The sequence below is a fragment of the Pan troglodytes genome, chromosome 18 (assembly GCF_028858775.2).
Source record: "Pan troglodytes isolate AG18354 chromosome 18, NHGRI_mPanTro3-v2.0_pri, whole genome shotgun sequence".
Classification (NCBI taxonomy): domain Eukaryota; kingdom Metazoa; phylum Chordata; class Mammalia; order Primates; family Hominidae; genus Pan; species Pan troglodytes.
In genome coordinates, this window is record NC_072416.2 from 25,415,144 (window position 1) to 25,559,322 (window position 144,179).

Below are 144,179 nucleotides of genomic sequence, written 5' to 3' on the forward strand. Positions count from 1 at the left end.
GAAAAAAATGCTTAACATCACTAATCATCAGGGGAATGCAAATCAAAACCACAATGAGATACCATCTCACACCTGTTAGAATGACTATCATCAAAAAGACAATAAAAATGCTAGTATGGATGTGGAGAAAGAGGAGCACTTATATACTCTGGATGAGAGTGTAAATTGGTAATGCCATTATAGAAAACATATAGAAAAGTATATAGAACATTATAGAAAACATATAGAAAAGTATAGAGGTTTCTCACAAAATTACAAAATAGCTGGATGTGATGGCTCATGCCTGTAATCCCAGCACTTTGGGAGGCTGAGGTGAGCAGATCACAGAAAGCCAGAAGTTTGAGACCAGCCTGGCCAACATGGTGAAATCCCATTTCTACTAAAAATACAAAAATTAGCCAGGCGTGGTGGCTTATGTCTGTAATCCCAACTACTTGGGTGGCTGAGGCACAAGAATTGCTTGAACCAGGGAGGTGAAGGTTGCAGTGAGCTGAGGTTGCACCACTGCACTCCAGCCTGGTGGCAGAGTGAGACCTTGTCTCAAAAAATAAAAAATAAAAAACAAAAAATAGAACTACCATATGATCTAGCAATCCCACTATAGAACATATAGTCAAAGGAAATATATCTAATATGTTTTAAAGGTTACCTTCAATTTTGGGAAATGAGACTGCTGTTTTATTTTGAGTAATGATAAGGTTCACTTTTGAAAAATCATGCACATATGTATTTTAGAGTCAGATAACATTAAAAAGTTACATAAATAATAATATATTTGTACATTGGTGGGGGAGAAATCATGAAGGTGCAATGTGAATGACTGAAGTTTGGGAAACATTGGAATATTCCCAAGTCCCCGTTTTCTCTCTCTTGGTAATCAGACTGCAGTGGAAAGAGTACAGAAAATTAGACTCCCAATAAACAGTAGCCACGTATTTTCTTCTTCTTTTTTAAGTCTTTCATCTCATACTCAGAAAGAGGGACTCCAGACATTAACACATCACTTCCTTTAATATGTTAATACATTATCTGAAATGAACTATAGTCCTTGCAGCTCACAATGTCATTAGATAGGTTGAGGAGGTTGGGAGTCAGAGACAGAGCCGTGGGGGGGGATTAGGGAAGAGGCAGTTGCTGATGAAAATAAAAAAGCCTTTTCATGGTCTGCAGCTAAGCCTCAAGCCATCACTGTGTGAGCAAGGAAGTACTAGAAAGTTGTTTGTGTGAAATGGAGTGTAAACTGCAAACGTGTTATTGAGGTGGAGGAGAGGGGAACAGAGACTGAAGGAGTAGAAATGGAAAGCATGGACAGAAGGAGGGACCCACTTAGGAAGCATTAGCACCCCCTGCAAGTGGGAGACATTGTAGGAGTTTGGCTGTCCTTATTTATACAATACCAGATAAGGCTGCAGTTCACACTCTGTGTGTTTGCTGCCGCATCTCCATCAACAGATGGAGGTAATAAAGAGGCTAAAAATGGAAACGTGAACTGGTGTGTAGCTTTGTTGTGGCAGTTTGTCACAGAACAGTCAAGAATCCCTTGCTGGTAAGTGTGGTTGTCAAGGTCACCCATGACCTCTTTGGTATTAAATCTAATAGACACTTGGCTGGCTGGGCTGTAGCATGGCCAGGGAGGCCAGTCTCTTGGGGCATGAGGTTGGCCGCTGCCCATTTGTGATCAGTTGGACTCAAGCAATGGCATGGCTTCCCTGGGGTTTCTTGAGGGCTGTTAGTTCCAGCTTTGGTCAATAGTCTATATAATTAATCAACTTAAAGGGAGTGCTGGTTAGCAATGGTTCTTGACCCTGGCTGCACATTAGAATCACCCAGGGAGCTTTAAAAATAATACCAATTCCTAGGCCTCACCCAGGACCAATTGAATCAGAATCTTGGGAGGAGGAGGAAGCCTCAGATATCAGCAGTGTTTTAAAGCTCCCCAGGTGATTCTAATGTGCAGCCAGGGTTGAGAATCACTAGGTTAGATCATTAAGGGGCCAAGTTCAGACACACATGCCTAATACCAGTCATGTATTGGTTCTCTTCCCAGTCAACTCTGAATTGGGATAGGGGGTTGACTTTGAGAGAACAAGAGACCGTAATTTATTTAAGCAATAACCAGTTAATGCAGCATTAAGATTGCTTCCAATTTTATTTATATAATGTGACAAACACTAATCTTATGCATAAACCTTACTTTGGGAGGCCAAGGCGGGTGGATCACGAGGTCAAGAGATTGAGACCATCATGGCCAATATGGTGAAACCCTGTCTCTACTAAAAATACAAAAATTAACTAGGCATGGTGGTATGTGCCTATAGCCCCACCTACTTAGGAGGCTGAGGCAGGAGAATCACTTGAACCCGGGAGGTGGAGATTGCAGTGAACTGAGATCGCACCACTGCACTCCAGCCTGGCGACAGAGCAAGACTCCGTCTCAAACAACAACAGCAACCACAACAACAACAAAACCTTTGTACATATCTATAATCTATTTTTTGGGGGTACACTTCTACCCTGAGTGAAAAGGTTTGAATACTTTCTAATGTGTGTTATACACACTGCTGAATTGTCTTCCAGAACTACTGCTCCAATGTAAACACTCAAGTATGTATGAGTGTGCCCTTTTTATATAGGTTTGATAGCCTGGAGCTTATCATTTAAAAAATATTGGCCAATTTGATAGGTAAACTCTATTGAACATTAGTTTATCTTGTACTTCTTTAATGTCCAAGTTTCTCATTTGTATATTAGTCATTTCTTCTTTTCTGAAATGGCTACTTATATGCTTTGACCATTTTCCCATTGTGGTGTTCATTTTTTCTTACTGATTTTTTAAAGACTTTACATATTAAGGCTATTAAACTTTGTCATATGTTGCTGATATTTTTCTTGGTGTCATGAGTTTTTAATTTAATTTTATTATTTTTTTTTTAATATACAGATGTAAAGTGTTTACGTAGTCAAAATTTACCATCTTACCTTTATGGTATCTTCCACTGCTTTTATGTTTAAAAAGTTCTTTATCTCAGAACGTTCTTATAATATTTTATGGGTTAATTTCTTTTTTTATTATTATACTTGAAGTTCTAGGGTACATGTGCACAACCTGCAGGTTTGTTACATATGTATACACGTGCCATGTTGGTGTGCTGCACCCATTGAGTCGTCATTTACAATAAGATTAAATGTTTCAATTCATTTGGAATTTGTTTTGTTTTGGCAAACAAATTGCCTCAACTCCAACAACCAAAAGCCTACCCCATCACATATTTAACAAATATTGAAGTCTTATTACTTGACTTTCTTTTTCGTCCTTTTGATCAATTTGTGTATTCTGTCTTAGGCTAATACCACACTGTTTAATTATCATGACTTTATAACTTATTTTAAGATCTGGGAAAGTACAACATTCTTCTTTTTATTTTCAAAAGCATTTTGTCTATACTTTAGATTCTTTTTACATAAATATCATTCCTAAAAAATCTTACAAAAACATTATAAAATTAAAACATGTTAAGACCATATTGTTTGTAAATATTGACAAATGGATCTATGGAATCAAAGAGAGAGTCCAGAGATTAGAAACATAGCATTTTATATCAGCAAGAAAAGAGAATATCATTCAGTAATTGATTTTGGACAATTACTTATACAATTGGAAAAAAATTAATGCACTACTTCAGATTACAAACACAAGTAAACTCCAGGAAAATTGGTAAAGTCTGTGAAGAGTCAATTGACAAACCAGAAATCAAGTATGGTCATGAAACATATAAAAAGATTCTCACCCTTGGTGATAGGGAAATGCAAATAAAAGCAACAATTTGATATCATTTTTTCTTCCATACGATTGGCAAAATTATTTTTAAGATATGATTTCTTAATATGTAGAATTGTTGAGGTTGGGGTGATATTGCTGGGGTGGTGTGGATTAGCATAGCTATCTTGGAAGAAAATTTGGGAGAATCTATTAAAATTAAAAATATGTATACCCTGTGACCCAGTGAATCTTCTTCAGAGACACACTGCCACGTGTACACTGTAAGGAAAATATAAGCAGGCCTCTACCAGTTTCTAAAATATTGAAATGCTTCTCCTTTGGTTGGTAGATAGCCCCAACCTCAGGTCGTTTAAGTGCCCTTGACCCTCACTCCCTGGACCGCTTCAATCCCTTACCCTTAGCCCTGCACTTTTCTGTGATCCAGCAACTAGAGGTAATGACTGGCACAGAGGGACCCTCCTCTGGCCATAGGGTCAGGGTCTGTTCTAATTGGCTGGGGATATTTTGACTCATCCTTGTTGTTAAAAGATGCTTATTGAAGCATTGTTGTTAGAATAACAGAGTATAAACAACCTGAAGCAGAAACTGCTAGCTGTCTACTTCCTATCCACTTCTTTTTCGAAACAACAGGACCAATGAACACTACTGCCCATCAAAAGAGTACACACCCTAGCTTTCCTTGTAGCCAGATGTGGCCATGTGGTTAAATTCTAGCCAATGAAAGGTGATCAGACATTTGTGTAGACTTCTGGGAAATCCTCTTAAGGGGGAGGAAGAGTACCCTTCTCTGCTTCCTCCATGCAGTCAACAGGATTGGGGATGTGATTGTGAGCATGTCAGGTGCCCATCTTCAACCATAAGGAGGTGGGATACATCCAAGGTTGCAGAGAGATGGAAGAAGCATGGGTGCCTGATAACTTCATAGAGCTGCCATACAGACCCAGATTGCTTCCTTTTGTACTTCCGTTAAATGACATAGAAACATTTACATCCTAGTCAAACTGCTATTGTTTTGGGATTTTCCATTATATGCAACCAAATCTAATCCTAAAGGAAAAGGATAGAAAGTTAAATGCCCATGAACACTGAAATGGATATATAAATGACAACACATAAATAAATATAAACTGGAAATAACTTGAGGTATCATATATGCGATGAAAATACCCTGAAGAGCCTAAGTTAAATCTATAGGCATTAACATGTTCAGTGAAAAAAGCAAGTTGCAGAATACCCTCATCATGTGTGTACACTCCTAGCAAAACCCCAACAAAATATGCTGAGTTTAAAATTTTTCTATTTTTTTCCATACATGAAGGCATAGGAAAGAGATTAAAAGTATACTACCTAAACTGTAACAGTGTTAATAACTTTTGGGGAGAAGAAGAGAGCACAAAAATTGCTGGGGATTGTTGGTCAAAGGGCACCTTATCTTTGGCTGCACTATTCTACATTTTTACAAAAGGACTGAGTCATGTACTACTTGTATAGTACAAATTAATTAGATTTCCCTGCTACCCACTGGCTGACCTTCTTAAACTGTTTACTTGCTCATTGCTTGCCACCTGCAGGGTCCACATTTGAAAACCGCCAGAGTTGAAGACTCAAAACTGGAGGAGTTGCCTCTTTGGTACAGAGAGATTAACTCAAGGGCCACCACCTGAGTGCTTTTTGTCGGTGAAGTTCAAGGTTCTTTCAGAACACTTCTGTCACATAAATTGTATTTCTCACCATACCACCATGTCTAAAGGAATGAAATAAAGGTATTCATTTACAAGGACAAAGAAAGTGAGAGGATGCAATGGAAAATGTAAGATTACCATAAAATGTTGGAAGCATTACCCAGCATAGCAGACAAGTAGGTTGCAGCTGACTGCCTACAGTAGGAAATATTGCCTCAGAAACCCTCAAAAGTCTCAGCACTTGGAGGCATCAGGTACTGTGGGAAGCAGGAAAGAGGCACAAAGTTGAGCAGTTGGACCCCGCATGTATCCCTTGCCATGCACGCAACCAGAAAACAGTGCCACTCACTCTGTAGTCACTTATTCTACAGGAAAATTGATTAAAAGGAGCTTCAGACTGGGAGACTTCAAACATGGTGGTGGGAAAAGTCACAGTGTTAGCATGAACCAAGAAGAATTAGGTTAAAATCATCCTCTTATGTAGTATTTATTCATGGATCCCATGCCGGATTCTTCTGATTATTTTTCATTTTCAAATGGGGTCAGTTCTTAGTCTGCTTGTTGCTTAAGAATAGTGTAGGGTCAGGGTGGAGATGAGTGATCTGGGCAGTTGGCAGTATTATTTTGGCTTATTGTCCTAAAAATCTTCTTACCAGGTTGACAAGTCTTTAGCTCCAGGAATAGATCTTCTATTAGAGTGATATTAGAAGTCATAGAGGGCTTTAAATAGAAGGATTCCTCTTTTTGGGACTAGACTTTAGGAAGATCTGTTAGAAGACTATATCAGTCAGCATCTGCTCAGGAAAACAGAACAGCTCTAGGTATTTCAAACGGAAAGGATGTAATAGAGGGAATTGGTCCCAAAAGTGATGGAAGGGTTGGAGGAGCCAAAAGGGGAGAACGAAGTTACTTAAAAATTAACAACTGCAAAAACCACGCCTAGACTGAAGGATCAAAGGGAAAGTGGTGTTAACAGAGCCCATGGCTGCTACGTCACTGTGATAGCTGGAGCATCTGCTACTGTTACAGCTGCCTTAGGAACCATGGCCACATCCGCCTTGCAGGAAGCCAAAAGGTCACACTTCCGCTAACATTGCAGGATCCCGGGGCACCCAAAATTGACTGAGAGGTAGAGGGTCCATTACACCTGTGGGAGCCAGGACCTATGAATTCTGTGCTGCTGAAGCTATAGGAATGCCCACTTCAACCACCATGCCACATGAGAAGGAAATGCTAAGTCTGCACATAGCCACCCCTGCTGTTGCTGCTAATGCTATATGAGATATCTCTAGAAGTAAAACATGATTTCTTCCTTCATCTATTTTTCAGTCTTCTGCCAGGACCTCCTGTGGGTGAATCTAACTGGAAAACCAGCTGGCCAAAGATTCTGGGAAATGTAGTTTTCAGACTGCCAGCATCTTGCAATTCAAAGGAAAATATGAAAGAGTGGGAATAGAACCCAGAGGAAAGAAATGACTGACAGTAGCTATTGCAGGAATTTAGATGAGAAAGGATAGTAACTTGGACCAGGCTGTCGGCAATGGAGACTGTGAGTCAGTCAAATTCAGAAAAATAGTCCCACTTTATCCAAGAGAGATATGTTCCAAGACCCCCAGTGGATGTCTGAAACCGTGGATAGTACTGAACTCTCTATATACACTATGTTTTTTCCTATATATACATACCTATGATAAACTTTATAAATTAGACACTGTAAGAGATTAACTTATCTAAAAACACAAACAATAACTAATAATAAAATAGAATGGTTATAACAATATGTCAACGTCACTACTCTTGTGCTTTGGGGTCATTATTCGGTAAAATAAAGGTTACTTGAACACAAGCACTGTGATGCTGCAACAGTTGGTCTGTTAACCAAGAAGCCTATTAATGATGAATGGGTGGGGTAGAATCTACAGTGTGGCTATGCTGAACAAAGGCATGAATCACGTCCCAGGCAGGACAGAGCTGGATAGGGAGAGATTTCATTATGCTACTCAAAATGCTGTGCAATTTAAAACTTACAAATTGTTTATTTCTGGAATTGTTCGCTTAATATTTTCGAACCATGGTTGACTGTGGGTAACTGAAAATGCAGATAGCAAAATTGCAGTTGGGGAGGGACAACTGTATAGACTTTGAGGGGAGAATCAACAGGATTTGCTCACAGATCAGGTGTGGAGTATGAGAAAGAAAGGAATCAGGACTAACTCTAGACTTTTCTTGGCCTGAGCAAATGAAGATTAGGATTATCATTTATTTACATGACTGAGATTATGAACAAAGCAGGCTTTAGGTAACTTGTAAGAGTTCAGTTTGGGACATGTTTATCTGAGATGTCTATTAGGCATCCAAGTAGAGATGCTGAATAGACAGTTTAGGGAAAAGAAGATATGAATTTGAGACTCAGTAGCATGTAAATGGTGTATCAAGCCATGAGACTTGTAATATCACTATGAGAATGAATGTAAGTAGCAAAGAGATGATGTCTCAAGACTAATCCCTAGGATACTACAAGTTAGGGGTCAGGGAGGCAAAAAGAAATCATCAAAGGAGACTTAGAAGGAGAAGTAGAGAAGAGATAGAAACACTGGAAGAATTAGGCATCTTGAAATCCTGGTGAACAAAGCATTTCAAGAAGAAAAAAGTGTCACCTGTGTCAAATGCTGCTTTTAGGTAGGACCAATGAGGATTAAAAATTGACTTGAGTTCAACAACATGGAGTTCATTGGCGACCTTGAGAAGAACAATTGTAGAGGAGAGGGTAGAGGTGGGAGCAAAAGTTGATTGGAATGGGTTCAGGGCAATCGGGAGCACTAAAGATCATTCTTTTGAGGAGTTGAGCTGTAAAGGGAAGCATATTAATAGAGCACTAGAAAGGCAGAGGTGAGGTCAAGATAAGGTAGTTTCTTTTCTTTTTAAGATGTCACAAATAACAACATGTATGCTGATGAGAAGGACCCAGTGGAGAGGGAAAATTGATGATAAAGGAGGGAAAGTGAAGGATTTCTGGGGTCATGTCCTAGAGAAGACAAGAGTGGATTGGATGTGTATACAAGTGGAAAGTTTGGCTTTATCTAAAAACACAGATAATAAAATCATATTAATAGGCACTTGCAACAACATGGGTGGAATTGGGGATGACTATGTTAAGTGATCTTCAGCCACAGAAAGACAAACATCTCATGTTCTCACTGATTTGTGGGATATAAAAATCAAAACAATTGAACTCATGCACACAGAGAGTAGAAGGATGGTTACCAGAGGCTGGGAAGTGTAGTGGGGTGTGTGTGGAGCGGGGAAGGTGGGGATGGTTAATGGGTACGAAAAAGTAGCTGGAAAGAATAAATAAGACCTACTATTTGATAGCCCAACAGGGTGACTATACTCAATAATAACTTAATTGTACATTTAAACATAAGTAAAAGAGTGTAACTGGATTGTTTGTAATACGGAGGATAAGTGCTTGAGGGGATGAATACCTCATTCTCCATAATGTGATTATTACATATTGCATACCTGTATCAAAACATCTCATGCGCCCCATACATATATACACCTACTGTGTACTCATAAAATTAAAAAATAAAAAAACAAACGGACCATAACAAAATCATACTAACAAGAGAGAAAATAAAGTATATGAACACAGATGCAGGTAGGTGAGTAGAGGTGGTCGTAAAAATTCTCTTCTGATTTCTTCTATTTTACCACTAAAGTAAAGGCAAGGCCATTGGCTGATGGGGATAGTGGAGAAAGCATTAGAGGTTTGCAAAGAGGAGGGAGGGTGCTAAGTAGCTATATAGAGCCTGAGAATGAAACATAGTATGATTGCTAGGAAGTGTTAAGGGCCCTCTTGAGAACAGAAATGATGAATTTTAAGTGAGACTAGTCGTCATGCTTGTACATTCGCTGTGTTCGGTTGTGCGGGTGCAGACATTGAGTGGGAAGAAAGTTGATCTTAACCCAAGAAATACAGCACAGTGAGAGAGGGTCAAGGAGTTGATGGTTATAAGCAAAAAGTTGATTATCGTGTTTATCCATGGAATCTTGACTGAATAAAGAGGGAAGAGAGGACATGAAGGAGGTGATCAATAAACAGAGAATTTGGTCCTTTAAGATAAGTTGTACCATGTCCTCATGGCTAAAATTGTTGTCCTTCAGGCAAAGGGGTGTTTGAAGGTATTATCTGTCTATTTATCCAATAAGCACTTATTGAACACCTGCCATGAGCTATGTCCAGAGAGGATATTTGGTTTCTTCCCTAGAAACATTTAAAATACCAAGGAGATACATTGGATTCAAAGCAAGAGGGGTCTTAAGTGATTACTGAGAACAGAAAATGATTTTATTTTGTTTTTAATAAAATTTTCAAGTTGGTCAAAAGATGTATGTCTAGTTGAAAAGTACATATCTATATCAGTCGAAATGGCTTAAGCCAAAAAAATTTATTGATGGATGTAATTGAAAAGTGTTCAGCATGATAATGGCTAATGTTTATTGAGGGCCTATTGTTAGCCAGACTGCGTTCTAAGTGAATGACATTTATTACCCTGTTAAATCCTAGCAGCAGAGCCAAGATTTGAACCCAGGCAGTCTGCTTCCAGAGACTGCACTCCTAACCACTATGCTTTACTGACTCTTAAAGAGAGAGCTTTAGGCAAAACTGGATCCAGGGATTCAAGCATTATTTTAAGACAGCCTTTCACTGTCACTCTGCTTACTTCTGTACTGAGTTAATGCACATGCAGGTTAGATTTTCTCCATTCGTGGTAGCTGCAGACTCACATCATCCTTACATCTAGCATTTTCAGTATAAAGTTATTTTCTCTTTCTAAAAGTACTAGGCTCATTATTACATAAGTCTGTGTTTAATGGCATAGAATAGAGTCACACTATTACAAAGCTGAAAAAAATCAAAACTTTACAAAACAGTAGGTATGTGCTGAGCCATAAGCAAACAAACATACAAATACATTTATAATTGGAAGGATGTAAATAAAATATTAGCAATAGTTATTTCTGGGTGTTATGATTTAGAGGACCTTTTTTCTTTTTTCTTCTCAGTATTTTCATTGTTTCTACACTGAAGATATATTACCTATATAACAAAAATGTTAAAGGGAAACAAAAAAATCAGTACAAAACAATAAAGATATCTCCCTATGTTGTTCTCTATAGCTAGATATTCTTCCATTCATTCCATCCTATACCATTAAAGTCTGTATTTTAGAAAATTGATGACAATTGTGCTCACCTCTGGTTCAGTAGTGTCATTTTTATCTGCTTCCAGATAAAAGGAAAATTAGGGGAGAGGGTGCATTACTAGGTCAGCCCTACTGTATTATTGTGCAAGTGAACAGGCTTAGTACCATCTTTGCCATTACAAATAATCCATGCTGGATATATTTGGAAATGAAATGTTAGTTCTTCCTTGGAAGCCCCAACGTGGGTAATAGTTAGTGGTCCATCGAAGAAGGAGAAGGGGATAAAGAAACCAAGGGAGGAGTCCCAACATGAATATGAAGCCCAAATTCCAAGAGCTAGACTGAGTTGGAACTTGTCATTTTGTCCCTCTCCCCAAGGAGTTCACAGTTGCATGAAGAAGACAAGATGGTAAGGTTGGGTGAGATAAGATAGTGTGGTTTAAATAATGCAGGATAGGAGGTGGAGGTGCTAAACAGTACTGACCCACGAGAAGATTATAAGATGAGTAAACCTGATCCTGGATCTCCCCATTAATGCTTTTTTTGAACTAATTTCCCCCTCCCTCAGCCTGTAACATCTGTAGAACATGGAAAATTCAACCTACTTGAGACTTTCCTTATTTATAAAATAGGGATAATAATAATAATGCCTACTTTATTGGTTTATTGAGAGTATTAAATTAGGTAATGCATCTAAATGCACCAGTCCATGGTGCAGAGTAAATGCTCAATAAATGGTACCTATTATTTCTGGCAAAAACAGAAGTCACCTACATGGAGAATAACAAAGCGTTTGGAATCTTATAGAGTTCTTAAAAATCAACCAGGTCTCCGGTCTTCTAGATTTGGATCATTTCTACAGGCAGTATCTGGAAGCCCCTTGAGCTTTTACCCTCTGATTTTATCCAAAGAATGAAGCACAACTGAAATCTTCTCTCATTCTCGCTCTCAACCTCTTTCCTAAATGTAGCAGATATATGCACATCCTCTGATTCAGATGCAAACTTTGTACCTCACAGACCCTGCAGACCATGTGGCTCCACTTCACTGTCCTTTGCCTCATAGGAGTCACCCTCTTTGGGACATTTTCTCACATTTTTGCAAAACTCTGCTTTAGGGAACAGATTTGAAGCTTACACACTGAAATAAAACTGAATAACAAGGCTTGATTAGGCCCAAAGACTGAAGGGGAAGAAAATTTCCTGTTTTATGATTTTAAATTCAAAGTCTTGAATGCAGGGCATTAGAGTGGGAAGGAAGATTCAAGAGAATGCTAATGTGAAAGAGAAATGGACTCAGAAAAAGAAAAGAAAGAGAGTGTAATGTGCTCTGTGGTTGCTATTCTATTTGAGCCCAGTTCTCCAGCCTTCTTCTTAATTCTGTGAGCTACCCCAAAGTTCCTTTCCTGTGTAAGATATCCCAAATCTCTTTTTTTCACTTCTAGTAACCCTTACTGTTTCATAAATAAAGAGCAATGGCAGTTAAGAATGAGAAGCAAAATAAATAAGATACAAGAAAAGTAGAGAAGTTGAAGAAAGTAACTGGCCTATGTCTCAAATTTGGAAGGGTTGCAGTCCTGATACATGCATATCCTTCAAAATAAGCCCCCCCCCACCTCCAACACTTTTTATTAAAATGGTATCTATTCCTTGCAACGGAGGGAGCAACTCTTTTTGTTTGTTTGTTGTATTGGTCAGCACTCTTTCACTTGCAAGTGCTAACAGAAAGATAGCTAATCACTGCAGCAATAAAGTCCAGGGTCCATGCATTCCGCATGGCTAGATTCAGAGGTTCAAAGGATATTATCAGGAATCTAATTCTCCCTCCATCAGTTCTGCTCTCCTCTTTGTTGGCTTTATTGTTGGTTTCTCCTCTTGATAGCAGAGATGACCATTGGAAGCTTCAGGCTTATTTTAGATTAATTCATCATCTCAGAAAAAGAAGTTTCTCTTTTCCAATAGTTTTCACAAATGTTGTGTGGTTTATTCTCACTAGAAAGATTTGAGTTACTTTCAGTTCTTGAAATATAATTAGAAAGTGATGATGTCAGGCTTGGTCATATGCCTGTCTTTGAACTATGTTCAACCCATACAAACCACATGGGAATAAAAGAGGGAAAACTGTTTGTCCAAGGATGGCAAGGATTACTAGTAGTCCTCCATAACCATTCTTTAGTTCTTTCTTGATACCAAAATCTCAGAGTGTTAGCCAGGCATACAGCCATCCAGAATCAAGACTGCATTTTGAAGCATCTCTTGAAGCTAGAAAGTCAAATGATAAAATGCTGTCAAATTGAATACGAGTTGAAATAATACAGGCAACTTCCAAGAAATGTCCTTAAACAGATATGGCATGTCTTTACATATTTACTAATGACCAGAATGTGAACATTCTGGCTGCAGATGAATAAGTCATTGTAGACTATGTGGTGACTTTAGAATGGAGGAAATGCATGGTAGAGTAACAAGATAGAGGGAGCCTGGGTCCCAAACACTTTGGAGCTTCCATACAAGCCCTAAAGTACCTTCATCTGGACTTTCATGTGATTACAAAAATAAACATATACCTTGCTTAAGTGGGTGTTAATTGACAAACTACACAACCCAGCATAATCCTACCTGATACCCCCAAAGCAGAATCACATTTGCTACTGTAAACAGATAAAGGTTTAGGAGATGGGCAGATATGTCCAATGTCTCACTTCCTAAAAAATTCTATCCAAGTCAGTCATTACTCTGATTGGAAATTTGAAGAGGAAAATCTTCCTGGTTTTGATATATGTGAGTACCCAGGGATATCACAGTTTATGAATTCAAAGGTTAAAAATTATTTAAAAATTAAGCCAAGCACAGAATTATGAGAAATCATTATATTCATGTTTTATTTTCTAAGGGAAATAGTACTGATCACAGCAGATGACTCCACATTTAACCTTGTAATTTTAACAATGGAATACAAAAATAGCAGGTTCATGATGTGAATAATTGTTCAAAGTATATATAAGAGCTCCTTCCAGGCCAGGCATTGTGGCTCATGTCTGTAATTCTAGCACTTTGGGAAGCTGAGGCAGGAGGATCACTTGAGCTCAGGAGTTCAAGACCAGCTTGGGCAACACAGTAAGACTTCATCTCTACAAAAAATTAAAAAACTAGCTAGGTGTGGTGGCACATGCCTGTAGTCCTAGCTACTCAGGAGGCTGAGGCAGGAGGATCCCTTGAGCCCAGGAAGTGGAGGCTGCAGCATGAGCTATGATTGCACTACTGCATGCCAGCATGGTCAACAGAGTGAGACACTTCCCCTCACCCAAAAGAAGAAGAAGAACTCCTTTAAGTATATTTGTTTTGACATTTTTATTAACAATTAGAATGAGGAATTAATTAAATTGTGATCAACTGTGGAAATTACATGATGCCAAGTGAGTGGTTCATGCTTTGGGTAATGGAATCATAGAATCATGCAACATCTAAACTTTGAGAGACTTTTAAGGTGAATCATAGCGTCCCATTTTACAGCTGAGGAACCTGAGGCTTAAAGGGGGTCCACTTGCCCAAAGTACACCTGGAATAAAGGGTAAAGCTGGGATACAATCTTTCTACTTTTTCTTTTTGAATAAATGAAAGCTACCTCGTGGTTTGACTTCAAATAGACATTTAAAAAAAACTAGGGCAGCGAACTGATGAGACAAGATGAAATGCAATCAAGTCAAATCTATAAGGACCTACACATTGGGTCCAAAAAGGCCCACTGTACAAGCACAGTATGGGGTAGCTGTGCCTTAATCAGCAGCACTTGTAAGAAACATTTAGAGATGTTACTTGGCTGCAAGTTTGAGATGTCAGCAGTGTGATATAGCCACAAGAAAAAGATAATGGAGTCTTAGGTGGCATTACTAGAAATAGAACTTACAAAAGAGAGATGAGAGTCCTGTTGAACTTTTCAATCCATATCTGAAATTCCTCGCGCAGTCCCAGGTGTGAGATTTTAGAAGAGACATAGACAAATTAGCTTACATCCAGGAGAGGAGCCTAGGATGGAATTATATGAATAATGGTCAAAGGAAGTTAGGAAGCTGCAAAGTGCTGTAACTAAGAGCTTGAATCTTGGAGTCAAGACTGCCCGGGTTTAATCCCAGCTCTGCCAGTTACTGTGTATATGTTTGTTAAATCTTCTTATCACTGCCTGTAGATTAGAAATTACAATAATACCTATCTCCAAAGATAAATGAGGTAGTGCATGTCAAGTGATTAGCGCATAACTCGCATAAAACAAGCACTCAATAAATGCTAGCTACTATTAGAATTAAGACAGCAAAGTGATGCCAGGGTAATGGTAACAACTTCATAGGTTGTGAATATTTAATCAGTTAACCCATGCCAGGTGCTTGATACAAAGTTGGCAGCTATTATTATTATCTGCCATAGAATTGGTTTAAGGTTTCTAGGGATGGGACTAGTTTGGGGACAAAATATTTTCTGGTTTGGGCTAAGATCCACAGAACCTAATGATCAGTTTACAGCCTGAGGAAGGAAGTCAGTTATACCCTGATTAGGGTGGGGGTCATGGTGGTCATCTAGACATTCTATGGCTGGGTGGTGGTGGAGGGCACTCACCTTGTGAACACCCGGACATGGTGAATTGGCATTGGCATTGCTGTTGAAGGACAACTCAGCCGTGTTCTTAGCCATGGCCATTTAGGCCTGTTCTGATGCAGGGTTCTGATCCAAGGTACCAGTGTGGTCCCTCAGGGAAGTACTGGAGATCGTCACTTATGCCTGTTCTGGACATGGTCACCGAGAACTGTCCTGTAGGCATTCACTTAGGAATCATTCGAAGTGGAATTGCTCCTGGATACGTTCTCCTTGTACTCTGTTTCCTCCTCCTAGTGTCTCTGTGTGAAGAAGCCCTCCGCACTCAGCCCTCGGCGACCCTCTAGTACCCTGGACAGCTCCCCGGGGAGCAGTCTACCGCTAGGCGGCGGCTGCTAAGAGAGGAACCCTCCTGACGCGGAGTCTGCCGCTCCGGGGCTCGCTCTCCGGCAGGCCCGGGGAGAGGTGGGGTGACAATGGGTTGGGGTGCGCGCGTGCCTCATAGGTGCGAGACAGAGCGAGCCGCCGGGGTGTGAGTCAGCGCGCGGGGGGCTAAGAAGCTGGGTGAATAGTCACGGAATCTCACTCACGCTCGGCTCCTCCACCCATCCCGTCTACAGCGCGTGTCCCAGTCCTGGGCGTGCGTGCGCTCGGTGTCCGATTCCGGGCTGTGTGTGTCCATTTGGCGAGATGTCGAGAGCGGGGGGAGTGTCCCTGTCGGTGTATCTGGGCCCAGGTTAGGGGACTTCTCCTCCCCACCCCCGCGTGGGTGTGGGGGTGTGTCCGGGCTAGGGCGCGTGTGCTTCTGTGCCTGTGCGTGCGTGTGCGGGTCAGGGTGGTGGGACCGCGCATCAGGGCAGGGTGCCTGCGTCTGCGTCTGGGTCTGTCTGGTCTGCATGTCGGCGCGATCTCGACCTGGGTTCGTGTCCCTGGATGTCGAGAGGCCAGCGTGGTGGGGGTGTCCAGCCTCCCGGAGGAGTACTATGCCTCGACACCTTGGTTTCACCGCCCCAAAGCTGGCCTGGGGCTCCGTAGGGAGTGGCCTGCATGGGGAGGGCCCGCGTGCTGTGTTTCTGGGAGGGGTAAGAGAGTGGGGGCGCAGGGGGCGGGCCAGGTCCCTGGGCGCGGCGCGGGCTCGGGGGACCCGCGCGGCTGACGTCAGGCCACTCCTTAAATAGAGCCGGCAGCGCGCTCCGCTCGGCATTTCCCGAAGAGCCAGATCGCGGCCGGCGCCAGCGCCACCGTCCGGTCCACCCGCCAGCCCGCACAGCCGCGCCGCCGCCGAGCGTTTCGTGAGCGGCGCTCCGAGGATCAGGAATGGGGCTTCGGGCGCTGGGCGCGCTCCGAACCCGGCGCACGTAAGAGCCTGGGAGCGCCCGAGCCGCCCGGCTGCCCGGAGCCCCATCGCCTAGGACCGGGAGATGCTGGAAATGCAACCGCCTGTTCCCCGAGGAGCCGCTGCCCCCAGGACCCCGGGGCACCGTGCGCACCCTGGTCAGCAGCCCCCGGAGAAGACGGCGCCCCCAACGCCCGACCCGCGTGGCCGTGGCAGCGCCACGCGAGCCCTCTAGGCGACCGCAGGGCCACAGCAGCTCAGCCGCCGGTGCCCCCTCGGAAACCATGACCCCCGGCGCGGGCCCATGGAGCCATGGCCTATAGGGTCCTGGGCCGCGCGGGGCCACCTCAGCCGCGGAGGGCGCGCAGGCTACTCTTCGCCTTCACGCTCTCGCTCTCCTGCACTTACCTGTGTTACAGCTTCCTGTGCTGCTGCGACGACCTGGGTCGGAGCCGCCTCCTCGGCGCGCCTCGCTGCCTCCGCGGCCCCAGCGCGGGCGGCCAGAAACTTCTCCAGAAGTCCCGCCCCTGTGATCCCTCCGGGCCGACGCCCAGCGAGCCCAGCGCTCCCAGCGCGCCTGCCGCCGCCGTGCCCGCCCCTCGCCTCTCCGGTTCCAACCACTCCGGCTCACCCAAGCTGGGTACCAAGCGGTTGCCCCAAGCCCTCATTGTGGGCGTGAAGAAGGGGGGCACCCGGGCCGTGCTGGAGTTTATCCGAGTGCACCCGGACGTGAGGGCCTTGGGCACGGAACCCCACTTCTTTGACAGGAACTACGGCCGCGGGCTGGATTGGTACAGGTAAGGACCAGGAGCTCCGCTCCGTGCGCCGGGTCTCTGATCGCTTCCATTGGGAGAGCCATCCGTCTCTTGTATTTTCTCTTTCTTTTAACCCAACTCATTGTATGGGTTCAGGCTGACACATAGGGCCATGGGGGGCTATAGCAGAATTTACCCAGAACTTCCCAGTGATAATCTAGACGGGCAGTTTCTGGAACTGCAAAGGGCGTTCCCTCGTCACTGGAGTCGTTGGAAAAGGATTATCTCCAGTCAAACCTAAGTGCCAGCTAAAGGGCTAACTCCCTCTGTGACCAGCCCTTAGGGTGCCCAGGGAAGGGACAGGCGAGGACCTGTGCTGCCTGAACACGGCACCATCCTAACCCTCTGTAGGTCTTTGCTGGTACCCAGCCCCTGAAGGACCCTGAGAAAGATAAGGCAGTTCAGAGACCCCTTGCAGCAAGGCTCTGTTTGGGAAAGGTCCCCAGAGTTCAGGCCAAATGACAGTGCATCGCCAGAGGTCTCCAGTAAGAAAGATGCCTTAGGGAGTCTCAATCTCAAACCCAGGTATTTGCTGCTGTACTGGGGCTGAGACCCCCAGTAGCTCTGGCCCTGGTAGGTGGTCTTTGAGTAGTGGAAAGAGCCCTGGATTCGAGTCTTGGGTCTGTCACTTAAGCTTGAGCAAGTTTCTTAAACTCTATCAGCCTCTATTTTCTCATCCATCCCAATGGGCAGGAAAACAGCCCTTGCCCTGTATACCTTCCAAGGCTTTTCTAAAGTGCCTTAAAGGTGTAAAAAAGGCACTTCACTTTAAGTGATGCTTCTAAACCAGCAGCCAAAATGTGGAATTTGAAGGTGGGCCCTGCGGGTGAAGGCTAGCAAGGGTGCTAGGGGCAGCCAGTCATGCATAGACTGTCTATGCTTCCCATGCATGCCAGGGAGGAGAATTATCCCCACTGGGGGTGTCAAGGCACAGACCAAAGCTTCTGTGAGGTGGCAGCGTCCACTCCTCAATGCCTTTCTGCCTCCCTAGCCCTGTATGGTGCTGAAGTGTAGGACTGGCCCACATGTGGCTGGTGTAATGTCCCGGCTCCCTGTTAACACATAGGTCACAGAATTCTCACCATTCACCTGACCCTTTGAAGACTTTCTAGAAACATCTGCATAGTAATGACGTTGGGGAGGGGTAACATGGTAGCTGACACAGTAGCTGAGGCTAAATCTGCTGTTTTTATCTACAGCTTTAGGCAGTAGAGGTCATATGCATATTGGACAAGGGACAACTTCATTAGAAAGAGGACCCCACTGGGCTTATAATAGAGGGCCCTGGATTTACCAAAAGTAGGGGGACCGCAGGCCTGATTTAGCACCTTTGCAGGTTACTCCTGGCTCGCAATGGTTGTAGTTGTGGGGACGAGTGGGTCATGCATCATCCTTAGCAGGCAGACACATAGTCTGTCCCCATTGCAGCCAACCAGGGGCTAGCTAGCCTGTGGGTGGCCCCAGCACCATTATGTCTGGTTAATAGGGTAGGGTGGCACAGAGAGGCAGATCTGGCTTCATGCCAATGCCAATAGCCCACTGTGCTTTCCAAGCTGTGACTCATGGGCATCCCGTCTAGGTGCATGTGGACACTGTCTGAGTCAGATCCCGGGATGGAGGAGGCAAACACATTGAACAGCAGAGCCCAGAGTGGGTCAGCCATGACCACATTCGAATGCAGGCCAGCATTTCCTCGATGGAAAATCTGAAGATCATTATGACACCTTTTGCCAATGCGAAGTGCCTTTTAAGTGCAAAACAGCAAAATTCTGAGCATCTGGCTTTCAGATAGTGTGCCCTCCAATAAATACCTATGCCCTGAACCCAGACTCTCCTCCCTCCCCTCTCTTCCTTCCACCACTGAACATCCTGGAGCCCATGTCATTCAGGGATGGCTGCTTTTTATTTTTAACCTTGGCATGTGTGATTCTAAGCAAGCTTAGCTGTGAACCTTAGAGAGGGAAGCCATGTCTTATTTTTTATTTTTATTTTTTTTTAGCACATTTGGATTCTGCTAAAATTCTCAGCTGAGTCTTGGTAGGTTTTATTTAACATCAAGCATGCTGACAGCTCTGCTTCTCTCTTCTCTCCCCCTCTACCACCTTTCCCCACTTTATATTTCTAAAAGACTATCCTAGAGGTCTGGTCGTAATTGCCCTCTCCCCATTGCTTGACCAGGAAGGCTGGGAGGCTCCAGTGTCAGGAAAAGGCTGTGTGGTTTGTGCTTCTTTCAGTTACAAATCCACACCCCTAGAGTCAAGTGTTTAGCTTGTGGATTGCCATTTCTGTGCAGGGTAATACTACCCCACTTAGAAGCTGTTTCCATAACCTCCAGAACATCTTTCTGTATGTAAAGAACATTTTTGTACGTTTCTTTTTATTATGACCAAGTCATACACATTAACTGCAGAAATCATGGGGATTTCTGGAATCTTTTAAAACCCATGTTCTTACTTTCTTCCTGAATCCCATGAGCTAGGTACGGTGGGTGACAGGATGTTCCGCTCTCTGTCCACTGCCTTGTCAGTTCACAGCTTGCCATCATAAAGCCAGGGTCCACTGGGCAGACATGGCCAAAGAACCCTTGCACCCATTGGAGTGGACTGTGCTTTCCAAAGGGGGAGGTGCAGAGTTGCAGGCAGTGTGGATCTTAGTATGATCTGCCCACATCAAAGCCCCTGGTGATAACTTCCTGATCAGGAGGCTGAAATCCAGATAGTGGAAAAATCAAAAGCTTTACCCTTAACCCAAAGGAGGGGCTTCTTTCTGTGGGTAAATGGAGATAAAGCTGAAGGCCGAGTGATATAGCCAGAAAGACACCATCATTTGGAGAGACCAGGAGACAGAGTCTGCACCTTCTTGTCCTTAGCCTGATCCTTCTTGGGAACCACTCCCGTTCAGGCCACTACCAGAGAGCCCAGCCTTCTGCAGTGGGTTCTCTCCAATTTGCTGTCTTTCTGCCATGCCATCTCTGATGCTTACCTCAACTATGTGTCTGGCCTGGGTTCTCCCCCACCCACATTTCCTCCCCGAGGTAAGAGCTGCGGGGTGGTATCTCCTAGCTGCTTGGACAGGTGGGCAAAGCAACACCAGGCTGATGAGGGAACCCGGACAGGGAACCACAGTCAGAAGACCAGAGGTGGTCACCTAGGTGCTGTATGATTTGAAGAAAGGTGATTCTCCCAAGTCTCAGCTTCTTCATCATGGAATGGGACCTGTAGTAACTATCCTAGAAACTTGTTGTGAAGAATAAATGCAGAACTGTACATGAAATTGCCCTGGAAAATTCTATGATATATAAAGACAAGGCAGTAATGTTACTACTGTTATTGCTACTAATTACTACAACACTCCTGTTATCACTATTAGTTCTGTTAGTATTAAAAATATTAGTTTCTGATGCTGCTGCTGTTACTAAATTGGGCTGAGGAATTAATCAATTGCTATAAAGATAGTTCCATACTTTCCTCTTTATTCCTTCCCTTCCTCCTTCCCTCCCTCCCTTTTCCCTTCTCCTTTTCCTTCCTTCCTTCCTTCCTCCCTCCCTCCTTGCCTGCCTTCCTTCCTTCCCTCCTTCCTTCCTCCCTCCCTCCCTTCCTTCCTTCCTTCCTTCCTTCATTCCTTCCTTCCTTCCCTCCTTCCTTCCTTCCCTCCTTCCTTCCTCCCTTCCTTCCTCCCTTCCTCCCTTCCTTTTCTCTTTCCCTCCCTCCTTCCATGTTAACAGAAAGTCAGTTCACATATCTGGGTGTCAGTCTGCTCACCTGTGAAATGGCAATGATGCCTGAACTGCTTTGCAACCTTATAAAAATCAAGTAAGACTATCTACATGAAAATGTTTTTCCAAATCTAAGGTTATCTTTAGGATGCTCTCCATTCTAAGGAAGTTTGGATGTGAAATAGACTCTTCAGGGTCATCTTTTATAAACAGATATAAGCTTTGCTGTGTGTAGTAGTTTTTAGAGTCACAGGGAAAGCTGAGATATGTCTGAAGTGTTCTCAATTTTGCTGGTGTTTCGGTATGGCAGGGGAATGTGTGTGTGGAGGAAGTGTATCTTTTCTAAAGGCATTGAAATGCCAACAAGAGCAAGTTAATATGTGATAATTGACTCTGTGTTCTGGTGTCCAAATTTTGATAGATGAGCCTGTTCTATAAATTTCAGACTTCACTTCACAACTCTGGTTATTTATTTGTTCAGCATCGATGATGTTCTTGGGATGGTGCAAAGCAAAGAAGACAGAATATTTGCCCCAGAGGCAACAGTCTAAGTACGAAAGAGAATAAAAAGCCCAGAATAAGATCTATCACATTCTCCAGTTCATTTTCATCAAGAAATCATATTCTAATTGCAAAGCCCAATTCTGGAAATGCAAACCTTAGAAAAAAATAAAATCAAAGGCAGAAGGTAAGGGGCCTCCTGCCATGACGTAGTTAATGCAGACAGTTTTATCATCTTTCAACAAATAGATCAACACACAAAACAGACTGATCTGTGCTCATTGGGTGTGCACATAGATGAATGTGTGTGCACACCCACACATGTGCACCTGCATGCACAATTGCAGCATCTATGCAGACTTAGGCCTTTATACAGAAATTCCCTGTCTTGGTCCAGGCGAACGTCACACAGTATGATTAAATGAAACCATTGAGTCCATAAACCCCCCCATTTGTCTTGCAGCACTCTGTCAGCCTTGCAGCATGCTATAGATATAATACTTAGTGCCAGCAAATGTACAGTTCTTGTCAGGCATGGAGGAACATTCAGAATGGGCAACAAGAATTTTCATTGCTCAAGGAAGTTTTCTGAAGAGCTGGTTTCCCTTCCCCCTTGGAGCTGAGAAGGGGAATGAAGAACAGGCTTTCCCCAAAGCCTTAGTCTATTAATCCATTTTCACACTGCTGATAAAGACATACCCAACACTGGGTAATTTAAAAAGAAAAAGAGGTTTAATGGACTCACAGTTCCATGTGGCTGAGGAGGCCTCACAATCATGACAGAAGGAGAAAGGCATGTTTTACATGGCAGCAGGCAAGAGAGAAATGAGAGCCAAGCAAAAGGGGAAACTCCGTAAAAAACCATCAGATTTCATGAGACTTATTCACCATCACGAGAACAGTATGCAGGAAACCGCCATGATTCAATTATCTCCCACCTGGTCCCTCTGACAACATGTGGGAATTATGGGAGCTACAATTCAAGATGAGATTTGGGTGGGGACACAGCCAAACCCTATCACTTGTTACAGGAGCATTTTAGGTGGAGAAGATGCTGACAGCCCCAGTACTTTCCAGCTACACACATTGTTAAGCCTGTTTTGGATGTTAACATGTGAAAATACCACTGAAAGGTTCTAAGAAGCGTCTTTAACATCTCTGAAATTAGCATGTATCTTATGATTGATGGTGTCTTAGATTGAAGATATAGGATGTTTCCATACTGATTCCCGAAATGCCCTCTGCCTGGGAGACCTGGCTTCCCCAGCCTAACCTGGACTCTCTGGACCTTCCAAAGAGCCAGTGACTAGACCCTGCTTCATCTCTGTAGCCAGCAGGGCTCTCTTCTGATTGGTCTGGAAGCTGGATTCATTTTATATTTTTGAATGTTACCCATGCCATCTCCCTGAAAGCAACTATCCTGAAATTAGGGAAGGTGTGGGGCTGGTACTCACAGGAGATAAGATGCGATGGTGGGCATGTCCTTCATGGCCTGCTGTACAGAGGCACTTGCTGTACCTTGCACATATCTGGAGACACATCCAAAGGGCCCTAGCGGATTTGAAGCAGAGTCAATGCCCAACAGGTGCTATTACCTGCATGCTTTGGTAATGCTTTGGTAACATTCTGTGTATCTGGTGTGCAGGGCTGTAGAATAACTTTGGTTAGACCTCTATGAATCATTCCTGTATGATTGAGTGACAGGGTGGGTGGGGACGGGGTGGGGGAGCACACAGCTCCCTATTGATCAGATCCCCTGGAGGACTTGAGGAGAGGTCATCTCCACCTGTGAGGGCTCAGGGCAGGTGATAGGGAAGTGGGGCTTTGGGGGGTAGTGACTCAGAACTGATAAGTCACACAGATAACCTAAACCTGTGGGACTCACTGTCTCTGCTGGAGCTAACTCCGGTGCAGGTTAATCCATTCATTTGTCAAATGCTTTCCATTGGCCAGGCTTGGTGCCAGGCTGCTATAGGCCAGTTCAGCTGCCACTTTGTTCTCCTAATGGGCTGCATGGCTGGGCTGAAGCACTGTGAGGTTCACAAGCAGCTTGACGAGGTGGGTAAAAGCCACCCAGGAGGGGAAATGACCTTGCGCTTCTGAGGAAGTTATTATTAAGTATGTTTTTCCAGGGCATATGAGACAGAGGTTTGGGCTTGGGTGATCTGGAGCCGGAGCATCACATGGATTTCCTGGGCATGGGTCCATTGGGTGTCTTCCTAAGCTTTTCAAATCAGAGGAGCTGACAATGGCTCCACCTCAGTGTCCATGGCCACCAGCCACCATGAACACTCCCCAAGTGAGAAAGCCAGAAGTGTCTGCTCTAGGTGGAGGCTAAAGGACCTCTCACACTGCCTTCCAAATGGTGGCATAGTTATTTGGGAGGGAGAATTTTTTCAGATTTCAGACATTTTTGTGCCACCTTCATGACATTTGCCAAAGCCCAGCATGACCTCTACTATTATTTTCTTAATTTTTTTTTGAGACTCATGCAGTGGCACAGTCAAGGCTCACTGCAGTCTCAACCTCCCAGGCTCAAGTGATCCTCCCACCTCAGCCTCCCAAGTAGCTAGGACTATAGGTGTGCACCAACACACCTGGTTAATTTTTAAAATCCTTTGTTAGAGCCAGGGTCTTGTTTTGTTGCCCAGGGTGGTCTCAAACTCCTGGGCTCAAGCAATCCTTCTGCCTCCACCTCCTAGAGTGCTGGGATTACAGGTGTGAGCCATCTCATCCAACCTTCTTAATTTTTTTGCTAAAGTTAGCCCATTTAAAAATTATAATTTATCACAAAGAATAAGTTTTCCCCTTCAGTTTATATATTTTAGAATAGACAAGATATTCACCTGGGTGCAGTGGCTGACGCCTGTAATCCCAGCACTTTGGGAGGCCGAGGCGGGTGGATCACCTGAGGTCAGGAGTTTGAGACCAGCCTGGCCAACATGGTGAAACCCCATCGCTACTAAAAATACAAAAATTAGCTGGGCGTGGTGGCATGTGCCTGTAGTCCCAGCTACTTGGGAGGCTGAGGAAGGAGAATTGCTTGAACCTGGGAGGCAGGGGTTGCAGTGAGTCAAGATAGCACCACTGCATTCCAGCCTGGGCAACAGAGCAAGACTCCGTCTCAGAAAAAAAAAAAAAAAAGAAAGAAAGAAAAAAAAGATATTTGTATTGTGAAATTCAAAAGTGACAAAGTGTATTCAGAGAAAATTAATCCCTTCCTTTCTACCTCGTCTTTCAGCCAAGAAGTTCCTTTTCCCAGAAGCAACCATAGGTACCTGTTTTTGTGTATCTTTCTAAAGATATACTATGGATTTGCAAATCTAACACATACTGTGCAAGTATAGTTAAAATAAATATTGTTTAAAAGCAACTTTATTTTGAAGCCACCCTAAATGGAAAACCGGCAACACTTGCCATAATTAGAAAGTGATCATAAAAATAAGTTAGATTGAAAACAAAACAGTGTGATTGAATTTTTGCTCTCTAGTGTGGCTGGAATGGTCTAAGCCTGCAGTGTTTTCCATCTTTGCTTAAAAGAGGATACTAGGGGACACTACTAAGAGCAGTTAAAGAAATATCAATATCAATGTGAGATGTTTCTCCTTGATGTAATCAGAAGGAATGAAGGTAAAGAAGGAGAGATAACACATCTCACTGTGTGATTTGGTGGTATTTAGTAAGTCTGTGTAGTACCTAAAATTACCAAGATGAGGCACACAACTGACGTTATGGGAAATATTGTTGGAGTTTGCCAAAAACTCAGTTTAAGTAAATCCAATGATGGGCTGGGTGCGGTGGTAATGCCAGCAGTTTTGGAGGCCGACGCTGGGTAATCGCTTCAGCCCAGGAGTTGGAGACCAGCCTGGGCAACATAGGGAGACCTCTTCTCTAAAAAAAAAAAAAAAATTAGCCAGGCATGGTGGCAGGCACCTGTAGTCCCAACTACTTGGGAGGCTGACATGGGAGGTTCACTTGAGCCCAGGAGTTCGAGGCTGCAATGAGCTATAATTGCACCACTGAACTCCAGCCTGGGTGACAGAGTGAGACTGTTTCTAGCTTTTCAGGTTTCTTTAATGTGTTAGCAATTGGGAGAGATGAGCCAAAAGAAAACTCAGAACAAATATGAGCACTAAGAGGAGAGTTTGACCTGCAATATTTACAAGGGAGTGTAGCCTTCCCAAGAACCAGGTTCCCTGAATAAAGGGTGTGGTGGGCATTTAAAAGACAATGTCAACTCACAGGGTTACAGTGGATTTCTTCATTATTCTTACTGGTGGAAAGTCAGCAGTATGCGCCACAATTACCACATCTACATAGATTGTCACCTATCTGCAGGCGTCAGTGTCACAAAAGTCAGAGATAAAGTTGTTTTCACTAGGGAATCAGCAATTTATGAGACAGTGGCACAAGGCTTTTCTTTATTTTAATTTTGAGGCTCATGTGACATAGGACGTCCCTTTTGTAAAATCTCAGGATGCAAAATACCTTTTCTTCCATTCTGGAAAACATGACGTGAGGCTTAAAAACATGACATGGGCCGGGCGCGGTGGCTCACGCCTGTAATCCCAGCACTTTGGGAGGCCGAGGCAGGTGGATCATGAGGTCAGGAGATCAAGACCATCTGGTTAACATAGTGAAACCCTGTCTCTACTAAGAATACAAAAAATTAGCCGGGCGTGGTGGCAGGCACCTGTAGTCCCAGCTACTCAGGAGGCTGAGGCAAGAGAATGGCATGAACCCTGAAGGCAGAGCTTGCAGTGAGCCGAGATAGAGCCACTGCACTCCAGCCTGGGTGACAGGGCGAGACTCCGCCAGAAAGCAAACAAACAAACAAACAAACCATGAAGCTTATACACAGGGCCGGGTAGGATGTCAATTTGCTTTCTCAGGCAGTTTAATTTCACTGGATCAAGAGCGGAAGACAATGCAACTTCTTTGTGTGCTTTTAACTGTGTAAAAGAAGACCCACTGCAGAAAATGGTCCCTGGAATTTCCCTTTGTTAACAGAGGCAATGCAGAGGGTGTCTATGATGACAGGGCTTCCCAAGCTTGCCTTTAATAGGGCTGATGGTCAATTAAAGGGAGATGGCTTTCTTCCAGCTCAGGGTGCTCCCTAGCCTCAGTGCTTGCTGCTGGGTGAAGGAACCCCAGATCAACCCTGAGGCTGATGGAGAGATAAGTGGGCATTGAAGCAAGGCCTCACGGTGGCACAAGGGCTTTTTAGGAAGCAATACAAAGACAGATCTTATTGGAGAGAGAGAGAGAGAAGCCCGGATTCCAAGCATGAACTCAAAATGGAGATAAAGTTGCAGAAACTACTACGGAAGGCAGTTTCAGCATAGCTATGAAAAATTCGAACTCTGAGATCGGAAGGAATACGTTGGAATCTCAGCTCCACCACATGCAAGGTGTGTGTGTGCCAACCAGTGGCTTCTCTGTCTCAGTTCCTCCATCTGCACACTGGGACTAATCATATTGACTGCCACATAGGGTTGCTGTGAGGATTCAATGAACAATTACACATAAAAGTGCTCGAAACATCTGTGGCACACGAGAGGTATTAAAAGCCTGTTAGTTGTCATTATTGGCCATTGATTTCTTCATCATACCTTTATTCAGCAGCATGCTAAGGACACAGAGATGAGTATAACACAGAGCCTCTGGGCTCTTCACTGTTTGGTGAGGCTATTAGATGTTCGTGGAAAGTTTGCACACAAGTCAGATGAGAATAGGTACCATATTAGAGATACAAGGAGAGCTATAGTAAGTAGCATGGAAAGGAGAGAAAATTCATTTAGGGGAATTTGGGAAAGCTTCCTGGAGGAGGTGGTATGTTATTTGGACCTCAATGGCCAGAGAGGATTTCCTTGGATAGAGATGTTTTTGGTTGGGGGCTAATAAGGAGGGGGACCCTATAGGGATGCTGTTTCTAAATACATTCACTTCATGATTTTACCTCTGTTTACAGTCGAATCACAAAATAAAGTGGTTGCCGGGAGCGGGGGCTCACACCTGTAATCCCAGCACTTTGGGAGGCCAAGGTGGCGGATAACCTGAGGTCAGGAGTTCGAGACCAGCCTGGCCAACATGGTGAAACCCCATCTCTACTAAAAATACAAAAATTAGCTGGGCGTGGTGGCGTGCGCCTGTAGTCCCAGCTACTTGGGAGGCTGAGGAAGGAGAATCACTTGAACCTTGGAGGCAGAGGTTGCAGTGAGCCGAAATCATGCTGCTGCACTCCAGCCTAGACAAAAAGAGCAAAACTCCATCTCAGGAAAAAAAAAAAAAACGTTGTTTCAGATCACTTTAGTTCCACATGAATTTATTGGCCACCTGCTATGTGCCAGGCAATGTGCTAAGCCCTGGAGAAATGAAGATGAGAAAGAGAATTAATCTCTCTTTTAAAGAGAAGAAGGTACAGAGAAATTCAACAGTAAGACTTACTGAGAGAGAGAGAAAGCTCCCAGCATTTGTGGGGTCGTAGAGGAGGGGCCCCCACCCAGGGTGGGCCAAAGAGGCTTTCAAGAGAGCTGGTGCCTATGTTTTGGGGTGTTTGCATCTGCTGTTCCTCTACAGGGATCATTCTTCCCCCAGAGCATCTCAGGTCTGGCTACTTCTCATCATGCAGGTCCCAGCTCCAATGTCACCTCCTCAAAGAGACCATTCTCAGCCACCTAGTCTAGGCTGGCTCACCTCCTCACCACTCTCTATCTTTCCTCACCACCTTGCTTTATTTACTTCTTACTTCTCACTGACATCTGAAATTATTGTGTTCATTTTCTCTTTTATTTACTCTTTCCCCACTAGCCTGAAAACTCCCCTAGAGACCAGGAACCTTGTCTATCATATTCATGACCGTATCCCCGAAGCTCAGAAAGGTGTCTGGCACACGATGGGTGCTCAATAAATATGCGTTGAGTGAATACTCTTAGCGAAGAGCGATGATTAGGAATTGATGAGTCTGTTCGGGGCTACAAACTTGTCCACCCCTTTACTAAGCTTGCCACACCTGGTTCTGAAAGAATATGGAATGTAAATGCAGGTGACTCAGTCATCAATAGGTATTTATCGAGCACCTACTGTGTGTCAGCCACATAGTCACTGGGGAGAGAGGAATGAAAAAAACAGACAACAATTTCTGCCTTCATGCTGCTTACTTTTCTACGGGGTAGGAAGGAGATAGTCAATAAATAAGTAAGTCAAACATATCTATGTCAGATGGTGGTAAGTGCCATGGAGAAAATACAGGGAGGAGGAGAAAGAATACTTGGTCTGCGGAGGGTGTTGCAGTTTTAAGCAGGGTGGTTAGGGAGGGCCTAGCAGAGAAGGCAATATTTGAGTGATGATCTGAAGGAGGTGAGGAGGCAAAACATGCTGTGATCTGGGAGAAGAATGTTCTAGCAGAAGCAGCACACGTGCAAAGGCCCTAAGGACAGAGGGTGGCTGGCATGTTTGAGGAAAACCCAGGGGCCAGTATGTCCAGGGTGGAGTGCCCAAGAAGTGCACAAGGGATGGGAAATAAACCTGGAGAGGTAACAGGGGCCACATGGTGCAGGACCCTGTAGGCCTTTGCAAGAATTTTGCCTTCTACTCTGAGCAAATGCAGGACTATTGGCTAGTGTTGAGTTAAGGCATTATATGATCTGACTTACACTCTACAAGGATTTCTTGGGCTGTTATGTAAGGCAGTAAGGATGGAAGGAGGAAAACTGGTTAGGGGGCTGTTGCAAAAGTGGTTGCAGCAGTGGTGGTGGAGAGAGACAGGAGAGGGGACAGATGCTGGATACACTTTGAAGGGACAGTGGCAGGATTTGCTGATGATTGCATGGGGCAAGGTGTGAGAGAGAGGACTCAAGAAAGACAGCATTGGTGATGATGATGGTAGCAGTGTTGCTGCTGAGGTTGATGATGGTAGCAGTGTTGCTGCTGAGGTTGATGATGTGATAGTATTTCTTTCTTTCTTTCTTTCTTTCTTTCTTTCTTTCCTTCTTTCTTTCTTTCTTTCCTTCTTTCTTTCTTCTTTCTTTCTTTCTTTATTTATTTTTTTTTGGGACAAGGTCTTGCTCTGTTGCCCATGCTGGAGTGCAGTGGCACAATCATGACTCACAGTAGTCTTGACCCTCCAGGCTCAAGCAATCCTCCCACTTCAGCCTCCCTAATATGAAACTACAGGCATGAGGCATCATGCCCGGCTAATTTTTGTATTTTTTTAGGGACAGGGTGTCACCATGTTGCCCAGTCTGCTCTCCAATTCCTGGGCTCAAGCAATCCTCCTGCCTTGGCTTCCCTAAGTGCTAGGATTACAGGCCTGAGCCACTGTGCCCAGCCCAAGTTCCTACTAAGGACTTGCTATCTTTCAGGCTCTTCCTTACAAGTGACAGGCTGGAGTCTGAACCAAATATACTTCCCAATACCTGCCCCTGGCTTGACTGGTCCTGTCTATCTATAGATGTCCCTAAACTAGCCAAAGAAAAGAACATTACGTTCTACTGTAGCTTGGAGTCTTCACTCCCAAATAGGTGGGAGATGGCAGATTCCTCATTTCTAGAGATCTTTGAGGCCCTTTTTATAAATACAGAGTTCTTAGGTAACCTCTTGAGATCTGTTAAAGGTGAAATTAGCCCTCTTCCAACCCAGAAAAGGCAAGTGACACTCAATGGGAGCCACCCTGCTTCTCATTCTTGTTCCAGCCTCATCAACATGTATGGGGAGGTGACTGCCATGATGACACTGCCAAAATTAAGGGCCTTGTGAGTGTGGCTTCCCTTAAGCAGAATTGAACATGATAACACCTTCCTGCGAGATAGTCAAAATCTGAATCTCTCCGACTTTCCCAAAGCTGCTGAAGCATGGGGAAATGTTCTCTGCCTTGGCAGCCTCTTTGCAGTGTGTTTCTGCTTTGATGGTTTTAATAAAGATATGAAATCATCTAACAGCTTTCATTTTGCTCAGGCGAGATGGCTTAAAGTGGAGGTAGCATTTCCTAGGATCAATCCCCATTTTCAGAAGTGGTTGGTTAAACTCTCTGAAGTTTATGGCCACTTCTAGCTGAAACACTGTAGGATCTGAATTATTAATTCTGTGAAAAATGAGCTAAGTCATTGCAAAGCTCTGTAGTGGCGCAGTCCCTACTTTAGGCTCCCTTTCCTGTATTTTCTCTAGCACAAACATCTCCATTAACAAGAAATCCTTGGGTAACTTGGCCAAATCTTTGTCTGTCACTCATTTCATGGAGAGGGAAAGAACTTGACTTAATTCAATTGTTCTTTCCTGCCTAGGATGAAGAAGAGAAATAACCAGAAATGACTCTGGGAAGTACTCAGGTCAGAGCCACTTACAGGTTTTCAAATTTGGGCATCATTCAAATGGCAATTGTGCAAGCAAGGTAGTCTCTAAAACAGGAACCTCTGAGCACCTCCTTCTATCCAGGTGGCTGGTGCCAAGGGAGGTCTGTAGAAGGATGGGGAAGTTCTGAGCTGTTCTGAATATGTCATTTTCAGCTGGGAACAGTGGCCAAGCTGCAGAGAGCTCCTATCCCATGGAGAAGCAGTTGGAAGTAGTGATGGCATCACAAACTCAACATCCTTAGGGATTCTGTGGGCACAGAAATGAATGAATGAAGTTGCCTGTTGGTTATGCAGAATAGGTGGGGACTTGTCCCATTTATACAAGTCTTATTTAAATAGGGTATTTGGTCCCATTTAGATAGGATATTGATTGTCCCAGTTAGAGAGGACAATCAGTAGTCAGTCCTAAACAATATTTTTGACATCTCTGCATGGCCAGATCTCCTAGTTATAGCTTTTTTTTTTTTAAAGAAAAAGTTGAATATGGCATTTTAAAGAAAGTGAACTCTCAATTTATAATCACATCTTACTGATTCATAACTGTTATAGGACACTTGTGGGTCAAACAGGACATGTCTGTGGGCTGGATGTGACCTACAATCTGCCCTCTTATGACTCTGGGAAGGTAGGTCTTAGAAATAGGTACTAGTGGCTTCTAATCCTGCTTCTGCCGTGGCTGTGGGGTAAGTTGCTTCATCTTTCCAAGCTTTGGCTTCTCCTATATAAGATAAGGATATGATGAAATGTTCCTGCCTTATAGGTTGTTGTAGTGATTCAATGTGATAAGAAAGTGTTTGATTTTATTATTCCTGTCTTGGGTCCTGCTTCCCTGATTGTGTTTGAAGGAGGTGTAATAATCGCTAAGCTGATGGCTGTGCTTGGAAGACAAGAGGCAGTCACTGTCATCACACAGACCTTGGTCAATATGAGGGAAGCTGGCGTCTTAATAATTGGGCCAATAAGGAGGAGAAGAATCTCAAGCCAAGATGACCCATGCTTGGAGAAACCCGTTTGGTTATAGAACTGGGCCCCAGACAGACAGACAGCAATCTGCACCCCTCTTTATTGTCATTCATGTACATGCCCACAGACTCGCTGTAGGATGTTGAGTTTGTGATGCTGTCACTGCTTCTCTGTGGGATAGAAGCTCTCTGCAACTTGGTCATTGCCTCCAGCTCCCAATGACATATTCAGAAGACCAAGAGAAGAGCCCATACACTTCTCTTGGCATCAGCTACCTGAATTAGGTAGAGGTGCTCACAGGTTCTTGTTTTAGAGATCCGCTTGCTTGCACAGAATGTGAGTGCCTTTCTCATTCTAGTGGTGTAGATGAAGTCTAACCTGGAGCATGCGGTCTTGCTAACAGGAGGAGGCTAAGAGATGAGCAGGGGTGCACCATAAAGATCAGCCGGGAAGAATTTCTGTTCACCCTTGATCAGTACTTTGCACCTGCAGAATGACAGAGGAACATTGGGATGGTGGGACAGAGAGGGCTGGAGAATGAATACCTGCCAAGGTGGCCTCAGAGATGACACAATTCTCTTTAAAGCCAAGCAAAGCTTTGATGCAAATGGAGGTTTGTTGGGATTGGTTCTAAGTTCAATGTTGAGAGCCTGGATGCATGAACCCTTGGTGGAAGAGCTGGGAGACCATCCAAACTTTGCCTTGCCTCTGGGCCAACCTGTCTACAACCTCCCCAATCATGGGGTCATCAACGTCCTTTACAAAATCTAACACGTTGCCTCCCATCCTTCAGTCATTTTTGTGCCATCTTCATGATTTGTTTTTTGGACATATTTACAAATAGTTCCATTTACTTTACATTATATTGAGGTCCACTCATAACTTTTACTCAAATGCATTTACCTAAAATTGAAACTTTATATCACCATCCTAAATGAGGCTCCTCATCTCTTGCCAGAAATAGAATGTAGTCATAAAATGAATGCAGTGAAAACCAAACAATGCAGTTCAATTCCAGCCCAATACAGTTGCCTATGCTTTGTTCTACATGAGGCAGCCTATTTCTCTGTTCCAGAGAGAGATCAAAAACTATTAGAAAGGTGTTAACGACATTCTAGCACCCAATGAAGACTTTCTCCATGATGGAATAAGAAGACTTGAATAGAATGGAAAAGGAAAGATAATTATCTTCTAATGAAGTGATTAGATGACGTTTAAAGCCATATCATTTGCCACCTAAATTTGTTTTTAGCCACTAGTGGTACATATCCCACATCTTGGGAAATGCCCACTGAGATTCTCCCTGCTTTGATGGAACTATATTATTTTATCATGTTTGGTTGTCATTGTCTATCAATAGCCTGGGAGGGTCTGGCTGACATTATAAAGTCTGGGTGGTTTAAAAAGCTGTGATTCCAATTTCAATTGCAAATGGATGGGGCATCATGGGAAAGCAAGCGCAGACATGAAGAACTGGAGGAAAAGATTTCAGCTCCGCAGTATTTTTAGGTCTCCTTCCCTGGATCGGTTTTACATAATTTGTATCTGGATTGTAGGTTTGATAAGTTCTGATATCTGCTCTCTAATATGTTACCTGAGGGCTAACCCATTTTTTTTTTTTTTACAATCTCAATTTAAATCACCGATGAGAAGTCTTTGTTTATTGTTCCTTAAAAACTGTAACTTGGATGAATCTCAAAGGCATTATGCCTAGTGAAGAAAGGTTATGCACTGTATGTTTCCTTTCTATAACACTCTCAGACAAAATGAAAATGACAGAGAACAAATCAGTAGTTCCAAGGGCTTAGGGCAGCGGGGAGGGGTGGCCACAAGAGGCAGACAAGCGAGTTTTCTGGGTGCTCTGTAGGGACACCCAAGGGGAACTCTGTACCTGATTGTGGTGGTGGTCACATGTATCTATACATGTGTTAAAATTCATAAAGTGAATACCAATAAAAAGATGATTTTACTGGAAGATAATTTTAAAAGATAATATTTTTTATTTTATTTTTATTTTTTAGACAGGATCTCATTCTGTTGCCCAGGCTGGAGTGCAGTGGCGTGATCTCAGCTCACTGTAGCCTTGGGCTCCCAGGCTTAAGTGATCCTTCCACTTCAGCTTCCCGAGTAGCTGGGACCACAGGCATGTGCTACCATCCCCAGCTGATCTTTTTTTTTTCTTTTCTTTTTTTTTTTTATTATACTTTAAGTTTTAGGGTACATGTGCACATTGTGCAGGTTAGTTACATATGTATACATGTGCCATGCCGGTGCGCTGCACCCACCATTTTTTTTTTTTTTTAATTTTTAGTGGAGATAGGGTCTTTCTGTGTTGCCCAAGCTTGTTTCAAACTCTTGGGATCAAGCAGTCCTCCCACTTCAGCCTCTCGAAGTGCTAGGATCACAGGCATGAGCCACTGTCCCTGATCTGAAGATAAAATTAAAAAACAAAGCTTTATTCAAGAAACATCCCTGATTATAGAACTCAGCAGCTGGTGAGCATCCTACACCCCTCAACAGAATGTGGTTCATAAAGATCAAAGAGACCCAGCCCTCACATTTTGGGGGTTCACAAGCTTCCCTAAACTTTCATCCTTATTATGAGTTACAATGTGGATGTGGGCGGTATTCAAGTCTTCCCCATCCCACACCCCCATTCCTGAATGATGTTGGGGTCTGAAGTAAAGGCTGGGAAGATTCCACTGTGGTCTGAGGCCAGGGTGGCCAGCATAGATGTCCAACCAGGCTTCTACTGAAAGGCATCAGATCAGGATACTGGAAGGCAGCTATGGGAAATGCATCTCATAAAAGGAGTGAATGCTGGTGGATAAAAAGATCCAACTGAAGGTCCTGGGGAGAGTTGAAGGGGATACGAGATGAGGAAAGATGGGCCATGAGCCACAGTGGAAGGGGTGTCCCAGGGTTTTCCCCAAACAAGACAGTTCACAATCTACTGACAGCACCGATGACCTCCTGCCCACCAGACAGCCTCAGGACTGAGCAAGAAGCATTCCTGTTGCTCACCCCACCCACCCTACACCCTGAGCCAACTCAGCAAGGACCAAACCTTCCTGATGCATGCTGCCCAGTCAGAACACCCCCAGAGCTGGGGGAGAACATCTACCCTGGACTGTTGATACCCTCAGTTCCTTCTTCTGAGTACTGTGTAGAGAACCCATGCTTCCCAGAGGCTTGTGTGCTATAAGACCTCACTCCCCAGCCTCTGCTAAAGATGGGCCACCAATGGTGTTGATCTGGAATTGGACACAGAGACTATGTATATGACAGAGAGAGTAGCCATTAAAACCTGGCTGTATTGCTTGCACTTTGTATCCACAAGGCACCCCTGCATTCTTCCATAACCCCCATTTTTCACTTGGGTGAGGTTGAGTGGGTTTCTTTCCTTAGGTGACTCAGACACTACCTGTGTGGTTGTCGGTGCACACACTTGGGTGATTGTGCTGAAGCTACCTGGACTGGAGACAAGAATGTGTGTCTTGCTAACCCGTGGATGATAATTAAATTCATGGAAGCAGCAGCAATGACCCAGGAGCACTTATAGCTGGAGAAGAAGGTCAGAGGTAGGGTGTGACCAGGAAATAGATTAACAAAATGGGGAGGAGGGGCAGAGGATGGTGTCACTTCATAAACCATGGTGTGGTAGAGGGGAGGCACACCGGACCTTTTTGGGGAGTCTACTACTCTAAAGGCTCTTCCTCTGGGCTAGCCCATGAGAGAAAGATATTTGTTATTTCCTACCATTTTTCCATGGTTATTGGTCTATGTGGACTCTTGTAGGGTCAGTTTTAGTTATTTATATTTGCCTATTTCCAAAACAGTGGAATCACACTACATATTGAGGTGTGTGGGATCTGCTACTATCATCATTGTCTCCAACATATACTTTTATCTCTTCTGATTGTAAGAATAATTAATTTACAAATAATTATTTAAATAAGCAAACAAAAAATAAAGAGATATTCACGTGGCAGAATCCAGCATAGCAGATAAAAGAAAATATATACTCCTGTGGGAAGTTCTCAAGATATATTGTTCAGCTAAAAAACAAAACAAAACAAAAGCAAAGTAAAAAACATATCTTTTGTATGAAGGGAGGAATAGATAATGTATATTTAACTTATTTATGCATAAATAAATTTTGAAAGCTTACACAGGAAACTAATAACAGTTTTCTGGGTGTGAAATTGGGTGCATGGAAAAGCAGGGATAGGAGAGAGACTTTTCTGTATATCTTTTTCATTTTTTGTGCTGTGTGAATATATTCCTTGAAAAATTAAAATGGAAATTGTGCATTGTGGAAAAATTAGGAAACTGATTAAAGAATTTTAAAATTACCCAAAGTGTACCCACAGTTGTAATCAATGTTAGGATTTTGCTTTTTACCATTTTAGACAAATCATGTGTATACTTAATATACCATTTTATACTGCTATTCATATCAGTATATATAGTAGATATAATATGCTTTATATTCCATTTTATAACTTGCAATTTTATTTAACAATGTGATGCAGATATCTCTCCATGCCAATAAGTATATCTACAGAATCATTTTAAATGCTCAGAATTATTTTAAATAGCATCTAGTTGGATAGATATACTATTATTTATACAATCATTAACCAAATTGCCTACTGATAGACATTTAGATTGCTCCCACTTTTTGCTCTTTAACAATGAAAGGACAGCAGCAAGTATCATACCCAATGATTTTCCTCAGAATAAATTTATTTCAGAGGAATTTTGGGGTTTGTGGGTAACCATGCTTTAAAAAGTATCCATTTTTTGATGCAAATTACCAAGTTTTCCCCACCCCTATGGCAATAGAGCTGAAGCATTTATACTTCCCTAGCACAGTCTGAAAGGACTTTTTTCCACATCCTTGTCAACATTGACTATTAGCAACCTATTTATTTGCTCTTTGTCAATCTAATGCATGAAAACTATCTCCTTTTAATTTGAATTTTGGGGTATTTAAAAATATTTATTAGCCGTTTGCATTCATTTTCTGAAATTTTTGCTTAATTTTTTCCCTGTTGCAGATATTTCTTTCCATTTTTAAAAGAGGATGTTTAATGATTAATGATGCTTATACTGGATTGACTTTATCTTTTAGTGTTTTATTACTTCAGATGTTTCTAGTGAGCTGAATTTGGCTTGGTTCTACATTTTTATCCAGTGTGATCATCTTCATCTTTCAGCAAGAAAGTCTTAATTTTTTATGTATTCGATTATCAACATATTTGAACTTTTCAAATATTCATTTTGTTCATTTTTTTTGTTTCTTTTTTCTTCTCCTGACTCTTCAATATTGGATTGGTGGAGCCTTCTTTATTCCCCTCTTTCTTCCCTCTGAGATAGAAGTTATATAGGCTATTTGTGTTCTTTTTGTTTGTTTGTTTTGTTCGTTTTTGTATTTTTAATAGTACTTGTTTATCTGATCACACTAAGACTTGGCAAAGAGTAACTTAGAGAACGACTCCAAACCTCCCTATTCCCCAATTCTATCCATGTTATGGCGGCCAAGTATTTTACTCCACTTTGTTCTTGTGATTTTAATGCTTATCAAAACAACAATAACATGTCTACATAGTTTAAACAGGTAAATCATATTATAAGGCTTATCACAAAACAGCAGCCTACTGTCTGACTACCCTGTCTTCTGATTCTTGCTTCACGGAAGCAACAGATTTTCAATTATTTGGGCTCTCTCTCCACTTCTATGTTCCTCCATATTACTAAGTAACCTGTTTATATTGAGAAGTCTTACAAATCACAAAAAAAGGATGGCCTTGGGAGTTAAAATTGCAGCTGTCAGTTACTCAGGTAAAAGATAAATTTCAAAACGGCAGTTGTATAACATATTGAAAATAATGATGTGTACTGAATGGTGTTACTGAAACAAGTCAGATGTAGCCAAAGCTACACTCAGCAGCAACTTAGCTTCTTTATTAAATGAAGAAAATGAATTGACTAAGGATTCAACCACAAAAGTGAGTGGAATGTTAAAGATAAGGAAACAAGGAAGTATTTTGGAAAAATGAAAACAGAAATTAATGAATAGAGGGAAACGGAAACATTGATTCTTAAAAAAACAAATCCAAGACTTTATTCTTTGAAAAAAAATAAAATAGACAAACGTTTATGGTATCTAATTAAGAATAAGAGATAACAAAAATAGACAAAATTAGGAATGAGAAAGAGGATATAACCATGATCTGTGAAGGGCTGAAGCATCTTTATGATACTGAAAAAAAGGATAAGATAAAATCTAACATTTAATCCTCATAAAACTCTGGTTACGTGTTAAAGATATTTTCTTAGCATGATTTAAAAAATAATTTTCAAGCTAATAGAGACATGCCATCTGTATTAGTCTGTTCTTGCACTACCGATATTTTAGTCTGTTCTTGCGCTACCGATAAAGAAGTACCTGAGACTGGGTAATTTACAAAGCAAAGAGATTTAATTGACTCATAGTTCTGCAGACTGTACAGGAAGCATAGCGGCTTCTGCTTCTGGGAGGCCTCAGGAAACTTACAACCATGGCAGAAGATGAAGAGGAAGCAGGCATGTCTTACATGGCTGGAGGAAGCAGGAGGATGTTAACTCTGATGCTGCACTTAAGTCTTATAACTGTATCAACCATTATGTCCTTGTTTACTGGCTCTGGTCCTGTCCTTCCTGTCTCCATTAATTTATACCTTTCTTTAGTTGCATGTTTTTATTTATCTCTTAATCAGTTGATGGATTTTTATGAGTATCTATTTTTTTTTCAATTAGTGCTTTAACCTGACCGCTGTGCAAGTTTAAGAATATCTTTCTGCTTTTGTCACACATGAACAATAATTCAGCCAAACTGAAATGTTTAGGATGGCTCACTGCAACCTCTGCCTCCCAGTTTCAAGTGATTCTCCTGCCTCAGCCTCCTGGGTAGCTGTGATCACAGGCATGCATCACCACGCCTGGCTAAATTTTTTTTGTTATTTATTTATTTACTAGTAGAGACGGAGTTTCACCATGTTGGCCAGGCTGGTCTCAAACTTCTGGTCTCAAGTGATCCACCCACCTCAGCCTCCCAAAGTGATGGGTTTATAGGTGTGAGCCACCATGCCCAGCCAGGACAAAATCTTTTTAAAAGCACCTCTGAAATCATGGATCTGTTGTCTTAGGTCATCTATGTGTGTGTGGCAGAGAAGATTGATGTCAACTAGGTTCATTTTTTCCCCCTTTTGTTGGCAAACTGTTTTGTTTTGTTTTCCCTTCCTGGATGCCTATACAGTTTTTTTTCCATTATTTAAATAGAAACGGAGCCTCTGAAGTCAGACTGTCCTGAGTTCAACTCTCTGCTGCTTTGCTTAGTAACCTATGTCCTCCTGGGCATCTTATTTACCTGCTCTACACGTCATTCTCCCATGTGTGAAGTAGGGGTAATAATCATACTGGGATGATATGAAAAATGAGGAATTAACTGTGCAAAGTGCTTAGAGGAAGGCTGAGCCCATAGCAAGTACTATATAGGAGTTTTCCACCTTGATATTGCAGTAGTCATCCCTTATCCAGGGGGATATGTCTCCAGATCCCCAGTGGATGCCTGAAACTGCCGATAATACCAAACCCTATATATAATGATTTTTTCCTGTGTGTGTGTGTGTGTGTGTGTGTATATATATATGTGTATATATATACACATATATATACAGATATATGTATATATATGTGTGTGTATATATATACATATATATACACACACATATGGACTATATATATTGACATATATGTATATATACACACACACACATATATATATATGCACACACACATATCTATGATAAAGTTTAAGCTTCAAATTAGGGATAGAAGAGTTAATGCAGAATTAGTCACAGTATTGTTGTTAAGAGATTAACAACAACTAATAAAAAAAGAACAATTATAACTATACTATAATAAAGTTATGTACATGTGATCTCTCTCTAAATATCTTATTTTACTATACTCGTTCTTGTGATGATGTGAGATGATCTCTAACACACTAGTCCGAATTTAATGTTTTCAAAAAAAAGAATTTCATCTTTTCAATTCTCTGCATATGCTTTTACATTCATCTACTGTTTGTGGCAAGAGGTACTGGTTTTCCACTTATGTGCCTAACAAAATTGTAGGTAAAAAATTGTTCTATGTAAGTGAAAAAAAAAGTGAGTGGAATTCAAAGAAAAATATAAAGTAAACAATAGTGCAAGGATATGGCAGGAACTGTGGGAGTTGCGTGCGAATGACTGAATTTGGAGAAAGTAGACTTAAAGATCCTTTGTTCAGCTCTAGAATCTGTGCAAAAATCCCTCTGTGTGGTACTCACAGGGATTTTTGCACAAAGAGATTCTAGAGCTAGACAAAGAATCTAGCTCCTGAGCTCAAAGGGGGCTGAGGATGCACAATTCCACGGCCCAGGATTTTGAAGGCTCCCTTTTGGATTCCTCTGGAATATGTTCGAAGCTGACCTGCTGAGTATGTCTGGAGTTGCACCTTTCAGGTGCAAGCATGCCTGCCACACTGGATCAAAGAGGCTTTTTTGACAGCTGGTGGAGGCCTCTTTCCTCCAGCAGCCGCAGAATGAGTCCTTAAAAATCATAGACCACAAACGGCCTCTTTGGCTGATTTGACATTCTTATTTAGTTCCATCCAGGTGTATGGTAGCTGAATAGCTTGGACCAGAGTCCTGGCTGGGGAGAAAATTGTTATGAAAAGCTATCGATTAGGTGTCCACAGCTGCTGAAACTCAACCATGGAAGCTTCTGGAGCTGCATTTATGAAAGGGCAGGGGGCATGGAGAAGGGCAAGAATGTGATGGGGCGAGGAGGCAATCTGTTTAAAGGACAATGGTTTGTGAAGGCAGGCAGTCAATGAAAAGTCAGTTCTTCCTCGTGCTAGGTAGCTGGGTGGATCATCCAGTGTCTGCTAGGTTGTGCCTTACGACCTCTTGAAGCCTGGGAGAGAGTTCAGGGGTTGCTGCTTCTTCCTGGGAAGGCCTGCCTTGGATCTCATTACCTTCCTTTTTCACCAGTCCAGGCCATTGCTGCCCTTCACTGCCCAGCAGCAAACACTGAACCCCACACTTCCCTGCAGAGTCCAGCCTGCACAGCACAAGCCAACACTGTTTCCCCAATCTGTGAATGGCACTGGGCTGTGATTAACATGGTGCATATCCCTGCATTGCCTCTGACAACCCTGTAAACTCTCTCCTTCACTGTATTGAACATCCTCAAACACCTGTGCATTACTGCAAAATAAAGCATATCTCTGCTTATGCCTCCAGTTTCTGTGCCTAGAAAAGTGCTCGGCACATAAAAAGATTGATAAATATTTGTCGAATGAATGAATGAGGGTTTGCACCAGATGGATGGGGCAGGACTCAGCAAGGCTCACAGGCACCCACTGAAAACACATCAGACTGTTTACTTATAGCTGCAAATGCATGAAAGACTGAAAGGGGCTCAGAAAACCTGGAAGGAGTTCCTGACAAGAACAAAATATAAGTAGCAAAGGAGGAGTAGAACAATGCTCCTTCCTGCCTGGAGCTTCAGAATAGTTGTAATTTTGAATGGTCTGTCAATCACACTTGATAAATTAAATCATACCTTACAGCAGCATTTCACAATGTTTTTTTCTTCTTGACTCAAAAGCTGCTGCACAGGTAACTCTGAGAGTTATGTGAAATTTTCTTTCCTGGGTAGCAGTAACTTCAGTCTTTTTCTTCAATTCAAGTCAGGATATTGTATGCTTTTTTTTTTGTTTTTGAGATGACATACAGTTTTTTCCCCCTTTACCTAAAGATTCTGATATCAGCCACCCACCTGCTACTCTTGCTAGTTAGAATTAATGTCTTGGACGTGTCTTACCCTCGTTTTGTTCATAAATTTCTCCATTAATATGATGAAAATTACATTGCCATCTCTTTCCCCCAAATTTGTAAATACATATATGCAACATTTTGCAGAGAATGCATCCTATTTCCGTGGAAGACGATTGCCTTCAAAACCATGCAATATGAATGTGATCTTTACAAAGGGCCTTTCACCTCAGCTTTTTAATGTAAAAATAAATGGTCACACTCTGGAAAATAATATAAACTCAAAGTTGTGCAAAATAAGACCAAAAGTAGCCTTTAACCTTACCCAAAAGGAAATTTCAATGATAATGTGGCTAATGTTTAGCTTGCACAAGGAGCTGGAATTGTGGTGCAAAGCACATGCCATCTTTGACATCAAATCAATTCTGACTTTTGGTTTTGATGGTGACAGGCACCTGACTTACAAAGGTAAGTAGAAGCAAATCCAGCCAGAGGATTCCATGGGCACCTTTGCCTGATAAGGGTGGCCATAGGTCAAAGGGCACAAGATTTCTCCAAGACTTCTTAAGATGAATTCGTGCCACATCATTTCCTTCATACTTGTGTCAGGGAGGTCACTTCTAGCCCAGTCTGCATATTCTTTGCTGGGTAAAGAAGCCTTTGCAATTTACCAGCAGGAGTTCACAAAATAGGAATCTTTTTTTTTTTTTTTTTTTCTTGAGACAGAGTCTCATTCTGTCACCCAGGCTGGAGTTAAGTGGCACAATCTTGGCTCACTGCAACCTCTGCCTCCCAGTTTCAAGAGATTCTCCTGCCTCAGCCTCCCCAGTAGTTGGGATTACAGGCACGTGCCACCACGCCTGGCTAATTTTTTGTACTTTTAGTAGTGACAGGGTTTTGCCATGTCGCCCAGGCTGGCAAAATAGGAATTCTTGGATGGTGTCAGGGTGCATACAAGAGGTGAGTACAGGCTTCTGGCTGCACTGGGAGGTAGCAGCAATTTATACAGCTACATGCTAGAAAGAATGGGGGAATTATCATTTTCTCCATGACCATCCTCATACTATTAGGAGAAATGTCAGTGGTTCTGGAGTAGGTGGTGACAGTCCACGGAGGGACTCCCTAAATTTCTTTTTTTTATTATTATTATACTTTAAGTTTTAGGGTACATGTGCACAACGTGCAGGTTAGTTACATATGTATACATGTGCCATGTTGGTGTGCTGCACCCGTTAACTCGTGATTTAACATTAGGTATATCTCCTAATGCTATCCCTCCCCCCTCCTCCCACCCCACAACAGGCCCCAGTGTGTGATGTTCCCCTTCCTGTGTCCATGTGTTCTCATTGTTCAATTCCCACCTATGAGTGAGAGCAACCGGTGTTTGGTTTTTTGTCCTTGTGAGGGTCTCACATTGTCACCCGGGCTGGAGTGCAATGGCACGATCTCAGCTCACTGCAACCTCTGCCTCCTGGGTTCAAGCGATTCTCCTGCCTCAGCCTCCTGAGTAGCTGGGATTACAGGCACCCACCAGCATGCCCAGCTAATTTTTTATATTTTTAGTAGAGACAGGGTTTCACTATGTTGCCCAGGCTGGTCTCGAACTCCTGACCTCATGATCTGCCCGCCTTGGCCTCCCAAAGTGCTGGGATTACAGGCATGAGCCACAGCGCCCGGCCTCACTCCCTGAATTTCTTTTGGCACTACCTGCATTTCTTCCTCTGCTCCTAATCACAAACCAGCTTGACAGCCTCACTGACTTCTCTCCTTCAGCTACTTGGGAAATTGTCTCTTCTACTTATATTCTTTAGTGGTTATTCTTACAATGTTTACTTGACTTAATAGTTCAGAATTCATCAATATTTTACCTTCTTCCCAAATAATACAAGAACCTTAGCACACTAATTCCTATCACCACCCCCACCTACCATGTGATTGTCTAGTATTTTAATTATACCGTGTTTGTATCAACCAAAACCATATCATCATTATTGCTTCCTTTTTAAAAAACAAGATTGTAGATTTATCCAGAAGTTTTCCTAATTCCCCTGCTTACTATTGCTTCTTTCATCTACTTCCTCTTATGAGTTCAGTTGCCTGTAGTGGTTTTTTTCATAGGTGAATTCTGTCAATATTTTTTTAATGAAAATGTCTCTGTTTTGCCTTCTCTTTCAATTAATCATTTAGCTTAGTATGGAATTCTAGGTTGGTGATTATTCTCTTATAGACCCTGGAAGACATAATTCCAGAATCTTCTGAACTTCCTTATTGCTGTTGAGAAAACTTCTCTGAATCTAGACAATCTGTCTTTTTTTCCTCTGGTTGCTTTTTGCTGTATCTTTGGTGTTCTGTAATGTAATTTCTTTTTTTCTTTTTCTTTTCTTTTTTTTTTTTTGTGAGACAGTATCTTGCTGTTACCCAGGCTGGAGTGCAGTGGTACAATCCTGGCTCACTGCAAGCTCCACCTCCTGGGTCCAAGTGATTCTCCTGCCTCAGCCTTCCGAGTAGCTGGGACTAATGGCATGTGCCACCACACCCAGCTAATTTTTATATTTTTAGCAGAGATAGGGTTTTGCCATTGTTGGTCAAGCTCGTCTCAAACTCCTGACCTCAGCCTCAGCCTCCCAAAGTGCTGGGATTGCAGGTGTGGGCCACTGTGTCCAGCTGGAGTACTGTAATTTTATTACAATGTGTCTAAACATGGATTTGTTTGTTTATTTATCATTTTTCAAGAATACAACGTATTGTTATTAACTAGTCACCATGTTGTACAATAGATCTCAAAGGTATTCCTCTTATCTAATTGAAATTTTGTATCCTTTGACCAACATCTCCCCACCCGCCCCCAGCCTCTGGTAACCACCCTTCTACTTATTTATATTTTTATCAGAATACATTTTGCTTCCACAATCTGAGGATTCATGCCTTTTATCAATCCTGGAAAATTCTCAGCCATCATCTTTTTGCTTATTTTCTTTTCCATTCTCTCTACTGTCTCCTCCCAGAGCCTCCTGTTAGACACATGTTACACCTTTGGATGCATTCCTCCCATCTCTTAACCTTCTCCCCAGCTTTCTTTCCTTTAGTCTCTCCGTGTTGAGCTACAGAAAACTTCCTCTACGATTTTTCATTTGTTTAGAGCACGTATTTTTAACAGGAACAAGGCTCGATTTGGAAAGGCTAGAGCTTTTGCCAAAACTGGGATTTGTCTGTCCCATCGTGCCACGTAATGTGCTCTTCTTTCATTGGTGTTTCTGGTTTTTTAATCTCTTCAATTATGTTAAACATACTTATTTTATAGTTTCTTTTAAATTGCTCTAGTATCTCAAGTTCTGAGGAAGATGCCATTCTCTTTTTGACATGTTGTGTAGGGAAAAACTTTCTCAAACCATGTTTTTCTTCTACTCTCACACTGCAAAAATCATAATCACAGAATAAGATCTCTGTGACTAGATGTATGTATGTGTGTGTGTGTGTGTGAACACATTGCCATGTGAGTGCCATGTATCCCAAGTGTGGAAGCCACTGAGTGGCTCTACGTTTTGCTTCTGCTGTACTAGGACAAACTTTTGGGTTAATTTCCCACCACCAAGCAGCAGACACCAGCTGGCTGTCCTCTAATTCAATTCTGACATTATCTACCCAGAAACAGCGTCAGATCCCACAGGTTGAGGACTCAGTTCCCAAGACTGCTCCCTCCTGCCCGCTAGTTGCAAATTTGGGCCTCCAGAACTTCTGACTGATTGGCTTCAAGTTTGACTGGCTTCAACTTGGGGTTCCCATGACCTCCTATTTGAGATTGATTAATTTGCTAGAGTGGCTCACAGAATTCAGGGAAACACATCTGCCAGTTCGTGAAGAAGGATCTTTTAAACGATGCAAATAAATAGCCAGATGAAGATATACACAGGGTGAGGTCTGGAAGGGTCCCTAGTGGATGAGCTCTGTCTGCATGGAGGCGGGGTGCATCACCCCCACCCCAGCTCGTGGATGAGCTCTTCTTCGCCTTCCTGTCTGCCTCCGTGTGTTTAGCTGTCTGGAAACTCCCTGAATCCTGTTCTGTTGGGTTTTTATGGAAGCTTCAAGATGTCAGCATTCCTTTCTCCAGCGTATAGGGTGGAGACCCTCTCTGGGGAGGGTCTGAAGACCCACAATCAGAAAGGTGGGGAAGATTAGAGTCCTGCCTTGGGGCAGGCAAGAAAGGAAGGCAAGAAACAGACAGTTTCCTAAGGCCTAAGGCACCCAACATTATAACAAAAGACTGTAACAAGGGATATGGGAGTTATGAACTGGGAATCGTGGATGAAAACCTACACACACACACACACACACACATGCACACACACACATATCATAACACCACACGTCTTCTTACTTTCCATTATGATGAATCGTGTCCCGGCATGTTTCATAATTTTTGAATTTTGAGCTCATTTTAACTGAGTTTCATTTTTTATTTTTTTGCCATGTAAGTGCCATATGTCCCAGGTGTGGAAGCCTTTGAGTGGCTTTACATTTTGCTTCTGCTGCACTGTAACAAACTTTTTGTTTTATTTCTCACTTTGGGATTCTTGCATCACACTAGACACAAGCTCAGGGTTTCAATTTCTCAAGACTTAGTTTTTCCTTCCAGAGCCCTGAATAGAGACAAAGCTCCTTACAGTTCCCAGGGGCTAGTGGGAAGAACTTCCCTAGTATTCCTTCCCCAGGGTGGCAACCTTTATAAGATTCCCAACTCTACGCAGAGTCACAGTTCCAGGTAACCTCTTCATATAAACTGAGGGTGGCACCTTCAGTCCTTCTGGGAGGGATATGGTTTGGATCTGTGTCCCCACCGAAACCTCATGTTGAATTGTAATCCTCAGTGTAGGAGGAGGGGCCTGGTGGGAGGTGATTGGATCATGGGGGTGGACTTCCTCCTGGCTGTTCTCGTGATGGTGAGTGAGTTCTCATGAGATCTGGTTAAGTGTGTGTAGCACCTTGCTCTTCTCTCTCTCTTCCTCCTGCTCCCACCATGTAAGACGTGCTTGCTTCACCTTCACCTTCACCTTCACCTTCCACCATGATTGTAAAGCTTCCTGAGGCCTCCCCAGCCATGCTTCCTGTACAGCCTGCAGAACTGTGAGACAGTTAAACCTCTTTTCTTTTCTTTCTTTTTTTTTTTTTTGAGATGGAGTCTCAGTCTGTTGCCCAGGCTGGAGTGCAGTGGCGTGATCTCAGCTCACTGCAAGCTTCGCCTCCCAGGTTCACGCCATTCTCTTGCCTCAGCCTCCGAAGTAGCTGGGATTACAGGTGCCTGCCACCATGCCTGGCTAATTTTTTGTATTTTTAGTATAGACAGGATTTCACTGTGTTAGTTAGGATGGTCTGGATCTCCTGACCTCGTGATCCACCTGCCTCGGCCTCCCAAAGTGTTGGGATTACAGGCGTGAGCCACTGCGCCTGGCCTAAATCTTTTTTGTTTGTAAGTTACCCAATCTCAAGTACTTCTTTATAGCATTGGGAGAACAGACTAATATAGGGGGCAGTACAACTTCATCCACTAAGGCTCTGTAGACTACTGTAGCATCATTCCAGCTGCCAATGCTCTCATCACTTCTGCCATTCAGGAATTTCCTTTTTTGTGTGAACTCATCTATTTATTTGTGATTTTTTTTTTTTTTTTTTTTGAGATGGAGTCTCACACTGTCACCCAGGCTGGAGTGCAATGGTGTGATCTCGGCTCACTGTAACCTCCGCCTCCTGGGTTCAAGCAATTCTCCTGCCTCAGCCTCCTGAGTAGCTGGGATTACAGGCACCTGCCACCACGCCTGGCTAATTTTTTGTATTTTTAGTAGAGATGAGGTTTCACTATGTTGGTCAGGCTGGTCTCGAACTCCTGACCTCGTGATCTGCCTGCCTCGGCCTCCCAAAGTTCTGGGATTACAAGCGTGAGCCATGCGCCTGGCCTATTTGTGATATTTTATCAATCATTTCTATTGATACAAAAATCCATGTTAGGTCGGGCTACTTTGCTGTCAGTCCTCAAAATGTCTCTTTCATCATGGCAACATTTGTTTAGCAACACAAGAAGCAACTTAGTAGGATGCTGAAGATAAGGCTTTTGTGTTAAAGCAAATGCAACTTCTGGTAAAGTTCCAGTCTTTTCAGATTGAGTTTTCTTGTCATGACAAAAGGCCCTTATTGTCTGATGTCATTACAAGATGGGAAGACAGGAGTTGACACTTCAGACTGGTTGCTGCATTAAGCCAAGAGGCCCAGTCAACACTTGTTAATATATTATTGTTGGTTATGAGTCCAGGCGCTGTGGCTTACGCCTGTAATCCCAACACTTTGGGAGGCCAAGGCGGGTGGATCACCAGAGGTCAGGAGTTCAAGACCAGCCTGACCAACATGGTGAAACCCCATCTCTGCTAAAAATACAAAATTAGCCAGGCATGGTGGCGAGTGCCTGTAGTCCCAGCTACTTGGGAGGCTGAGGCAGGAGAACTGTTTGAACCCGGGAGGCAGAGGTTGCAGTGAGCCGAGATCATGCCACTGCTCTCCAGCCTGGGCGGCAGAGTGAGACTCGATTTCAAAAAAAAAAAAAAAAGTATATATGTGTGTGTGTTTATATGTATGTATATGTGTGTATATATATGTATATATTATTGTTGGCTGTGGTCAGTGGTGTGCCCAATAATCTCATTGCAAACCCTTTCTTTGCTCTCACCTCTAATGCCTCCCTTGTTATATTCCTGGTCTTATTTTGTACCTTCATGTAAGCTTAGTGAGAGTCTGGGCCAAGTCATATGTGTGTTTCACATCACCTATGGTGTCAAGCACACAGTGAGATGTTTAAAACTCTGGATGTTTATGTGAACTCCTCTGTAATCAGATATTAAAATTACCACCATTTGAGTTGTCATTTCACACCGATTAGACTGGCAAAAATCAGAAAAATGCCGCATGTTGGAGTCATGAGAGGTTCGAGGAACTACCATGTACTGTTGATGAGAAGGTGGACTAGGGCAATTCCAAAGAGCAATCTGACATTGCTGTCAAATTAAACATATCATAAGACAGTCTCATAAACCTTAATTTAAAAAAAAACATGCCAGGAAAGTAACTGCAAGGTGGTTATGATGGTGGGGAGCTGGAGACAGTCTGGATGTCCATCTCTGGCAGAGTCGGGATACAAAAGTGGGGATACACAGCGTGGAGTTCCTCTACAGTGCTGAGAATCAGTAAATGTGATGAATACAAAACAACAGGGATAGATTGTTTTTAACTTTTATTTTAGGTCAGGGGTACACGTGCAGGTTTGTTATGTAGGTAAACTCATGCCACGGTGGGAGTTGTTGTACAGATTATTTCATCACCCAGGTACTAAGCCTAGTACCCAATAGTTATTTCTTTCTGATCCTTGCCCTCTTCCCACCCTCCACCCTCAAGTGTGCCCCAGTGTCTGCTGTTCCCCACTTTGAGTCCGTGTGTTCTCATCATTTAGTTCCCACTTATAAGTAAGAACATATGGTATTTGGGTTTCTGTTCCTGCATTAGTTTGCTAAGAATGATGGCCGTCAGCATCATCCATGTTCCCACAAAGGACATGATGTCATTTTTGTGGCTGCATAGAATTCCATGGTGTATATATATACCACACCTTCTTTACACAGATAGATCTTAAAAGCATAGTGCCTAGTGAAAAATGCAAGAAAGGAAGTGAGACATTTAGATAAATATCATTTATGTAAATTTTTAAAAACCCATTTGCAAATTTATTAAAGCCCATGTGCAAATTTTTAAAAACTCAGTGTATATTGCAAAACAATATACGTGTTGCAAGATTGTACTGAAACCAAACAATATCCATTGGATATATGTTTCCTCATGGATTGCCTATAGGAGAGGGGAATGGAAGAGAAGAATGAGGATAAAACTGAAAACATGAGTTAATACATATATTTTTTAAAGGAGCTGTGCAAAGGGCATACATGATAAGCTATTAAGCCATAGAGTCAGGAGTACGATTAACTTTGAACGCCTGATGTTAAAAAAAAAGAATAGGGAGAGAAAGAGGAAGAAGAATAAGAAAGAGGAGAAGGAGGAGAAGAAAGAAAAAATAGAGAAAAGAAGGAAGGAAGGAGAAAAAGAAAGAAAGGAAGGAAGAAAGAAAGAGAAAGAAAAAGAAGAGAGAAAGACAAAGCAAGAAGGAAGGAAGAAAAGGAAGGAAGGAGGGAGGGAGGGAGGGAGGGAAGAAAAGAAAGAGTGAGAAAGAAAAAATTTGTTCAATTAATAGTCTCATTTTCTTCAATTCTTGCCTGATCAGGTCAGCCTCATGTGTTTTCTGGAATCCTATAATTCTTATTTTAATGTGTCCTTTTCCTTCAACTGGCTGGTAAGCCCCTTAATTACTGGTGCTATGTTTCATTTGTTGTTTATTGTTACATGGCTGCAGCGAAATGTAGCTGGAAGAGCCTGGATTTTGGCGTCAAAGGAGCCTCTACCACTTATTGCCTGTTTCACCTTAGGCAGGTCACTTCATCTTCTGAGCCTCAGTTTCCTCACTTGGAAAACAAGGGCAAGAAGACTTCTGATGGCTGTCACAAGGACTAGATGAAATTTGGACTATTGCCAATACAGTTCCTACAATAGGCACTCAGAAAATGCTAGCTTCCTCTCCTTGATTTTATTTCCTGCAATCCCCAACACATTATAGGTGTTCTGTCAAGATTTTTTGAACAGACATTAACTGATGTTCACCAGAGACTGGAGCAGAAGATGATGGCTTTAGCTCAAGCTGAAAAAGAACTTCCATACAGCATTTTTTAAAAAGCCTCAGGATTGCTTCTGAGTGCAGTTGTGAAATATGCTCCTTTGAATACCTTTAGAAAGGAATTCTCTACCTTCACATACGCCTCCACAACCGCATTCCCTGGCTCTGTTTCTCTGCATTCAGTCTTGAGCATCCTGTGACTTCTCACTCACCTTCCTCCCTGCTGGTCTCTTGGAAAAGTGCTCTACGTATTCAAGTTGATTTCTCTCTCCCTTTTGTTCTCTGCTGTCTGTTAGAGAGACCATAACTTAACACGAGGCTCTATGATTATCCCCATGCTGGCTGCCAAGGGAAGGAACCCTGACACCGTACCATGCATGGTGATTTTCTGAGGCCCTTAGATTGTTTGCATTCATCGTACCAGCAGGTTATACCCGCCTTACAATTATCCAGCTGCTTTTATAAAATCTTGCATTCAATGTGAGAGTCTTTAAAAGCTTTCACATTTAGAACATTTAAAAATCCAGCAGGTTTGGACAATGAAACTGACTCACTGTGCTTTGGGTGGGTGTTTTTACATCTGTATGCCTTGTTTTTTGCATCTAAGAAACGGGAATGATCTTCCGTGTGGCATGTACACCCAGAGGGACTTGAAGCATGTAATGTGCCCTAAATAGCAGGTTTCATGAATGTAGACCCACTCTCTGGCAGTTATGGCTCCCTGACCCTCTACAGGAACACACTCGTGCTGTCTCACCATTTCCAGCCAACAGGATCTCACAGATGTATGTACTTACCTCTTTAAAGTAACTCAATACTCTCTTTAAAATAAGCCAGCCCACCCAGAGACTAACAGTATAAATTAAGGGCAAACAAACCTCTTACTAAAATGTCTGCAATACAGAAATGTTACAGCTCATCTTCTATATATGGAAATACTATCTTTTTTGCGGGGGGGGCGGGGGATGTCTAGTTCTTATTCTAAATCTATTTAGGTGGACAGAATAGGCTAAGTTGTGCTGCAGTAACAACCACAGCGTATCAATGGCTTAACACAGCAAAAATGTGTTTCTTGCTCATGCTACATGTCCAACAAGTATCAATGTGCTCACTGTGGCCCCTCAGGGACCCAGTTGAGAGACACTTCATCTCAACATAGGCTTCTAAGGTCATCACAGAAAAGGAAAAGGAATGGAGTAAATTGTGCACTTGTTCTCAACATGTCTGCCTGGAGGCAGCTTCAGGCAAGGCTTGATTCAGGACACAAACTATACCATTATGCTCCATCTTTCAGATCTGCTTCCTCTGGCTAATCTCTATTCTTGGCTTCTACTCGATAACCTCACAGCACCTAATTCAGCCAAAGGGACAGGATGATTTTGAATAGTTCTCACACCAGTCCTGGGATTCCCTCTCCCATTACCCTGGATGGGGTAATATAGCCATCCTGAAGGGATAACTGTAGCTAGGGGAATACAGTGCATTACTGGCTAAGTGTAAGGTCCTCCCCTCTCCTGGGGCTGGGTATGGGAGTAGGGTTGCTCCCATACAATAAAATACAGGATTCTCAGCTAAATTTGAATTTCAGATGAATAACAATTTTTTTGGTATAAAAAACATTCATTGTTTATCTGACATTTACATTTAACTGGGCATCCTGCATTTGTATTTGCTATTAATACAATGGGTAACCCTTAATGGAAACCCCTTTCCAAAACACATGTAGGGAAAGGGTGGTTCCCTCCAATGCAATGATACGTAGCATGATCAGAATGAAGGACAGTGGCAGCAACTGTAACTGTTCACTCTAGTAACTATGTCAGGGCTTGAATGGGTGTAATACTCTCGGTAGGTATATATGTGTGATATTGCCCTAAAAAAGAATACCTTATAATGGCATGCCATTGCTCCAGTTATCTATTGGTATATAACAAACAACGCTAGAATTTAGTTGCTTGAACCATAATTTATTATTTCTCATGGTTCCATGTGACTGGGCTGAGCTGTTCTTATTCAGAATCTCTCATATAAGTCGGGCGCAGTGGCTCACGCCTGTAATCTCAACACTTTGGGAGGCCAACGCAGGCAGATCACTTGAGGTCAGGAGTTCGCGATCAGCCTGGCCAACATGGTGAAACCCCGTCTCTACTAAAAATACAAAAATTAGCCAGGTGTGGTGGAGCTTACCTGTAATCCCAGCTACTTGGGAGGCTGAGGCAGGAGAATCCCTTGAACCCGGGAGGCGGAGGTTGCAGTGAGCTGAGATTGTGCCACTGCACTCCAGCCTGGGCGACAGAACGAGACTCCATCTCAAAAAACAAAAACAACAGAAAACAAAACAAAACAAAACACCAAAAACACAACAACAACAAAAAAAACAGAATCTCTCATACAGCCGCAATTCTGCAGTTGAATATCAGCTGGACTGTAACCATCTGAGGGTTCTACTGGGATGAATGTCAAGCATGACTTACCTGCATGGCTGGGAGCTGCTTCTGGCTGTCACCTGTGAGCTCAGTTTGGGCTTTCAACCAGAGTAACTACCCATGGCCTTTCTGTAGGGCCTGGGCTTCCTGCACATGGCAGCTGGGTTCTGGGAAGGAGCATCTCAAGGGCAAGCGTTTCCAGAGGTCCAGGAAGAAGCTGCAGGACATCTTATAACTTGGTCTCAGAAGTCCCAGAGCATCATTTTTGCCTTAAGCAAGTCATTGAGGCCAGTCTAGATTCAAGGGAAGGGGAATGAGACCCCATCTCTTATGTGAAGAGCATCCTGTGTGTACAGGGAAGGGAGGAACTGATGGGGCACATATTACATCATGTATATAAACCACCTGCATTTCATGTGCATAATGTAATTTAATGCTCACATCAACTCTGTTGGGTAGAAACTGACTTTGTCTCATTTTATACGTGAGGAAACCAAGTCTTATTGGAGTCAAGGGGCTTGCTCAAAATCAAAGAGCCAATAATTGGCAAAACAAGAATTAGAACTTAGTCTTCTGATTCTAAGTTGATGCTATTTTTTTTCTCCATTGCAGCCCAGCTGTCTCCTCACTGGAGTGGTATAGCCATAAAATATGGGTTTAAGAATAAAGCTGAAAATCTACCCTCCTGAAGGAGAGAATCTCAGATATAATCCATACTTTCCTGATTCCTGGCAGTTTCCCATCTCCTAGTTGTTTATCATATTTCCTGGGTCTCCTCTAGGATAATTTAAGATAAAAGGTGAAGGACGCCTTAGACTAATATAATTTCAAGCCAATTGTGGTGTTGATGGCTGTGGTAGTTTAGATTATTATTCCATAAATATTCACTCCCATCTCCCCTCCACTGGGGCAAGGTATGCTTCCTCACTCCATCAGTGTTGGGCTTGACTGTGTGCCCTAGGGATGTTAGCTGATGTTAACATGACCAGACATTTGAAATGTGCTTATGGGGTTGTCCTTCTGCAGTCACCTATGAGAATACCCTGAGCCATCTGGTTCCTAAAAGATGAGAGACACGTGGAGCAGGCTTGGACCCAACCTGAAGCTTAGACCCAAGCCCAGGTGAGCCCAGCTGAAGCTCAGCCTAGGCCAGTGGTTCTCGACTGAAAGTGATTTTTGCCTATCAGGAAACATTTGGCAATGTCTAGAGACATTTTTGATTATCACAACTAGGAGAAGGATGTTATGGGCATCTAGTGGATAGAGGTTACCTCTAAACAATACAGTGAGCAGGACAGCCCCCATCATAAAGACTTATCTGGCCCCAAATGTCAATAGTGCTGAGGTTCAGAAACCCTGGTCTAAATGAGCTCCTAGTGGAGACACAGGAGCAAAAATAAGTGATTTCTCTTTGAAACCTCTGAGTTTTGTGGGAGGTTTTAAAATGCAGCATGATTGTGGTAGTAAATAGCTGATATAATGGCAAATGTGAGAACCATGTTTTATGAGGCAAGCTCAGTAAATGGTTCCTTCTGGTGAAACTTCACAATCTCCCTGCTGGCTCTGGTCCCCAGTCATTCCTTCTGGCGCAGGGTGGTCCTGCAGATGAGCTCAGATGTGTACTAGTTCTTAGACACCCTGGGAGAAGAAGGCACCACCTTGGACCCCAAAGATTCCTCCCTCAAGCTTTGTGTCATCCTCTTTCTTGCCTTTTGAAGCCCTTAATGACTCTCTGCCTCACAAGGCCTGCCCTTTCCCCTCTCTGTCACATTCAATTTGTCTGAAGAATTTTCTCCAGCTGGTTATTAATGTGTGTTTCTCCTGCAGAAAAGCTCAGCCATTTCTCTCATCATTCCAGGCTTGACTCTCCAGCCCTAAGGACCACATACCCTTGATGGTGACTCGTGTTCACCAAGGAACCGAATTCATTCTGTACTTTTCCAGAAAAGATGAAAAAGTGTTGCTTTTGGTCCTTCATAAAATCCCCACATCCCTTAGGATATTTTTACGTAGTCTTGGTTTCCAAACTGAGAAAGGAATTGGGTTCTGACTAATCTACACGAAAGAAATTATAGAAACATTTTTTTCTCTACTGAACATGCCATCCCATTTTATATCAGCTTACCTTTTTCACCCACTTTGAAGAGTTTTTAAGAATTGAGGTTTAACTTTGCATATAGCAGCATGCACAAATTGGAAGGGTACAGCCTGATAAATTTTTACATCTGCACACACCTATGTAACCAGTAGCCAGATCAAGGTCTGGGACATGCTATCACCTCAGAAAGCCCCCCATGCACCTTTCCAGACAGTCGCTACCCCCACAAATCTACCCTGTTCTGTCTCCTATCACCAAAGATTAATTTTGCCTGTTTTCAAACTTCTTACAGGTGGACTCATACAGTGCATCTTACAAGATATGCACATTGGTGTCGGGGTTCTTTTGGTCAACCTAAAGTTTTGAAATTCATCTATGTTGTTGGGTATAACAGTTAAAAGATGCTAAATGGCATCTTCCACAGAAAAGAGGAAGGATTTCGTAACAATTTCTACCACTGCTATTTCAGGAATCCGTGAATGGGTAAAAGAGAGCATTTAGGCCTCCTAGGGAAGATGGGAACTTGAACATAGGCCTCTACATCTTCCCCTCTTCCTCCCCTCACTCCCATGATAATGATAAGCGCTAATAGGAGGGTGATCGGCATTGGTTTTCAGATGCTAGGATAGCTTCACCTATATGGCAGAGACTTCGAGATGAGATGGGTCTCAAGGTGCCACGGAAGTCAGCTTCCCTCTTTCCATCCTAAGAAGAGGAGAGAGCATTGTGGGACAGGCAGAGGTCCCTACAGCAGAAGTGGCTGGGCCTCCTCCAAGACTGGAAGACTGCCATGATCACAAAAATTCCAGGGAAGGCATCTCCCCAGCGTCCGCAGCCAAAACAAATAAAAATCCACCGAGACAGGGCATCCTCTGAGGCTGATTGTCTGGTCAAGCAAGAATCCTGGCACACTTATTGGCCTCAACAGGTTGACTCTTCTTGAGTCAATTTTGGTGATTTATCCTTTCCTAGAAGAGCATCTACTTCCTCCATATTTTCAGTTTCTAAGCAGGGACCCAGGTGGTCTCACTATTGTATTTTTAATCAGCTGATGATTGGCTGGAACATGATTTCAGTCATGTAGAATGTGGGTATTGAACTTCCTGAGCCCTTAAATATCTGAGAATATCTTCCCGTTGTTGTGCATAGGGGAATGGCAACTTGGTTGTGTGTGTAGATTTCTGGGGTTGCAGGCTTCCAGAACCCCAAAACTCAACATCGTCTTTGATGTCTACTGTTACGGAGGTAAAGTCTGAGGCCAGGCTGACTTTATCCTTTATAAGTAGGCTTTTCCCTGAGTATTTATAGAGTTCTTTTCCTTGAAGTTAGAACTTTGCCAGGATACGTATCTAGGTTTTAGTCTCTTTTTTATGAATTTTTTTCTGATGTGATTTATATTCTTTTGAAACACAGGTTCAGGTTTTTCTTTAATTCAGGAACTTTTCCCTCATATTGAATATTACTTCTATTGTACTTGTTTTGGTATCTTATTCACAGATATACATTTTCTATGTGTTATATCACATTATCTGTCTTGATTATCACCACTTCCCTCTATCCTTTTCCTCTGAATCCTAAGGAAGTTTCTCAGGCTTCTTATTATCACTGAATTGCTTTTCTGCATTGTTAGTTTATCTGTTACTGTATTAAATGCTTTTTTTTTTTGAGACAGGGTCTCACTCTGTCATTCAAGCTGGGGTGCAGTGGAATGATCATAGCTCACTTCAACCTCAAACTCCTGGGCTCAGGCGGTCCTCCCACCTCAGCTTCCCAAGGAGCTGACACTACAGGTATGTGCCACCATGCCCAGCTAATTTTTAAAAATTTTTGTTGGGACAGGGTCTTGCTTGGTTGCTCAAGCTGCGATCAAACTACTGGGCTCAAGTGATCCTCCCATCTTGGCTTCCCAAAGTGCTGGGATTATAGGCGTGAGCCACCACACCCAGCCTCAAATGCATTTTTAAATGGTTTAATTTCTTTCTGGCTTTAAACTACAATCACTTTAATCTCTTTTCTTCTCAACTCGTCTATGTTTTTGTGTCATGGAGTCTGCACTGAAAAAGAAATTTATGAAAAGTAGAAAGCAAATGCTATTGGAATTTACTCTATTTCCTGCAGTAAATCATTTTCCAAACCACATTTTTCCTCTGCCCATTTTATGACATCGGCATTTTTCACAGGCCTCACATTTCTCCCCTTGTTTATTGCTTTTAATTGATGAGAGTTCTATTTGGGTCTGGCATGTCCTCCCAAGCAGAGGGCAGTGGATTCTTCTAGCAGTTTCCCCCAACGTGGGCCTTGAGCTGGGGGTTTTGCCAGTTGAGGGGTTGAGCATCCTTGGGGACACAGAAGGAGGGTGAGGCCACAGACAATCCCAGCCCTGGCTTGTGACTTCTCCACATTTGACAAGGTCACCATGGCAGGTTTCAAATACCTTCAGCTTCCAGGACCTGGCTGGCTGGCTGCTTCCTACCATGCCTGCAATAATTCCAGCTGCCTTGGGAAATTTCCCCTGTCCAGCTGCAACTGCCATGCCCCTGCTGCTCTCTAAACATCTGGAAGGCTCTCCTGCCACCCTGCTCTTTAACTCAGAAAGCATTCCTTTTCAATCTCTGATTTTCTCCCACCTCCAAGCCATCTGGCTTCTGGGGTATCAGGAACAATGCATCAGTTCTTTCTCTCTGTCTGTCTCTCTGTCTCTCTGTCTCTCTCTCTCTCTCTCTCTCTCTTTCTCCTCTCCACTTCATACGCTGACTTCATTCTCAGACCCCTTATGTTACCATGATGCTTCAACCCTTATATCCTCACAATTCCAAGTGCAACAGAATTTTCTTTTCTCCCAGCGTTCCCAGAAAAAATCTAGCTGTGACTCATTGGCTCTGATTGGGTCACCTGCTCATCTTTGGACCACTCATCACAACTAGCGAGTGGGATGTTCTGCCTGGTTTGGGCATGGGTCATATACTCAATTCTTGAGCAGAGATTTGGATCTGCCCCACTCAAACTCTAAAAAGAAATGTTGGGGTATCATTACTATAAGAAGGATGAATAGTTGGTAGATGGCACAAATAATAGACATACATTACAGAAGAATTCTCCACTTAATTCTGCAAAAGCACTCTGCTTCCTAAGTATGGTAGATTGTGAACTGGCTCAGCAGGGATTCCATCTGAAACTGGGCAGGTTTTGTACTGCACAACCATGCATACCTAAGGGGCCCAAGTTACATCATAGACACTATAGATTTGCATAACTTTTACCATTTTCCAGCAGATGGAAGAAGGGTTTTGAGGAAGGGACACATTTTGCTAATCATATAAATGTGCCATGTAGACTGGTGACAAGTGACAGTCCTGTCAAGATATCTTTACTCAATATTCATTTCCGTGACCTGCAATTCCTTTCCCTGAGCTGCCAGTCCTGATGCAGTTTCTCCAGATTATTTTTGCATCTTTAAGTCTGTAAGTCCTCAGTCTCCTGTCTTTTCCTAGAAATAGAAATCCTATTGCTATGTAGGATTGTTCTTCTGTCTTGCTCCCATGCTTATCCCCAAAACACATAACCTCCACTAAGAAACCCAACTCTCCCCTCCTTTATCTTTTGGGTTTTGAGCATTTCTGATGGGAAAGAGTTTTGGGAGGTCCCTCCTGGGGTAGCTGGATTTGAATCTGGAGGAGCAGGAGAGGCTGTGTCTGCTTCCATTCAGTAGCTGATGTGTCCATTTGGCCGTGACCTCAGAGGGCCCTGGGGAGCTGTACTTTGCAATCAGGAGTCCAGGCAAGGAATCACCTGGATTTTAATCCTGACTTTTCGCAGCCTTGGGCATGTCACATCACTTCTCTGGGCCTTTCCATGAGAGTGCAGAGCTGAGTCATTTCTGAAGGCTTTTCCACGCTCAGATCTGATGACTGCAGGTGTCATTCAAGGGTAAAAATGAAAACATTTTCAACAGATGCTACGTAATCTCAATGGCAATCCTTAATACAATGTACATATAATATATTCGAGGCACTATCCTAGGTGTTTTGTATGCACCATGCCATTTCATCTTTCCAGCAACCCCACAGATACCTGTTACCATCATGATCATTTCATAAATGAGAAAAGCGAGGTTCAGAGAGGCTAAATGACACCTTGTTAAAAAAAATCAGTTAGGTTTCAATCCCATGACTTTGTTTATGATTTCCTGGTGCTGAGTATAGTGATGAAAGTAATGTTATTAATTTCCGTAGTTATAATTTTAAACACAAGTCAGTATGAATGCAAATTGTTTCACAAGACGCTTCTTGCATCTTTCCACACGTATGTTACCCAACCACCATCTTCTTTCTTCAAGCTAGAGGCCTTTTGATTATTTTCTTCTAAGAAAGCACCTCTTTGTGATTTTCACTGTAGCCTCTTGATGAGTATTTGAGATGATTTTAAAGCGTAAACAGTGGAAAACACGTTAATATCATTTCCTTTCCAGCCTCATTTCAAAATGAAAGGGAAATGTGTTTGGGGAAAAATTCACTTACAAGTTTGGCCAAATGCCTAAACTATGCAAAGAGCCTGACAAATGGAACAAAGTTTAACTTGCTCTAAATAACATCTCCATGCCTCTGATTCTGGGCTGGGGAAAGCTCTTACACTGACCCGTTTGCTAATGATAGCCCGGACATCAATAATGGAATGTGAAAGACAATCTTCTAATCAATTTTTTTTTTCTGCTGGTTTAGATTAAAGCACAGAAAATGCCCAAATGCTCCATCTGCTTCCTCTAAGATTTCTGGTAGGCTGGAGCCCAATTATGGCTGCCTTATCCATTTTTAATAATCTACTTATGATCGTGCAAACACAGGGTGTGATTATACCCACATCGGCTTCTGTTTCAGAGCTTCCATTTCCATCTATAATAAGCCACTCAGTACATTGGAGGGGAGCTGAAGGAGAGATGTGAGAGATTCTTAAGTAGGATAGCTTTTGCGGTGGTTTTTCTTTGATTCATTTTACAAACCTTCACTGATGTCTACGGTGTGCCAGCCGCCGTGCTAGACCCCAAAGGTAAAAGAATAACACACACTTTTGCCCTCTTTAAGAGCTCTTAGGCATTTAGAAAGAATGAATAAGACCTAGTATTTGCTAGCAAAACAGGGTGACTATAGTCAAAGACAATTTAATTGTACATTAAAAAATAACGAAAATTGTATAATTGGATTTTTGTAACACAAAGGCTAAGTGCTTGAGGGGATGGATACCCCATTTACCTTGATGTGATTATTATGCATTGCATGTCTGTATCAAAATATCTCATATAACCCATAAATATATACATCTAGTATGTGCCCACAAATTTTTTTTAAAAAATTTTAAAGAAGAGCTCTTGGGCTATCAAAAAAGATGTACAAGCATGCATGTTTTGTTTGTGATGTGAATTGGGCTTTTTAACCAGAAAATTCAGCTGCTAAGACAATCAAGATGTTTTATGTTCCCAAACAATGAAGTATAGGATAATTAGATCACTATATTATTACAAATATAATTCTAAGAGAGCTTATTTTGGAATCCTTTTTTTGTTTGTTTGTTTTTTGTTTGAAAGGAAGTGAGCTATTCTCGGGAAGTAGTCATTTTTATAAGGATGTGAGAGTAGAAAAAGACAAACTTGCAGCTAGACAGCCAGGGTTCAAGTCCCAGCTTTGTACTGTGTGACCTCAGACACGTCTCTTGACCTCTCTGAGTCTGTTTCTGTATTGTAAAATGAGGAAAATGGTTCCTTCACTGGGCTTGTCTGAGATAATGTGCATGAATTCAAGGTATGGATTGCAAAGTACTATATCAGTATAATAAAGAAAGCTCAAAGTCTTACTGATCAGAAATATGATAAAAACCACTTTGGGCCAGGTGCAGTGGCTTACACCTATAATCCCTGCGCTTTGGGAGGCTGAAGTGGGAGTATCACTTGAAGCCGGGAGTTTGAGACTAGCCTGGACAACAGAGCGAGACCCTGTCTCTACAAAAAATTAAGAAATTAGATGGGCGTGGTGGTGTATGCCTGTAGTCCCAGCTACTTGAGGGGCTGAGGTGGGAGGATCCCTTAAGCCCAGGATTTAGAGGCTGTAGTGAGCTGTGATGGTGCCACTGTGCTCCAGCCTGGGTGAAGGGCAAGATCCTGCCTCCAAACAAACAAACAAACAAATGAACACTTTATCCTTATTTTTCTGATTATATTTCCCTGCCCAGTTCTCCCAGCCAAATGTTACCCATGCTCTAAGAAGACCAAAACCTTCACCTTAGCGACTAGAATGAAGTATTTTGCAGTACTCAAAGTATAAGTTATTTTTCATATTTGCAAACTATGCAAACTGCCTCTAATAATTTTTAACACAAAGGGGATACTTTAGCAAAGATATTGGGGCCTCACACATTTGCAGAAAGCTAGATAACTGAATTTAGTCCGTGTTCTGTTGTTATTTGCTGAAAACGTAATTGAATCAGTGATTTACTACTTATTCTCATTTTCAGTGTTATAGCTGTCAGATTCCTTACATCTTTTATGAGTCTTGTGTTAAGAATCCACTGTGCCCACTCTCCTATCTCAAAGGCTTCCTTATTGGGCCAAAGGGGTTCTTTCTTGACAGAGTTGCTTTCTTAGCCCATCTTAGAAGAATTCTCTACCTCTGATTTCAAAATTCCCACTGCTAGGCTTGATGGAAAATTCCAGCAATCTATAATCTATGATTTATAGCTGAGTGAAACCTACAAACATTAATCTCCAGCAGTAACCGAGCAGTATTAAGTGAGAGTGCAGGCAACAAATGCCTATTTCTGAGGCATGAGAGTTACTCTGATCTGGTCTGGACCTGGTCCGAGAGGATTTCTGACTTGGGCATGTAGGGGTGATTGGCAGTGGGGTGGATGCAGAATGGGAGGGGTCTGAGCGTGTGCACCCCAGCTCCCTGACATACTCCTCAATCTGAAGTCCAGCCACATTGCTCTTCCTCAAACATGTCAAGTTCACTCTGCCTCAGAGCCTTTGTACTCAGCCCTCTTACTGGAATTCTCTTTCCCCAGAAGGCCACACTCTCCCTAACAACTCTATTTAAAATGACAATTGCCCTCTTCCCTTGTATTAGTCTGTTATTGTGCTGCTAATAAAGACCTAGCTGAGAGTGGGTAATTTATAAAGGAAAGAGGTTTAATGGACTCACAGTTCCACATGGCTGGGGAGGCCTCACAATCTTGGTGGAAGACAAAGAGCAAAGGGACCTCTTACATGGCGTCCAGCAAGAGAGAGAGCTTGTGTAGGGGAACTCCCCTTTATAAAACCATCAGATCTCGTGAGACTTATTCACTATCACGAGAACAGCATGGGAAAGACTTGCCCTCATGATTTAACTACCTCCCACTGGGTCCCTCCCATGACACATGGGAATTATGGGAGCTACAATTCAAGATTTGGGTGGGGACACAGCTAAAGCATATCACCCCGCATACACATCAGAACTCCCCATCTGACTTCTGCAGTTTATTTATTTATTTATTTTTGAGCAATGATCACTTTTTACTATATCACTTGCTTTTGGGGAAGGAGTCTGTCTCCCACCTCTAGGCAGGAATTGCCATCTATTTTGTTCACTGCTGCAATCCTCAACACTTAACACCATTTTAGGCAATTGTTGGCTCCCAATAATATTTCTGGAAGGAACCAATGAAAGCCATAGTCTTAGATATATAAATTGCCTTTATGTATCACAGTTATGAGTGTATAAAGGTATGAAATATAAAATATCATACATATTTAATAATTTAATACCCTTAATGTATATTTAACATCTTACAATATATGGTAGAATATATAGTATATTTAATATAGTAATAGATAAATATATATTTAATATAATTATATATAGACAGACAGGGTCTTAGTTTGTCGCCCAGGCTGGAGTGCAGTGGTGTGGTCGTAGCTCAATGCAGCCTCGAATTCCTGGGCTCAAGCAATCTTCCTGCCTCAGCATCCTGAGTAGCCAGGACTACAGGCAAGCACCCACCACACCTAGATAATTTTTAAAAATTTTTTTGTAGATATAGGGCCTCACTATGTTGCCCAGGCTGATCTTGAACTCCTGAGCTTAGGCAATCTTCCTGCCTTGGCCTCCCAAAGCACTGGGATTACAGGCATGAGCCACTATACTCGGCCTATAAATATATTTTATATATCATAGTTGTATATCATAGTTTTGATATATAATGTTCTTTTCTGGCCTCTAGAACCACAGCCCAGTCTGGGGGGTCCATCAGAGACTCTACACTTGTGGGCCCATCTCTCTACTTTAGTCTCTGCTTGTGGCCTGGGGGCAGCTGCCCTGACTGCATCTGAACCAGAGTTGAACCCAGTTGGCTACTGGCATAGACAGAACCTGTACTTGCTGGAGAGGAGTTTCTTGTTTCTGAGAGGCCTGGAGGACTGGGGGCCATACCCTGGAATGGCAGTGGGTAGGTGAAGTGACCAGAAGCTGGAGGAGCCACCATCCCCAGGACCAGCCTTGGCCCTCTCCTCTTCCACAGGCATCTGAGCTGTCATCTGAGTACTAAATGGTACATGGAGACATTGACAGTCAGAGACTTTTAGAGCACAGTGACTAAAAGAAACACAATTTTTAATCCAGAGCTGGGGAGGGAAACTCCTTCTAGAAGTCATGGGTCAAGGGAACTTAAAATAATAAAATGCACATCTCTTATTGTGGCCTCCGGCATCTCATGTGATATGGCTGCTGCAATCCTCTGTGGGCCTCCTACTTCCCCCTTGCTCACCACCCTCCAACCACAGTGCCCTCTCTGGCTTTTGAACCTGCTGAGCCGCTTCCCTGCCTCGGGACCTTTGCACTGGTCTCCTAAAGAGCTCTGCTCCCCAGTCTCAGCCTCCTCTCATCATTCAAACCTGAGCCCAGTATATCCCATTGGACAGACCTTTCCTGTCTAAAATAGCTGCCCCATCCTGTTTATGTTTTTCATAAAGAAAAGTAAATGTACTTGTTAAATATTCACTGCTTCTCTGTCCACCCCAACTGTGGTAATGTGAGCTCCATAAGTAGGGGTTTTTCTCTGGTTCATTTACAGCTGTAGCCTTAATGCCAAGTACAGCACCTGGCACTTAACAGGTGCTCTGTAAGCATTTGTTGAATGAATAAATGAAGGAATGCACCAACAGACCAATTAGGCCTTCCTGTTTTAGGATCTAAAGGCAACTGTGTGTTTGGGTGTGTGTCTCATTCATGAAGCAGGCTTCTCCTCAGCTTTTTTTTTTTTTTTTTTTGGTAGGGAATCAGAAGCAAAGGTTGCAAACCAGTAGACTGTGGGCTAGTTGGAGCCTGTGGATCTGTTGAAGTGGTTTGATTGGCCTCCCACCATGTTTTAAGGGCAAACTAACCAGGCACCTGTTATACTTGCAATCCCAGCTGTTCAATATAGTCATGTTATACCATTGCTATCTCACACATTTCTATTACCTGCCTGGCTCCTGCAGCATGTAAGCTTCACCCGCCCTGGACTATTGGATCATTTGGACTCAGAGCATTTGATGTGTGGGTTCTGTAGCTTCTACTGCTGTCCTGTGGATCAGAGTTCATTTTCAGGAACCTGGGTGGCAAACCAGTCTTCTCACCTGGGACTCAGCCAGGTTGCCAGTCCGGGACATGTCTATCACATTCCTAGGCTCAAGGGGTATTCAAGGCATGGCTGATGGGTTTCTTCTTTCCAGAGAAGCCAAGCAATTTTGACAGCCAAGAGAGAAGCATGGAGTGGAGGATAAAGATTTGGAACATCTCCTACGGGGATGAAGGGGGCAGCCCTCATGGGCAGGATCCGGGTCTGTTTTGTTCACTGCTTATGTCTTCAACATCCAGCATTGCTTGGAATGCAGTGAATACTAAGGAAACTCTCCCCAGCTTAAGGTTCTTCACTTAATCACATCTGCAAAAACTGCTTTTCTTAATGAGGTCACATTTCCAGGTTCCAGGGGTTAGGACCTGCCTGGGACCATTCCTCAGCCAACTACAGACAGTCTTCCCAGTTGTCCTGGGCCGCCAGTGAGGCACTAGTAATTGCAAATAAGCTTCTGTGGGATCATCTGGATTTTCTGGTAGCCTCACTAGTGCCTCCAAATGAACAGAACTCATGACACATGTTTGAGAATGATATACTTCCAGAATCTTGCCCTTTGGGATAGCACATCAGTAGACATCGTTGCCGATTTGTTCCTGCCTTGGGGCCATCACATTGCTCTTACTCTCATGACTGTGCTCATAAAAATGGTCCCCCAGTCACTGCTGTTATTCCACACATGTGCGTGTCCTCTGATTCAATGCCCCTCTTCCTCCAGGATGCCCTCAAAAACCTCCCTGGCCAGGGCCCTTCTGAAGGATCTTTTTTCTCTCTGTCTTTTTTAAAAAATAATTTTAACTTTTATTTTAGATTCAGGAGGTGCACGTACAGGTTTGTTATCTGGGTATATTGTGGATACTGAGGTTTGGAATACAAATGATTCCAACACCCAGGGAGTAAGCATAGTACACAACAGTTTTTCAATCCTTGCCCCCAACCCTGCCCTGTATTAATCCTGTGTCTATTGTTACCATTTCTATGTCCTGGGATGTCCTGGGACCCATCTTCTGGCTGCCCCTAAAATCATCAGCTCCTGTGACAGTGCCTCTGACCCAGCAAGCTGTCTTTGCTCACAAGGCTCACACACAAGAGACTGCCTAGAAGTCCCATCGATGAGGGCCATTCTGGCTCTCTTAGCATAACCCATAGCTCTCCAGGCCGTGCAAGAAGCTCAATGGCAATTACTTGCCACCCTCTCCCTTCATCCTTTGTGGTTCCCAACACTCAGTGCTCCACAGTTCCTTCCCGTGTTGAGTTTGGAAGGTTCTCCACTCTATCTGAAAGCCCCTATCCTCAAGTTCGAGTGACAGAAAACCTCAAATGTATAGGATGAACATTCTCTTAGTAGAGTGGGAACTGAAGTCTCAAAGTAACATATAAACTTAAAAACCAAAAATTCATGCCTGGCTCCTGCAGCATGTAAACTCACCCACCCTGGACAATTGGATCTTTTGGATTCAGATCCTTTGATCTGTGGTTTGACTGGCAGTCACCCAAACCACCCTGCCCTTTCAGTTGAGGCTGCACCCATATACTCAGCATATAATTTCTTTTAGTTCTGGAGGAGGTGTTATGATGGATGCCTGACCCTCAGTGACTGTCTTAATCAAGGATCCTCTGGCTGCAAAGAGTAGAAACATATTCAAATTAGATAAGGCAGAAAGAGGGTTGATTATCAAGTTACAAGGATATTTCATGGAACCAAACACAGGAAATATGTCAGGACCTCATGAAGAACTGTACCTGGGAACCAAGATGATAATTATTGGTTTGAACACATGGAAGACATTAACTAGCATCTCTAATTCTCAATTCTAAATTCCCAGGAGAGATTGTTTGATGTAGCTTGAGCCAAGTGTGTGTAGCTGGTCTGGTCCAGATCAAGAGGGCTGGGTTATTCAGTCCAAATGTGGCTGCAGGGGCCCCTCCTGGGGGTGAAGGGGCTGCTCACAGAGAGATGGAGAATGAGCAGAGCCCAGAGTATATCTATCTTAGTGACTGAGTGCATACAAATCACATGTTTACCACTCTCCTAGGAAGAAGGCCCTCAAGACACTGTAATTAACAAATACACCCAAGTGCTGCTGTTTTAAAAAGACAAAATAGTCAGGCTTTGGCTATATAAATCAAGGATCATGCCTATAATCTCAGCACTTTGGGAAGCTGAGGCAGGAAGATCACTTGAGCCCAGGAGTTTGAGAGCAGCCTAGGCAACATAGGGAGACTCTGTCTCCACAAAAAAAAAAAAAAAATAGCCGGGCATGGTGGTACACACCTGTAGTCCCAGCTACTCAGGAGGCTGAGGTGGCAGGATCACTTGATCCCAGGAAGCTGAGGCTGCAGTGAGCCATGACCCTGCCACTGCACTCCAGCCTGGGTGACTGAGTAAGACCCTATCTCAAAAAAAAAAAAAAAAAGAGGAAAAGAAAAAACCCTCATATGCACAATATTAGAAAGATAAAATGCAGATTTTTTGAAAAATTAAATTGCATTTATTAAAAGTTGAAACCTCATTTAAGAAGATAGTTTTCTAGAAAAAAATATTGACTCAAGAAAAACTGAATATTCCAACAACCATTGGAGTATTTGTAAATAATGTCCAAAAAAAGTCCTGCTAGGCCGGGCGCGGTGGCTCATGCTGGTAATCCCAACACTTTGGGAGGCCAAGGAGGGCAGATCATGAGGTCAGGAGTTTGAGACCAGCCTGACCAACATGGTGAAGCCCTGTCTCTACTAAAAATACACAAAAAATTAGCCGGGCATGGTGACGCATGCCTGCAATCCCAGCTACTCAGGAGGCTGAGGCAGGAGAATTGCTTGAACCCAGGAGGCAGAGGTTGCAGTGAGCCGAGATCTCACCACTGCACTCCAGCCTGGGCAATAGAGTGAGACTCAGTCTAAAAAATAAAAAAAAAAAGTGCTGCTCGACCTAGAGATTTTATATATGAGTTCATCAAGTCTTCAAGGAACCAAGCTATTTATGCTGTTTCAGAAATATAAAAAATATACTTCCTTGTTTATTTTACTACTGAGTAACTGGATTACTCTGACAACAAACTCTGAATACAGATGCATAAAATGTGACTAATATAGGAGGAAATAGGATTCAAGTAAATTAGCAAAGATAAATCTGCATTTAGAGAATTTAGGGAGGCAAGGTGGGGGGGAAATGTGTAGTAGCCAAGTAGGATTCCTTCTAAGGATGCCAAGAATGTCTTGTTATTAGCATGCCTCATAATATAATTAAAGCACTATAGTGGGTCAAAAGAGGGGAAAATGCACAATCAAATATGCATTGTTTTTAAATTAGGCATTGATGGAAGTCAATGGTCATTTCTGAAAACAAAATCCTAAATTAGGACTAGAGGATGGTCTTTAATGTAATCAAGAACAATTACCTGACTGGCTCCTTACATTATGTTTAAGGCAGCATTTAAAGCCCAGAACAACATGACTGCAATTATTTAGTATTGTTCTGGAAGGTATAGCCAATGTGACAAGACAAGGAAAAAGAAAAAAATAGACTCAAATCTTGAAGAGAAGTCATTGTTTTGTGATTAGCAGATGATGGTATTGTCTGCCTATAAAACCAAAGAAAACCGACTGACAACCTGCTGGAACTAATAAAAGATTTTGGCAGAGGGGAGAATTCGTGCATGCACGTGCACACACACACACACACACACACACACTAACCAATTCGACAATATGGTGTGCATGTGTGTGTGTGTGTGTGTGTGTGTGTTGGGGCAGAGGAAGGGTTAACTACAACAAAAACCAAAATGTTAAATATTTGAATAAATATGCAGAATGAATTTGTATGAAGGCTGGGCACAGTAGCTCATGCTTATAATCCCAGTATATTGGGAGGCTAAGGCAGGCAGATCACTCGAGCCCAGGAGTTTGAGACCAGCCTGGGCAACATGGCAAGACCCCGTCTCTACAAAGGGCAACATGGCAAGACCCCGTCTCTACAAAATGCAGAAAAATTAGCCAGACAAGGTGGCATGCACCTGTGGTCCCAGCTACTTGGGAGGCTGAGGTGGTAGTATCACTGTGGTGATTGTGGAGGTCAAGGGGGTGTTGAGCCAAGATTATGTCACTGCACTCCAGCCTGGGTGACAGTGAGACCTTGTTTCAAAAAAAGAAAGATAAAAAATTTGCATGAAGAAAACTATAAAACTTTGCTAGATAATATAAACAAAAGACCTGAGTAAGTACAGGGCCTGGCATATACCTGGTTGTTAATTCTCCTCAAATTAATCTATTCATTTTATTCAATTAAATGGAAACCCCTATGAAAAGAACATGTTGACTTTTAAAGTTCATCTAGAGATTGGTGAGAACACTTGGAGAAAATCTGAACATGGAGAGTAAGATTATTATTTTAAAACATAAGTTTATAGTAATTAAAAGTATAGTACTGCTGTGGAAAGATCGGTGGGATAGAAGAGAAAATCCATTTTAAAAATAGAGTTTACTATATGGCAAGGTGGCATTTGAATCAGTGGGAAAGACTTATTTAACAAATAGTGTTGAGACAACTGGCTTGCCATTTGGAAACTAATTCTTCCCTCATATATACCAAAATAGTCTCAAAATAATTGCAGACTTACACCTTAAAAATGGAACCACTTTTTAAGTTATGGAATGGTGAAAATCTTCTAAGCATGGCACCAAAGACAGAAAACACCAAGAACAAGACTAAGAAATTGGACTACATAAAAATGTAAAATATGTTTACATTAGAAAATCACAAAGGCAAAGCAGCCAGCAAAATGGGTAATGTGATATGCAACATATAAAGTCGAGGTGTAGATATCCTGAACTTGTAAAGATTTATGACATATAAACAAGAAAGAGATAAACAACCTAACAAGTTGTGCAATGAACATGAACAAGCAACATGCAAAAGCAGAAATTCAAATGGACAATCAGCAAGTGAAAGAAAAAATACTTGACTCAGTAGGCATGAAAAAAATGAAGCAAAATAATGATAGCATTTTTTGCAGTTGAGAAACATGGAAAGGATCCACTTTTAGTGCTATTGTGAGTGTCATTTGGTACAACTGTTCTGGAAGAATATTTGGAAGGATATTTTGCAAAAGCTTTAGACTCAATCACATCCAGGGTATGTTTTTAGAAAACAATTTCAAGGAAATAAAGGGTATATGCCTATTTAACCTGGAGGATGTTTAGTATAGTTTTATTTGACTATTAAAAAATGCAAATAAGTGTCTGATATGGGAGATTGGTATGGAATACTATAAGCTCTTTGAAAGGATTAAGTAAATGGATGTAAACAACTAATACAGAATATTATCCATTGTATATGATCAAGTTTTAAAAGGTTACAAAATGATGCGCTCAATTTGTGTGATTCTGCTTTTTTAAAAAAATATTACACATGCACAAAAATTACACAGACATACAAATAAGAACATTAAAAGTCTGGAAAGATAGGCTGGGCATGGTAGCCCACACCTGTAATCCCAGCACTTTGGGAGGCGGAGGTGGGCAGATCACAAGGTCAAGAGATGGAGACCATCCTGGTGGCCAACATGGTGAAACCCCGTCTCTACTAAAAATACAAAAATTAGCTGGGCGTGGTGGCATGCACCCGTAGTCCCAGCTACCTGGGAGGCTGACACAGGAGAATTGCTTGAACCCGGGAAGCAGAGGTTGCAGTGAGCCAAGATCAGGCCACTGCACTCCAGCCTGGCAACAGAGCAAGACTCCATCAAAAAAAAAAAAAAAAAAAAAAAGTCTGGAAGGATCTACAACACACTGTTAATACTGTTTGTCCCTCCATGGTGGGAATGATTATACAAGATCTTCATTTTTTCCTTTACTTATTCGACGTGTTATTTCCATGTATATCAGCCAGAGAATGCAAAGTCAGGAAGTATTCTGAAGCCAACAGCAGTTAAGTTTCAGATCCATTTCTGAGCCTGGGCCCTACCCAGGACTGTTGTTAATTTAAAGATAAATTCATCCATGACCGTGCTCTATCTTACAATTCTGGGCACTGATTTGTTTCCTTTTGGTGTTAATTTTGCTGCTGCAGCTTTCTGAGGTCCCTGAGCTGGGGGCGCCTGTTTAACTACTAGTCCTTTGTGTCTCTTGCCAGATTTATTCAGCAGTTTATCTAGTGCTTTTCCTAATTGAATAAAACCTATAATTTCATTTTTAAAATACATGGACCCATTAGTGTCAGTAATTAGACATTAACTAGTATGAAGATGGCCCATTAATGAAGCAGCAGTTTTAGGAGGCTCCACTGGTAGAGTCTACAGGGGAATCACGTGTAAATGCTGTCCCTTGCTGATTTATGATGGGCCTGTTTGTGATCCTCTGAACAGCAGTGGGACCTACAATGAAATTAGCAATTTCCTAACAGGTATTAAACAAGCAGAACTGCAAATGAGATTTATGTTGTTGTTGGAACAGCCCGGAAGCCTAGTGAAAAGGGGCGCTCTGTAAAACTAGCCCTCAGAGACAGAGCTGATCCTGACTCTCTTCCTGATAGAGACCTCCCTCATCTGGCCTGCTGGACAAATCTTTGAGCAAAAGGTCTTCCAACACCCATGGGAGGCAGCATCGTGTTGTAGTTAAAGGCATGGATTTAGCATCAGACAGCTGTGGGTTCAAATCCAGCTTTGACACTTTCTAGCTCTCTAATCTTGAACAGGTTATTGCTAATTACTTAGCTGGCCCAAGATTCAGTTCCCTGATTTGAGATTATAGAGCAGGCCTCTGTTAAAAACTGTGTTAGTCTGTTTTAATGCTGCTGATAAAGACATTCCCAAGACTGGGTAATTTACAGACGAAAGAGGTTTAATGGACTTACAGTTCCACATGGCTGGGGAGGCCTCACAGTCATGGTGGAAGGCAAGAAGGAGAAATTCGTGTCTTACATGGATGGCAGCAGGCAAAAAGAGAGCTTGTGCAGAGAAACTCCCCCTTTTAAAACCATCAGATCTGTGAGACTCATTTACTAACATGAGAACAGCGCAGGAAAGACCCGCCACCATAATTCAATCACCTCCCACTGGGTTCTTCCCACCACATGTGGGAATTGTGGGAGTTACAATTCAAGATGAGATTTGGGTGGGGACACAGCCAAACCATATCAAAAACCTAAGATCTTCCACCTCCTGTTAATGTAGATCAGGGAAGCAAAATGAGCCCTCTTTCAGCACCTATGGTCTAGCTCAGGTTGAAGGCAAAGCCTCAGAGTTCAATCTTAGTTTGGGTCACAGACTCCTTGAGAAAATTGGATGGAAATAGCTCATGTAGATTGAACACTTACTATGAAGTGTTATGCAAACATAGTCTTAAATTCTCACATTGAATTTAAAATGTAGGTATAATTATTAATATCTCCAAGCCTACAGGTAAGGAAACTGAGGCTTAGAGAGAGATTTATACCCCCTTCTAGGGTTACAGAAAGTGGCCGATGTTGAATTTGAACTTGGGCCACTTGACTGTGGCACCCTGGGATACGCTGCCCTCCTCTGACTCGCTCATGCATATATCATACACAAAACAGCATTCCATGGTGTTCTGGACCCCCTGAAGCCCACCCAGGAATGCCTAATAACCTGTGGGGGCAGGAATAATTCCAGCATTAAAATGTATCCAGATATGACGACTGCTCACCCACTCTCAGCCAAGCCACCATCATCTCTTTCGTGGATGACTGTGTGCAGCTTCTAATTGATTCGTGCTCTGCCCTTTCCTCTCTTCTGTCTGTCCCCAGCAGAGCAGCCCACAGGTCTGCTAAAGCATAAGTCGAATCACGTCGCTCCTCTGCTTCTCATCTCATTCAGAGTAAACGTTGAAGTCCTTATACAGCCTCCAAGGTCCTACACCCAATGCCTGTTCCTGTTTGTCTCTCTGATCTCCTCTCCTGCTACTCTCTTTTGCCTGTTCTGTTCCAGCAACACTGGCTTCCTCCCTGTCCCCCGGAAACACCAGGTGCATTCTCACCTTGGGGACTGTGCATCGTGTTTCTCTCACCCGAAATATTTGCTCCTCTGAGAGCCTCATGCCCAGCTCCTTCACCCCTTGTAAGTCTTTACTCAAACTCCCCTTCTGAGGGAAGTTTTCCCCAGCCACCCTTTGCACAGTCTTAACCTCCCTGGCCTTCCATCACTCCCTTGCTTTATTTTTGCTGCTTAGGACTTATAACCACTTAATGTGGTTTAACTGTTAGATACAGATGATCCCTAACTTACAATGGTTCAACTTAAGATTTTTCGACTTTATGATGGTGGAAAAGCAATAAGCCTTCAGTAGAAACCATACTTCAACTAGTCATGCAGGCACCCTGTTTTTCACTTTCAGTACAGTATTCAATAAGTCACATGAGCTATTCAACACTTTTCTTATAAAATAGGCTTTGTGGGCTGGGCGCAGTGGCTCATGCCTGTAATCCCAGCACTTTGGGAGACCCAGGCAGGTGGATCACGAGATCAGGAGATGGAGACCATTCTGGCCAACATGGTGAAACCCCGTCTCTACTAAAAATACAAAAATTAGCTGGGCGTGATGGTGCACGCCTGCAGTCCCAGCTACTTGGGAGGCTGAGGCAGAAGAATTGCTCGAACCCGGGAGGTGGAGATTGCAGTGAGCCGAGATTGCACCACTGTATTCTAGCCTGGCGACAGAGCGAGACTCTGTTTCAAAAAAAAAAAAGAGGGGTGGGGAGACTTTGTGTTAGATGATTTTGCCAAACCATAAGGTGATGTAAGTGTTCTGAGCATGTTTAAGGTCAGCTTGGCTAAGCTACAATGTTTACTAGGTTAGGTGCATTAAACACATTTTTACCTTAAGATATTTTCAACTTGTGGTGGATTTAGCAGGATGTAACCTCATTTTAAGTTGACAATCATCTGTACTTTGTTATGCATCTTACTGTCTGTATCCCCACAAAAACACAATCTCCAGAGGTCAGAGATTGTGTTTCTTCTGTTCAGTCTATCTCTAGGCTCGGGAACAGTACCTAGCACATAGTAGATGCTCAATAAATATTTGATGAATGAATAAACCTGGCCCAATGCCCTTCTATCCACAGGGGCCTGTGATTTGACAGGCAAAGTCTCAGGGAAGCCAGAAAGACTCCTACATTGAGGGCAGCTGCTAGCAGTAACACCTTTTGGGTTAGAAACCTGTGTGACTCCGACGCCAATATTGGCAGGGAAAGGATTCATTTCCAGGGCCAGGGTGGGCTCACCTGGGAGGTGCAAACAGACTTGGAATAGCCCTGCAGGGAAGTGACCAGGCGTACATACATTTCTTTTGGTACCAGTGTAACGATTACAGATGGTGCCAGTGCTTCTCCAGACAGTCTGTTTATTGTTGATGGAAATGAGATCTGTATACTTCAGATACCCAACGAGCCAATAGTACAGCAGACACTTCGAGATGAAAATTTCAGAACTTGGCTTATAAATCTGCTCTCTACACAGAAGTGGGACAATCTTGTGATTTGTCAGCTGAGCATTAGGATTTCAAATGGCAGCCCTAGAGATAAACCCAAGTAAAAGACTATTTAATAATCTGCCTTTCACTTCTCATATCAACCCTAAGGATGATTATTCCAGACTTATTTTCAAGGAGATAAGTTCCCTCTTTCAATGCATTCTGATTTTTATTGTCATTTACCCAGAGCTTTATCTCCTATACCAAATATAGCAAATGCTGCTCTTGGATAATATTTGATCCAGAGAAGTTTTGTCGGGCTCATAGGGTATTTTGAGAAAAAATTATTTTATTGGGTACTGATTTAAAAATCAAAACATACCAAAAATTTATAGTTCTATCTAGAAAAATGAGGAAATTGGGCAACACTGGACCTATATTCCTGCTTGTTAATGATCAGCTGGAAAGAAGTGGTTTCTTCTTTAGATGGGGCACACCCTCTAGGGTTCCCCACCAGCCCCACCCAGCCCACTGCACTCATCTGTTACCTGCCTGGCCCACGTAAGTACCTCAACCAGCAACTCTGACGTGGACCGCTGGGTGATGGGCTGCCTCATTGAGGATGGGGAGAGAGCAGCCCTGGACCTGAGAATACAAGATTCTCCCTAACATCATCCCAGAGAACCCAAAACCTGGACTTATTTGGCAATCAGCTTCCCCACCTAGAGCCCTCATGTTGGTTTATAAGAGTCACATTGTATAAAAGCTATTTATATAATGACTTCCAGACTTTCAACCACCAGTACTGAGATCTCTGGCTGGAAGTGTGGGCTCTGGAGCCACAAAGCCCTGTGTCAAATCATGGCTCAACCTCTCACCAGACATGTGACCATGAACAAGTTTCTTAACCTTTCAATGCCTCAGTTTCCTTATATGTAAAGTGATGATAACAATACTTACTACTGTATTGGGCTAGAGTTGAGGATTAAATTATTCACATAAAGCATCTAGAAAAGTATCTGGCATGTAAGTAGTGACCAAAAGGTGTCTGCTGGAAGAGGAATCCTGGGGTGTCAGCAAAACAGTCTAACTTCGGAGCTAGCAGAGTGGAATTCAAAGCCTGGCTCCATCACTCCAAGGGAAAACCAGCACCACTTCTCTGAGCCTCACCTTCAGTATGCGTAGAAGCAGAATCTATTTCACAGGTTATTAAATGGGAGTGGTGGGAGCAAAGGAAACCAAGAATTCTTTAAACACCAAGCTCAAAGGCTGGAACATGGCAGACATTTAAATGCTCACTAAATCTTATCTCACGTTAATGACAAGTTTCTTGGACCATTTTCTCAACTTCTAAACCTGTCGGGTAACAGATAAACTAGATTAGAAGAGTGAGAGCAATGGGAGATGGTTTTGTGGTTTCGGTGCAGGAATTTTTGAATATATAGTCACTGTCTTTGTTAAACTTTACAAATGACCATTCTGGGATGTTGTGGGCAGATATCCTAGTCTACCAGGATTAAGCCTAGTCTATCCTGGTAACCTCTGACAAAACAAAATCCATGTGTTTCAGTTTGCTTTTGTTGGGTAACAAACCACCCCAAAACTTAGTGGCTTAACACAACAGCCACTTATGGAGTCCAGCAACTCTACCGACTGGCAGTTTGGCTTGAGTTCACCTGGGCAGTTCTAGACTAAGCCTGGTCTAGCTGGGCTTGGCTGGATTCACTCACGCATCTGGGATCAACTAGTGGGTCGACTGTGGCTGGCTGACAGATGGCAGCTTGGTCCAGAATGCTTGAGATGATGGAGGCCCCATCTCTGAGTGATCTCCCATTCTTCAGCAGGCTTGCCTGGGCTTACTCAATGGAGATCACAGGGTTCTGGGAACAGCAGGAGGGCAAGCTTCAGTGCACAAAAGCTTTTCAAGTGTCTGCATGTGCCATGTTTGCAACTACCCTGTTGGCCAAAGCAAGTCTGGAGCCAAGTTTTGAGTCAACCTGGGAGGGCACTACCAGAGGGGTTAATACAGGAAGGGGACTTCATGTAGCCATTTTTGCAAACAGTAGGCCCCTTCAGGACCATAAGCCAAGCTAGAAAACTGTTCCTTCAACTTCTAGTTGTCAACTGAGCATTAGGATTTCAAATGGCAGCCCTAGAGATAAACCCAAGTAAAAGACTATTTAATAATCTACTTTTTTGCTTCTCATATTGACCCTAAAGATGATTATTCCAGACTTATTTTACAGGAGATAAGTTCAGAAGGTGAGATTTCCTCCTCCACGTCCCATCTGCAAGTTCTCAGATTTGCGTGGAATTTATTCACTGGCAATTGCACTAACCAGGCTTCCAGCAAAGGCCTAGACGCCGCTGTCCTCAAGCCTGGTTTCCCAGCGATCACGTCTGAGTCTCCCAATCCATGCTTCCCTGTGTGGCCTGGCTTGACCATAGGCAGTGAGCCCATATGGCTGTGAGTCTGTCTCCTGGGTGCCAAACTCTGCCAGGCCATATGCTGTCTGGAACGAGGCATTATTCACTGTAAGTGTCACTGCTGAGAGCTGGCAGAGGCACCTGCTGGGGCTGGAACCTGTTACAGTCAAGACAGTACTGGGACCTGGCATACCTCCAGGCCCCAGGAAGCCAAACCACTTGACCCAATGACAAATCTCCTGGTTCTCCTCAGATTTCTGGATCCTACATTCCTAGACCATTAACCTTAAAGGGCTGCATCGCCCTGTGAGGCTCTCCCAGAGCTGAGTTGATACAGTGGTCAGGACTCCTCTGCAGCTGAGAGTGTTTGGAGCCTGAGGGTCAATCCCAAATCACATACAGGGAAGGGCACAGGGGCCAAGGCTGCACGAATGTGTCCTAATGGGACAATCCTAATAGCAGCCAGCATTGACAGAACACTCACCTATACAGTCATGTATCATTTATTCATGGGGACGTGTGCTGTAAAATCCATTGCTAGGCAATTTCAGTGATATTGATGATCCTGGCCCTGTGGAGGCCTAGGCTAATGTGTGTGTTTGTGTCTTAATTTTTAACAAAAGTGTTCAAAAAGTAAAAAATAAAATTAAAAAAATTAAAAAAATTAAAAATAGAAAAATGGTTATAAAGATATAAAGAAAGTATTTTGTACAGCTGTACAAAGATATTGAGCTAAGCGTTACGATGAAAAAGCCAAAATGTTAAAAATAAATTTAAAAGTTTATAAAGTAAAAATGTTATAGTGAGCTCAGATTCACTCATACACTTGTTATTGAAGACAGAAAAATACCTTTAATAAATTTATTTATTTATTTATTTATTTAGAGATAGGGTCTCGCTCTGTCGCCCAGGCTGGAGTGCAGTGGCATGATCTCAGCTCACTGCAACTTCCACCTCCCGGGTTCAAGTGATTCTCCTGCCTCAGCCTCCCAAGTAGCTGGGATTACAGGTGCCCGCCACCACACCCAGCTAATTTTTTTGTATTTCTAGTAGAGACTGGATTTCACTGTGTTAGCCAGGATGGTCTCGATCTCCTGACCTCATGATCTGCCTGCTCGGCCTCCCAAAATACTGGGATTACAGGCATGAGCCACCGCAGTGTGGCCTAAGTGTACAGCATTTATAAAACCTGCAGTTGTGTACAGGAATGTCCTAGGCCCTCCCATTTATTCACCACTTACTGGTTCTCCCAGAGCAACTTCCAGTCCTGCAAGCTCCATTCATAGTAAGTGCCCTTATAGGTATACCATTTTTAACCTTTTATACCATACATTTACTGTTCTTTTCCTGCATTTAGATACACAAATATTTCCCAATGTGTTACAGTTGCCTACAGTATTCAGGACAGCAACATGCTGTCTAGGTTTGTAGCCTAGGCACAAGACTATACCATATAATATGGGTGTGTAGTAGGCTCTAACATCTAGGTTTGTGTAAGTACATTCTGTGACGTTCACACAACAAAGTTGCCTAATGTCACATTTCTCAGAACATATCTCTGTCTTGGAGTGACACATGTCTGTACATAATATTGCATTCCTTTCTTCCCTCCCAAGTTCAAAACCAGTCGAGTCAAGAGTCAGAGTCAATGGCCATCAGAATGTCAGCTATAGCAAACTATGCATCCGACAAAGGACTAGTAATCAGAATCTATAAGGAAATCAAATAATCAGCAAGAATAAAACAAATAATCTCATCAAAAAGTGGGCTAAGGACATGCACAGACAATTCTCAAAAAAAAAAAAGATATACAAATGGCCAAGAAATATATGAAAAAATTCTCATCATCACTAATGATCAGGGAAATGCAAATCAAAACTACAATACAATACCACATTACTTCTGCAAGAATAGCCATCATTTTTTAAAAAAATAAAACATAATAGATATTGGCATGCATATTTTTAAAAAAATTAAAACATAATAGATGTTGGCATGGATATGGTGAAAAGGGAGCACTTTTATGCTGCCAGTGTCAATGACACCACTATGGAAAACCGTGTGGAGATTCCTTAAAGAACTAGATCTACCATTTGACCCAGCAATCCCACTCCTGGGTATCTACCCAGAGAAAAAGAAGTCATCGTATGAAAAAGACATTTGCACATGCATGTTGATAGCAGCACAATTTGCAATTGAAAAAATATGGATCCAGCCCAAATGCCCATCAATCAATGAGTGGATAAAGAAAACGTGGTATATATATGCCATGGAATACTACTCAGCCATAAAAAGGAACAAAACAGTGGCAGTTGCAGCAACCTAGATGGAGTCGAAGGCCATTATTCTAAATGAAGTAACTCAGGAATGGAAAACTAAACATCGTATATTCTCACTTATAAGTGGGAGCTAAGCTACGAGGACACAATGGCATAAGAATGATACAATGGACTTTGGGAACTTGGGGGGAAGGATGGAAAGGGGATGAGAGATAAAAGACTACACATTGGGTACAGTGTACACTGCTTGGGTGACAGGTGCACCAAAATCTCAGAAATCACCACTAAAGTACTTATCCATGCAACCAAACACCAGCCGTTCCCCAAAAGCTTATTGAAATACAAAAAAAATGTCAGCTATATCACTGGTGAATGTGGCTGGGAGATATGACTTAAGTTCTGAAGTCACAAGAGCCTGCTGGGTTAGACTCACCCACCTGGTCACCTGAATAGCTGGGTGACTGCAGGCATTCCCCAAAGAGCCTTCTGTCTGCATGGATGGCACAGAGGAGCAGGAATACCTTTGTTTGAGGCTGGCTAGTCCTAGCAGGATTGACGGGGAGGATTGCTGACCGTGGCGTGCTCAGCGACTTCTCCTAAATTTGCCAACTAGTTGACTCAACATGAGCAGACTGGTTATAAGTGGGCTGGGAAATGGAGCTTCCTTCTAACACACTAGGTTGGCCTGGCGACTTACTGCAGAGTGGAGGATGCATGTCTTTCTTTATTGGTCCATGAGATTCTCACTTGGACAGAGGAGAGGATCTGAAAATCCAAGAGAGTTGTAGGACCATGACTTATGCTGAGAAGGGTGCAGTTTGTATCAGCTTGGATTTCATCCCTGACCTACCCCTAACTCCAAAGTAGTAGGCAAGCAAATCATCCTACAGGATGTATGTAAGATGGTGTTTCACTCAACATTTATTAGCACCTGATATGAGCCAGGCACTGTGCTAGGCATGGAAGTAATGAAGAGGAAGAAGGCAGTGTTTACCCTCAAGGTGTTGCTTGTCTGACCAAGTAAGACAGTGCCGTGTAATGAGTGCAACAATACGGGTATTACAAGGTATTCAGGAGGCAGAGAGAAGCAAAGGACAAATTCTTTCTTGCATAGAGGGGGATAATGAGGGCTTCTTGGAGGAAGTGATGCTGGTGCTGATACCTGAAGGACAAGCAGGAGCCCACCCACAAGACAATGCTGGGAAGCACGTTCTGGGCCAAGATGTGTAAAAGTGTGTTAAGTGCTAGGAGAAACCTTAAATATTCCTGTATTATCAGAGTCCAGGCTGTGCAAAGGAGAGTGTCTAAGATAACAACTAGTACCAGATCTGGAAAGGTCCAAGTGCACTGCTCAAATATATTTAGAATTTATTGTGTACATTATGATGTCTTAAACTTCTGTCATTCATGTAGCCCCTTAGTGATTTTCTTCATATCGGCTACCTGAGTTTTTTGCTTCATTTTTTTTTTTTAGAAGTTCAACTTTTTAACACTGCAGGAAATAGAAATAGGATCCTTTGTTAAAGAAATAAGAACAACAAAACCCAAATGATGTTACTCAATTCTGATTAGACACTGTTGCCCGCTGAAGGCTCAGAGGCTGAGACCTGCCCTGTCTTTGTTAAGAAGGGAGACTAGTACATGTTCGAGTCACACTAACACTAAACTGAGACTTTGTCCTCGACTAAGGGAGGAGTTGAAAGGGATTAACCATCTGGGTCTGTGATGGTTAGTTGGGCTCACTGACCACCCAAAAGCATCCTCCCTGTAAGCCAGGTGGAAACACTGAAGGATATGAAGCGGGGGCCTAACAGGGTCAAAACAAAAGAAATAAATACATTATGGAGCATTTTAGAAGGTGGTAAGTGATGCAGAGAAAAACAACAAGAATTGAGGGTAAGGGGTACCGAGGGAAGGGTGTTGCAATTTTAGACAGGTGGTCAGGGAAGTGCCCCCAAGAGAGCAACATTTGAGTGCAGGGCTGAAGAAGGTGAGGGAGAAGCCGTGTGGATATCTGAGGGAAGCACTTCCATACAGGGTGGATGGCAGGTGCCAAGGCCCTGGGGTAGGCGGGTGCCTGGATGTTCAATTGCAAAATAATCACTGAGGCTGGAGTGGAGTAAGGGAGGGCGAGATGGCTGGAGATGAAGTCAGAGAAGTTAGGGGAACAGGGCAGAGGGTCTCCTGGCGTTTGCCCAAAGCCTGTCTACATATTCCTGCAACCATCTTAGAGGGAGAAAAGTTAAAAGGTCAGCTGGCCGCTTCTTGCTCTGTTTTCATGAGCTGAGCACCCATCTCCATAAATCAGTGCCAGGGCCATCTGTGCAGACTGCCTGGGCTCTGGCTGCAAACTCAGCAACAGTGCTATGTCGTCAATGTCGTCACCAACCCAGCATCTCTGTCTACACAACCCCAAACTCAGGCTCTGTTTTCTAAGCAAATAACCAGTCTCACTGATTATTTCTTTGGATTCCAACAGAATCCACCAGGTGTTTCAGTGTCTTGTAGATGGCTTCCAGAGCTTTCTAACAGCTAAGGCCCCGCAGGCGGGACGGCTGGTATCACGAGCCCTCCTGCCTTCGGAACTGTTACTGGGCTCTCCAGAGGAAGGTAACTGAGCTCCTCTGAGGATTGTGTTCTTGCCAGGTGTTCTGCACCATGCCCTTGGAAGGATAAAGGCAGAGGGTGGATGGGTTGGGGGTGATGAGCACACTCTGCTGGGGGGCATCCCAGTTGGAAATCCACCTCAGGGATCGGACACTGAGTGCACGTGACCCGAGTGAGCTGGCCCCACTTTACATGAGATTAGCTGTTCTGAGGTGTGGCAAGGGAAGGAAAGGAGCTCGGAGCTAATGAGCTGAGTTCCTGGCAGCATTAATGCGGCTGCACACCCAGCAGGCATTGCCATCCATCAGTCTGTCAGCCTCTCTGGGGGCCGCTGGAGTGTAAATTAATCTGGAGGTACCAACTCCACTGCTGAATTCTTCCTCCAATATGTTTGTGTCTGAAATTGTTCCCTGGGCCCCCAGAGAAGATAAGGCAGTCACTTCTGCCTTCTGCCATCAAAGCATGGGGATTTTGCATGACCATGAACCCCAGACTGGACACAGGGGCTTGGGAGGGAAACTGTGATTTCCAACTATAGACTGGGCTAGTCATGGTGAGAAAGAACAAGAAGCCTCTGAAAATGCACAAATCTCCATAAAGCACAGAGCTCAGCCTCTGGGACTATTGAAGAACATTCTGCTAACTTAGGTATTGGAGAGTAATCAAACCACATGAGGAAAGACTCATAGCTTCTAACTCTCCTATCTTGATTTGTCTTCTTTCCAATAAAAGTGTGGGGGCCGGGAGTAGCTCATTCCTGTAATCCCAACACTTTGGGAGGCCAAGGTGGGAAGATCACTTGAGTCCAGGAGTTTAAGATGAGCACGGGCAACATAGCAAGACCCTATCTCTAAAAAACATTAAAAAATTAGCTGGGTGTGGTGGCACACCTGTAGTCCCAGCTACATGGGAGGCTGAAGTGGGAGGATCGCTTCAACCTGGGAGGTTGAGGCTGCAGTGAGCCATGATCATGCCACTGCACTCCAGCCTGGGTGACAGAGTGAGACCTTGTCTCTAAAAATGAAATAAAGTTAAATTAAAATTTAAAACTGGGGGGAAAAAACCTTCAGTAACAAAGTATAGACAACCAATGTGTACTCTGTCACCCAGATATATACATCTGTTGTCTATATTTTCTGTTTTACCTATTCGATCCCCTATTTGGCTGGTACCACTTTGATTTTTCTCTAGGAAGCCTTTTGTGCCATGTGGCCCAGGCCGAGGAGTCGAGGAGTGTACAGCACTGCCCTCCCCCCATGGAGATGGGCTCATGACCTGAGCTGGCCACTCAGGGAACTCCATGCCTCCTGCCTGCTGGGATTTCTTCAGGAATGGCATGTGACTCAAAATGGGTGAATCCAAACCTCCCTAAGATACGGTCTATGGACTCTGGTAGAAATAAGTGTCTTTTCCTCTGGGATCAAGCTGTGAGGATTATGTAACCCAGGTGCCAATAGACACCTTTGCCAGTCACCTGAAGGGAGCGATCTGCAAAATGAAATCAACATACAGAGAACAGCAGAGTCGAGTGATGGATACAGAGAGCCCCAGGAACGCTGTTAGATCTGGATGGGCTTGAGACTAGATGCATCGCTGGACTTTCAAAGTATGTGTGGCAATACATTCCCTTGTTGTTTGAGAGAGTTTAAACTGAGTTTCCATCACTTGCAACCAAAGGACAGATCTCCGTTCAAATTCTAGCTCTGCCAATTACTAGCTCTATGATTCTGGGAAAGAACTTCCCTCATCTAAAGTCACTTCCCTTGTCTGAAAAGTAGAAATAATCACAGCACATGTCTTGTAGGGCTGCTGAGAGAGTTAAAAGGAACACCTAGGGATGCCCCTGACCACTTCTTGACTTCAGCAGGTGATTTGTGAAATGCTGTTTCCCTTCCTTCTCCACTGCTGAGCGTTGAGAGGACACTCTGCCTGCTGCTGTGTGGAGCAGACATTTGCGCTGTCAGGAGGAGACAGGGCTGAGTCCACATGGTCACCTCAGGCTCCAAGGGCTCTCCTGGGTCCTGCTTCTTGCTCGGTCTCTACCCCTTCTCCTGTTTCCTCATCTCCTCTCAGTCTCCAGAGGGCTTCATGCTCCAAAGAGGGTCCCAAAATCCACATTAAGCCATATTGGAAAGGAAAGAGCCAAAAGAAGCCAGTTGAGAGAAAGTAGAGCTTGCAGGAAGCTGACAGGAGTGGGAACAAAGAGGTCAACATAAGGGAAGATGACTCTCACGACAGAATCCTAACTTCTCAGCAAGGTGAGGACAGGAGGGTACTTGGGGGCCTTGGAAAGCTGGAGAAGACTCTTCACAGCATCTAAGAGACTTATGACAAAGGCTCGTAGGTTACTTTAATTCTGGGCAAGTTTCACAAGGACAAGAACTGTGAGTCCTTTGCTCACTTCTCTTCTCCCAGCATTTTCTCAGGTGCCTGGAATCGAACAGGTCCTTTGTAAACATCAGCAAAAGAAAGAAGAATAGGCCAGTGGCTGAGGCATGCAGGCTTCAGATTTGCAGACAGTAGCCTGAAGAATCAGGAGACACAGTTTATTTGGCTCTTATCATGTTTGTTTGTTTGTTTGTAGCTGTTGATGTTGTTTAAAAATAATTTGCCAAAATTTTATAACTGAGAAATTTTGCATGAAATCTTTATTTCTTACATCACATTTTAAAAATGATATACAAGGTCAGGTGTGGTGGCTCACACCTGTAATCCCAGCACTTGGGGAGGCCGAGGTGGGAGGATCCATTGAGCCCAGGAATTTGAGAGCAGTCTGGACAACATGGTGAGACCTCATCTCTACAGAAAATGTTTAAAAATTAGCCAGGCATGGCAGTGCACACCTGTGGTCCCAGCTACTAGGGAGGCTAAGTTGGGAGGGTCAATTGAGCCTGGGATGTTGAGGCTACAGTGAACTGTGATTAGACTGCTGCACTCCAGTCTGGGCAACACAGCAAGACCCCATCTCAAAAAATTAAAAAATGATATACATAGGGTTTCCAAGAGAACCTTGGAGATCAGTGAGGGAGTGAACTTAGCTGCATTAAGATTCCCAGATCACTGGGTGCAGTGGCTCATGCCTGTAATCCCAGCAATTTGGGAGGCCGAAACAGGCAGATCACTTGAGGTCAGGAGTTTGACACCAGCCTGGCCAGCATGACGAAACCCTGTCTCCACTGAAAATAAAAAAATTAGCCGGGCATGGTGGCATGCGCCTATAGTCCCAGCTACTCAGGAGGCTGAGCCAGACTTGCTTGAACCCAGGAGGCAGAGGTTGCAGTGAGCCAAGATTGTGCCACTGCACTCCAGCCTGGGTGACAGAGTGAGACTCCATCTTAAACAAACAAACAAAAAAGAGGCTGGGCAGGGTGGCTCATGCCTGTAATCCAAGCACTTTGGGAAGCTGAGGCAGGTGGATCACGAGGTCAAGAGATTGAGACCATCCTGGCCAACATGTTGAAACTCCGTCTCAACTAAAAACACAAAAGTTAGCCAGGCGTGGTGGTGCATGCCTATAGTCCTAGCTACTTGAGAGGCTGAGGCAGGAAAATCGCTTGAACCCAGGAGGCAGAGGTTGCAGTGAGCTGACATTGTGCCACTGCACTCTGGCCTGGCAACAGAGTGAGACTCCATCTCAGAAAAAAAAAAAAAAAAAAGATTCCCAGACCATAGCAACATTCCTGCTATCTGTATACTCCATTTGGGGAAAATTCAGATCACTTTATAGTGCTTGCAGAATATTATAAAGTGCCAGCAGATGCCAATTCCCAAGCACATGAGCCATTCTTGCCTCTGAGAACCACAAGATGAAAGAAAATGATTGTAAAGAAGCTCAGGAAGTGTCCCACCAGCCCAGCTGTATCAGACAACTATTGTCCATAACATCAGCCCTGCAACTCAGTCTGAGGGTTTAAACCCTTTCAGAGACAGCCAGAAAAAATTGGAGAGGCCAGAATGGCAAGGAAACTAAAAAACAGGTCCAATAAGAAACAGTTGGATGAATAGGAGCTATTTTTCTGGGACAAAAGAGTTATCTAAGATAGAAGTATTTGAAAAGCTGTTATGTGGAGGAGAAATTGGGTCTGTGCTATGTAGGGTGGGTAGGAAGTCCAGGCATCCACAATTAGCACAATCCAAAAAATAAAGTGAGCTCTTTTAGAAAGTCACTCTAGTGGCTAGAATAACTATGTAACTGGTTTTTGTTTTTTGTGGTTTTTTGGATTGAAGGCAAAATATTACACGATGGCTAAACTGTACACTTCCCTTCGGTTGAGGTTTGAAGTCAACAATTAATGCCTCTCTTCACTTTCTGGTTCTAAACTAAGTTAAAAAAAAATAGGTGCAGATGGAAATTAAAATATAATTTAACTTGTATTCCTCATCAAGCTAGATTGAAGAATGAATCTGGAACCCAAGGCCAAAATTAGGCATTCCATAGCTACTCATCACCTCTTAAACTTGACTTTGGGATCTGCCTGAAGGAAAAGTTGGGGAACCCACCCAGCCAGCCACAGAGGAGATCTAGACTTCCCTCACCCTCTCTGGGGCCTCATAGAGAACAATCATAAATGTGCCTTCCAGACCCACCTCTAGAAATCAGAACAACTCGGTCCTGCCCCACTGAGGATAAAGGCTCTATCATTTTTCTGCAATGGGCAAGTCACAGAGACAGAGGAAAAGGGAAAGACCCAGGGTCAAGAAAGGCATTGAGCTATGCTTGACCCAGATTCCACTGGAATTCACTTGTAAATGTGAATTTTGACATCTGATACCTACAGGGTGCTTGTTATGTGTCAGGGACCATTCTTGGGGCTTCACATGATATCATGCATCTCATTTTATCTCATTGAATCCTTGTGACAACCCTATGAATTATTACTGCTACTGTCTCTGTTTTATAGATAGGAACCCAAGGAATAGACAGGTTAAATAATTTGTGTAAGAACACACTAGTTAGAGGTTGGGCTGACTTTTAAACCCAGGTTCTTCTGACTCCAAATTGGAGCTCCTGCCGAGGTAGAAGGAAAAGCAGAAGCTTCATTTACAATAGTTTAAGGAGAGGATGCGGGTGTTGGCGGGACTCTCCGTAACTTCTCATCACAGGATTCTATCCATAATAGAAGGAGCTTCACATTCTGTCTTCTTCTTCCTGAGCCCTGGGACTGGTCCTGTAGCTTCTGGGTTCAAACCTTTGCTTTGCCACCTTTGAACTGGATGGCCTTGGGTAACTTCCCTAATTTCAGTTTTCCCATCAGCAAAATAGAGAAAAAAATATATATATATAATATATATATATATAATATATATATATATATATGTCTACTCTCAGTTTTATCCCTTGTAGAAAGTTAGTCAGGCTCTGATCCCACCTAGACATCTATCTTGACCATCACTCCTTTTGACCTGTAGCTTTTCAGCCCTGAACCACTGCATTTTTCACTCTTTTTTCTTTCTCTCTCCCTCTCTGTCTTTTTTTTTTTTTAAACAGAGTCTCACTCTGTGACCCAGGCTGGAGTGCAGTGGCATGATCTCAGCTCACTGCAACCTCCACCTCCCCAATTCAAGCGATTCTCATGCCTCTGCCTCCCGAGTAGCTAGGATCACAGACACGTGCCACCACGCCCAGCTAATTTTTTTATTTTTAGTAGAGATAGGGTTTCGCCATGTTGGCCAGGCTGGTCTTGAACTCCTGACCTCAAGTGACCCACCCACCTTGGCCTCCCAAAGTGCTGGGATTACAGGCATAAGCCATCACTCCCAGCCAACATTTTTCACTCTTATGTGACATATTGCCACCCCCTCCGCCATCCCCCGTTTTCCCTCTTTAAGCATCTGTGAGAGGTGGCTTAGAAGAAAAAGTCTTGCCCCAACTTTGTTTCTGTAAGCCTCCAATATAGAAAAATCTTTCAGATGTCAATGCAATCCATAGTCCCTAGAGATAAAATTGAGAGGAGGGGAAAAAAAAACAGGAAGAACAGAATTTTGAACTTGGGGCTGTTGCTCTTAAATCTCACTCTCTGCTAGAGGACCTCACTCTATGTCATTGTGGATCCCATTTAGTCCTCATTTTCCTTTTCTTTTCTTTTTTTTTTTTTTTTTTTTGAGACAGAATCTCACTCTGCTGCCCAGGCTGGGGTGCAGTGGTGGGATCTCGGCTCACTGCAACCTCCGCCTCCTGGGTTCAAGTGATTCTCCTGCCTCAGCCTCCCGAGTAGCTGGGATTACAGGCATGTGCCACCATGCCCGGCTAATTTTTGTGTTTTTAATAGATACAGGCCTTCACCGTGTTGGCCAGGCTGGTCTCAAACTCCTGACCTCAAGTGATTCACTTGCCTCGGCCTCCCAAAGTGCTGGAATTACAGGTTTGAGCCACTGCGCCCAGCCTAGTCCTTAATTTTTTACTGAAGATGCTCCTCTGCTGGGGATAAAGTGGGGAAGACTGAGCAGAAGGTTCTGCAGACAGTTACCCAGTCCACCCACTGTGGTCACTGGTCGACAAAATGCCTGGAGTCAGAGATAGGGACAGACCATCTGGCCCAGTCCAGCTCTCTCAGCCTGTCCCCAAGGGTCAGGCCATCAGAAATCAGCCTTTCTTTCCTGGCTCATGTGTGGAAGCCCAGGCTCCCTCATACCCTAAGACTGAGAGCTAAATGTACGTGGCTTACATGGGATGCCGTTAACACACAGATTATCTTCTAAGCAAAGTAGCCCTGGAGGTTCATTTTCTTTTCCCTCAAAACCCTCTCCAAGCAGCTATGGATTCTGTTTTATAGCTCAAGTTAGCTGCACAATTAAACCCAAAGCAGCTCATTTATGAATATGAGATGCCAAGTTTCCCTGCAAAACATAGCAAAGTAACAGATGCTTTAGAGCAATAAACAAATTGAAATATAGCTTTTTGTTTCTTTCTCTGATACTAATGGGCAGAAAACCTTTCCTGGGAAATACAACTTGGGGAGGTGGTGATGTAAAATGCTGTGTTCGTGTCTCTCCATTGGACACAGGGCCTGGATGACCCATATTTGAAGATCTACATTGGCCCAAACCCCTGGGCTTCTTGTGTGAAGTGCAGGGATGCTGCCGGCCTCACGGAAAATAGACAGGGTGTAAGCCCAGCTATAGGGGAGACAGCTTGGTAAACTAAGTGAAGACTTCATTTCACCTCCTTTTCTCCCTTGGCTGGGCACCCTTGGCCAGAAAACAACTTAGCACAACTCTAAGTAGCGGGCCTGACATAATTATTTTTCTACCACCTAGAGAGTGACCTCTGTTTCATAGATTTGAAGAAACAAAACAAATTCAAGAACCCAAAAAGGGAGACATTTACTCTGTTTTCCTTTGCTGGCTTATACTTCACATTTTTAGTGTTACTGTGGCATCGATTCCACTTCTTTTTCATTTTTTTTAAGACAGGATCTTGCTCTGTCACCCAGGGTGAGAGCAGTGGTATGATCATGATTGACTGCAGCCTCGAGCTCCTGGGCTCAAACGATCCTCCCACCTCAGCCTCCCAAGTAGCTGGGACTACAGGTAAACCTAGTTAATTTTTAAACCTTTTTGTAGAGATGAGGTTTTGCTATGTTGCCCAGGCCAGTCTCAAACTCCTGACCTCAAGTGATCCTCCTGCCTCTGCCTTCCAAAGCACTGGGATTACAGGCACAAGCCACCATGCCTGATCTAATTCCACTTTTAAATTATGAGTCACAATTCATCAGAGTCCCTAGCAGTTCTAGTGATTTATCGTGTGCACCTGGGAACCTCCCACTCCATTCCCCCAATGGCCATTTCAAACCTTTCAGTCCACTGTAAATCTTTGGCCCTGCTCTTCAGCGCATGATCTTGCTCCTGCAAATCCTTCCGTTTCCCACTGTCTTCATTTGTTTGGGTGGCTTATACATAACAAAAATCTATTTCTCACAGTTTTGGAGGCTGGGAAGTTCAAGATCAAGGTGCTGGCAGATTCAGTGTCCAGTGAGACCCCATTTCCTGGTTAATTGCCATCTTCTTGCTGTGTCCTCACATGGCAGAAAAGATGAGGGAGCTCTCTGAGGTCTATTCTATAAAGACACTAATCCCATTTGCTGGGCTCTGTCTCCATGATCTAATCACCTCCCAAAGACCTGATCTTCACATATCATCACCTTAGGGATTAGGTTTCAATATATAAATTTTGGGACGACAAAAACACTCAGTCTATAGCACCCTCCAAACTATTTACACAGCTGCAGGCACCTGTAGCAGACACGATTGGTGCTTGGCTCAGATCCCTCTTAGTCTTCACCCTCACATGATGAAGGCTGTGACTCAGTAGGGGCATGCTTGGCCCTTGAAGGCCGAGGTAGGAGGATCGCTTGAGGCCAGGAGTTTGAGACCAGCCTGGGCAACATAGCAAGACCCCATCTCTACGGAAAAAAAAAAAAAAACTAGCCAGGCATGGTTGTATGTGCATACAGTCCCAGCTACTCAGGAGGCTAAGGTGGAAGTATCACTTAAGCTTCCAGGAGTTCAAGGCTGCAGTGAGCCATGATCATGCCACTGCAAGCCAAAATTCTGGAGACTTCATAAGCCTGGAGTCAGCCCTCAGTGAATAACAGACAAAGATGTGGAAGATAAATACAGCAGCTTTCTTGTTCTTCAGTTGGGACAACTCTAGGTTGGATCCCACACTGCCTTCCAGAGCTCCCAGTGGGACCAAGCCTCAGTTTCCCACAGTGGTAACTGGCTTAACAGCACACTCTTTATTGGCTTCTTTTCTGTCCTACTCTCTGGTGTTTTCTTAGATCACCTTCCAAATACATTTATTGTATTTAAATCCTTGTCTCCGTGTCTGCTTCTGGAGTGGGGACAGGAGAACCAAATCTGAACACTCCCTAAACCAGTCGCTATTCTTTCACTCATTCAGGCCTAACTCATCTGTGCTCTTATGCCCACCTCTTACTAAGGCTGTATAATCTCACAGATACAAAGGCTACTTTTCAAGAATGTCTCTGGCTTTTCTTTTTTTTTCTTTTTTTTTGAGACAGAGTCTTGCTCTGTTGCCCAGGCTGTAGTGCAGTGGCACAATCTCAGCTCACTGCAACCTCCACCTCCCGGGTTCAAGCAATTCTCCTGCCTCAGCCTCCTGAGTAGCTGAGATTACAGGCGTGTGTCACCACACCTGGTTAATTTTTTGTATTTTTATTAGAGACAGGTTTCATGATGTTAGCCAGAATGGTCTCAATCTCCTGACCTTGTGATCCGCCCGCCTCGGCCTGGCAAAGTGCTGGGATTACAGGCGTGTGCCACCGCGCCTGGCTCTGTCTCTGGCTTTTCTTAGCATTAGACACCACTGACCATTTGCTCCTTCTGGAAACTATACGGTCTATTGTTGCCTGCCACTTCATCTGAGTGTTAGTTTGGATGTAGATTTAACCAAATTAATGTGGGCTTAACTGAGACACTCTTGCACTCTCTGGGACAGAGTGAGGTGCCACTACTTCACATGTTCTCATTGCACCTTGGGTGCATTTCCACCCTAAGCATTTCTCTTTGTTTTGTAGCCCTTTGTCTTCTTGGCTAAAACATGAATTCCTTAATTAAGGCAAAAATTTGCTATCAGCACCAGGGACAGTGCATAGAACAAACAAGTTCCCCTCTCTGTCAATGCTGAATGAACTGGTTGATGAAACTGTATAACAGCCGTGGCATCGTGACAGTCGAGGTCGGCCCACCTTCCTTTATGCTTTAGCCACACACAGAAGTGTCTACCTAAAAATTCACATGCAAAAACTTGGACACACACACACAAACACAGCCACACATTTCCTAAAAATGGACAAAGGAGTAAGCAGAGAGAACAATGAAAGCTTCAGACTTACAGACTTTGGTGACAAATTTACAATCAAAATCGAACTTATTTGCAATGATAATAAGTACAGAGGGAAGTTGCGAAGGGCATCCTGTAACATGTGCCAACACTTCATATACAATTATTTAATCATATAAGTCATTCACTGAAGCCTCACAAAAGCCTTGTAAGAAATATACAGGTTGACCATCCCCAATCTGAAAATCCAAAATTTGGAATGCTCCAGAATCCAAAGCATTTTGAGTGCCAATAAGACAATTCAAGGAAATGCTCACTGGAGCATTTCGGATTTTGGATTTTCGGATTCGGGATGCTCCATCGGTAAGTATAATACAAATATTCCAAAATCTGGAAAAAATCCCCAATCTGAAACACATCTAGTCTCAAGCATTTTGGATAAGGGATACTCAACCCGAATTGCTTTCTCCATTTTAGATGTGTGGAAACTGAGACTTGGGGAGCTTAAGGGACTTGCTCAGTGTCCCTCAATTTTTAGGTGATGGAAACAAGATTTCAACTTAGATTTGTGTTTTTCACTAATATAGTTTCCAGCGGGGACTACCCTTTACACATTCAACAGGTTTCTACCACAACCAGGAAGTGAGATGAGATGGGAGAGTTTGGGAATTGCCTATAAATTTCCTGGAAATAACAGACTTTTGACAAAAATATTTTTTTAAAAATAAAGTAAAATACAACTGACTAAATTATTGCCTTTTCAGCAGTGATTATTCTTAGGATTGACTTCAAGATATAATAGTTAACCAGTGAATACTTTCCTCTATTTCAAGATTCTTGGCATAATAAGGAAAAACCCATGTATCCTTCATGACAATCTTGTACAATCAGAAAAGAAAAAAGCCTCGGATATCTCTCCTTTGACCTCCTTGCTAATCTGAAGATTACTTTCCACACAAGGGCTTGGAGTTAACTAATAATTAGTTACATGTATATGACAACCTGCCCATTGAAAAATGGGGAGATATGAGAGATGCCATTTAATAATCACATTAATAATCAGACTTTGGGGTTTTCTACAAGGATTTTCTTTTTAAAGGAGCATTGCTTTATTTTTTTCTCTTTGAAACCATTGAAATGTTTTTTACCATAATAGAATGATACTTTTTCTCATATTTTACTTTTAGGGATATCTAATAAACCAGTTATTTATAAGCTTATCACAGAGGACAATGTGAATGTTCTTTGTGATTGTTTTTATCTTGCTGTTAAAGCTTTCTTTAAAGAGATCCGAGTTATATACATTTTTGTGCAATAGGTGACCTTCTTGAGGAAGGCTCTTTTAATGCAAAAACACATACATCTTTGTTTTGTCAAACTTTTTAGGTCTTACCCCATACCAGGCACTGTACAAAGTACATCACACTTAATTATTACAATAATCCCAGGAGGTTAAGCACCACAATTTGACCCATTTAACAGAGGAGAAAACTGAGGCTTAAAGAGGTTAAATAGCTTACCCGTGATTACTCAGGAGGTGGGCAAGTAGAATTAGAAACCACGTCAGGCAGATTCCAGAGTCTGTAGGTTTAACCACCAAACTCTTGGGCCTTCCTAATTGTAAAGAGCTGTCAAACTGACCTATTGCATGAGAAGCGCCTTTCCATGGATTAAGTAAAAGTTAGCCTTAACCATCCAATTCTCCAGGCATTCAGCAACTGACTGGAGGCACTAGTAGACAGAAGAAATCACCTGTGTTTAACAGAAAAGGGCCAGAGTTTGCTGACATATTTAGCTAATCCACATAGAGCTCGCTGATGAGGATTCTGCTTAATTAGTTGTGGAATTTTAAAAAACGAGCAGATGTGCTATGGTGAAATGCATTTTACTTCCTGAACCCTAGGGGAAAGCATTGGGTATGTTCTGAGGCTGTGTACTTGCCTATCTTGATTGAACATTCAGCTGCATGTTTTGCAAGACTCAGGTATCCTGGCCTGGTTCCAACATGGATAATTACATTCTGCTTCAGTTCTCCCTACAGCTTCAGACAGGTACGAGGTTAATCATAACTACAGCTAGCAAGCGCCTACTACGCATCAGAACATACTGAGAAATTTCCACGCATCGTCTCGAAGTCTTTCCACAGTTCTGCAGAGTGAGTTTTATTTTATCCCCTTTAATGGGGAAACGGAGGCTCAGACCGAGGTTAAGTGACTTGCCTGAGGCTGCACAGTAGTAAGTAGCGAAACAGAAATTCAGACCTTTCCCTTGTACGATCTTCATTTGAAAAAAAAAAAATGCACTTGACCCAAGAAGTCAAAGGGTGCAACAAGGATATAATTTGTATTTCAAAGGATTGACATTACAAAGGATTAATTTAAACATTAATTCATAATTACAATTAAAAATCAATTTTAAAATTACAAAGGACTTAAGTTTTTATTTCTTTGATGTCTAATGACTGAATATTTTGCCATATTTCTATCTTCTTTCAGGAATTATGTCTCGCAATAAAAAATGAGTTTCCTTCCAGCCCTTAGCCCTTCAGTTCCCTCCTCAGAGACCCGATGTAATATGTTCTTATGTATCATGCAATATATTCTATGCATCTACACCTGATTTTCTCTTTGAAGTTGTTGCTATAAGTTGTTTGGCTGAAATGGACTCTACCTCTGTACTGAAGCTTCCTGTTTCGAATTTATAAGTGCACAGGGAGTAAAGCAGTGAAGGGTTTTGTATGAAAATCAAAGAATAGGCTGTTCTACACATCTTTCCGGAAAAGTCATCAAGAACTGCATGTGGGCCGGGCGTGATGGCTCACGCCTGTAATCCCAGCACTTTGGGAGGCCGAGGCAGGTGGATCACGAGGTCAGGAGATCGAGATCATCCTGGCCAACACGGTGAAACCCCGTCTCTACTAAAAAAAAAAAAAAAAAAAAAAAAAAAAAATTAGCCGGGCATGGTGGCAGGTGCCTGTAGTCCCAGCTACTCAGGAGGCTGAGGCAGGAGAATGGGGTGAACCCAGGAGGTGGAGCTTGGAGTGACCCGAGATCGTGCCACTGCACTTCAGCCTGGGTGACAGAGCAAGACTCTGTATCAAAAAAAAAAAAAAAAAAAAAAACTGCAAGTGGTAAAGTGGTATATTTTATATATAGTTGAGAGAAGTAGACAATACCAGAGTATCATGTAAAAATTTTGTCTTCCTTTTAATATCCAAGTACACAAATACACAGACCAGTTATTGTGCATATGAGGTATTTTCTGATTTTTTTAACCTACCAATTTACACTGGCATTTTCCCTATATCTCTAGCATTTTCTAAAATGTTATTATAATCACAGCATAGCAGTTCATTAAATGAATGTGCTATCATTTAATAAATATTAGTATTATGTTACACTTAGGTTGTTTCTATTATTTCACCACTTTAAATAAATAATACTAAGTTAAGCATCCTTATCCATCTTTTTGCAAATGTCTTAATACTTTGACAGGATAAATTATAGAGAGTGCCTTCCATAAAACTTAAACTTATCTGCAATCCAAATAGTGATCCAGAACCACACTGTTTTAATTACTACAGCTTTACAATATATATATTAATATGGGCTATTACAATTCCATCCCCCGTGGCTCTTCAAAATGCATTGGCTCTTTTCATTAATATACTGATCCAATAGAAACTTTATAATTATTATGTCAAATTCAATTTTTAAAATCCTTTTGGGATCTGGATTGGAATTACACTGGATTTATAGATTCATTTGAGAAGAATTGATGTCTGTCAAACATTATGATTTTCCATCTCTCCAGTTATTAAAGTTTTAATTGAGTTGTCTACACATTATAGAACAATATTAAATATTAATTGTGTTAGGGGACATCTTTGCCTCGCCTAACTTTAATGAGACTCGTAGCCTGGAGTTTACGGGGACAGGTACTAGAGTCAAAACACTTGAATTTGTATCTTAGCTTCGCTATTCAGTACCTTGGGTCTTTGGGCGGGTTACTTCTCTGCCTATTTCCCTCAAATGATAATAAGGTTAAAATAAGGCTATAAAGTTAATAGTAATAGCTCCTTGATGATATTCTGTGGTATTTATATGAGATAATACATGTAAAAGCTCATATAGCTATGCCTACCACAAGGCTCTCAATAAATGTTAGCTATTGGTATTATTTCATCCTTCAATATGCTAGTGCCTATGGGGTTGAGACGGATATTCTGTTTCACATTAAAGATGCAGCCTTCCTGATTTCTTAAGATTATCAGCTTTTTTCGTTAATGAGTAATAGATGTAGAATTTACTAAGTGCTTTTTCAAAATGTGTTGAGATGATAATTTTTTCTTTTGACCTATTTCTGCACTGAATTATAACTGGATTAGATGCAATGGTATTGAGCTTGGTGGGATTTGGCAGCTTTTCTTTTTTCTTTTTTTTTTTTTTAATTTTTTTGTTTTACTTTAAGTTCTGAAGCTCAAAGCTATCATTCTTAGCAAACTAACACAGGAACAGAAAACCGAACACCGCATGTTCTCACTCACAAGTAGGAGTTAACAATGAGAACACATGGACACAGGGAGGGGAATGTTTTTTCCTTTTTTGAAGCAGGGTCCCACTGTCGCCCAGACTGGAGTGCAGGGACACGATCATAGCTCACTGCAGCCTCAACCTCCCAGGCTCAACCGATCTTCCACCTCAGCCTCCCAAGTAGCTGGGACCACAGGCCCGTGCCACCATGCCTGGCTAATTATTTTTATTATCTTTAATGTTTTTGTAATTTTCTTTGTTTGTTTTTGTAGAGACTTGGTCTATGTTGCCCAGGCTGGTCTTGAACTCCTGGGCTCAAATGATCTGCTGTCCTTGGCCTCCCAGAGTGCTGGGGTTCCAGGCGTGAGCTACCACACCCGTCCATGCTTTTCTTGCAATACATTGTGCTCTGGTAGATTGGACTCGACACTTTGACTGGTCAGTTTCTCTTGAGAGGGTTCCTCCGCTTGTCAGGTGGGAGTAGCTACACTGCCTGCCAGCGTTCTAGCTTGGTGCCTCACCCCGTTCTTCTCTGTTCCCTGTGTCACTGACCCTGGGGGCTCCCTGGTTCAATATTTCCAAGACATAATCTTCCCTCTGCTGCCCTAATAGGTGCAGGGCAGCGGCCTGGTTGTAGGTAGGGGGAAGGCTCTGTGGATGTAGCTCCTCTTTCTAGAGACCTCTAACATTGATTGTGCCTTTTCCCAAAACTCTTACCGCCACTGGAGTCACTGGTGCCTCCAGTTCCTGAGCTTTTGGAAGGTTCTGTGTCAAGAACTCACTTTCTCTTCCTTAGTGACACCTCCTCTCCCACAGCCACTTGAGTTTCAGCCTTCTCCTCTTTCCTAAGTCCAATGCCTCTCACAAATCAGCCTCAGGGCCGGGTGCAGTGACTCACGCCTGCAATCCCAGCCACTTTGGGAGCCCAAGGTGGGCGGATCACTTGAGGCCAGATGTTCAAGACCAGCCTGGGCAACATGGGTGAGACTCTGTCTCTTAAAAAAAAAAAAAAAAAAAGGAGTTGGAGGCTGTCGTGCGCCGTGATCGTGCCACTGCACTCCAGCCTGGGAGACAGAGTGAGACCCTATCTCAAAATGAATAGTTAAATCAGTAAAAACAAATTAGCCTCCCTTCTTCCAAAAATATGCCTATATTTGTTGTCTGACACAAACCCTTCACCATTTCTCTTTGACATTTTGATATTTATATTTTTTATCCACTTATTATCAATCTAGTGCTAATCAGAGAGGGAGTGGAAGTAAATGCTGGGTTTGATTCAGCATGTTATGTACAAGTTCCAACTATGAATTGGTCCCTTCTTCTTTTCTTTCTTTTTTTTTTTTTTTTTTTTTGTTGTTTGTTTGTTTTTGTTTTTGAGACAGTTTCGCTCTGTCGCCCAGGCTGGAGTGCAGTGGCATGATCTCAGCCCACTGCAACCTCCACCTCCTGAGTTCAAGCTATTCTCCTGCCTCAGCCTCCCGAGTAGCTGGGATTACAGGCACCTGCCACCAGGCCCAGCTGATTTTTGTATTTTCAGTAGAGACAGGGTTTCGCCATGTTGGCCAGGCTGGTCTTGAACTCCTGACCTCAGGTAATCCGCCTGCCTCAGCTTCCCAAAGTGCTGAGATTACAGGCACCTTTTTCAATATTGAATGATTCACTTTGTCTCATTTAATATCTTTTCTCCTAGGATTCTACTTTCCGTGGAATTTCACAGAAATTTCTACAGGAAGTAGAATCCTATCTCTAGCATTCTTTAGAATTACATTTTCCTGATGTATCTTCACCTCTCCATTTTCATATAAAATGTTCCTGCCTCTGTATTCTGGGGTGGTCTTGTGAAAACAAATGTTCTCATTGTTGTCATTTTGAAAATTATGGTGTTTGGCCTATTTCCAACAATTTTTAATATTAATACAATCCGTCTTTTATACTTCTGTCAACTTGCTCTAAAAGTTTTGCTTTTTTTTTTTTCCGCTTTCCTATCCCCTGTGTCTTTTGTTATATGGCCACACAATTTTCTTTTCTTTTCCATTTTCCAGTATTTTGGAAGGTATGTATCCTGTTTATAATAGTTCATTTTATAGTTTTCTAATACAGTAAATGAGTAGACAGTATCTCTTAGTAAAGAGACTTGTGTAGTTTTTCTCTGTCCTCTCTCCTTTTCTTCCTGTTTTGCCAACTTTTCGGTCTTTGTTAATGTGGATTTGATGTATCAAATTATTAATTTTTATCTTTTTTTTTTTAAGAGAGAAAGGGTCTTACTATGTTGCCCAGGCTGGACTCAAAATCCTGGGCTCAAGCAATCCTCCTGCCTCAGCCTTCCAAGTAGCTGGGACAAGAGGTGCACTCCACCACGCCTGCCTCTATCTTTTTTAAAAGCATAATGTTGACATTAGAAGCTACATGTATTATTTATTTGGGGTTAGTGTTTGTTTAACCCCATCACTGTCCTTTTATATACAACTTTTCCATTCTTGAGCTTTTCCACACCATCACTCAGAATGTTGTTTTTCTTTTCAAGGGATTTTTTGAAGAGCAGGATCTAATGCTTTTCAAGATGTTGCATGCCATAAAACTTTTCTTTTGCCTTCACAGGCACGTTAGCTCTCGGATGTGGGTTTTATTTCGTTCGGACTAGGCTGACCTTTTAATGTACCCCACATAGCCATCTTATATCTCTGGGAAGGTCTCTTTAATGAAATCTTTGCCTATAGCTCTGTCCAATTTGTTTTGGGTTTCTTCTTCAATAACGTCAGCAAACTACAAGTTGCCTATAACCACTCTGTCTTCCATCCCACTTTCTCTCTCATCAGCTCAATGTTGTGAATTTTATTTTAGAAGCGTAAGATCAGGCTCTGGTTTGTTCTGATGTTTATTTTTGACATCGCTAATTCTGCTCTTTACTGCTGTCAGCGTAGTTGTGTTTCTTTTTTATTCTTTTTGGTACTAGCTTATTTCACCCATACCTTGTTTTTTCTGATCTTAACTGTGTTTTCATGTCGTCTTACTGTCTTTTCTCTTTCTTTCTTTTGTTTTCTTTCTTTTCTCTTCTTTCTTTTTTTCTTTTGTTAATTGAAACAGAGTCTTGCTTTGTTGCCCAGGCACTGGAGTGCAACGGCGCAATCTCAGCTCACTGCAGCCTTGACCTCCTGGGCTCAAGTGATCCTCCCACCTCAGCCCCATCAAGTAGCTGAGACTACAGGTATATACCACCATGCCTGGCTAATTTTTGTATTTTTTTGTAGGGACACGGTTTCACCATGTTGCCCAGGCTGGTCTCAAACTCCTGAGCTCAAGCAATCCAGTCACCTAGCCCTCCCAAAGTTCTGGGATTACAGGCATGTGCCACCACGCTAGCCTTGTCTTTTTGCCTAAGCCTATGCTCAACTCTTGTCCTTCTGCTCAAATGTCCCCCAGGTTTTCTCTGATCACTTAATTTCCTCATTACACTTGTTCTCTTTCTTTTCCTTTATCACAAGTTGTAATTATTTTTTTTTATTTTGCCCATTATCTCCTCCACCAAACCAGAGGCCCCATGAGGGCAGCAAGTACTACATCATGTTATTTATAGCCGTGACTTCAGCACTTAGCAAGATGGCTGGTGAAGAGTGGGTGCTCAGCAAATATTTGCTGAGTAAGTACATGCCCATATTACTCTGGTTTGGATTCCCTTTGGCTGCACCAATATTGTTTTGAGTCAGAGGTTCCCAAACTTTAGTCATTGAAGGATCAACTTTTTACCATATTCAAGGACTTAGACTATTATTTTCTTAATATTTGTGTTTAGATCAATTTACATTTTCTACCTTCACTATGTGTTTAAGCTTCATCCTAAACGATGAAGTTGGTTAAGTAAAAGTGACGACCTGGTTCCAATTTTCTAAAATACATTAAAATAAGCATATAACTGTAAAAAATGTAAATTTCATCCGTGAATCACTTGTGAGCCACAAAGACGATAAGTAAACACACTTTGGGAAATTCTTTCTAAAGATCTCGGGCTACTGCATTTCCTCCAGGAGCTCACGTCTTCTTGATTTAGGCTTTGATTCCTTCCCATCTTATTCATTTAACAAGCACAATATTTGGTGGGTATGATTCATTCTCTTTTGCCTGCCTATGATGGCATGGCACAGTGACAAGGACTGAAGATACCACAGCCAGCAAGCAAGACACTGTGCCTTCCTGATGGGGTTCACAGACTAACTAGGGGGAAGGCAATAAACAGATATGCAAGATAATTACAGGTTGTGCTTAGAATGATGAGGAAATAAGCCAAATAAACCACTTCAGAGAGTGACACTGTGCCTTCCTGATGGGGTCCACAGTCTAACCTGAGGGGAAAGGCAATAGATAAACAGAGAGGCAAGATAATTACAGATGGTGCTTAGAGTGATGAGGAAACAAGCCACTTCAGAGAGTGACGTTTGAAAGTGGTGACATTCTAACTGAGACCTGAGCATGAGAAGGATTGAGCCACAGGAAGAGCCAGGGTAAAGTGATCCAGGCAGAAAGAACAGCACAGCCCTAGAGACAGAAAGGGAAAGGACTGGGTGATTCAAGAGTGTCTGCTAGTTCATCTTGCTGGGTTTTGCAAATGCCTTCCAGAACTGACATGCAGAGCTGGACCATTCTATACCAAAGCCTAGAAAAGAACTCACATGTGTATAGTTTAGGCAGGCTTTGAACCTGCAGGAGTATTAGTGACCCAACAACTACCCATGTGGTTTTAGGCACATCTGAGACATGAATTATATGTAGGCAGCTGACTTCCCAGTGCATGGCCCTTGCTCTCTCTATGATGAGAAAACCAACTCCTGCTCACCCCTTGCAATCATGGAGCTTAATGTATCCTGGTACAACGACAACATTCGGGAGTCAGATGGAAAGCATTCCTATCATTGGTTAATTTCCTCCAAGGAGGCAACAGGTGTTGGCTCCAACCACTGCAATTGGATCACCTCCAACTACCCACTAGGGGGCGCTGCTATGCTGCAAGAAGTGGGGCAGGCTTGCGGAACTCATCCCTGCAAAACCATTAATACCCCCGGGAGACTGAAGTGTGAAGTTGTAAAGCTTGGTGTTAACAAACAAAATAAACTCACTGACTCATGCAGTTGTTGGCTGAGGAGTTTGCCTGGGAAACATTCAGATCTGGTGGGAAAGGATGAGGGTGCAGATGGTGGAGGGTGGGGACTCCGTGGACAATTCAGGCAGGAAACTGGGAGGTGGAGGAGGTTTCAGAGCAGGGAAGCTGGCGTCAGGAAACGGCTGGGTTGACCGGCTCCATACTCAGCCTAGTGCTGGGCAGAATAGAAAACGTTATGTGCTTAGTAGCAGGATATTGAGAGCACTACATTCTAATGGTTTCTATATTCTCTGTGGAATGGGATGCAAGGTCACCTACTAAGAGTGGCAAGAAAGGGCAGGGTTTGGTCATTTGCAGAGAAAGGGAACGGTCTGAAATAGTCATGCAGAGTTAGAAAGCCAGTTGTCCAGAGACACATGGTGGAATTGTGCTGTGTGCTAAAGGCCCCTGAATTAGTCTGTTCTCATGCTACTAATAAAGACATACCCAAGACTGGGTAATCTGTAAAGGAAAGAGGTTTAATAGACTCACAGTTCAGCGTGGCTGAGGAGGCCTCACAATCATGGCGAAAGGTGAAGGAAGAGCAAAAACACGTCTTACATGGCAACAGGCAAGAGAGAGAGCATGTGCAGGGGAATTCCCCTTTATAAAACCATCATGTCTCATGAGACTTATTCACTACCATGAGAACAGCATGGGAAAAACCCACCCTCATGATTTAATTACCTCCCACCAGGTCCCTCCCACGACACATAGGAATTACGGGAGCTACAATTTGATATTTGGGTGGGGACACAGCCAAACCATATCAGCCCCCTTTGTGTTGGCAATCAGGTATCTGGAGTGGAACCAGCCTTTGATTTCAGGTGTTCTCCAGCAGTGCTCTGCCCTGCTGAGTATAGAGAGAGGGCACTCAGGTGTTCCTGGCTCCCAGTGTTGCCTCAGGAAGCTTCTTGCACAGGTCCCTGGCCCTTTTTGAGGGTCTCCTGCAGGTACTCAGGGATGATCTGTCATTCTCTCTGGAGGTGGTGGCTCCAAAATTTCTATATGGGGGAAGGGGTAGGAGTGGCCCCATCGGAGGAAGGATAGAAAGCTTGTCTGGGAGTTGCCATGCATGCTGTTTCGTGGCATGCATTCACTCTGATTGACTAATGGAGACTAGAGGGGGATAAAGATCCCTTTGGCCTCCACTTGGTACCATCACTGTCCCCATGTGCCATTTTGTTTCCTGGATGCTAATGTCACTGGGGAACATCTCACGAGAGCAAGCTGACTCAGGCTGGAAGCTAGAAAGTAGAGCCTAGCTAGAGATAGGCACTGGGCTGCTCCCCACAGTTCTGATCATGAGTGAAGAGAGCTGTGGTGGGTCCTGAGCTGGCTGGGACAGACGTCAGAAGGGAGTGAGTGAGAGGTCACCAATTGAATTTGGTTATAGATTAGACATGGGTGTTGGGGACAACTGGTGAACGGTGGGGCCATTAACTGAGACATGAGAAGTGGTAAGTTGAGGAGAAATAACTGAAGTGTGTATGGAGAAAGAATGGTCAGTGGGGGGCAGGGGCGGGGAGGAAGAAAGAATGTGTTCCCAAAGGAAGAAAAACAAGTTTCAACAAGCAGGGAGTGGGCAAGTGCTTCAGAGGCCACAGAAAAGTGAAACATGACCAAGATTGGAGATGGAGTTGGCATTTAGGGTTGTGTTTGGAGAGTACCGCTTCAGAAGACGATGGGGTGGGAGGAGATGGAGCAAGAGGAGGATGAATGTGAGGTGAGGAAATGAAGCCATGCAGCTTTATTTCAAGAACTCTGGCTGGGAAGAAAAGGAGATATACAAGACTGTCGCAGGAGCAGGTGAAGGGACAAATAGCTGGTTTTTTGAAAATGAAAAAGCCTTGAACTAAAGGGGGAAATCAAGTAGAGAAAGAGGAACCCGCTAATAGATGGTCACGGTGCATTACACTTTATACGGGACTCTCGCAGATTCGACCTCACCACAGCCAAGTGTAGTCAGCATTACCATGATCCACACATTGCAGGTGAAGAAACTAACACGAAAGTCACATGGCCAGGAAAAGGAAAAGCTGGGACTCCAATCCAGGCTTTCTGAATTCAAGTCATCCGCAATTTTTCACCCAACATCAATTAGCCAATTCTGATTAATGCAATAAATATTCACTGGCTATGTCCTTTGTACCAGTATTGCCAGGGCTGCCTTAAGACCTTGCAATTCAACGGGTGGCCCAAGGAGCAGCAAGTCGGCCTCACTGTGGAGCCTGCTAAAAATGCATACTCTTAGCACCCCCTCCCTAGACCTACTGAATCAGAAACTGCATTTCAACAAGACCCCTACACGAGATTCAAATGCACATTAAAGTGTGACAGGCACAGGCTTATGGGGTCCACTTCCAGGGAGAAGGGAGGGCAGGGAGAGAAGTTAAGCCCAGACCACAGAAGAAGAGATATCCTGGGAGTTACCTCCAGATAGTGTCCCACGGTCAGCTGCAGATAGGACCAAAGAAATTGAAGTCCAATTGCCTGGAAATGTATCAGAGCTGTACATGCAGCAGCAAAAACATTCCTTCAACACCCACGATCACCGTTCCTCCTTTCCAAGAGAGCTTCTTGAGAAAGGAGCTATACATTTTCACCTTCCATATCCTTCCTTCCCGCCCACACCTCAGCCACTCCAGACATGTTTCCTCCCCCTCACTCCACAGTAGAGGCTTTCTTCATCCTAAATAATATCAATGGAGACTTTTAAAAATAGCTTTTCATTAGCTAGTTTTTTTTAAATGACAAAAAATACATGCTGATGGCAAAGAGAAAAATAAATCCGAATGCAAAAAGCTAAAGTTGAAAACGAAGTCCCATTCTACACTACAGCCCAGCCCAGATCCCCCAAGGTTATTTTCCAAAGATAATAACTGTTAAATGTATTGTGTATCCTTTTAGAATATGTCTATGCATATAGGCACTAGCACACATTTGTATATTTTGTATGTAAATAGGGACATATTAAACTTACTGTTCTGCAACCTGCTTTTTTCACTTAATAATATGTTGATTCCTTTAGGTGTCAATATTTGTAGATCCACCTCATTTCTTGACAGCCAGATCATAATCTATCATATGGCCTCACTGTGGTTCTGATAGAAATGTGGGTTGTTTCTGGTCTTTTTTTTATTACAATGTTGCAGTAGCTAAGTTAATGCTAGCTGCTATAACAAACAACCCCCTAGGAAAAGCTTATTTCCTGCTTAGACAATAGTCCAAGGGTGTTGTTTTCTAGTTGTAGGTGTCCTCCCATACCCTTTCTACCTTTTGGACCTGCCCTCCAGGAACAACCTATGCAGGTGTCCTTGGGAGATGCCTCCCCATGTCTACTGCAAATACTGCAATGAACACCTGGCACATGAGTCTTTATGCACTTGTGCAAATACATTTCCAGGAGTGGAATTGCTGGGTTAAAGGGTATGTGCATTTTACATTTTGATAGATAATATATAATTGTCTTCCTAAAGACTGCATCAATGTATATGTCTACCAAAATTAGGAGAGTGTTAGTTCTTCACATTCTTGCCATCATAATTGTTACAATTAAAAAAAATTTTTTTTTCCAGCCTTACAGGTGAATAATATTATCTCATCATGATTTTAGTTTGTGTTTCCTTAATTTTAGAGATTTATCTTTTCATATGTTTATTTTCTATTCATAGCTCTTTATTAACTCTTTTCTCACGCCTATGATCCTTTATTCTACTGGCTAGTTCTCCTTTACTTATTGATTTGCAATGTGTCTGGAAAAATATATAAAACATAAAAAGATATGAAAAACAGATATGAAATCAGCTCTTTGTGTTTATAGTGTAGGTGCTGCAGATATTTTTCCAATTAGTCATTTTCCTTTTATTTATGGTATTTTTCTATTCCAGGGACTTATTTTTTTTTAAGAGTCTAACTTTTCCATCTTTTCCTTCATGATTTTTGTCTCATGCCTAGAAAGGCTGTCCTCATGCCAAGATTCATTTTTATATTCTCACGTTTTCTTCTTGTGCGAGAGTCACACTTGAATCTGGATTCTGCAAACTGGCTGTGTTGCTTTGCTGATTTACTTTAGTTCTCTGTGTCCTAGTTTCCTCAGTACAAAAACTGGAATAGCATGAGTTCCTACTTTGTAGGGTTATTGTGAAGATCAAGTGAGATGATTTAGAGTTTAGAACAGCATGTGGCCCACAGTCACTGCACAATAAGTGTCAGCTATTGTCTTGTTTATGTCCAAAGCATCGATGACCACGTGTATGGCTGATGACTGCTGCGTACCCATTTTTTATGGTTAGCAAGTGACAAGACTCAGGTCTTTTTGATTCCAAATCCTATACTCATACCCAGCCATTAAACTAGCCTGTAGCTGAAAGTAGCTGAAAGTGGATCATAACTGTCACATCTCTATATTGGCAATGCTTAGTCCTGTGCCTGGCATGCAGTAGTGTATTCATTCCCGAGGCAAGTGTTTACTGGGTACCTACTATACACCAGGGGTACAAAGATAAGCGAGGTGCAGTCTCTTTGCTCAGTGGTCCTCTATGTGGACATACCATGTAAGAAGGATCCCTTTGTAGTCTCCACTTGTCACACAGCAGGACTAGGGATAAATTCCACAATACACAAGGGGTGGATAAAGGAATAGGCTTTACTGGGGAAACTTGCAAGCCGTGGGTCACAATAGAAGAGGCAGAAGGACAGCATTACCCTTTCTTCTCACCATGTCATTGAGGGGACTGCCAGGGCCTGGACCCCATGTGGTTTATGCCCCAAGGATGAAGGGACTCTGCCCCTTCAGCTTTATCAACTTCCCTCTTATAGCGCAGGGATTAGAGCAGCCTTGTCAGTGAGGGAATAATCAAACAACTGGCTTATTGGATTTAGATACCAGCTATTTACAGGAGTTATCTGGGACACCCAGCTGCCCAGCACCTGAATACCTGAGGACCTATGAGAAACTGGGTTCAGGGATAACCTTTCCCACCAGAGGAAGAAAGCTACCACTTCTCATAGGAAGCCAGGTTTAGGTGCAGCCCCTCACACTAGGAAAAGGGGACCCTGCCACCTCCTGTCCCAGTTGGTCCACAAAACTGTTAACTCTTTGAGGAAAGAGACTGCAGCTCACTTATCTCTGTATCCCCAGCATACAGTAGGTGCTCAATAAATGCTTGTCTCATGAATAAATCCATGATTGCATACCAGCGGAGGACTAGACACTGTCAATATAGAGATGCCACAGTCATGATCCCTGCCTTCAGGGACACTGAACTCTAGAGGGATGATAGACTCAGATAATGTATCAAAAATGGGTTATGTCTATAGTGGGTACCATGGAATCACAAGAGTAAAAAAACTCCTCCAGGAATGGAGAAATAATAAGGGCACAGTCAGGGAAGGCTTTATGGTGGAGGTGACGATGAGCTGAGAGATGTTTTGGCAGGCAGGTTAAGGAGGGCTTCATGCAAAGGGTACAACATGTCAAGGTTCCCTTAGCATGAAAAATACAGTTTTTGGAGTACAGACTGGCTTCAAATAATCTAGTCTAGCCAGAGCCCAGGAGGGGCCATGGGCAGGATCAGGAAGAGCCACAGAAATCCTGGTAAAGACTCTATCTTGTGAGCAATGAGAATGGTCGCTGGAGTATGAGCTGAGACTTAGTGGCCTGCTCCAGTGTCACATAAGTATAAGGATTTGGGGCTGTGGACTTGGAAGGAAATGGTCCCACGGTATGAGAGGGGGCTCATGACTACGCTCAACTAGGCGAGGATAAACGGCCACAGGTGCTGTGCCTGCCACGTGGCTCAGTGTGTGGGGGTTTAGCAGGTTTAGTTTTAAGAACCAGTTTCTTGCAATAAGGCCTTTTCCCTCCTCTTCCGCTCTTAATTATCTCTCTGGAGACTGCAATGATTTTCAAGGAGCTTGGTTGCCCAGTTAGAAGCTAATAAATCACCACAGGCCTCCAGGCAGCTGGGTCTTCCAGAACACATATAAAGAGTGTACAAATTTAGCAGAAAATGAAATCTTCCAGAGAATCCTATCAGTAATAATCAGTGGTGTGCCAGTTCTGTAAGTTTCTGATGATGGCCCAACATCAGGCAGGTTCCCACTTGCTTGCATGTGCAAGGGATGCCCCTTGGGTGGACAGTGGGTTCCAAGGGAGCTGTCTTGTGTTCCACTGCGTAGCCCAGTGTGGGTCAAAAATATAATTTCCAGAAAGCCTCAGGATGACAAGAGAATACTTGGGTGTTTTTTTGTGTTTGTTTGTTTTTTTTTTTTCTCTTTTTTTGGAAGGGGCTACAGGAAGTCTGTGATGTTTCCCTTAGGGTGAAAGAGTATAGACTTTTATAGCATGAGAAAGAGGGACATATCTTCACCAGTACAAACAATATGATTCTGCCTCATTGTTCCAAGATTAAAGCCTTGTCTTTATTATTTTTTCTCTTCTGCAAGTATTTTCTGAATGCTTACTAAGTACCAGCCTTTGTCCAGGTATAGAGAATACAGCAGTGAATAATATAGACAACAATCTTCACTCTCAAAATTTACCATCTACTGTGGGATGGGATGGGTGTGGCCAGGGACAGTAAACATGCAAATCAACATCAAATATATTAGGTAGTAATGAGTGTGCCCATGTTACTTATGAGAATACCTTTTGTTAAGGTGGTATGCTCCAAGCTTCTCTGATCGTAAGAATCATGGGGGAGCTTGTTTAAAATGCATATTCTTGAACTGCACCCCAAACCCACTGAAATTGGAATGTACAGAAGAGGGGCCTGGGAATTTTTTCTCCAAGATGCACCCAGTTAATTCTCATGAGCAATTGTATTAAAGGACACGTGGCTAAAGGAAGGTGCAGTCTGCCACAGTGGTTCTCAGCACTGGTGGCCCACTGGAATCATCTGGAGAGTTTTAAAATTGCAGGTACCAGCCGAGCACAGTGGCTCATGCCTGTAATCCCAGCACTTTGGGAGGCTGAGGCAGGCAGATCACGAGGTGAAGAGATCGAGACCATCCTGGCCAACATGGTGAAACCCATCTCTACTAAAAATACAAAAAATTAGCTGGGCATGGTGATGCACATCTGTAATCCCAGCTACTCGGGAGGCTGTAACAGGAGGATCGCTTGAACCTGGGAGGTGGAAGTGGCAGTGAGCCGAGATTGCGCCACTGCTCTCCAGCCTGGCGACAGAGCGAGACTCCATCTAAATAAATAAATAAATAAATAAATAAATAAATAAATAAATAAAATTTCAGGTACCTGGGCCTCGTGCCCAGAGTTTTTGATTTAATTAGTCTGATGTAGGACCCAGACATTTGCATTGCTCCAAAACCCCCTCAAGTGGTCCTGGCATGCAGCTTAACTTCACCACCCATTCCCCACCAGCCACAGGGCAGAGCCTTGGGCTAGGGACAGTGTACAGGTGGCAAAACAGAAATGGCATGAGACGTTCCTTTAAATCTCATTCTACCTTCCTGCATTTGGAAAGTTTGGTGGAAGCAGAGCTTGGACTCCCCGTCAGTCGTGAGCCAGAGCCCCTGTGGGCACAATGAAATCTTGAAAACAACAGAAAATTTCCCTCCAGTACTAGCTGCCCAAGGCCAGAATGCTAAAGAAGGGCTGAGCTTTATAAATCAGCACTGACAACTTCTGAGGACTCAAGGGCCACTTCTCAATGGGCATCTACCTCTGACACTGGATCTTTGATCCATTTATTGAGCACCTATGGTATGCCAGGTATGATGTCAAGGAGGCAGAAATGAACAAGAAACGTGCAAGTTGCTGAGGTATAAATGGATACATAACTAACAATTCCCACACAAGGGCATGAGGGTGCTAGTAGGCGGTTATACAAAGTGCCATGAGGTTACACAAAGAAGGGTTTACAGAGGGTGTGTGTGACTTTTGGTTTGGATTTGGAAATGTGAGTGGGCATTCACCAGGGCAAAAGAGACAAGTAAGATGGATCAGAGTCTTAAAAAATAAAAATAAAACACTTGGCAAGTGCAAAACACACATGAAAGGGCAGGTTCATGTTTGGGGAGAGGATTTTATGTTCAGCATGGCATGAACATCAGGCTACCAAGGAAGTGGCAAGAGATTAATTCTAGAAAGGTAGACAAGGGCCTCAAATGCCAAGCTAAGGAATACAGAGCTTATTCAAAAGAATCATTGCTGCCTGACTTAATTGGATTTGCTCCAGAAAGCTTAAGATACATGATTGGATTCCCTGGTGGACATGAAATGCAGAATGAATTGAAATGGGAAAAAAGAATAGGAGCATGGAGGGCAGAGAGAAATCTGTGGTCTGAGGAAGAGTTGACAAGGGCCTGTGGCTGTGTTCACGGACTAAGGGAGGAGGCTGGAGACTTCAGAAGGTTGGGGAGGTAAAACTTACAAGAACGAAAGACACTGGATTTGAGGAAGAGTTAAGAATGATTCTGAAGTTTTCCTCCTTTCATGATGATATTTGCAAAAGCAGGCAAAAGAGAGAAAGAAAGAAATTTGCAAAAGCGGAGGAAAATGTTCAATTGTTGAAGTGAGGTATCCAGTCCATAGACAAGCATTCTAATTAAGAACATAGGAAAGCTTTAAGTTGGAGCTGCAGTTACAGATTTGTGTGTCAGCATCTCTTAGGTGATGGTTAAAGGCTGGGGAAGGAATGAGGTCATCCAGGAGGATCACATAGATTGACAGAAGTGGGCCCGGGTGCAGTGGCTCACACCTGTAATCCCAGCACTTTGGGAGGCTGAGGTGGATGGATTGCTTGAGCCCAGGAGTTTGAGACCAGCCAGGGCAACATGGCGAAACCTTGTCTCTACTAAAAATACAAAAAATTAGCCAGGCACCTGTGGTCTCAGCTACTTGGGGAGCTGAGGCAGGAGGATTGCTTGAGCCTGGGAGGCCGAGGCTGCAGTAAGCTGAGACTGTGCCACTGTACTCCAGCCTGGGAGACAGAGTGAGACCCTGTCTCAAACAAACAAACAAACAAACAAACAAACAAACACAAACCAGCATGAGAGAAGTGGAATGTAGGCCATTGAGAAGATCCAGAATGGTTTGGGGAGAGTTAGGAATTTGTAAAGGGGATGAGGGCTTCAATGAGTAAATGGATTAGATAGGTTGTTGGCTTCATTTAAATTTCAAAGATACCGATAAAGACCTTACTTGTGCCATGGATTGTGGTGGACTCTGGAGATACAGCTGCAAATAAGATACACCCTGCCCTGCCCTCATGTAATTTATAATCAAGTGGTGTGGGTATAGCTTCAACAGAAAATAAATGTCTTAGTCCATTTTCTGTTGCTCATAACAGATTACCTGAAACTGGATAATTTATAAAGAAAATGAATTTATTTCTTACAGTTATTGAGGTTGAGAAGTCCAAGGTCAAGAGGCTGCATCTGGTGAGGACCTTCTTGCTGTTGGGGGCTCTCAGTAGAGTCCCAAGGCAGCACAGGGCATTACATGGGAAGGGGATTGAGTGTGCTCACTTGCTAGCTCAGTTCCACTTCTTATAAAGACACCAGTTCCACTCTCATGATAAACCACTAATTCATTAACACATTAATCCTTTAATTCATTAATCCATGAATAGATGAATCCATTCATGAAGGCAGAGCCCGCATGACCCAATCACATCTTAAAGTCTCCACCTCCCAATAGTACCACGTTGAGTATTAAATTTCAACATGAGTTTTGGAGGGGACAAATATTCAAACGATTGCAAGAGGCCAGACTGTAAAAGATAGGTTAAAATTCTTGGATTGCAAGCAACAAAAACCAACTCTAACTAATTTAAAGTAGTAGAAACTTACTGGAAGGATGTGTAGTAACTCACAGAATCCAGAAGAAAGGGGAAGAGCCAGGTCTCAGAAAGGGCAAGAACCTAGATAGCTGCAGGGATTTGGCAACAGAAACTAATGAGGAATCTCTTCCAGGGTTTTATATCTGATTGGAATTTCAATCTTTATGACACCTTTTTAGTCTTTGTAACACAATTGGTTCCTAATAGCCTAACTTTGGACATGCATCCCCACCCTTGGCCCACCAAGATTTTCTCCAAAGCAGGAGTAGTAGTCCTCAAGGAAAAATCTGGGGCTGTTACCAGATGTAGGGAAAATAGTTCCTGAGCAATTTAAAATAACAGATGGGAGGAAAGTCCAAACAATGAGCATTAGATTATTCTTTCAGTAACTTTTGCAGAGCTACATAGAAAACAAAGTAGGCAGAAGCTTAAAAGAGTTGCAGGGTGAGAGAAAAGTTCAGCTGTTTGCTAGCAGCTGGAAACAAGTAAGCAAAATTTAAACAGTGACATAAGAAAGATGAGCCCCAAGGAAGTCTAATCACGCCTTCCTCCAATGTGCACAGGGCATGGGAAGGTATACACAGTACCTTTGCACGTTATCATCACACAGGACTCCAACACTCTATTCCAATGACCCAAGGAGAAATAAATATTCAAGGGTGTTTTTTGAAGGGATAGAGAAAATTTGAAGTACCCAGGAGCCCTTTGACTTGTGGCATGACTACAGCATGTTTGCAACCTGATTCTTATATCTTCTTTAGTATTTGCCATTTGGTTTTGCAACTGATAACACCAATTAGAAATTAGAAGGGTGGGCTGAGTGCGGAGGCTCATGCCTGTAATCCTAGCACTTTGAGAAGCCAAGGTGTGCGGATCACCTAGGTCAGGAGTTCGAGACCAGCCTGACCAACCTGGTGAAACCCTGTCTACTAAATACAAAAAATTAGCTGGGCGTGGTGGCACATACCTGTAATCCCAGCTACTTGGGAGGCTGAGACAGGAGAATTGCTTGAACCTGGGAGGCAGAGGTTGCAGTGAGCTGAGATTGTGCCATTGCACTCCAACCTGGGCAACAAGAGCAAAACTCCATCTCAAAAAAAAAAAAAAAAGAAAGAAAAGAAAAGGAAAAAAGAAGTCAGAAGGGTGGAGCTTCACTTTAGTGCACAGATGGGGGAATAATGTGATACTTTGGAGATCACTGGATTTGGTCAGCATTTTCCAAACTGGTAACAAAAAGAGATGTTAATTGGTGCTTCACAGCTCTATAGTCAAGTAAGCTTAGAAAATCTGTCCTCAATTCCTTTCTTGGATATTCTTTAGTGTATTGAAGGATATTGCAAAGGAATCTGTTTAATGGCAAGTCAAGTCAATTTCCTTGTGCCAGGGAAGACATTTATTGCAACAGCCCCTGTAGAATTTGGGAAGTCTTTAAACACAGTTTAAATGCACTGTTACACTTATGTAATTTCATCTATTCCTGTCATACAGGCCAACACCTGATTACCATATATGCCACAGTCACGATCTAATATATCCAGATTTCTAAGAAAATCCAGCCAAAGAATTCTATTCAAGTGCCCTTGTGACTGTTTGCACATAATGCAAACAATGTACTCAATACTACATTTTTTAAATTAGTTCTACTCAATTTTTTAAAAATTGTTTTTTAATTGTCTACTCAATTCTAATAAATACTATTAATTGTCCTACTCAATACTAATAAATACGATTTCAACTTTCAACCAAAAAGGGTCTACATAGACTTTGGGCCTAGAAGAAAAAGATCAGTTGTATCAGTCTAGCAATGAATTAGAAGGTTCAAGGTGCCAATGGGTGGGTTTGCAGGAAAGGTAGAAGGGGAAGGGATCTAAGCACAGGTGGATGGGTGAGCCCTTGCATACCTTGTTCTCGGAGACTAGCAGGAGGGGCTCAGGATGGTTGCACGCAAGGATCAGCTTTAAGATGGAGGAGAGGCAGGTTGAAGGAGTTGAGGTGTTAGGTTGAAAGCTTATGCCTTTCTAGTGTCATGGGTGACTAGCTGCATGTTAAGGGTGGATGACAGGATTCAGGCTGGGAGTGTATGATGAGAATTTGAAACATTTACTATGAAAAATGATGGAAAGGGCCTGAAAAGACAAATATAAGATCACTGAGCAGTACTGAGGGTTCAATGGAAGCTAGAATCCATGAACATTTTAAGGATATATTTGTAAGTGACAGCAATTTTCTCCAGTGCTGTTTGGCAACCCAGGGACAGAACTGGAAAGGATAAAAGGCTGGAAGGATGCATTATTAGAGACTGGGGAGAGCAATTAGAACAGGAAAATTGATGAGGATGAAGATGATGCTATTGAAATGATTGTTCATTGGGTACAGAGAAGGTATGGAATAAAGTGAAATCAAGAGAATCCCAGATGAATTTGAAAATGGGTATAAGAAGTTTGAGACTGTGGAAAAGGTAGAAAGGGACAAGGTTGTAATCTGTAGTTTCCTGTGGCTACCATAACAAATTACTGCAAACTAGGTGGCTTAAAACAACCAAAATGCATTATTTCACAGTTCTAGAGGATAGAAGTCTGAGACCAAATTGTTAGCAGGGTTGGTTCCTTCTGACTGCTCTGAGAAGAATCTGCCCTGTGCCTCTCTCCTAGCTTCCGGTGGCTGCTGGTGGCAATCCTAGGTGTTCACGTCTTGTAGACATCTTACTTCACACTCTGCCTTCATCTTCAGGTCACCGTATTTCCTGTGTGACTCTTCTTCCCTTCTCTAACAAGGACACTCGTCACTGGGTTTATGGCCCACTCTAATCCGGGATGATCTCATCTGCAAGTCCGTAACTTAATTACATCTACAAAGACCCTTTTGCCAAATAAGGTCACGTTCAAATGTTCTGGGTGGGCTGGGTGTGGTGGCTACACCGTAATCCCAGCACTTTGGGAGGCCAAGGCAGGTAGATCTCTTGAGCCCAGGAGTTCAAGACCAGCCTAGGCAACATGGTGAAACCCTGTCTCTACAAAAAATACAAAAAATAGCTAGGAGTGGTGGCGAGTGCCTGTAGTCCCAGCTACCTGGGAGTTCTGAGGTGGGAGGATCACCTAAGCCAGGGGAGTTTGAGGCTGCAGTGAGCCCTGATGGCACCACTGTACTCCAGCCTGGGCGACAGCATGAGACTCTGTCACGCACACACACAAAAAACCCCAAAACAGAACAAAGGTTCTGGGCGGACATATCTTTTGGAAGGTCACCATTCAAACCTCTACATAGTCTTAGAGTGAAATTTCTGAGTTAACCATTTCAGAGTTAGGGAAATTGCAATGACATGACCTAAGGTATGGCCATGAAAAAGAGTTGGTGAAGGGAAGAGAAAATGGAAATACTTGGAGTATCAAAGGTCAAAGAACTGCGAGGCCAGGGTATTGGGTGGAGATAGTGATAGGAGCCAGGAAGCAGAAAGCTAAGAACCAGGAGTTGATATTCCAAAGGATGTGAGAATGAATGTTCTGGGGGTTGGTAAATCATAGTGTTAGTGATGCAGGGCAGGCGAGCCTTGGGGAGTTCTTGGCTTTGCCCAGGAAACAATTCAAGGGCAAGCCGGTGTTGTTAGACAAGCAACTTTTATTGAAGCAGCAGTGTACAGCAGAAGCAGAGGCACTGCTCCCTGCAGAGAAGGGCTACCCTACAGAGGTGTTGTATAGGCAGTGGATCCAGTGTAGCAGCTCGGAGGCAGTTCTGCAGTCATATTTATACCCACTTTTAATTACATGCAAATTAAGGGGCAGATTATGCAGAAATTTACCACCCTACAAAAAGGGTGGTAGCTTCCAAGTCATCAGGTTGTTGCCATAGAAAGGGATGGTCACCTCGGGGCGTTGCCACGGCAATGGTAAGCTGACAGGGCACACAGGTGGGCGTGTCTTGTGGAAAGCTGCTTCTTCCCCGCCCTGTTTTAGCTAGTCCTCAATTTGGTCCTGTGTCCAAGCAAGCCCTGCCTCCGGAGTCTAGACCCGCCTCCTACCTCATTAGGATTGGGAAAGGCGTTTCTCAACTCTGCCTTCCCATTAGAATGAGCTGAGGAACTTTATAGAAGTATATCCCTTCCCTGAATATTTTGAATCAGTTGTTCTAGGACAGAGCCCAGACATGTTTATTTAAAAAAGAAAGAGAAGAAAGAAAGGAAGGAAGGAAGGAAGGGAGGGAGGGAGGGAGGGAGGAAGGGACTTCTCGGGTAGTTCTAACGCGCAGCCAGGATTAAGAAAAATGCACATAAGGGTCAACTATGACCTTCATCAAGAAGTAGCGGTTGGGAACCAGGGATGCTCCCGTCCATCAAGGCCTGAATGAGATGCTCCTGGGAAAGAGACTTCAGTGCTTCCTCCCACATCCCTTAAGGTCTCAAGCAGAGCCAGGAAATTAAAAAGCAAGGGAAAGAGAGGTTACATAGCCTGACTCCTGACTGAGGTCCCAAGCAGCCTGGAGTTCTGTGCTTGTTCAAGCCTACACAAAGGATGTATTTCAAATGTTTTTCAGCAGAAGACGTCAGAACTCATATCTAAAACAGTTGCTATTCCTGCAAGACAAGACTTTTTCCCCAAAAAAAGATTTTCTTAATATATTTGGAGAAATATCTTTTGCCAGAACAATATTCAGTGGCTTACTTTGTAATTTTTGAATATGTAATAAATGCATTAAAATTTTCAAGCAGCTTAAAAGGTTATACAATAAAAAGTAATTCTTAGCCAGGTGCAGTGGCTTGTGCCTATGGTCCCAGCACTTTGAGAAACCAAGGCAGGAGGATCACTTGAAGCTTGGAGTTTGAGACCAGCCAGGGCAACATAGTGAGACCCTATCTCTACAAAAAATACAAAAAATAAGCCAGGCATGGTGGCTTACACCTGTAATCCCAGCTGCTCAGGAGGCTGAGGCAGGAGAATCACTTAAGCCCAGGAGTTCAAGACCACCCTGGGCAACACAGTGAGACCCCATCTCTACAAAAATTATTAAGAATCAGCCAGGAGTGGTGGCATGAGCCTGTAGTCCCGGCTTCTTGAGAGATTGAGGTGAGAGGATCAATGGAGCCTGGAATTCGAGGCTTCAGTGAGCCATGATTGTAACTCTGCACTGCACCTTGGGAGACAGAGTGAAGTGAGACCCTGTCTCTTAAAAAAAAAAAAGCAATTCTCATTTATCCCTCATCTTCTAATTCTGCACTCACCTCAAGTTTCCTCCCTAGAAGCAACCACTTTTATTGGTAACTTATTTATCCTTCTTAAGATATACAAGCTGTATCTTGCCTGTTTTCATTTAACACTGTATGTTGGAAATCATTCCATATTAATGCATACAGATCTACCTAACCCTATTAATTGGCTATTCCACAATTTATTTAGCTCACTGTGATGGATGTTTAGATTGTTTCCAGGCTTGAAGCAAACAGGTTAAAAATTAAATAAGAAAAAAAGCCTGTAATCCCAGCACTTTGGGAGGTTGAGGTGGGAGGATTGCTTGAGCCCAGTTGTTCGAGACTAGCCTGGCAACATAATGAGACCCTGCTCTACAAAAAATAGAAAAACTTAGCCAGGCATGGTGGCACACACCTGTAGTCCCAGCTACTTGGGAGGCTGAGATGGGAAGATGGGAAGATGGGAAGATAGCCTGATCCCAGGAGTTGGAAGCTGCAGTGAGCTGTGATTGTACCACTGCATTTCAGCCTGGGGGACAGAGTGAGACCTTGTCTCAAAAAAAAAAAAAAAAAAAAAAAAGAGAAGAAAAGAAAATCAACAAGATTTAAAGTGAGTACCTCACCAGGTGAAAGCTTTGAGTGGAACAGAGGCCAGGAGGAGGATGCAACAGGCCCCTGGGTGGAAGGGCTGATGTAGCTGGGCCTGAGGCCTGGCCCCAGGGAAACCTATTTGATGATGTATTCCTTCTGCCCACACAGGAGCCTGATGCCCAGGACCCTCGAGAGCCAGATCACGCTGGAGAAGACGCCCAGCTACTTCGTCACTCAAGAGGCTCCTCGACGCATCTTCAACATGTCCCGAGACACCAAGCTGATCGTGGTTGTGCGGAACCCTGTGACCCGTGCCATCTCTGATTACACGCAGACACTCTCCAAGAAGCCCGACATCCCGACCTTTGAGGGCCTCTCCTTCCGCAACCGCACCCTGGGCCTGGTGGACGTGTCGTGGAACGCCATCCGCATCGGCATGTACGTGCTGCACCTGGAGAGCTGGCTGCAGTACTTCCCGCTAGCTCAGATTCACTTCGTCAGTGGCGAGCGACTCATCACTGACCCGGCCGGCGAGATGGGGCGAGTCCAGGATTTCCTGGGCATTAAGAGATTCATCACGGACAAGCACTTCTATTTCAACAAGACCAAAGGATTCCCTTGCTTGAAAAAAACAGAATCGAGCCTCCTGCCTCGATGCCTGGGCAAATCAAAAGGGAGAACTCATGTACAGATTGATCCTGAAGTGATAGACCAGCTCCGGGAATTTTATAGACCGTATAATATCAAATTTTATGAAACCGTTGGGCAGGACTTCAGGTGGGAATAAGCCCACGAAAGGAAAGGGCTCTCAAGGGCTCTTCTGCTCATCTCTTCCGTGAGATTTGCTCCCAGACCCTCTGATCTCCCTCCAACAAACCTTGGCTCCAGCCCCCTTTCCCAACTTGAGTTGCATCATCTTGGAACCAGGAAGCCCAGCTAAAGCCAAGAGACCAGAGAGTCCCTGCCACTAGTTTTCATCAGTCTGTTCAAGCAAAGTTGATCTGCTCCTGGCACGTCCAGTAAATTCCAGAATCATTCTCCTTTCTGCCCATAAGGGGCCTTGGAGAATTGCTTTAAGAAGAGTGAATGTTCCAATGATGATAGATATTATAAGCGATGATGGTTCTGTTGCTATGAACACAGCAGTCGGTCCCTGTCATTGTCCACCCAGGAGTGGCCTTGTTAATTCCAAGTGGCATGTATCTTCCCTCTGAGCTTCATTTCTTCAAGATGCTCTGGGTGGTGGGATGGGAGACCATCCTCAGCCCTCCTCAGACCTTATCAATTCATTGAGAGATTGCAAAGCTGAAAGCACCTCCGGCCACTCCTGGGAGACAGACCCTTTGGTGATGAAATAAACCAGTGACTTCAGAGCCTATGGTCTCAACTGTGCTTGAAAAACACTGTCTCTGAAAACAACTTTGTGATTCCCCCTGCTCCCTGTGGACAAAAGCACATAATTCTGCTGTTACGGGTACTTTGCTCATACGAGCTTTCATGTTCAGCATGCAATGGAATCATGCTTGTCCATGTGAAATAAATATGGCTCTCTCGTGTCCTTAATGCTGGGCTATTCTCTGTAAGCTGGTTCTGCAGCACAGTTCATTAATTAAACTTCTCCCAGTGCAAGAAGGCAGCTGGTGCTGGGGGTGGTCTGGGGGGGTCAGGGAGGAGGGCAAGGACTACGTGGGGCAGAGGCAAGGCGGTGGTGGAGATGAGGAAAGAAGTTCTTGTTGGCAGAAGCTGGGGCAGAAAGATCACATGAGATCTGTGGGGACACCCTCTATCTGAAACATAAGTCTGTGTTCATTCTCTGCTTAGAAATTTTAGATCTGAAGTGCTACACTGAAGGTCCAAAGGTTGATGGGGCATCAGACATCTTTTTGGTTGGCCAGCATGATATTTTGAAATAACTGTCAACAGTTAGAAACTGGGAGCATTCATATGTAAAAAATATGGATTTCCAGCTTCTTCTTAAAAAAAAAAAAAACAAAAAACAAGAGAGACTAGGCTACACTGAGCCTGCCCCGCAGCATGGCAACAATTGGCTGCTGCCTTTGGATGGGGCCTGCGCTCCCCAGTTTTACAACTCCCCATGTAGGCACCCTCCCTTGCTGATTTGTGCCATTTGCCAGGCTCCTGTAGGCATTTGAGTTCCCAGCCCTGCCTTGACTGTGTCTCATAACTTCCTGTAAAGCCCAAATCCTCCCGCATGGCACCCAAGATGACCCCAACTTACAGTTTCTCCTTCCTCCTCTGCTCTAACCTTACAGAATGATGTGCCTTTTCTTGAGTTTTTCAAGTCTTCTTCACCTGGAATGCTTCCTTCCTTCACCTGGAATGCTTTCTTCCCTGACACGTCTCCAGCTAATGGAAACCCATGCTCCCAGTAAGACTTCACTCAAGTGTCGTTTGCTTGATATTTTTGAAGCCTTCTCCAGCTAAGCTATCTGCTCATTCTTCGTTCACTTGGGAGCTTGTACATGACTCAATGGCAGCTTTTGTCACACTAGATTATAATTATTTGTGTAAATGTCTGCCTCCATCATAGATTTGAACTCCTCGAGAGTCAGGACTGTATCTTGCTAAGTTGTAGTAGGCACATAGCAGATGTCTGATGGTTGAATGTGTGAGAGGGTGGATGGATGTTGGAAGTCTGGGGTCGTGGATGAGGGTGTCCCAAGGAACTGCATTTCTGGGGGATGCTTCCCAGATACCTCCATGTGTCCATAGGAAGCAAGGAAGGATTGCTGAACATCTGGGGACTGCTTGGATTTTGTGTGCTCTGTCAGGCACAGTAGAAACTCCCTGAAGATCAGATTGACTTATAAGGGTGGAAGACACTAAAGTGTAATACAACAATTCTGCATCATGGCCCATCTTCCTTACCCAAGCATCTTACATGGAATCAAATGACTGGATCCATGGCATCAAGAAATCAGTTCTGCAGATCTGCCTCTGTGCTTCCCCTGTGGATCTGGAGAAGTGACAGGGTAGAAGCCGTTCCTGCTTTGAAGTTGGGGCCCTGACCCTCTGGTGATCAGAAAAAGGGCAGATTGTATATGTGCATTAATTAATTGCCCTTATACATTTCCCATCCAGAAGTATTTGGTGTTCTGTAACTCTGGGCCTTATAGGGGCCAAAGCCATATCCAATGGGAGACAGAAGTGCATTGAGACACAAAGGAATCACCTAAGAAAGAGTCAATGAAATTTGCTTGTTTATTCTGATGAGATCAGTCAGAATTCATGAAAATTTTGAATTTTTCAATTTTTTGCACATAAATGCAGCTTTATTCCTTTGCATGACAAGCACATTCAGACTGCCCGGACTAAGTAAATTTCAAGTATTAATGAAAAGGTATGAGTCTCTTGTAATTAGCATCTCAATCATTGTATGCAAATGAAAGATGCTTAAAAATCCTAGTTTAAATGAGTAAAATCTGGAGTACATGAATCTGCTCAGCAAACTCTGATTTTTTTAATCCAGTGCAAATGGACCCTTTTACCCAGGCTGCCCCAGGGCAAACTTGCACAAGTTCCAAATTAGTATGCTTTAAATAGATGAAGTTTGAGTGTTCAATCTGAACTAGAAAGGCTCCTCAGGGTGTGTGTGTGTGTGTGTGTGTGTGTGTGTGTGTGTGTGTGTTTGGTTAGGTTGCTGAAACAGACACAAAATGGCAGTGTCTTAAAAGACTGAAATGTATTTCTCTCTTACTAACAGCCCAGGGTGGACGGCAGTTCCATGACACCAGAGACTGGAGACCCTTGCATCCTACTACATCTGCATTCCACTCAGCAGGAAGAGGGTGTAGAAATAAATGAAGACTATCCAAAAGAGAGCAAGCAGAGGTCATTGATTCAGAGCTTGCCCTAGCAAAGAGTCTTGCATTTGGCAGAAACTCACAGGCTGGCAGAACAGTGAAAAAGGTTCACACTGGAAAAGAGAGAAGGCTTCAGGGGTGCCTGATTGGAGGTAGTTGGCATAGGAAAGCTGGAAGTGGGCTCATTAGAAGTGGGGCATCTGGCTGGGTGCAGCAGCTCACACCTATAATCCCAGCACTTTGGGAGGCTAAGGCTGGCAGATCCCTTGAGCCTAGGAGTGTGAGACCAGCCTGGGCAACATGGCAAAACCCTGTCTCTATGAAAAAAAAAAAGAAAAGAAAAAATAGCTGGGCGTTTTGCTACACTCCTGTAATCCCAGCTACTCCGGAGGCTGAAGCGGGATGATCACCTGAGCCCAAGGAGGTTGCAGTGAGCTGTGATCACACCACTGCACTGTACCCTGGACATCTAAAAAAACAAAAACAAAAACAAAAACAAAAAGCAAAAAACAAAACAAACAAACAAAAAACAAAACAAACAAACAAAAAACGGGCATCTTATGTGATTGATTCAGAGGCATATGTGACTTTCTGTAGTTGATCCTGAGTTGGAAGCAGGGACAAAAAATGGAGAAGCTGGCAGTTATTGACCAAGTCTTGCCCATTCTGGGCCAGTTGCTGCAGGGATTGTGGTCTGGCTTCCCAAGCGGGTTGCTGAAGAGGTTGTGGGTCAGAGTTCTATTGCCATTGTTTGTTGGTACATTCAGTCTCTTAGGAGGAAAAATGGGCCCAGGAAGAACATGCCTTTTCCATTTGAGGTTGTAACATCATTTCTACTCTCAGCATCTTCATATTGTGAATTGTGCCTCCTATGGTTGTGCAAAGGTAGTGGTACCACTTTGACTTACATCCTCTTGGGTAGAACATAGTTATTTGGTCACACTTAGATGTGAGGGAAGCTGGGAAATGTAATCTTTAATCTGAGTGTTACTATGCTGAGCTAAAAATAGGATATTCTGTAAAAGAAGGGGAGAACAGATATTGAGGGATATCTAGCTTTCTTGGCCACAGAACCTTTTCCACATAGCAAAGCCTCCAGGTGCTTCTGGTTCTCTCTGTGGCTTTGTGTCAATATGTGAGTATGCTTCTCCACACATATTGGAATGTGTCTGTACCTGTTTCGGCCCCTGCTTTCTTACCCCTGCCTCTGTCTAGGGACAATATGGTATAGAAGCAAGCACAATTTGCTCAGACCCAATAGGTCCGAGTTTGAATCCCACCTCTGTTATTCCCTAGCTACATGACCTTGGGGAAATTATTTAACTTCTTTGAGCCAATTTTATCATCAGTAAATTGGGACATAAATTTGTACCCATGATAAGGGGTTTTTGTTGAGAAGATTAAGCAAGAAAACACTTGCCTCACACAGAGTAGGCAGTCCATTCATATTCCCTTTATTCCTGGCAGTGGAATCCACCACTGCTCCAATACTCCTGTTGGCTGAGATCAGCTGCATCTCTAACAGAACTACAGAATTGCTCATAGCAATTTCCTTCTTCCTATGAATGGGTGAATTAAATCACTTTCACAACCCAGGATCAAGTGGCTCAGTCTAAATGCTGAGCTCCAGATTCTCTGGCCAAATAAACCTAATACCTATGCCCCCTAAGGTAAGGTGCTCATTCACTCTGATTTTCCCAGTTCAGGCCCAGTTTATACCTGTTGTCCTGGCGTAATTATCAACATTGCCTCTTTCGCTCTCAACCATGCCCCACTTGGGATGGTAAATCTCTGGGTGTCCTTATTGTCCCTAAACTCTGACACCAACTTATTCCTCCTAAAGGGCTAATCTTCAAGATTTCATGGCCATCTCTTTCTTATCATCCAGTTCTCAGCTCAAATATCTACCCAAAACTTGCCCTTCGTCTTCCCCAGTCACTCTCTATCTTGCAATTCTTATGTCTATTATAGCACTTATCACTATCTGACATTATATATTAGTTTACTTGTTTGATATCTGTTTCCTCTAGAGGTCTGGGAGCTACATGAGAGTGGGGATTGTGCCCATGTTTTTCAGCATAGTGCCTGAAAATTAAGCATAATTATTAAGCATAAATACTTAATAATTATTTGAGTACATGAATGAACTTCTGGGGCTCTCTAACCTGAATGTTAGCCTTTTTGATCATTGCTTAACCACAAGAATAGACCCTGTTCCTCGGCTCTATTTTCTGCCTGAGATCCCTCAGGTCTCTTGGGATCTTTATTGCCATCATTAGCCTTTGTGAGAGTTAGAAAAAGGCACTCCTCATTGGCAGATAAATGAGAAAAGGTGCGTCTTTGGGGTGGACACAGTGTTTTGAGTATACAGCATGGCGAATGGAGTACAGATTGGATATCAGCCCCCACTCTGCCCCCCAACCCCCAGCTGGCATCTTTTTGTAAGGCACAAACTGCAGTCTTGCATGGCAGCCTTGTCTGCAGTTCCTCCCCATTCACTGGGATTCCATGTCCCTGAATGCTCCAGAAATTAGCACTGGATACTTCTGCCTTTGGACATCCAAGACTCTTTCTATTTTTCTAGCTCTGCCTTTCAGGAGCTTCTCCAATTCTGCTGGTATCCTGATCCTTAGTGATTCCTCATACTCCACATTCAGTCCTTTTGGTATGCACATGTGTGTCTCTCCATGGATGCATACTTATGTGTGGGTTTGTGTCTTCTTTTGTGTATGTGTCTCTTTATTATATCCTCATAAACACTTATTAACACTCAAAACTATTCAACAAAAATTTACTGAATGTGTGCAAAAGGGGAGTACAGATGTAATGACAGCTAACATTTATTCAGTGCTTTTTGTATGCCAGCGATTGTGTTTTCCATGTCTTATAATAACTCTGTAAGGCAAGTACTATTTCAAAGTGTAGCAAAAGTAAAAGCATTGGGTGTGGTGGTTAAGAGCATGGATGCCTAAGTTCTAACCCTAGCTTACTACTCTCTTACTCTGGGACCTTAGGCAAGTTATTTTAGGTTCTTGTACCAGTTTCCCCATCTATAAAACAGGGGTATTAAGAATTGTACCAATATCATAATGGTTTCATGAGGATTCAACAAATTTAATTCATATGAAGTGTTTGGAATCACACTCAAACGTGATAGCTGATATTGATGCTCTCTTCATTTTGAGATGAGAAAAGTAAGGCTTAAAAAAAGTAAAGAAAATGTCTAAAGTTCTCACACCTGGTAGAGCCAGGAGTCAAATCAGGCTCTAATCTCAAGGCCACACCCTTCATTGCCACAGTATGAGCACTATCCTGGAGCAAGTCACATAGGAGACACATGAGACAATGAGCAAAGTGCTATAATTTAAGCAATGCAAGAATTTAAGGTGATATAAACGAGGAGAACAACACAGAAATCAGCAAGAACTTCATGAAGAAGGCCATGGAACACCTTCCCACTCTTCTCCCACTTATGATAAATCTCTTAACCTCTTAGATGAAGTTCAGCTTGTTACCCACACAATGGATGAGTTTGGTAGCTTGGCCGGTGACAGCCCAATGACCACAACCAAGAGGGGTTTAACAAGGTGGTTTTTATTACTTGCAACAAGTACAAAGAACGCCAGGGATAGTTTCCAAAGCAGTGCCCCCTTGAGCTGGGGCTGGGTCAGGTTTTATAAGCATAGGGTAATGAGGTGCAATCTGATTGGATCTTGAAATGAAGTGATGTCAGGAGGCCTGATCTGACTGGGTCCTGCCATGAGGTGACAGCAGAGCCTGATCTGATTGGATTCTGGATCCTGCCATGTGATACCTGCTTCTCCATTCAGTCCCCACTCCTTGGTCTGAGCACTTAGGGTGCCCCCAGAAGTTGCAAGCTTGGTTCATCTGAGCATGCTTAGGTTACATGAGCAGAGGGTTTGTGGCAGCTGAGAAACAACTGACAACTTTGTTACATAAAAGTTGAACCAAACTGTTCATTGGACAGGCTTGCCCCAGAGGGACAATGAGGTTATAATTTTTCCTTAAACTTGATGAAGAACCTACTAGATGAATTTTTAAAAATGAATAATTGATGGGATTTAATTCTTTTAACCTTAAACACTTAGGTGTACTTGCCAGGCTCCAGAGATGCACAGTTATATTGGCCTTCCTTCCTGCACCCCCATGGAGCCCCCAAACTAATGAGAATTAGAGTTGTATAAACAAATAATTACTATATAATGTAATAAGTGGAATCTATGTGATGAAGGGCACAGAGAAGAGAATGGAGACTTTCCTGGTGAAAATCAGGACAGGAGGAGGTGACAGTGGAGCCCTGTCTTAAAGAATGAGAGGAATCTTCATCTTTTGGAAGAGTGTTACACGCCAGTCTGAAAAGCATCTGGAGGCATGATTGTTTTAGGTGGGGGAAATTGGGACCAAGACTTAAGGCCACTGGGCAAAATTCTGGTCACAGGATTTGACCCCGGACCCATCTACACCATATCCCAGTCCAGGGAATACGTTCAGCTTTCCCATAGATTCAAGGTGGATCTCACACCTGCCTACCTGTACTAGGGGCAGAAATACAAACCCACCTTTCCCAGGATAAGATGGGCTGCTGGTCTCCTTCCTGTTTAGTCCCCTTCCTAGGTAGACATACACAATCTCCTCACCCTCTCACCCCACCTCCCAATGTTCAGCACCAGAGATCTGAAAAATCAACTTAGGTCAATAAATAGTTGTCTCAGTGGGGCTCCTCACATTGTGACAATGAACTTTGCCTTTAGTTTTCTGGTAAATACTGAGAACATGTTGATTTTATCATTTGGGGGGAAAAAAGCAAGCCCCCCCCAAACAACTTATAACACATTTTATTCCATTTTTCTAGTGTGAAATGAAAATATGAATGTGCCTTCTAGGAACTGTATTCCTAACTGCTTTTTATTGACAACAGTGGCTTAAATAAATCAGCAATTTAGTCTCTCAAATCAAAGAAGTCTGGAGTCGGACAGTTAAGAGTTGGTGCAGCAGCTCCATTATGTTATCAGGGACTCAGCCTCCTTTTATCTTTCTGCCACACCATCCTTATTCCATGGTTTCCATCCTCATGGTCCAAAATGGCTGCTGGGGCTCCAACCATCATATCTATGTTCTAGTCAGAAAGAAAAGGAAAAGAAAGAAGCTACTCCTTCTAATTAAATCAATCCCCCTTGAGGATATTTCCCAGAAATTCTACCCAGTAACTTCTTTCTTCCTTTTTTTTTTTTCTGTTTGTTTTTTGAGACAGAGTCTATCTGTTGTTGCTCAGGCTGGAGTGCAATGGCATGATGTCAGCTCACTACAACCTCCACCTCTGGGGTTCAAGCAGTTCTCCTGCCTCAGCCTCCTAAGTAGCTGGGATTACAAGTCAGCGCCACCACACCAGGCTAACTTTTGTATTTTTTGTAGAGATGGAGTTTCACCATCTTGGCCAGGCTGGTCTCGAACTCCTGACCTCAGGTGATCCACCTGCCTCGGCCTCCCAAAGTGTTGGGATTACAGGCGTGAGCCACCACACCTGGCCCAGTAACTTATATGTACATCTTTTTGGCCACCTCTAACTGCAGAGGAGACCAGAAAATGTAATCTCTTAGCTGAAAACATTGCTTCCCTGACAACCGAGAATTGCAGTTTCTGCTAAGGAAGAAGGAGAGAATGAAGACTGGGGAAAAATTTAACAATCTGTGTTACAATGAAATTTCGACTATTTGAAAAAGCTGTGTCTTAGCTTACCAACATTTTCCAACCAATCTTCAAAATGACTCCAGCACCTCCCACATTAGAGACCTCCAATTTGTCTCACTATCCCTTCCACTTGACTTCTCAAGGCAAATGCCCTCAGCACCAACTTCTCCCTGCCTTTATCTCCAGCTAATAAAATGGCTCTCTCAGGGAGTATCAGGGGAAGGAAAGACATCTGATTTGCAGCACCTGCCAATTTCCCTGGTGTAAATACACTCACCTGGGCCAATTTCAAGCTACCAAAGTGACATCACTGCATGCAAATTAGGAAGAGACAAGCACAATCAGCTCTCGGGAGACAGAACTAGCAAGCTCAGGCACACCACTCTCCCTGCTTCCCGTAGCCAGGGAACACCTGAGAGAATACATCGAGGCCCTGGAGTTTCCTTATGCACTTGTGTGCCTGGTGCCTGGATTTAGCCTGAGCTCTGGGCACTGGACCAAACACATTTTCAACACCTCTAAAACAAATCAGATTGCATTTCATCTGATGATGCAATGGAGTCATCTCATAAAGCATTTAACTCACCTAAATCCAATCCTATTCTATCGAACTGAGAAAAAAGAGATGACTTAAATAGTATAAGCAATTTTACCTGCTATCTTGTTCATGAACATATACTGCAGAATAACCATGAGAAGGGAGGCATAGATCTTTTGTCCTTTCAATGTCGGCATACCCTTCACAGTGTGAGCATTTTTCCCTACTAATTGTGATTCTAATGTTAGTTATTACTTATTTTTTATCCTCCATGGTCCCTAAATGCAAGCCACCTACTTCCTCTGACCAACTGAATAGACAGAAATGTGCAGCAATGATGGAAGGCAGTATGGTTTGAGTGTTTGTCCTCTCCAAAATTCATGTTGAAGCTAAATCCCTAATACAACAGTGTTAAAAGGTGGAGCTTTGGGGAGGTTTGGCTCCACCAAAGCTCCACGAGGGCTCCACCCTCAGGGATGGGATTAGCACTCTTATAAAAAGGGCTTGAGGGAGTGGGTTTGGCCCCTTTTGGCCCTTCCATCCCTTCCGCCGTGTGAGGACACAGCGTTCGGGGCGCCATCTTGGAAAAGACCAGGCTCTCACCAGAAACTAAATCTGTCAACACCTTGATCTTGAATTTCCCAGCCTTCAGAACTGTGAGAAAGACATTTCTATTATTTATAAATTGTCAGGTCTGTGGTATTTTGTATAGCAGCCCAAACACACAGTAGTTAAAACTGGTAAAGTTGGACTGAGGGGATTTCTCAAGGCGATTTTGCTTCCGTGCCTTTGTGGTCTGACCTGTTCACTCCGGAACCCCAAAGCTGAGTAAGATGCTGCTCCGCTTTCTATGTCCCCCACCGTGGCATCTGCTGAGTACAGAGCACACTCAGACTGCAGGAAAAGGGACCAGATGGTAATGAAAGGTGGTGAGAGAAGAGCCAGGGAGGATGGAAGGGCTTCTAGCAACTTCTTAATTCTTACATCAGTGCCGGGCACGGTGGCTCACGCCTGCAATCCCAGCACTTTGGGAGACCCAGGCGGGCGGATAATGAGTTCAGGAGATCAAGACCATCCTGGCTAACACAGTGTGAAACCCCGTCTCTACTTAAAATACAAAAAATTAGCAGAGCGTAGTGGCGGGTGCCTGTAGTCCCAGCTACTCGGGAGGCTGAGGCAGGAGAATGGCAGGAACCCGGGAGGCAGAGCTTGCAGTGAGCCGAGATCGCTCCACTGCACTCCAGCCTGGGCAACAGAGCGAGACTCCGTCTCAAAGAAAAAAAAAATTCTTACATCAGGCTTTTTCCTGCATGCTGCTAGGGGCACGTGGTTTGTGCCCCTTTCTCATGCAACACAGTGTTTGATGGAAATGCACCCAGTAGGCATGTGTGTGACTGATGTTTATTTTACTCCCACAAGCCTTGAAAAAGTGGAGATGAGTCTGTGTGACTGACGTGTGTCTGGCTGATCCACATCTGACCAGAACATGATTGACTACACACGGCTGATTAGATCGTGGCTGACTGACACATGCTTAATGGATAGCGCCCACCCCAGCACACCTCAGTCTGCAGCTTGTCTGTGGAGTTCCAGTCAGTTGACATATGCTCAGCCTTGCAGTGGGGCTAGCATCTTGCCATCTGTTGATGGGCCTGCTATCCTGCCCTCAGGCTTCTAGGAAGGGACTCTGTTCCTCTCCAGGCCTAGAGGTAAGGATATATTTATAGCTTGACTGTAGCTGCAGCTCAGCCCCTGACCTAGCTGCCCTTCCACGCTGGGCATTTTGCTGCGTCGCAGATCAGCATGCGCTCTGCAGCTCACTGTACTCAGATGAACCTGGCCCTCATGGGGTAGAGTTCCAGGGTCCTCACTGTGGCTTTAAGGGCAATTCACGCCACCGTCAGAGTCCCGGATCCTTTTCCAAAAGCTGTAGCCATTCAAGCCCTTGGGCAGAGGCATAGCAAGGAGCTTCTGGGTAATAAGAAGAAACAAAGATAACAGAGGCAAAGTACTTAGGGCACGAAAGTATTTTATACAGGACTTCAATTTTCCTCCTGCCTTTGAATAATTGTAACATGACTTGTATATTGGCTCAAGGAAATAAAGTCCTTTCATATACTTTATATCATTTAGTATTTGTAATAACAAAGTTTTTTATTCCCATTCTGCAGAGGGAAGAAATTGAATCCCATGAGTTTTTTTTAGAAGTGACTTGTCTGAGGTTACATGGCCAGCTCAAATCAACAACTTCTAACTCTAATTTCTTATCTTTATGAGGAAAAGATTTATGCTGCAACAGTAAAATTTAAATTGTCTTTTAAGAAGAACTTGCCATCAGCAAATTTGTTAGACCTGGGAGTAGAGAACAGATGTACATTGTCTTTTTCCTACTGTTCATTAAGTCCAGTATATTATTAACTGAGAAGAGGAGCTCATACTAAGAAATTAGACACAAATCCTGGTGCTCTGTTTGTAGCAACAAGAACAAGCAGACAGGGGTATAGAATGGGAACGTGACCAAGCCTGCTCTCCAAAACTAAGCTGACATGTGGGGGGTGGAGTTGCTACAGGGGTCAACACAAAATTCCAGACAAAAAGTTAAGTAATTTTAAATTCAACCCGTCAGAGTAACTAAAATAAATGAGACATTACAAGCAGATGGCTATCTCATCTAAACTTCTAAAAGTTTATATTATGTTAAGACGTATGAAATAGCTACTTTTGTAAGTCAAAACAGCTAAGTATTGGCAATTTCATGTGGAATCAAGAGGGAGGTAGAATCATACAAAGAAATACTATAGTGAGAAAAGCTCTCTGATGATTGAGCTGAAACATAGATGTGAGTTTCCTAACAGTAAAAGCAAAGAGAAAACTGATGGGTGATGTGTCTCTTATGATATCATATGGTCTAATGAAGTGAGCTCCAAGGAGACAGGGCTCATTTCCTCTTTATATAAGAGATGCTGGTCAACATAATGGATCCTCTATAATTATTTTTACAGGAAATCCTAGGATAATCCTCATATTGCTATTTTCTATATAAACCCTAATGATAAGTATGAATTAGAAAGAATATGACATAATGGTTCTATTAGGGTGATTTTATGTGGGATCAAGGTGATATAGTGCAAGAACTGCGAATTATATGTGGTATGGATTGATAGAGTGAGAAAGTCTGTAGAATTCCAAGAGGTGAATAATGATGATCTCATTCTTCCTAGACCCTCCACCATTTGATTTTGGCATTAGCTGGAGGCAAACAATTCACCACTAATGTCACTGGTGAGTGTATGAAAGACAAGTATTCTATGACATTGTATGAAAGAAGATCTATCTGTTAAAAAAATTGGGCAAATAGTCCACAGACATTATAATTTCTAGTTATATAATCATAATTGAAATATGAAATCACTTCACATCTTGCTGGTTAAGATGACCCTACAACAGACTGTGTACATCCAACATTTCCATGCCACCGAGAGTCAAGAGCCAAGAGTTTGTCTCCCAAAATGTTCTCAGTTAATTAAAAAATTCAACAAGCAGTCCGCTGAATCTCCAAAATGCCATCATGGCCTTAGCCATAAAGATTCTGAGGTCAGAAACTTCCAAGGTGCCACTTTCACCTTGTAGCATAAATGCCTGCCCCCACTAACGTGATCTACCATTTTCCCAATGTTATTTTTTAAAGTGTTCTGCCAATTTGAGTTTGTAAAGTTGAACCACATGAAATTGCCAATACTTAGCTCTTTTGACTTACAAAAGTAGCAACTTCATACGTTTCAACATAATATAAACTTTTAGAAATTTAGATGAGATAGCCATCTGCTTGTAATGTCTCATTTATTTTAGTTACTCTGACGAATTGTATTTAAAATTACATTAATATATGAATTTAAAATACTGCTTTTCCCCTCAAATCTTATGAAATGTTATTATTTACATGTTCATTAATCTTTGACATCAGGATCTTGTTTTGCATTGTCTAACAGCTGTCTGGGAAGCCCCAGTTTTCAAATCCATGTATGGTGACACCAGGGAAATTTTCTCCCAGCCCCATGCACCCATTCCCAAGACGTTAGGACAGTTGACCTATCTGGTGGTTGGTCAGGAAGGGGTGGAGTCATGATCCCAGCAGTTTTTTTGTTTTTAAGTGATTTGTCTGAGGTTACACAGCCAGAACTCAAATCAACAACTTAAAACTCTAATTTCTTATCTTTACGAGGAAAAGACTTATGCTGCAACACTAAAATTTAAATTGTCTTTTAAGAACTTTCCATCAGCAAAGCTTGTTAGACCTGGGAATAAAGAACAGATACACGTTGTCTTTTTTTTTAGTCACTTCACATCTGGCTGGTTCAAATGACCTTCCAGCACATTGTTTACATCCAACACTTGCACTGTGAGTTCACATCACCAAGAATAAGCACTAAATCTGTGTTAAATTTCTTTGCCTTCTCTGTTACCAAGTCCATCCGGTGACCTATATAAACATTCCAAATTAGCATTAAGTCAGCTCATATGAGACTGTACAAACAGTACTTCATGGTTCAAAAGAAAGTAGAGAATGCCTTTTAATATACAGACTTTATAAGGACTCAAATATAGGATGGCTCCATCTTTTCTGAGGGGCTTTTTTAGTGGGGGCAGCTGTCATACCTTATTTAAGTATGCTTGCAGAGGGCTTTTGATTTTGAGTTCAAATGTATAGCAGTCAACCTTTCAGGGAAATTTGGCAGCAACGTGGCCCCCAGGTAACAGAGTGAATGAACCTCTGGGGTAGAATAATTTAATGTCATCATGTGGATGCCAAGATTTTTCTGCCAAATCCATGTTTTCTTTTTGGCATCAGTCACATTTAGCTAATTCTGCCTGGCACCATTTAGTCAATAGGTTTGGCTGTATCACGTTGCCTCCTGGAAACTGTGACTATAACGTTGACATGTAATGGATAAAAGGAAACTGGTGTCCCTGTTTGCTATGGTGGTAGGACATGTTTCTAGTTCATCTAAAAACTGCATCAAATTGTTGAAGGACACAGTCTCATTTCATGCCATTTAAAGGTAGAATTTGGTATCCTACCCACTTAGATTCTCTCAGTGAATTTTTAAAAAGAGAGAGACAGAAAGAGAGAATTAAAAGCCTTGGATCAATACTATTAAGATCGTATGACTTGACCCATAAATGATTTATATATGTGAAATCAAGGCCAATAATATGTCAGGGGTCTTAGTTTATTTGTTCTAACCACTCTATTGAGTGAAACCAAATCAAACCATGATCAGTGATTGAAGAACTAAACTAAAGCCTTCTGTTCCTTTTCTGTCCCTTGTGGAAAACATTAGGACAAGTGACCCTGGTCTTCAGTTTATGAAGATGAAATGTGGCATTGAGATTTCAGGGAATAGTCAGTGGGCTAGTATTTCCCAAACTTTGGACATTTGAGCATCATCTTTACAATTTTGCCATATCCTCATACTACGCGTACTATTATAACCTTAATCTTCGTTTAAGTTATCTCCATTTTATTTACTTCGTTTAAAAAGGAGAACTTATGTTCCTATAATAAATGGAAAATCAGTTCCACTAATCCTAATTCATTAAAATACAAAAGCAGCCAGGAGCAGTGGCTTATACCTGTAATCCCAGCACTTTGGGAGACCAAGGTGGGTGGGTTGCTTGATCCCAGAAGTTCGAGACCAGCCTGGGCAACATAGTGAGACCCTGTCTCTACAAAACAAAACAAAACAAGCCCCACAAAATTAGCTGAGTTTGGTGGCATATACATACATTCCCAGCTACTCGGGAGGCTGAGGCAGGACTATTATAAATGAAAAATCAGTTCCACTAACTCTAATTCATTAAAATACAAAAGCAGCCAGGTGCTGTGGCTCAGGCCTGTAATCCCAGAACTTTGGGAGGCCAAGGAGGGTGGATCGCTTGAGCCCAAGAGTTTGAGACCAGCCTGAGCAACATAGTGAGACCCTGTCTCTGCAAACAAACAAAGAAAACACACAAAAAAGCAAAATTAGCTGGGTGTGGTGGCATGCACCTGTGGTCCCAGCTACTCAGGAGGCTCAGGCAGGAGGATCGCTTGAGCCCAGGAGGTTGAGGCTGCAGTGAGCTATAATCACACCACTGCACTCCAGCCTGGGTGACAGAGATCCTGTCTCTAAACAAATGAATGAAATGAAATAAAATAAAATAAAATACAAAAGCATAACTATTACTATAAGGGAATACCTTCCCACATTCATCTGGTTTCAAGAGAAGGGGTTTTCACAAAACACTCCTAGACTTTGCTTAGTCCTTCTCCTCCTCACAAAATTTATCTGGTTGGTGGATGCAGTCATTGGTCATTTCCTGGTTGGGTAGAGATAATTTATCATAAATCCTCGTTTGCTTGTTTTTTGTTTTTTGTTTTTTTTGAGATGGGGTCTCACTCTGTTGCCCAAGCTGGAGTGCAGTGGCGTGATCTTGGCTCACTGCAACCTCCACCTCCTGGGTTCAAGCGATTCTCCTGCCTCAGCTTCCTGAGTAGCTGGGACCACAAGTGTGCACCACCACGCCCAGCTAATTTTTGTATTTTTAATGGAGAGGGGGTTTCACAATGTTGGCCAGGCTGGTCTCGAACTCCTGACCTCAAGTGATCCGCCCACCTCAGCCTCCCAAAGTGCTGGGATTACAGGCATGAGCCACTGCACCTGGCCATAAATAACTCATTTTTGTCTCTTTCTCCTTCCTCTCCAACCTGACTAGAGTCAGGCAGTGATCTGGGCAAGTGAGTCTGTTTCTAAGAATCACACTTACCCTCAGGTGGGCTGCCCAATGTTCCAGCTGGGGAACGAGGTGGGGTAGGCATTAGTAGGGCCCTTGACTCTAATAAAGTCAGATCACAGCTGAGTCTTTACCACAATGAGAATGTTATTGTAATCTCCCATCTGACTTAGCTTTGTCTTTTTCTCAATTGGATCAGACTTCAGATGAAAAAAATAATAGGGTTGTGCCTTTTTGGTTCTCTCAAAGCCCAACAAATACTAAAAGAAATTTTTTGAACCATCAATGCACTACTTAAACACACCAACAATGAGACATTCATCCCACATTGAGATACACTGAATATGGATAATGATTTGGGAAATTAGAGAAGTGTATCCTTTTTTTCTAGCTAGAATAGATTACGATTTGAATTTGCCCTGATGGGCTCTATTCAAAGAGTTAATCACAATAATTTATAGTAATTGGGGCACACAAAACTGAAAGCAAAACCTAAAGTGATCTAATGGCCAAACATTTTCTCCAAGAGCAAGGTGGTATTCCAAAAATGTAAAAACCAGTGCAACATTGGCTCTGACCAATGAGACTAGATTCCAGCCATGTACAGCTAGAGTGGCTTCCTTCCGCTTGGGGTAACACAGAATCCTCTAAGATTCTGCTACCCAAAGTGTGTTCTGCAGACCAGCATCATCAGTGTCACCTGGGAGCTTGTTCAAATGCAGAATACCAGTCCCCGCTCCGACCTGCTGGATCAGAATCTGCATTTTTAACAAGTTCCCCGGGTGACTCATATGCACATTTTCATGTGAGAAACACAATGCATTTCTAAAAAGCTGCCAAGGGATCCTGGTCTCAGACCCCACCTTGAGTAGCAAGGCTCTAAGGGATGGAGTGGATGTCTCTAGACTCTGGAATTGGGGGAAATCTTCCCAGGCATTAAACCGGTATACACACCCTCCAACTTCCCTCCCTGAGTCTGTTTAACAGCAGCACTGCCCCCAAACCTGAATTGGTTCCCCTGATAGCCAGGTACCCGGCTTCTCTGGCAGTGCTAACTGTCTATTTCATTGTTAAGCAATGAACTACTTCCAGGACTTAGAGAGTCCCTGAATTAGCTTTCTCTGAGTACTGAAGTCTTCATTTAGAAAAGGAATACATATCCACAGAAAATTTAAAAAAAAAAGTTCACAACAAACAGGGAAGATGTTAACATATGTTAAACTTTCATGGTGGGTATGTGGATGTCTGTTATATTATTTTCTATATGTTTGAAGTTTTAAAATTGAGAGATAAAAAACGATCAATTAAAAGTAACAGATACCCAACTGAGATAAGAAAAATTGCAAAGAAAAGAATAAAAATCACCTATAATTCCACTACCCAGATATATCTTTGAATATTCATCCTTTCAGTCCTTTTTCTTGTTAAAAAGAAAATTTTTAATTTGCATTTTCATTAGAATACTTGAAGCTCCTGCTTTTAATTCCTCTCCTTCATAAAGCCCAATTGAAATGGTCACAGAAATAGAAAAAATGGGTGGGTTAGGGGAGACCTTCATCAATACCAGGAGACGGGGAAGCTAGCCATTCAAAAGCCGGGGCTGGAAAGGGATTTCCACAAAGATCCCTCCAGCACAGAGTGATGGGACCAGGACAGGACACAGGACATGAGACATGGGCAGCATTAGCGCTAGACCACGGAGCTGTCCACCCTGGCAATTCCCCTGGACAGTGCACCAAGCCAAGCGGAGGCATTTCTGCAGTGAGCTCTTAATGAGGACACTTAGAGGAGAGGGCAGTGCCCTACTAACTTCTGCTGCCAAAATAAACTCAGAGAGGAAACTGCTTTGCCTAGCAGGAAACTTCTCTTCTGCAATGCTGACTCCCCCAGAAACTCACTTCCTACTCATTATCAGAAGCAACCCAAATCCCAATCCAGCAAAAGAAAAATACAAAAAACAAGCTCTCCCATTTCCCCTTAGTATGAGACAAAAGGATCAAACAAAGACCCATTTAAAAAAAAAAAAACCCAGGAAAGAACAAGAAGATCTCCCTCTGTAAAGGTGTCCAAGGAAAGAAAAATTATAGGGGAAAAGGAAAAAAAGAGAAGATTCAGGAGTTTAAAATGAGATTGCGCTAAAAGTTTCTTCTCAGATGTAAGCCAAGAAAAATGAAAAAACTTTTTATAATTATTCCTACTCCATATTTTCTTGAGACTTGAGAAGATTACGCTTGTAAAAAGGGAACGGTTAAGAAATATTGTTTTCAGCCAAAAGAAGGTGTAGGTTAGGTGAAAAGGACAAGCTTTGGAGTTAGACAACCTGAGTTCAAATTTTGGCTCTGCCATTTTTCAGCCATGTGAGTTTGATCAGGAAAACTTCCCTATGCCTCAGTTTCTTTAGCTGTTAAAAGGGCTGGTGATGATAGTCCCTACCTCACAGACTGCTAGGGGATATGAAATGTGACAATATGTACCAAGTCATATATGGCAAAGCAGTCAATAGTGGTACATATTATTTTGCTATAAAAATAAAATTGCTGGCCAGGCGCAGTGGCTTACACCTGTAATCCCAGCACTTTGGGAGGCCGAGGCAGGTGGATCACGAGGTCAGGAGTTTGAGGCCAGCCTAGCTAACATGGCAAAACCCTGTCTCTACTAAAAATACAAAAGAAATTAGCCGGGCATGGTGGCACATGCCTGTAATCTCAGCTACTCAGGAGGCTGAGGCAGGAGAATCGCTTGAACCTGGGAGGCGGAGGTTGCAGTGAGCCGAAATCGAGCCATTGCCCTCCAGCCTGGGCGACAAGAGCAAGACTCCGTCTCAAAAAACGAAAACAAAACAAAAACAAAAACAAAAATTGCCACATTTTAAAATGCAATAAACAAACTTTGTTTGCTAAAGGGTAAATCTAGCCTCTATGTTTACCTATATTCCTTCCCCAAATGCCACTGCAATGATACAAATTTTAAAACTGTAGAAAATCTGGAAAAGAAGAGAAAGGTACTACCAGTAGACAAGAAGCTCTGGGGAATTCTTGGAAGACGTGAAGTGACACTGTTAAGCTGACAGAAAACTCCATCTGGGCTGAGCGCTCCCTACTCTGCAACAGAATCCACAGCGAGACAGCAGTTGCCCAAGGCTCCTTGGCTGTTCTCCCCTCCCAGGAAGCAGTGCTGTCTGCAGAGGAGGAAAGGAGAGAGTCGAAGTTGCTGACTAAGGAATTGATAAAGAATGGAATAACCTCTTTAAAGAATTTTAGGAAGTATTTCTTTGGATCCACGATGTATGTTGATTTATTTTTCAGGAGTAGGAGTGGTTGGCAAGAGTTATACTCTGTGTGTCTGTGTGTGTGGCTGGCATTTGCAAGCATGTGTATGTGCATGCATGTCCATGTGTGTGGTGTGTGCATGCATGTGCATGTGTGGTATGTGCATGTATGTGCATGCATATGGTGTGTGCATGCATGATGCGTGTGTGTGTATGTATGTGTGCATATTAGAGTGTCTATGCATAAATCCATGAGTGGCTAAGCAGGTAGCTTTTGCAGGACTGTATTTGCAAAGTGTTTGGAGTGGATTTTTGGATGTCTGTCCTATCCAGAAATGTCAGCAGCTGTTTGTGAAAGGGTATCTGTTGGCAGGCAGTGTGTGAAAGTAGTGAAGAGCCCAGACCAGAGTGAAATATTGTTTTCAGCCTAGGTTTAATCAAGACTCCATCCTTTACTATTTCTATGACCTTAGGCAAATAACTCATAATTACTCTGTGCCTCAGTTCCTCGTTTGTAAAAGGGGACTAGCTGTATCACCATCCCATAAGATGATATGAAGGCAAAATGAAAACATAGAGAAATCACCTAGCTTTTGCCAGGTATGCAGAAAGCACTCAGCGAATATGAGCCATTAATAACATCTGTAGCTGTGTGCATGTGTGTGTATGTGTATACTTGTATACCAGGTCCTCAAGCACAGCCTTGGAAGTTCCTGTCTAATGGAAGGTGACTAGATGGGAAATTTGAGGAGTGGTAGAGAAAGAAGCCCTCCTTTTGTCAATTACAAAGGAAGTTGCAATTTGTGGCAAAACATGTAATCAAAACTCCTAGGCAGCCCTCTTCATTCCTCCAGGGTCCATACATCTTCCCCAGAGCAAGAGGACTCAGAGAGACATTGTTGCTTGATAATGATTTCCATAATCCTCAGTATCAGCTACTAAGCCAGCAGCCTACTGCACATAAGCAATAATAATTTACAGTTGCAGTTAATGGGCTGTTTTATAGGAACCCACAATTATAATTGGATGTCAAGTGTTGTGAATCTCAATGGATGGAAAGTGACAAGCACTGGGGCCTGGCGTTTAATTTTTTCATGTGATTATTAAATTTCTCATTTCCTTGCTCCTGTATCTTCTCTCATTGTGGCTTCCAGCTGTGGCCCCATTCCCTGTCAATCCTGGCTCTGAATCTTGAAATGTATTTCTGTACACCTGTTTCTGGCCCTATGGGCTTTTTAGTGGGCTTGGGTATACAGCCACCTGCTGGCCTAGAATCTATAGAAATTTGGCAGTACCAACTTTTCTGCTAGGAGCTCCCTGACCTCCAAAAAAAAAAAAAGAGGTCTCCAAAACAACGCATCCCAGCTCCGTTGATTTGCTTAGCTTGCTTTGCACACACTGAACCCCACAGCACATGGCCTGGTGGCCCCCAACCCCTTCAGAAGGTGACCTTAAGGTCACCTTCAATCCAGTGACCATGAGCCCTTAGAAACAGTAGTCTTGGCATTTTGCAGTCAGAATCTGTCCTAAGAGTTCTTCTAGACTCTAGGACATAAGATTAACACAGGATTCACCAATAGCAAGGATTAAGGAAGTGGTAGAGTTATTTTTGGGAAGTGGCAAATAGATTAAAGAACCATGGAAAGTTTGCTTTCATATTTTCACACCTGGATGAAGGAGAAAGTATGGACTTCATTCAATGAAGTTGAGGAAAACTTCCCAGAAGATGAGATGGTAGGAGCTGATTGAGCAAGAGAAGGAGAGAGAAATCAAAGAGAGGCCAGCCAGGGCATTGAGATCTGGTGGTGGCCCTGAGCCCACCTGCCTCATCCATCTTAGATTCCAGCCCAGCCAAGATACTGGTGTTCGAAGCCAAGTGCAGAGATTAATGGAGCGCAAAACTTAATCCCAAGCCTAGCGAAAACCATAGCTACGTAAAGACCTAACATTTCCCAGTGCAATTCAGACACAAGCCAAAGTCTAATCCAAGTATAATCCTAGAGCCCTCTCCATAACCCATATTAAAGCACTCTCAGGCCCAGAACCCAATGGAACAGTAGCTCTGAATTCAGTATTGCCTAAAGCCCATAACCAGGCCTAAATCCCAAGCTCATTTCAGGATGAAGAACGAAACAAGAAGCCAAAGTAATTGAATAACTGAAAACCATTGCCCATTGATCATTACCTGAATCCAGAACCCTCTGACCCAACATTCCTCTACTGAGAAGGAATCACACCCTGGAAGTCCATGAGTGACTTGTCTCATAGCACCCAAAACACCTTATTTCACATGGACTTCCAGTTCTCTGGGGACATAGACTATCTTACAGTCCACTAGGAAATTCTAAGCCTCGCACAGGGTCTGGCATAATAAATGCCTGCTCAGTGACTACATGGAAAACATGGAGTCGATTAAGAAGGTGGTTTTTGGAGTCCATTGGACCTTGGTAAGAATTCCTACTCTGCCACCCTTTTTTTTTTTTTTTTTTTTTTTTGAGACGGAGTTTCGCAATAGTTGCCCAGGCTGGAGTGCAATGGCGCAATTTTGGCTCACTGCAACTTGGGCCTCCCAGGTACAAGTGATTATCCTGTCTCAGCTTCCCAAGTAGCTCAGATTACAGGCATGTGCCACCATACCCGGCCTTTTTTTTTTTTAATATTTAGTAGAGACAGGGTTTCACCATGTTAGTCAGGCTGGTTGCGAACTCCTGACCTCAGGTGATTCACCTGCCTTGGCCTCCCAAAGTGCTGGGATTACAGGCATGCACCACTGTACCCGGCCCCTACTCTGCCGCTTTTAAGCTGTGTGACCTTGAATTTGTCCCTTCTCTCCCTCAGCTGTGAAATGGTGTTCATGGGGATAGCTGTAAAGAGAAAATGGAAGAATGACTCTAGGCTACCTGGCACAGAATGTTGGTTTCCTTTTTCTTTTTCCAAGGGCAATGTCTCCGAGGATGGTATTAGATAATATCTAATTTTTTTTTCCATCCATCACTGAGTGCAGACTCCTTAGAGGGTTTCGGATTCCCAGAGTCCTTGTGACCTGCTAAATCTACTCTTTCATCCTGCTGTCTAATATTTCATTGTGCATCTTCGCAGGATGGAGTCTCCATAGCCTTCTATACTTGTCATCTATTACCACAGTAGTGCCATGTAACAAGCAATCACAAAACTCCAGTGGTGTACAACAATCAACATTGATTCTTGTTCATGAATCCCTGGGTTGCTGACCGGGGCCACCATCGGCTGATCTCTTGCATCTGCATCAGCCGGGGTCCTCAGCTCTACTCCCTAGGGTTTCTTGTCCTCCAGCAGGCTAGCCTGGGCTAGTTCACATGGCCATGGCAGGGCTTGCACAGAGTGAATGGATGCCCAGAAGAGCCCCAGAGGCCTGGGCTCAGAACTGGCACACTCTCACTTCCATAGCAAGTTTCAAGGCCAGCTCAGTTTCAAGCCAGCAAGTTTCATAGGCAGCCCAGTTTCAAGGGGTGAGGACATAAACTCTGCCTCTTTTTTGATTGTTTATTTGTTTTAGAGAGAGGGTCTTGCAGGCTGGAGTGCAGTGACATCATCATAGCTCACTGCAGCCTTGAACTCCTGGGCTCAAGGGATCCTCCTGCCTGCCCCTCCTGAGTAGCTGAGAGTAAAGGTGCACACCATCATGTCCAGCTGTTTTTTTTTTTTTTTTTAATTTTTGTAGAGATTGGGTCTTGCTAACTTGCCCAAACTGGTCTCAAACTCCTGGCCTCAAGCAATCCTCACACCTCAGCCTTCCAAAGTGCTGGGATTATCGGTGTGACCCACTGCACCCAGCCAAACTCTGCTTCTTGATGGGAGAAGTTCAGAGTCCCATGGCATAGGAAAAGGATTCAGAGAATGAAAGAATTGTGACAAATGTTGGCAAGCAATCTACTATTTATTCTTTCTCCTCCTTAAGTTTCTTTGGTTTTGAGAAGGTGACTAAGACGCTGGAAAGAATGATATGCTTGAACTAGAGACAGAAGCATTTGCATTCTAACCCCAGCCCTACCACATGTATTACTCAGCCTTTCTTAACCTCAATTTTCTTGTCTATGAAGTGGCGTCAAACATAAGAACTGCTGACCTCCTCTCTTATCCCCTTTACTCCTTTGGGACATGTCCAACCTTCTGGTGTTAGTAAGAGCAGGAAGAAAATTTTAAGCAGTAGATTGTCAAAATCACTGCCTGGTGGTGCCCTGAGAGGCAAGCATTGACTCTAGGCTGTGCGTCTCAGATCCCAGGTCAACCATGACCCCAACGTTCAAAGCTAAGTACAAGGCCACCGATCACTGGGAAGATGGTCTTTCACCATTTCCTGTGAACACATTTCTCCAGGAGGCTATGCCAGTGTTGAAAAGGACTAGTCAATGGGGATAAGCAAGTTCATTATTTATTTCCATCCCATTTTTTTCCCTAAAGTTTGTGGGAGATGCCAAAAATACGTGCCATGCCAAGTTATCTCAAGGTAACTTTTATACATAACCCAAATGTTTTCCCTCCTGCCCTCCTTTCCTATCTCCCTTCTCCCAAGATGGCATTCACTAGGCACACACAGTTCTTTCTTGACTTCCTGTTTATTTCATTTTCATTTTCTCATTATAATGTTATTATCCTAAAGTGAGGATCCTATTACTGGGGCAACCAGAAATGGTGCCTGTGTGGATTCAGTCTCTACTGAGACCTCAGTTTTCCTAGGTCTCAGTAAAGAAAGATTTTCCTAAAATCTAGGACTCAGAAACAGGAAGTCAAATATTGCATGTTCTCAGCTAAATAGTGTATGCACATGAATATAGGGCATGGAAAGATAGACATTGGAGGCTCAGAAGAGTGAGAATGTGGGAGGGGCTGAGGGATGATAGACTTTGGAGACTCAGAACAGTGAGAATGTGGGAGGGGCTGAGGGATGATAGACATTGGAGACTCAGAAGAATAGGAATGTGGGAAGGGCTAAGGGATGATAGACATTGGAGACTCAGAGGAGTGAGAATGTGGGAGGGGCTGAGGGATGATAGACATTGGAGACTCAGAAGAGTGGGAATGTGGGAGGGGCTAAGGGATGATAGACACTGGAGACTCAGAAGAGTGGGAATGTGGGAGGGGCTGAGAGATGATAGACATTGGAGACTCAGAACAGTGGGAATGTGGGAGGGGCTGAGGGATGATAGACATTGGAGACTCAGAAGAATAGGAATGTGGGAAGGGCTAAGGGATGATAGACATTGGAGACTCAGAGGAGTGAGAATGTGGGAGGGGCTGAGGGATGATAGACATTGGAGACTCAGAAGAGTGGGAATGTGGGAGGGGCTGAGGGATGATAGACACTGGAGACTCAGAAGAGTGGGAATGTGGGAGCGGCTGAGGGATGATAGACATTGGAGACTCAGAAAAGTGGGAATGTGGGAGGGGCTGAGGGATGATAGACACTGGAGACTCAGAAGAGTGAGAATGTGGGAGGGTCTGAGGTATGATAAATTACTTAATGGATACAACGTACACTATTCAGGTGATGGTTACACTAAAATCCCAGACTTCACCACTTCACAATATATCCATGTAACAGAACTGCACTTCTACTCCCTAAATTCATACAAGTTTAAAAATAAGAAAAACACATTTAAAATCCACTCTTGCTGTCAAAGAACAAAAAAGCATCCCATAATTCTGCCTACCGTTGTTGCTTATTTTGTCTTTCTACAAATAAGACTTAATCGACCTCTATGGTCTCTCCTGAACATGCTCACATAATTCATTTTACTTTCATTCAGCAGCCACAATACCTATCTCCTCCTCTAAGCGGACTCCCCTCTGATCAATACTGCCCACTCAAAACCTACTTTGTGGGGTTGGGGTGAGGTTAAACGGATAACACATTTAAACTCTTCGTACGCTCCTCAGCATACAGTAAGCAACTCAGTAAAGGTTAACTACAGTATTCCTATTAACATTAATACTAATGTTAATATTAGTATGTTATCACCCTCACTAGAGCGTTTTTTTTTGTTCTTATTTCAACACCCTTTGTCCTATTTCCAAGACAAAAAGCCTCCTCTCACCCCAGTATCTATAATCCTCCCCTCTCAGTAGATGCCCCTCACCTCTGACCAGGTTAACCAGGTCAAGGGACTGTTACTAACTAATTTGGCAAAGAAGCTTCTGGGGCAAGTCCAGGGAGGAAGAGAGGAGACTTGCATGGTTTCAATGTTTGTCCCTTCCAAAACTCATGCTGAAATTTAATCCCCAATGTGGCAGTATTGAGGGGTGGGACTTTTAAGAGGTGATTGGATCATGAGGGCTCTGTCCTCATAAATGGATTAATCCATTCATGGATCAATGGGTTAATGGATTAATGGATTATCATGAGAAGAGAAATGGTGGCTTTAAGAGGAAGAGACCAGGAGTTCAAGACCAGTCTGGGCAACATAGGGAGACCTCGTCTCCACAAAATTTTTTTTTTAATTAGCGGGGTGTGGTGATGTGTCCTCATAGTCCCACCTACTCAGGAGTTGGAAGCAAGAGGATTGCTTGAGCCCAGGAGTTTGAGGCTGCAGTGAGCTATGATCGAGCCACTGCACTACAGCCTAGGTGACAGAGCAAGATCCTGTCTTTACACAAAGGCATAAGAATGATATAATCGACTTTGGGGACTTGGGAGAAAGGGTGGGAGGGGAGTAAGGCATAAAAGACAACACATTGGATACAGTGTACACGGCTCAGATGAAGAGTGCACCAAAATCTCAGAAATCCCCACTAAGGAACTTATTCATGTAACCAAATACCACCTGTTCCCCAAAAACCTATTGAATTTTTAAAAAAGACCCTGTCTCTTAAAAAAAGAAGAAGAAAAGGAAAGAAAGAAAGAAAAAGAGAGGAAGAAGGACCTGAGCTAGCACACTCAGCCCCCTCTCCATGTGATGTTCTGTGCTGCCTGGGTACTCTACAGAGTCCCCACCAGCAGGAAGGCCCTCATCAGATGCAGCACCCTCAACCTTGGACTTCTCAGCCTCCATAACTGTAAGAAATATATTTCTTTTCTTTATAAATTACTCAGTTTCAGGTATTATGTTATAAGCAAAAGAAAACAGACTAATACAAGACCTCACCCCATACTTTGTCTGTTGACTCTTGACCCAAGCAGAGGCCGGCACCATAGGGAACAGGTAGTTCCAGGGAGGTACCTGTGGGTTTTCCTTCAGAACTAAGTTGAGGAACCCAGCAGCTGGTAGGAAAGGAATATGACACAAATGCTCTGCTGGAAAAGCTATAAATAGGGAAAGTCAATGGAGTGGAAAAGAAAGCATTTAACAGCTAAGTGTTCTTTGCAACAGCAGGCTCACACCTCATTTTATCAGACATTATTTACACAAAAGAAGGTGTGATCATGCTTATGGCATCATTAGGCATAGATTACTTCCTTAACTATGAATACAGAGCCCAGGGGAAGCAACTCCTGGAGAACTCCTCAAGGATACCCTGGAAAGCAAGTATAAGAGGCCTGGCCACTCCCTTAGTCAACCGGCAACTCCGTCATTAC

At 43.0% G+C, this 144,179-nt stretch overlaps 1 protein-coding gene and 1 long non-coding RNA gene across 4 annotated transcripts; one reads left to right on the forward strand and one right to left on the reverse strand.

Annotated features, from left to right (window-relative positions):
* Positions 1–8,873: 8,873 nt before the first annotated feature.
* On the reverse strand, positions 8,874–17,119 carry LOC129137405 (uncharacterized). 3 transcript variants are annotated; one of them, XR_008539989.1, is made up of 4 exons: positions 17,004–17,119; positions 15,284–15,561; positions 14,580–14,698; positions 8,874–12,934 (listed from the first exon to the last, which is right to left on the reverse strand). It is a non-coding gene; the product is annotated as an uncharacterized LOC129137405 (long non-coding RNA). The 3 variants fall into 3 exon arrangements; XR_008539988.1 differs by lacking the exon at positions 8,874–12,934 and adding an exon at positions 13,528–14,231 and having other exon boundaries at positions 17,004–17,118; XR_008539987.1 differs by lacking the exon at positions 8,874–12,934 and having other exon boundaries at positions 13,528–14,698; positions 17,004–17,117.
* HS3ST2 (heparan sulfate-glucosamine 3-sulfotransferase 2) lies at positions 16,908–118,077 on the forward strand. The gene is made up of 2 exons (XM_523317.6): positions 16,908–17,392; positions 116,683–118,077. The coding sequence occupies exons 1-2, from the start codon at positions 16,908–16,910 to the stop codon at positions 117,299–117,301; spliced, it is 1,104 nt and encodes a 367-aa protein (XP_523317.5). The 3' UTR covers positions 117,302–118,077.
* The last annotated feature ends 26,102 nt before the right edge of the window (positions 118,078–144,179 follow it).

Bases quoted from the DNA above. Each gene is read 5' to 3' on its own strand.
- HS3ST2 (XM_523317.6), top strand. From the start codon at position 16,908: ATGGCCTATAGGGTCCTGGGCCGCGCGGGGCCACCTCAGCCGCGGAGG. The intron at 17,393-116,682 runs GTAAGGACCAGG...CTGCCCACACAG, and splicing joins CGCGGGCTGGATTGGTACAG to GAGCCTGATGCCCAGGACCC.